General features: G+C 46.1%; 1 pseudogene; it reads left to right on the top strand.

Moving 5' to 3' along the window:
* The first annotated feature begins 22,406 nt into the window (after positions 1 to 22,406).
* On the top strand, positions 22,407 to 87,045 carry LOC101520824 (chromobox protein homolog 3-like; annotated as a pseudogene).
* The last annotated feature ends 57,134 nt before the right edge of the window (positions 87,046 to 144,179 follow it).

Consider the following 144,179-nt stretch of genomic DNA (forward strand, 5'->3'; position numbering starts at 1 on the left):
GCCCACCCACCTGCCCACCTGCCCGCCCACCTACGCACCTGCCCACCTATGCACCTGCCCACCTATGCACCTGCCCACCTGCCCACCTACGCACCTGCCCACCTGCCCACCTATCCACTTGCAGGTGGTAGTCTTGATTTCACTCTATCTCCTTTTTTCAGACATTTCTTAAAGATATTTGCCAAGAGTATGTTACCCGCATCTCACCCCCATAAGGACTTTGTGCAACTTGTTTTTCCAAGTTACTGCTTGTAAACCAGTGGCAGCTCTTTGTCCTTCCACATCCCAGTTTCCCCCCTCAAATGGGAGGGAGTTTCTGTTTTGTGTGTTTTCCTGCTCAGTAACTCTTCTCCTGTCTTGCATGTTATTTGTACCAATCGATGAGTTCCATTCAGTCTTAGCTATGAGTACAGAAGGGTATGTACATGTGGCTCTTCATAGATTACCAGACACTGGCAGTGTGCAGGTGCCCTGCCTGGGCCGCTCCTCTCCCTAATACAAGCTCATGCCTTTCAAAAGGTGACTTCTGTCCTCAGTACTGCGCTACCGACTCCATTGATTTAAAAAATATGTACATTCATGTAGTTTTGCAGGGAATGTAAACAAGGATGGGGTTTAATTGGACCAGTGATTTGTTTTTTTCTTAACCTCTTCTATCTTACATTCTCTGCCTTGCTGCCACCTTCGCACTTCCAGCACGAAACCTTTTGTCTGATCTTTGCTTGTTGCGCAGTTAGTTGCTGGTTTAATCAAAGTATGTCATTTCTAACCTGGCAGAGTACATCTACGTGCGAGTTCCCTTCTGGTTCCTGAATTTGTTGTTTTCTTTTTCTCAGAGTGTCCCGGCATTCCCTGGCATCCCAGAAGGAAGGCCCAAGTTCAGGAGCATCTCAGGGAAAGAGAAGTGGCAGGGAGAGCACCTGCTGGTTGTGACTCAGACACAGTGGTGGGCATGTGGAGTGCCACAAGTGACGAGCTCCCACCTCACCAAGTCTGATGATCAGTGCCTCTCTTTTTTTTCATTTGCTTATTTTACTTGATAGATAATATTACAGAGAGGGAGAATCAGAGAAAGATCTTCCATCTGCTGATTCATTCCCTAAATTAAGTTGTAAGACCCAGAGCTGGCTGCTTCTAAGCTGAGAGCCAGGAACTTCCTCTGGGTCTCCCACGTGGGTGCAGGGTTCAAGGCCTTGAACCATCCTCCACTGCTTCCTCAGGCCATAAACAGGGAGCTGGATTGGAAGAGGAGTATCCAGGGATCAAACTGGAGCCTGAATGGGATGCCAGCACCACGGGTGGAGGACTCACCTGGCACATCACCATGTAGGCCCCAGTCAGCTACTCTGATTTCTTCTTGAGCTTGCTGGGTTGGGACAACACCACACCCCAGGGAAAATCCTAATGGAAAATGGAAGCAAACATTTTTGTGTTAACAGAAAAAGCCTGTGATCTTACTCAGCTCAAGTCATGTAACCACTGTCCGTTAAGGAAGTTGACTATATGGTCAAGCTAAGTCGTGTTAAGGCTCATGAATGGCGGGTGATTTGGATATTATGGTTAATCATGAAGCAGGGTTCCAGACACACCATCCAGCCTGTGTCTGCATGGCCAGATCAATGCATGGGGAGAAGTGGCTGGTCTCCAAAGCAGTGAGGATAGGTACCTCTGGGCTATTTTTTACATCCTCTGCACAGTACTCTGTGGGCACAAGATTTTGTACTTATTTTCCAACACAAGGAAACAAGAGGTACATTTTAGAGGGAAACTTGTTACAGTTTACCACATGGAGATGTTGCATGTTGCCCAGCTTCTACTTCTGAGTCAGAGCCCTGGAGGGTGCCAGGGTTACCACACCAGAGTAAATGAAGAGCAGAGCTCCTAAAGGAACTGTCCTCCTCAGGAAAACATTGCACCTCCCCCAGGAGTCCCCTTCCTCATCCCCAGACACCTTGATTGTGGGCACTGCCACCTGGCAGGTCCTTTCCCTTCATGTCACTTGGAGTTGCGTGTGTGTGGCAAATGAGAAGCCCTGAGAAGAGTCTTGCCTCGTCTCTGTGCCTGCCATGGGCTCAGGATTATGAGGGACAAGTGGGATACCTGGCATTGGTGTGACACTGAGTGAGAATGTTCGCTTACCGGGCTTCCTTCCATCCCTCTGAGCCCACATTCCCACCCTCCCCAGGGACTGTGACCCCACTGGGACTGGCAGGAAGCAAACAGGAGAGCAGGATCTGTGGCCGTGGGAGTTTGGGTTGCAACATTAATTGCAGTTTTCATCAGGATAAGGAGATGCAGGAGTGAGAGTACATTAAGTCCCTTGCTGTGCCACGAGCAGGTGACTGAGCTGAAAGGAACCTTAGTGCCGCATGTACCACACTACCTTCTGTCTCCCCTCACATTCACTAAATTAAAGCATCAAACAGGCCAGACTCAGTCAAGCAACAAGGGGGACCCTGGACCCCAGAGCTGTTGATGCAAATTTGTTAGTGAGCAAAGAATTAAACTGCATATGCTAGTATGCTGGTTACAGATGTTGTAAGCCTTGCAAAACTGAATGCGTTTCCGAGCCTGCCATCAAAGCATGATAAAGGTATCGTGTCCATTTTTCTGTTGAACACTGGGAGATGTTATTTGTGGGTGTGGTCTGTTTAGCTGACAGCAATCAAGTAGTCACTCCATTTAAGAGTTGAATCTCAACATTTGAGATCATGTAGTTAGCTTCTTACAGAGAAGGAGAACACCACCACCAAGACACAGAAATAACTGAGTAAATATATAAAGTGTGTGTGTGTATATATATATATATATATATATATATATATATATATATATATATAGTAGTTAAAAGCTAACTTAAAATTGGTAGATTTTCTGTCTAAAATATACCACAAGTTCAGTACTTCATTGGAGTCCTATTTGCCAATTGACAGGTTGATAGCTTTTCACCAGAATTAAAGAGTTATAGAAGAGTATTTCCGAAAGTTCATGAAAATGGAATTAAATAATGTTTGGTTTGGTATAAAACAGTTTTGAAGCTAAGCATAATTTTTCATAATATGCATTTCCATGAGCTTTTCAAAAACCCTTTTCATGCATGGATTTGAATTTGTTTTCTTGCATCAAAATAAACTTATCTTTTCATACCAGTTTCCATGAGTTTTTTGAAACACCCTTGCATTTTCAGCCAGAGCAGCACTAGAAGCAAAATTGTCAACTGTGAGTGTGGAAACCATGGCTTGGCACATGAAGGAAATAACATGTTTTTATTGCTACTAGTTACATGGTATAATTTTTAGCAATGTTCTCATCCCATGTGACAGACATCACCATCGCTGTCTGACAAAACTTTGACTATAGATTAAAAAAAAAAAAAGACGAGAGGGATAGAGTTTGGGCCAAATCTACAGAGGTTTAAATATCCTCTAAAGATCAGACCAAACTGAAGTCTTTCAGAATGTGAGGCCGTTTGTTTTTGGCAAGGTCCAGCTTCCTGTTCACAAAATGATGGTTTCAGATGGTTTTCTGAACATCAAACAGGCTTGTTTTGGGGCCTCATTTTCATAGGTTCTGATGGGTAATCAGAAGTACATGGATTAACTCTGCTTTCAAATAAACAGGGGCTTAGCAATTAAAGAGAAAAACGCTTGGCATCATGAGTGCCATGGCCTGCCAAGGTCTACACATGGGACTAGTCAGTCCCGGGTACTGGATGAAAGCATGTGGGAACCTAAGCCTCCCTCCCCGGGATTCCTGTAGCATGCTCAGGTCAGCCTGCCTTGCTCAGCCTGCCTTGCTCAGCCTGTCGTAGGGGCTGGGGCAGGAACAGCTCTGAGCTGCAGCACTCTCCCCCTGCTGTTGGCTTTTGCCCACCTGCACAGTGACTGCAGGATGTTAACACTCCCCAGCCCCGCCCAGCCCTCCAGGGCAGATCTCTGTGGGTTTTCAGGATCCAGTGCTTCTGGTACACTAGATGCAGCTCTTCAAGTTAACAAAGCCTGTGGTTCCCCTGCTTGTGCTGTCCCACTCCTCTGAGTGGTACTGTGACAGCCGAGTCTGCAGGCATGGCTTGGGAGGTGTGCACGTCTTCCTGGGGTCATGCTGAGCTATACATCAAAGTCACCTTTACTTCAGAGGACGCCATGCTGCACTGCGGATTGGAAGCACCTCCTCTCTCCACTGGAATATTGGAGAGGTGTGAATGGCAGCTTAGGGAATTCTCTAGCGTTCACTGCCTCTTTCTTAACTGGACCGATGGACCCCATGTTTCCTTTTTCATCAGTGACCATGGTTAGGTGGCAACTCCTGGTCTTGCCTGAACCCATTAAAATCGGTAGTGTTTCCTGTAATGGAGTTACAGAATCTGATGCAAGTCTTGGCATATGCTAGACCTGAATGAAATGCTAGTTCTTATATACTCACTATTGGAGATTTTAAAAAGATGCTAAAATGATAATAAAGCAACTTACATCTCTTAAGCGTTTCTCATTTTCACAACATGCAATGTCTTTTAAAAAGTTTTATTACTTTAAAGGCAGAATTATATAGAGAGAAAGTGAGAATTTGTTGATCTTCCACCCACTTCACAATGACCACAACAGCTGGGCCTGGGCAGGATGCTCCCTCTGGATCTTCCACATGAGTTGCAGGGGCTCAACCACTTGGGCCATCTTCTGCTACCTTCACAGGCACATTAACAGGGAGTCATAATAATGCCTATTTTGTAAGGTTGTTGGCAGCAATTTAATGAAGTCAGAAACAAGTGCTCCTGAAATATTTGCACTATGAAGCACCTGGCTATTTATGTTCTCAAGATTTGACTAAACTTTCAAAACTTGTGTGTCTGGGAGTTAAATGAGACAGCACAGTGAGTTCTCTGTGTGATGTCTCCAGATAGAGCTGGATTAGAGAAGGGTTAGTGCTTTGAAAGGCCACGTTAGAGCTGAGTGACAGGTGTGGGAGCGCTGCCATCCTCAGCACTTTGAACTATGGATTTAGAGTCTTCGCGAAGAAACTAAATTAGCTAGGCTCTGCACTGTCAGCAAAAAATACTGATAAAGTTATAAGAACTTAAGTGGAGGAAGGTATGGATTTTTCCTCAAGGTTAATCTACACAAGTAATGCAGAAGCCTAACACGTGTTTAGCTGTGCGTTTCCCGGAGTGTCTCCTGGGACACTAATCCCATGAGATGCGGCTTGGACAAAGTCGTGTGAGTCATTGGATCTAGAAAACAGCCATGTCCATTAGCTCACCTTAGAGGTTGCTAACATGCCTTTGCTTATTCAGGCTCTGAGTGGTACTGCCTCGAAGCACTCTCTCTATCTGCCCTCCATCCAGTTATTTCCCAAAGCTGTGTGGCTACAAAGCTCAGGTGTCAGTTTTCCATGGAACACACTTTGCAGATGATAATATGTATCATCTAAGGGGCAAAAATCATCCTTTCATGGCATAAACCCCCGCAGAAGCCTGTGTCCATTGGAGGTCTTCAGTGCTGATAGACCCTTCTGCTTGGTCCTGCCAGGGCCATGCTTTGGGCTGCAAGTTTTGCTTACGTGCAGTAACAAAGAAACTGCAGTGCTTTGCGATGACCCTCCCAATAATGGCACTTGCATAGCTTTAGATTCATTTACTGCGGGGAGCACTCTTTCCTGGCTCCACTCCCTCAGGCTCTGGAGTATGTTGGAGCTGAGAGTTGCATATTCTGACATTTAGGATCAGAAGGCTAGCAGTGGGATTTGTGGGGATTATGAACTGAACACCAAGGGTGTCTCAGGTCTCAAGTGTCTACTGTATCCTTCCAGGGACCAAGAGAGCACCTGGAACTTGTGTAGGGATGGGGGACCTTCAGAGTCCCCCAGGCAAGGGACCACTGTATCTATCATGTGGCAGAACTGCTTCGAGTTCCTTCTTGGATTCCTGGTCATCAAGCAGAGAATCCCTAGAATGGGAAGCCTCAAGTCCATCAATTTCCAAGCCCTTCACAATGTCTGAATCAGGCCAGGAGCTTCCAGGCTTACCCTGGGCTTTATTACCCAGGGCAGTCCTGGTGGGCAGGACAGTAGCATTGTCCTCTTTCCTCTGTGTGGAGCAGGGATGAAGGACAGGAGAGGCGAGACCCCTGTCCCTCCAGAGCCACACAGCAGTCTTGTACAGGGATCTGCATCTTCTCTGGGCCCAGTGGTGTCTGGATTTCCCAGGGTGTGGGTTTGCACAAAGTCCCAGGATGGGCTTCTTCAAGAGCCATTGAGAAGGGCAGCCCTTGAAATCCCCCAGGGGGGGAAAAAAAAAAGAAATCCCCCAGGGTTTCCTACCACTGAGCCAGGATACACTGTAGAATTAAACACTACCACAGAGTCCCTGCCTGCTGGCCCTAGGAAGACCAGCTAAAATAGCTGAATGTACATACTAAAGTACCATTTGTATTCCTCCTTTGAAAAAAAATGATTTCACAGGTTTAACACTCCGTTAGATAATATCATATGGCAAGTTGACAATAATAACAAAGGAAAACAACCAAGCAAATGAAAACTAAGGGGCTACTGAGCCTTGGGAGTGTAAACAAAGGCTGTGCACACTAATCATACCCCAGGTTGTCACTCTTCCATCTTTTTCACTCTGTGTATTAGTTACCACAGATTCCACAGATTAGGAAAAACTATGATATTTGTCTTTTGGGGACTGGCTTATCTCACTTAACATAATGGTTTCCAGATTCATCTTGTTGCAAAAAAGTCAGGATTTCATTCTATTTATGGCTGGATAGTATTCCATAGTTTCTGTGTACCACATTTGGTTTTTAATCCAGTTACCATCAATGGGCATTTGGGTTGGTTCCATATCTTAGCCATTATGAATTGAGCTGCTATAAACTTGGGAATACAGAGAATTCTCTCATATGCTGATTTCATTTGAATGGATTCCCAGGAGTGGGATGGTTGGGTCATATGGTAGACCCATTTTCAGATATCTGAGGAATCTCCTTGCTGTCTTCCATAGTGGTTATACTAGTTTATATTCCCACCAAGAGTGCATTGCAGTATCTTTTTCCCCACATCCTTATTCGTACTTACTGTATTTTGATTTTGGGGTGATTGCCATCCTAACTGGGGTGAGGTGAAACATCATTGTAGTTTTTATTTGCATTTCATTGATGACTCATGAATTTGAGCATGTTTTGCATAGGCCCATTGGCCATCTGAATTTGATCCTTTGAGAAAGGCTTGTTATGTTCTTTACTCATGATTAACTGGACTGTTTGTTGTTGTTGTTGAATTTCTGGTGTTCATTATAAACCCTGGATGTTAAGCCTGTATCAGTTGCATAATTAGCAAAATTTATCTCCCATCCTGTTGGCTGCCTCTTTGATATTACCTTTATAGTGCAGAAGCTTCTTGGCTCCATGCAACACCTTATTGCTTATGTCTTCTTTGGTTGCCAGTGCTTCTGGAATTTTTTCCAAGAAGTCGCTGCTACATCTCTGTCCTGCAGAATGTTCCTGGTATTTTCCTCTAGTAATTAGAAGGTATCAGGTTGTAGATTTAGATCTTTGATTCATTCAGAATTGATTTTTGTATAAGGTGTAAGGTATGGATGTTGTCTCATGTTTCCGTACATGACTGCTAGTTTCCCTCACACCATTTATTGAGGAGACTGTCCTTCATCCCTGGATTGATTTTGGTTCATTTGTCAAAACTTCAGCAGGCTGTGAATGTGTGGGGTTCTTTTCTTGGATTTCTGTTCCATTAATGCTCAGGTCTAGTTCTGCTTCAGTGCCAGGCAGTTTTAATTACAACTATCCTGTAGTGCATCTTGAACTGTGATGTCTCCAAATTTTGTTGTTGTTGTTGGCTTTAGCTATTTGAAGTTTTTAATGTTTGTTAGCTTAGTTGCTTCGTTCACCTTCAAGTGCAGTATCCAGGTTGGTGGAAGTCCCCCAGAAATCACTCCTCACCTGTCATGTTCTCCCTTAACAGTCTTCCCTCCCACACATCTTCAGACTCACTTCCCTGAGCAATCCACAGCCCACGATGCCTGGTCCTCTGGTGGTGTGCTGTGCCAGCCTGGGGCCCTGCTTACCTACCCAGGGTTCACACACACTAGTGCATGGGTCCCCAGGTCTTATATGTTGGTGTGCTGGTATCTGCTCCCACATATCTTTAAAAAATAGAATAATGGTACACTGGTATAGTTAACACAAATTTGGCATTAATCAGACCCAGGATGCCCTCCAGCTATTGGCTGCTTTTCTCCCAGCAGTGTTAACACTTGCCTAGGTACAATGCAACACAAGCCACTGCCTATAGCTGGGCTTTATACACACATGCAATTTAAAGCTGTTCAATTCACTGATCTTATGTATAATATTTTTGGTTTCCATTTTCTCTAATTTATTCTGTCTGCTAACTTTGGGTTTCATTTGTTTTTCTAGACCCTTGAGATGCATTGGTACGCGATTTATTTGATGAGTTTCTGATTTCTTGGTGCAGTTGTTAGTTGCTGTGAACGTCCCTGTTAACACTGATTTTCCTGTACTGTAAGTTTCTGTGTGTTTTGCTGTCATCTTCATTTGCTTCCAGGAATTTGTTTGGATGTCTTCTGTGACCCACTATTCATTCAGTATGATGTTCAGTCTGAATACTTTTGCATAGTTTCTGGAGTTGCTGGTTTCCAGCTTTATTTCTTGGTGGTCTGAAAAGATATGTGGTATGATTTCAATTTTTTTGAATTTGCTGAAGCTTGCTTTGTGACCTATCATGTGGTTTACGCAAGAGAAGGTTCCGTGAACTGATGAAAAGCATGTGTATTCTGCGTCTGTGGGATGAAATGCTCTTTAGATATTAATTAGATCCATAGTATGGATTTGCTTTGTGGTTGCTTTATTGATTTTCTGTCTAATGAATTTGTCCATTGATGAAAGCGGTATGTGGAAATCCCCCAATTATTACTGTATTGGAATCTAGGTCTCCTTTCTCTCTTTTGATCTATTAGTAATTGTTTTAAATATGCTGGTGCCCTGGAATTGGGAGCATACCAGTTTATTATAATTGCTTCTCCTTGTTGAATTAATCTTATTATATAATGCCCTTCTTTGTGTCTATAGTTTTTAAGTCTGTTGTCAGATATTAGTGGCTACACCTGCTCATTTTTCCTTGCCATTGGCACAGGCTATCTTCTCCCAACCTTCCACTTTCAATCTGTGTGTACCTTTGTTGGTGAGTTACGTTTCAGATAAGCAGCAAATAGCAGCCAGTCAGCCTCTAGTGGTTGCAGAGCGTAGGCCATTTGCGTTAGTTTATTGAAAGATAATCACTTGTTCTGCCATTTTTCCATTAATATTCTCATTGTTTGCTTTGCGTTCACTTAGTGTGTCTGCTAGGTTTTCTACCCTCACATTCTTTCATGCTGGTGCTTGGGACTCCCTGTTTCTGTGTATAGCACATTTTTAGGCATCATTTATAGGGCTAGGTTGGATGGTGGCAAATCCTTTCAATTTCTTATTTCTTTGAAAGGTCCTTATTTCACCATCATGTAAAAATGAGAGTTTTCAACACACAGCTAAAGAAGAAAAAAATGAGTTTTTGCTGTGTCTGGTATTGTGGCTTGGCACTTTCTTTCAGGATCTGAACTATGTCTCTCCATTCTGTTAGTCTAGATGTGTCTGATGGGAAATTAGTATTTGGAAATCCTGTATAGGTAATCACTTTTCTCATGCACATTTTAGAATCTTTAAGTGCGGAAAGGCTGACTATAATGTTCTGTGGTGAAGACTTCTGGTCCTGCCTTCTCAGAGTCCTCTGTGCCTCCTGTACTTGAATATGCGTTTCCTTCTCCATACTCGGGAGGTTTTCAGTAATCATGTCACTGAACAGGCGTTCTGGTCTACCAGTGCCTTCAGGAACTCCCTCACTACATTCATTAAACCATTGGATGATGCCACAGAGTTTAACTTTTTCTCTTTTTTTCTCATTTATTCTATTTTTTTTTTTTTTTGCCTAAGATTTTCCCCCCAAATTATATTCTAGTTAAGAGGTTTCCTTCTGCTTCTCTGCATCTGTTGCTAAGGCTTCCCACTGTATTTTTTGTTTTATTTACATTCTTCATTCTAATGTTTCATCTGTGGGTATTTTTATTTTGCAGGATTTCAATATCAAGGGAGAATGTTTCATTCATGTTGTATATGGGTTTTCTTAATTCCTTCATCTGAGTCTTTTTAGTAACCTTATCTTCTAAAATCAATTCCCAGGCATTTTATCAATCCGTGTTCTAATATCGAAGTGCTGTGTTCCTTTGGGGAGTCTCTCTGAGCCCCTTGTTTCTTTTGTGTCTCTTCATTTTTAGTGATTCGTGCCAGTTCCTGTTACTTCTGAGTTTTTATCTTTATGCCTCTGTGTCTTGGAGGCATGACTCCTCCTTCATTGGGCATCTGGAGGTGTGTCCTGGGTGTATGTGGCACTCTGTGGTCTGTGCTCAGGTTTTAAGTGAGTCCACAGGGACACCCAGCTTGGGTGTGGTCAATCGCCTCTTTTGTCAGCATGGAGGAAGCAATGATCATTACTGTGAAATCACTGCCTGGTCACCCCTCCTTTCAAGTGGTTAATACTTGTTAGCTCCCTGTGGCTAAATCCTCACCCCCGCCAGCACACAAAGATCTGTGCAGTTCACTGTGTGCCCAGAGACCCAGTTATCCTGCACACACTGTCATGCAGCCCTGCAATTCCCCTGGTCTTTATGCAGAAGGCTGCCCCAGTCACAGCTCACCTCACACTCCCCTCAGCAACAACAGTCGATCTTGGCAGGCAGAGCAGTGGCGTCCCCTGGTCCAGCCACGTCTGGGTGTGCCGCCTTGGTAGCTCACATGGCCATACCTCCCCTCAAGGTTCATAGAGGGAGTGTACCTTCCCCGACTCACACAGTGAGCAACACAGATTTATCCTCAAAAGACTCATTTATTTGTTTACAAAGTAGAGTTGGGGGGAGGGTAAGAGAGGGAGAGACAGAGATCAATCCTTCATCTGCTGATGTTTACTCTTCAGAGCAGCTCAGTCTGTCCGTGGCAACCATTTGTAGTCTAGAGTTTCTGCTGGGTTTCCCATGTGGGTGCAGGGGCTCGGGGGTCCACTGCTCTTTTCCTAGGTCATCTTCAGGGAGCTGGACTGGAAGTGGAACAACTGGAACCAACACTTGTATGGGATGCTGGCACAGCAAGTGTAGGTTTTAGCTAGTACACCATTGAGTCAGCCCCCCAGACTCATCTTTCTAAAAAAACCTCCCAATTTGTCCTTTTGACAGAACCAGGACACCTTCAATAGAGTGGTTTCTAGTCTTGGATTTTCCCTTCCTCTGATGCCCATCTACACTCAGCGTCAGTGTGGTCTTAAAGATTCTGCATGTCCGGCTGCTCTGGCTGTGCTACAGGGCCCAGCCTCTTCTGTGGACTGTGGCGTTGGGGCGTTGCAGCTCCTGCTACTGGCCACACATTGGACCAGGGACACTTGGACCTCTGTCCACCTGTCTCACGGAGCTTCCATTATTTCTCCTCCCTACCCCAATGAAAATTCCCATCCTGTGGGATTCTGGAAATGCAGCTCTTTGCTCTGTGGATGGGTGGGCAGACGCCATAGGGTGCTGTCATATTCACAAAACAAAAGCCACAATCTCTCCTTTTACCCTCTGAGAGGTGAACTGTCCTCATTACCCATTGGCTATGCCTAAAGAGCAAATACAAGACCTGTGTAACGCCTCTGGTAGGGAGCTTCTCAGCGAGCCAGGACTCCAAGCAGGTACCATCACGTCTGTCCTTCAGCTTACGCTAGGTGGGGCATCGTAGCCACCAGAGGAATAACATCGATGGTGCTGCAGCTTTGAGGCTGTAAGGAGCAAGAGAAAGGTATGGCATGAAGACAGGCATGGAGGAGGATTCCCATGTGGCTAAGATGGGGTAGCAGGCATAGCTGATGGTGGCAGACAAGCTTTGGGATAGTGTGCCAAGCACACAGAGGTCACTCTTGCTGTAGACTTTAGGATTTACTTACCATTGGAAAGGCAGACTTACAGTGAGATCTTCCCTACAATGGTTCATTCCCCCAAATGGCTGGAGCTGGGCCAGTCTGAAATCAGGAGTTCTTCTGGTTATCACATGAGTACAGGGCCCCAAGCACGTGAGCTGTCCTCTGCTGCTTTCCCAGGCTGTCAGCAGGAGCTGGGTTGGAAGCGGAGCAGCTAGTGCTCATTTGCTCATTTGCAATGCTGACACTGCAGGCAACAGCTCAGCCTGTGATGCTATGGCGCCGGCCCCTCATTGCCGATCTTTGTGGGAACAGAGTGGACTCTGAGGTCAGACCTGGGTGTGAGTACCTGCCCTGCTGCCTGAACAGTGTTCAGAACTTTACAGTGCATATTGGGCTCAGATGCAGTTACTGCCCCCAACGGAGGGAGAAGCACAAGTATGATCACCAGAAGCAAACACTGAGTAGTTGGTGGGGGCTGCCCTCCACCCCTCGCGGTGCCACCCCTCGGTTCTGTAGTCGCTCCCTAGCTTCCGTCCTTGATGGTCCTCAGACTGTGATCTTCCCGCTCATTTTCTAATTTCAGCCAAAGCTGGGTTGTATAAAGCCTGCCCGACGTTGCACACTTGACAGAGCTGGTCTCCTGTTTTATGGTTCTAACGGCTCCACATCTGCTTCTCCCTCCTTGACTTTGAGCAAGGGGTTGTTCAGGTCTGGAAAATGGGCAGAGCAGGTGCGTTAGAGCTTCTTTCACACTCCTAAAGGGAAGAGCGGGAAGCTGCAGCCCACCATTCTGCTGTCAGGTCACTCACTGTGCTTTGAAAAGTCCGCCTAGCCACAGGGTACATGGAGGGCCAGGACTACATGCCAAGAGACAGAGGAATAAGTTAGGGCAATCTAAGAAGAACTGGTAGACGAGGAGGGCTTGAAGCAATGGCAAGAGGCCACGAGTCGACTGACACAGGAAAATGAGCGAAGTGAGCATCTCAGAAGGTAACGGACTCCAGGTGTCTTTGAGAGTGGTTGATCCCAATCTGGCTGCTGGGAGAATCCCTGCCCCTGAGGACAGAGAAATTAGAAGGCTCCAAACATTAAAAATAAAATGGAAAGGAAATAGAAACAGTGGGAATTGGTCTCGATCGGTACCTGCTATGTACATGTACAGTCCATGCTGTACCCCATCAGAGTCCATGCTGCTACACCCCTTCCATGGGCGCTGTATATTAACCAGAAACCTTAAAAACAGTCATAACCAAGGAGGAAAAACTTAAAAGCAGAAAGCACTGTCATCTAGAACGCCTTTGACCATCTGAGCAGTCCCCTGCCTGGAGGGTCTCCTCGCTCTTAGAGGACACTGAGGTTCCCCCTGCATATTGCCTGTGAGAGTAGGGGGAGAGGGGGAGCCTGAGTGTTTACATTCCTGGCCCCGAGAGCACCGAACTGGGTGGGAATCAGACCCTAAATAAACACACTTGGAAGAATGACTTCTTTGGATTTTAGTGGGGAAGAGTTCGCTTTTTGGAGGCAGTAGAAAGAGTATAGACTTTGACCCTGATGATGTGGGTGGAACCCCGAGATGCACTAGCTGAGCTAGGGGTGGGATGGCAGCAAGAGAGCAGGAACTGATAACACTGGATCCTCACAGCAGGCCGGGTGTGGATACTACTATTCTTCCCATTTTACAACTGAGGAAAACCAAGGCTCAGTGATTTGAGAAAGCGTGGTGAGATTTCACACGCTCACCCAAACTCACACAGCTCAGCGGTGGCAGAAACCGTACATCTGCTTTTTCCTTAGAGAAATGGTGAATAGGAAGCAGAAAGCGAGTTGGTAACAAGTGCCAGACGGGGATGAGGGTTGGCTTCCTGGTGAAGACATGGGTGAGCACTCCCACCTCCCGCTGCATGAGGGGCCTGGTTCAACTCCTGGCTCCACTCCCTGCCAGTGTAGACCCGGGGAGGCAGTGGTGATGGTTCCACTAGTTGCATCGCACCACCCACAGAGGAAGCTGGATGCCAGCTTCTGCTGCAAGCATTTGAACCGTGAACCAATGCATGCAAAGGCTATTTATCTTTCTAATAATTGTTTTTTAAGGAAAGGACACTGGAAGGCTGTAAAAGATGTTAGCAAACAAAGGAGTGTTGAGAGAAAAGTGGACATTATGAAATGTGGCAATGAGAGAGAGGAAAGGAATTTGTTAATCTGGGAATTTTATTTTACCTTTCTGCAGAGCTTGGATGCTGGTGCTGTTATCTGCACATGCAGGAGGCAAGCTGGAGTGGGACTGTTCCTCAGTGTGGCTTGCTGCAAGGGGCAGGAGAGGCGTGCAAGGAGGCAAGCAGGTGGAGTGGAGCATGTCAGAACCTGTGAGCTGGGAGAAGAGGACTCTGACACGGGGAAGAACACACAAGGTGACAGAGATGAACATCGAGACAGACAGCACCTGTCTCCTGCCCGCACTCACGGTTCTGAGAGCTTGCAGGATGTGGTTTTGGATTAGCGAAGTGGCAGAGGCAGGTAAGCAAGACTACATACTCTGTGCTGTTCGAGAAATTGAGATGATAGGTTTCCCATGGATCTGCAATACCTGGTTTTTTGTATGTGGAAACTAACAGCCCAGTCACAAAATCATGCCGGGGGGAGGGCACTGTGGCAGAAGACTTAAGGATCCAGGCAGAAATGCTCCTGCATGGTCCCCAAGAGCACCACAAGGAGGCTTCTGGGAGCAGTGTCATGGGAACCTACGGGCAGTCAGATTGGTGGGGCTTCAGGAGGGAGACCAAGGCAGCAGGTGGCTGGGGTGGAGGTCACTGGTCTGAGGCTATGAGGAAGGCGATTGCCGGTATGATTTGCAGTGGCGAGGAAAGCCAGAGCCCAGGAACCCTATATTCCGTGGACAGGATCTGCAGGGCCTGAGGTGTGTGTGTGTGTGTGTGTGTGTGTGCGCGCAAGATGGTATTTCTGCAAGCAGAGTGGCTGGTGACAGGCGCTACATGAAGAGCCCCCTGAAAGGGGTGGTCAAAGCCAAGCCTTCGCTCCCCAGCTCTTGAAATCCTACTCCACAGATTCTGATCAAGCATTTCTGTGAAGGCCAAGGTTATGCGGTGGAGCAGAACTACTCACCCCACGGAGCACTCTCTTCCAGGAACACAGTGAAGGCGGGTTCTCTCCAGTGCAGAAGTCTCCCACCAGAGAAGGCAAGCTGTGAGCCTCTGCCCACCGTGAACAGCTCCCGATCTGCACTCAGCATCTGCCAGATGACACGGCGATGAGTGAGATTTGCCACACGGCACCGAAAGCAAGGTCAGGCGCAGAGCAGCGCTTTGTCAGTGCTGGTGATGCTAACAGCATGAGTGGATTCTTAACTTTCAGCTACTTGAAAGATAGTGAAAGAAAGGAAGGGTGTGGGTGTGTAGAGTAGCTAGATGGTAAGACAAAGCAACTGTGTAACTTCCAGCTGCTTTGTCTTCCTGAGTCATAGAATGCACTGGACAGTGGAATGTTCCATGAATATTTTAGTCCCAGGTTTTTGCTTTCCAGTTCAGTAACACCCCCAGCTCCGCAAATGCTCACACATGCCTTGCCTGTACACCTCTTGGCAGCTCCATCGGCTGGCTTTGATTAGGGTCTCCCCTGGCATCCTCCAGAGAGCTCTCGCCAACAGGTGGCTTCAAAGTCTCACAGGTCTCTGACAGACAAAACAGGTCCCATTTCAGGCCAGACACAGCCATTGTAACTGCATTACTGTAGGGGATGGGAAAGGGAAGTGAAAGGCCAATTAGAGGAGGGGGCTTGCTTCACGCTTCATTCCTCACCCCCACCCCCGAGCTTTGTCCCTCCGCCAAGCTTCTGTTTGCATTTCATCACAGTGAAGACATTTTTCTCGTATGATGTGGAACATTAAAGAATAATAGTGTGCTGATGCACTGGGGAGTCGAGCTCTGTGCTGCGTGTGGTTCTTGGCCCAGAGTCTGTGATGCTTGGAAAGTGTTCGACCCCAAGCTGCTGTGAGCTAAATTCTGTGTCTGGTAGAAAGTGGCTTGGAGGGCTGGGGGAAGCTCAGGTTCTAAAGGTAAAACTGTCAGGAAGTCCCAGCTCCGAAAGAGAATGATCAGACCTTACACGCAAACTTGCTTGAATCCACTCAGTGTCTCCCAAACAGAGCAAGCTGCTGTGTTCACATTTGATTTAGACACTGTATTCATATAGTTTCCAAGCAGCCTTTTGGTGAGGGATTAAACTTACAAGGAAGCTTCAAAAGCTCATAAAAACTGTGTTTTGTGAAAATACATGGATTTCAATTTTTTTGCAGCAAAATAAATTTCTCTTAAATTTAGGATCTGGGCCCGGCGGCATGGCCTAGCGGCTAAAGTCCTCGCCTTGAACGCCCCGGGCTCCCATATGGGCGCCGGTTCTAATCCCGGCAGCTCCACTTCCCATCCAGCTCCCTGCTTGTGGCCTGGGAAAGCAGTCGAGGACGGCCCAATGCATTGGGACACTGCACCCGCGTGGGAGACCCGGAAGAGGTTCCAGGTTCCCGGCTTTGGATCGGCGCGCACCGGCCCGTTGCGGCTCACTTGGGGAGTGAAACATAGGAGGGAAGATCTTCCTCTCTGTCTCTCCTCCTCTCTGTATATCTGACTGTAATAAAATGAATAAATCTTAAATTCCAATTTTTCACAAAAATTTTTTTAAAGTCTGCTTGTATGTTAACACTATGCCTGATTTATGTGATAACTTCGTGTCTGCTAGGATTTTTTTCACCTGCCTTCCACAGTCATCTGTTGCTCTCATGGAGATTCGAGACAGGAGCCCAGAGAGAGCTTAAAAGGATGCTTTGAACAATGCTCCCTATTCAACATTTTCGACTTTGATATTCAATGGTCTTTGCTTACCCCATCTGCTGGGTTTCTTCCCCTTCCACTACATCAGATGCATACGCTGAGTTATCCAGACAGCCCATTACTAGTCTGTTGCGCAGTGTTTTACGTAACGCTCCTGGTTTACCAAAGAAGGTGCTGAGAGCCCTTGGAATCCAGGGGCCTGAGAGCAGGCTGCTGCACTGGAGCGCGGGATTGCCTTGGTTCAGTGCGTGGTTTGACTTTTTTTAGGTGTTGTCCCTGCAAAGAGAAGTGGTTTACTGTGAGACACGCAGGGAAATCCTTGACTCCTCCCGCTCTGCCATCCACCCTCAACATCCATCACCTACCAATTCTTTCGAATCATCCAAGATATTTCCTTGGTCTCTCCTCTCGCCACTGACTCCTGTGCAGGCTCTCATTCCAAGCAGCACTTCTGAGATCTCCTGGCTGCCTTCGCCTTGCTTGGTGAGAGGAATACACAGCAGTGTAGTGGTGGTGGAGAACTCTGAGGTGAAGACCAATGCAAAGACTTGGGCTAACTTCCTCAAATCACTCTAGTAACAAGCAGGTGTTTCTCAATCTCTCCTGAAAGTCAGTAAGCAAAATACCTTAGAAATCATCCCAAAACTGGCACCAAAGCTTTTGCGCTTGAGTGGTCTTCTGCTTTACCTACCACTTCTGCCTCTTAATAGCCAACGCTTTGAGCATGCTTCCTCGGGATCCTACTGGTAGGACCACGTTGCCCTCTGACCTTGGCTCCCAAATAGTCAAAATATCATTGCAAGTTCTGCTTTGTCTACAGCCGAGGTAGGTGGGGGCAACAATGATTAAAACGTTGTCCTACCTTGGATTCTGACTCAGAATGGCACGCGCTTAACCAGTATGGATACCTGCAACAGAAGCTGCTGTCCTGTCCAGCTGGGGCATGAGTGTGATGCATGTTCTCTGTACACAATCAGCCTCATCTGCAACACTGTCCCATGTTATGTGTTGTAACTTACCCCCCATTCCTATAGCTATTAGCCTATTGCCAACACTGTGGCTAGGAACAGTCCCCTGTGTGCGTCCAGTGCGTCCAGGGTAAATATTTAGAGGTAGAAAGCACAATGCTGGCTATATGGGGTATTACTGAATCTCCTGTTGACTAAGTCATCAACCTATTGGATACCTCACCAAAACTGAGGCTCTGCTGAAAGGCAAGGATGGCAATTGCTGGGAGCCCCATGTCTGCTCGAGGGTTGGAGCTTGTCAGTCCCCAAGGCTTCCTGGTGGTGGTAGCGCCTGAGGATCTTGCTCATGTTCTTTGCTCACCTGCTGAGAGTGGGAAGGAAGGAGTGGTGAAAACAGTCACATGAATCCCAAAAAGCTTAATGAGGGAGAGAGGATGCTTGGGTAACAAAAAGGACAAATCTGATACTGTTGGATTTGGACATCTGTAGGTGGGAACTCAGAGCTGCAGGCTCCAGTGATCCCTGCACCCTGAAATACGCCTTGTCGTCTTCTCCCAGCCCTGCTTTTTGCTCAGTTCTGTGTGCTCACTGTACAAGTAAACAGAAATCTTCCCATGTCCACAAAAGCACAGCCAAGTATCGGAGGCAGCACTGCTCAGTAGGAAGTGTGAGCCACACATGGGATTTGAAGTGTCGTAGCAGACATACTGCAAAGAGCCAATGTGACAGATTATACGTGTATATAATCCAAAATATAATGTCAGCATGTCTCTCAACATAGTTACCCAAAACTCAGTGTTCATCGCTCATCCCAACTTGCACTAGGCACACTGAAAGTGCTCTATAGCCAGGTGTACATGGTCCTCCTGGAACTAGACCCGTTACAAACTCCTATCTTCCACTTCTATCTCCCTCCCTCTGTTGCTGGTCTACATTAAGTTTGTGGGGTATCTTGTTACACAAAAGTGTCCCAGGGGTATGGGATGTCCCCCAGACAGCGGTGGAATAACATTTCTTCTTTCTCTCCAACAGAATGACTGCTGCCCATCAGCTATGTCGGTAGTTCACACACACCTATTACAGGATTTGGGGAAATCCCTTTCATTCTGGTGGCTCTCCAACCCACTGCCTTCCAGAGTGCTCAAGCCTTGTCATCCAGGGAGAGACTTAAAAACAGTTTAACCACAGTGATAATCACAGTTTCTCCTAAGAATCCCACAGACCCGAAGAGATCAGGGTTTTACTTACTGGAACCCCGAGGAGCTGCTGTGGGACACTCGGTCCGGGGGGCACACTGGGCTCCAGGGTCAGTGCTGAGTCCTTGGCTCTCCACACGCATGATGATGTGCAATAAAGGCGTAGATACTCAGGTCTCACATCAGATGGTTTGGATTCCACCACAGCTCCGGCCTCTAACTGTCCTTCTTTCTACCTGTGGGAAGTAGCAGGGAGGGCTCAATGTGGTGGGTTCCTGCCACCCACAAAGGAGACCTGAATCTTGGCCCTCAGCCAGGATGCTGCTCAAACCCCAGCTGTGGCAGGCATTTGGGGAGAGAACCAGAAGCTAAGAACATTGTCTTTCTACCTATCAAGTAAACAGAACATCAAGTTGCTTTTCTCCGAAAAGTTGCATCCCTCTTATTTGTTCCACTTCCTGACCTGAGGAAGTGCAGATCAGCTCGGCAGTCCCTGCGGCCTCTTCCCGCGCGTGACACGCAGCCATCGTTGCCAGCAAGCACTCGGAGCTCCTCCGTGTTCCCTTGCTGTCTCAGTCTTTGTGGTCTCCTGTCCCTGTAAGAGTGATGTTGAACAACCTCATCCCATTTTTCCCTGGGGCTTCTCAAATGTGGGGAGCCAGCCAGGCTATCTGATTACCGGGCCATCTCCAGGTTTGACCATCGTGTTGCATGGCAGGAGGCACAGTCCACAGGCTGTACATGAGGCTCCTCCCTTGGCCACCTCTCTGGCAGAGTCCTGCGGGGGTGGGACAGCCACAACACAATGTTCACGCAGAGCTACTCCCAGAAGCCCGGGCTCTTACACCATTGCTCTGGGACCACACCTATGTGAATCAGTTCTCTCCTTAGGGCACATTACTTCCCCTGGAATTCCCATTTCCTCATGTCAACATTGCCTTTGGAGCCCCACCTCCTCGCTAGGACAGCTGTGAGTGTGCACGTTGCACTGAACTCACGTGCCCACGTCACGTCTGTTTTCATCGACAACAACGAAAGGATGCATTGACTGCAGTGAATGGAATGGGGTTTGGGGGTCCAAGGCGCATGAGATGCTGTCTGTCATGGCATTGCTTTCCTTGAGTCACAGTTATGCACAAGACTATCTGTTCACCATCATTTGCACTCTACTGGAGAGTGAGATCTCCTGTGTGCGATGTGTGTGACTGCCCGGCTGTGAATACTGCCAGGGTCAGTGGGAACACATGGCCGGCGGGGCACCAGCGCCAACTAGGATCTTCTCCCCGCCAGAGCCTCGAGGGTGCAGATGCCCATGCCATGCAGTGGAGTCATTAGGAACTGGTGAGCTCTACTTACCTCCTATGCTTTGAATGGATTTTGTTTAGCTCCAAGTTGATATAGTGCAATTTTAAAGTGATAACTGACTATGCTGAAAATCCCTAAAAATGTCGCTGTTGGCCCTCACTCACCAGCCTCCTCCAGGACTCCACTGGCATCGTAGAATAAGGCAAGCCCACGGCTGATCTTCCGGAGCTGTTGTGAGCACAAGCCTAAACTCCAGCATCGTAGCTGCCACGTGGGTGCTCAGCAAACACTAGCGCCTGGCGGGAGAAGGGGGAGGAGCTGTCTGGCCACATGTCGCAGCGCCTGGTGTCCAAGGCAGGGCTGGGCTGGTGATTGCTTGAGACTGCGTGCCCAGCTTTAGTCCTGGTCAGGGTGGGGGACAGCCAGATTTGAGGGGGAGGGGAGGAGAGCATGAGACCAAATGACATCATTTCCCTTCTGCTCCTCAAATGGTCCTCATTAAGTTGACTGCCCAGACTATAAAGAGGGATTTTAAAAGCCTCCTGGAAAAGTTGAAGGCAGACCGTCTCGTTCGGAGGACGAAACGGGGGTAAACCAGAACATATGTACCAAATAATGTGCTCTTTGTCTCATGTGATAGCTTACTCTCCACCCTCCCTTTCCTCTGTGTGGAAGAGCCTTAACTGGAGGTCACCTCTCTGCACCCACACAGGAGCAGGGCAGCTTTGATATGCCCGCAGTGGCGAGCACGCTGCTGGAACCCACCGCACAGGGGCTGTCGTCTGTTAAATTATGATGGCCGCTCGGCTCCTGCTGTAAGAGGCTGGTAGCACTGTTCAAATTATTGAATGTCCATCTGGGAAAGCCCAGGTCAGGAAGAGGTAAAAAGGTCAGTTTTTCATAATGGTTCTCTCGGTCAAAATGCTGTCTTCCCTAAGGAGCTGGCTGGAGACCCGAGGCTTGCTTAATTGAAAACCAGGGAGATAGAGATCTTTTAACAAAGTTGCACCAGCTGCACTGACATTCTCCTGCTCATTACTAGGAGCAGTTGCTAAATTCACCGTGCGGCAGTGAGCAGAATGAAACCCCTCGTTTGCATTTGTACCGCTCTCCCCCTCCTCCAGCCTCACCTGTATTGTTAAACTAGGCAGGTAGCTGCCAAAGGTGTTGTGAACGCCACATGGCACCCAGCAGTCCCTCAAACATGGTCCAGGTGGAACTCTGCCGTTCAGCTGGACTTTCACAATTTTATTGTGCCTATGACAACTTATCTGAAGATGATAAATTCGTTGTGCTAACAGCACCTCATTCCATTTGTCTGCAAGTGCACGCTTCAAAGCCACCATGCTATGCAAAAAATCCTCAATTGGCACCCAAGCATGAACCATAACAAAAATTGATAAATTGAAAACTTTTTCACCTTTGAAAGACCTGGAGAGCAAGAAAATGCATTCCCTCAACTGGAGAAAGAGTTTACAAACTACCTGGAAAGGACAAGGTGTCTGGAACATGCAGGAAACTCTGACTCCGAGACAATTAAAGCAAGCCAACAATCCAATCCGACTGAGAAACCAGCAGTAGGCACAGAGCAATTCTGCTACAGAAAACAAAGAGTAAATGAACCTACAGGAGTATGTGCAGCAACATCAGCCACTAGAGAAATGCCAATTAAAAAATCACAGAACAGCAACATCAGATGTGGGGGAAGTTGGAGGAAGGTGGTTAGTCAGGCACTGCTGGTGGCCTGCAGAGGTCCAGCTGCTCTGAAAAACAATTCAATCATGTTGCAATAAACTGAACATTCAACTTTCACAAGGCCCAGAGACCTCTCCTCTGGGCACTGATCCCTGGACCTGTGTTTCACGTGGCTCTGTGTGGAAACTTTACTGCAAACCAGCCAGATGTTGTCCAAAGCTGAGTGGTTGAACACTCTGCAATGCATCTACACCATGGATTATGTGTCACCAATGAAAACGGTCGCACTGTAAAACATCCAGTGAGTCTAAGCAATCCCGAGGGAGCTGCACTGAAGACGGCCAGTGGCCCAGACACTACACACTGCAAGTTCTTGCATAAATGCTACGGCTATGGAGAGAGGAATCATTGTGAGGGTTAGAGACGGCAAAGCCAGCCCCAAGGACATGAAAGTTGGGGCACTGCAGCAGACAATTCCTGAGGTGAGACTGCCCCGTGCAGTACTCTGGTTAACTGTTAGACTGTCATCATCCTGTAAGACCTAGTCACACTCTGGGTGAAAGTGCACTGATGGGTTTGTCATCGTGTTTGCTCCCGCATGAGACCTTTTGATGACCTCTAAAGAATGTAACAGAGCTACATGCATGCTGAGAAAAATGAGCCTGGAAACCCAGACCTCCACAGCTTTGCACAGGAAATTATTTCTTAAATAGATGGGAATCTTACCAAACTAACAGCAGCATCTTACACAGGTGGAATGGCTCAGCAGGCCAGGTACACCTCACCAGACGTGGCAGCTGACCTTGGAGGGCTGGGAATGTCCCTCAGACAGCGGCACTGGGACTGCAGCTCATGGGTTGCATCAGGTGGTCGAGGGAGGGTGGGAAACGGAGCATGAGCTGCGTGTGGCTGTGGCTGCTGTTCCAGGCACGGACAGGAGGGAGGGAGCAGGTGCTGGAGAACTGAGCTGTGTACCAGTGCACCGCTGGACATGTTCTTATCTCTGAGCCAGGCAGCAGTTTTCTGTGTTCCCCTACTGATTGTTGCAGACAAAATGCCTGTGTAAACAAAAATAAAATCCATGTTATGCTCAAATTGTTTCCCAATGTATTGATTCTAACCAAATTTGCATCATTCCCAATAAGCATTAAAGCAGAACTGATTGCAAATTCAGTATACACAAATGACGTAACGCCTAGCTAATTACCAGGAAAGGAAGATCCTACTTCCGATGGCAGGTAATGCCAGAGTTCAGAGACTTCGAATGGTGAACGTACATTAACTACTCATGACACCTGCAAAGGATGTTAGACCTTTGGCAAGAGTTGTTCCTACTCACTGAGGGGAAACAAAATTGATTCAGCCCTAAAAAAATAAGTAAAAGCCTTTAGATTTTAATTGCAGGACAGTACTATAATGGGATTGCATGCAGACTAAAAGGAAGACACAAAACAGATTTGTCACAGCTTTAGAAAGGACATTACAAAATATGTTTCCATTTTATTCATGTTTTTACCTACATTCTAGTTTAAGAAATAAGGTGGAAAAACACAGAAGATAAGCTGGGAAAGTATAATAATTAGACTTGCATTGTCTTCTTTAAGTAAAGTAAGTAATGTGTACTTTGCTATTTGTGGGATCATAAACAGATGGGATGTGAAAGCCGGTGACTTGTGGTAGAGGAAACCGAGACTGTGGCCAATTGGTTCCTGTAGGTAGAGATCCAATGCTGATAACTAAGGCCTTAAGTCTGACTCCCGGGGCTTCAGTCAATATGTCTATTGTGTTGGTACATGGCTCACTTAACCACATCTGCCATCCTGCAACACTCCACTGATCACCAACAAAATGTGTGTAATTAGACATTAAATGTTGGAAATCCTGCTGTTCATAAATCAACAGTGCAAGTAATCAACCGAGATGGCCAGGCTGCCCTCAGACACAGCTCTGACCATGGCCTCGGTTACCTTACAGCTGCTTCCACAGCACAGGCCCTGAAAATAGTTCATGATGAGACATGAATTATGGGAAGAAAAGCACTGTATTACTTTATGGTATGTAAGTTCAAGTTAACGGCCTGAGGTTGGGCAGGTGACAGGATGGTTCAGACTCTGGGAAGCCTGTTGCCTGCATCAGGGCACCTGCTTATTGTCTTGGCTCTCCCATTTCCAGTTGCCTGCTAACGTGTACTCTGGGAGGCGGCAGGTCATGGCTCAAGCATTTGGGATGCCATCTCCTACTGGGAGTCCTGGCATGAGTTACTAGCTTCCAGCGTTGGCCTGGAGGGTAGCTCTATGTGCCTGCTTCATGTGAGAGAAACAGAACACAAATAAACACTGAAAGAACTAAGAACCCCCATAGACAGTGTTTGTGGAAGAAACCAACCTGACCTTGATGCTGGGGCTGTTTCTAAAACGGTGCAGTGCTTCTGCAAGTGATGGCGGCAGCGTTGGAAGGCTGAACCCCAGCAAGGGAGGGAAGGCTGCAGGTTGCAACTCATGCTCTCTAGTACCCCAGTGGCAAATAAAAACTTGTGAAAACTTCAAGGAAAAAAATATTTGTATTTCCACTCTGATGAAAAAATATTCCAGCCCCAAACCACAAATTATAAAAGCAAACCTTCCAAACACTGAGATTTGTATCAGTGAGAACGGGAGGAAGCTACATAGCTATACTGGCCTATTTAGCCAGCATGCTGGGAGCACATTTCCCTCAAAGTCAGGGCTGCGGTCCACTGGCAAGCCTTTGGTTCAAGAGACAGCTCTCTGGATTGTGTGTCAACCTAGACGTCGGGCTGGCCCTTTCAAGCCACATGGTTCAAATCCAAGAGCAGCCAAGAAGGGGATCATTTCTGATCTAGTAACCTTGCTCGTGAATGACAGGGATAAATGGAAATAATCTGACCCATAACGATCTCACTGTGCGATCTGAAGGTTTGGATGCCAAACTGAGAAAACGAAAGACACAGAGCTGTGTTCAAGTTAACAAACCTGGGTGAGACAGGGTACACTCCTGATCTTTCCAAAGTGTTTCCTGTGAGATCCTCTTGCAACAGAGACTGTGGCAACCGTGAGTAGCACCACCTAAGAAGGAGAAATACGATGGTCCAGGGCTACACAGGCATCTGTAATCCCCTCTCAGAACAGCCCTCTTAAGGTCAGGCTGCCATCTGTAACTCCAGCTTCCCATATGACAGTGCTGGTTGGAGACAAGGCTGTTCTGCTTGCAGTCCAGCTCCCTGCCAGTGTTCCTGGGAAGCAGTGGAAGATAGCCCAAGTGCTCAAACCCCTGCCACCCACATGGGAGACCTGGGGAGTGCCGGGCTCCTGGCTTTGGACTCACTCAGGCCTGGCTGTTGTAGCCATTTGGTGATCCACCAGATGCAAGATCTTTTCCCTTTTCCCTCTCTGATGCTCTGCCTCCAGAACAAACATTTTAAAAAGACCATGGCTCCTAATATTACTTTCTATCAAGAAAGTGACTGCATTACAGAACAATGAGCAACTCTCTCTCTCTCTCTCTCCCTCTCTCTCTCTCTCACACACACACACACACACACACAGCACGTTCCACAAGTCAGTGAACCTTTGTATTTTGAAAATATCATCGAAGAGCCAGAAAGTGATAACACAGTAGGGATAGGGGGTGGGGAAGGAGGTGGACTTGGGTTTGGAGGGCAAGAGTCAAAATTGAGAAGGGCGGGCATGGCGCTGTAGCCTAGTGGCTAAAGTGCTTGTCTTGAACGCACCAGGATCCCACATGGGCGCTGGTTCTAATCCCGGCAGCTCCACTTCCCATCCAGCTCCCTGCTTGTGGCCTGGCAAGGCAGTCGAGGACGGCCCAAAGCTTTGGGACCCTGAACCTGCGTGGGAGACCTGGAGGAAATTCCTGGCTCCTGGCTTCAGATGGGCGCAGCACCGGCCATTGCGCTCACTTGGGGAATGAACCTTCGGACGGAAGATCTTCCTCTCAATCTCTCCTCCTCTCTGTATATCTGATTTTGCAATAAAAACATTTTTTTCTTAAAAATTGAGAAGGGAGGAAGAGGAGGCAAAGAGATGAGTCCCTATATCTACGAAAATGTGTTGTGGAAAACAATTATAAAAAGCATAAAAAAACCCTAGAAAGTGATTCTCTTAAGTATGCGAAGAAACAAGGACGAGGACAAGAGACTGTGAAGATTACATAGGTAGACTGGAAAAAAAGAACTTCTGAAAATTGACAATAAAAACTTTACTTAGCAGGTTATACAGCCAAACCAGAATAGACTGGAAGAGTTCAGAGAAAATTGAAAACATATTTCAAAGGTGGACAATTGGAAAGAACATGGTTACAGAAACATGGGACGTGACGTAGAGAAAGTATGTCAGGTTGCAGCGCAGTAAGAGGCAAAGGGGAAAATGATAGGAACCAGTATTATTGAAGAATGTGTTAGAAGTTTTTAGAACTCAAGAAATTATCAGTATCAAAAGGATTCCAACAAATCTCAAGAATACATTTAAAAATCCATGCCCATGCACATTTATGGGACATTATGGAACACCCAAACCAAATGAAAGATTCCAGAAAGTGCTCAGAGAGAAAATTGTTTTCAAAGGAAAAATAGTCACCTGGAGGGCTGACTGCTCCCGGGCGCGGCAGTGAAGACATGCAGAAGCAAGGACAGTGTCTGTGGATCTCTGCTTCACATCTGTCAAGCAAGTGGACAGTACTGGACTTTTCACAGTTGTGTGGTTATTTAAAAATTCTTTGTGAGACAGGTTGAACATTTCAATTTTATTATTTTTAAATATTTACTTGTTATTTGAAAAGCAGAGCTACAGAGATAAGGGCAGGGGAGAGTGATGTTCCATCTGCTGGTTCACTCCTACATGGCCACATTAGCTATGGTTGGGCCACACTGAAGCTACCAGCCTAGATTTTCATCTGGGTCTCACAGATGGGTGGCAGTGGCTCTGGTACTTGAGCTCTCTTGCACTACTCTCCCTGGTCACACCAGCCAACTTGATCACACTGTCACCATAGTTAACAGAGAAGATCTGCCACACCCAACCAGGGTGTGTCATTCTGGACTCTGGCCCCACCGCACATGCTCTTGTGGGTATCTATAAGAGGATCAGACACTGTGCTAAGCCATGGAGCTATGCTTCAAGACCCTCAGATTTCCACAAATGCCAAATACAGGAAACAATACAGGAAATATGAACACAGATGACAATACGATTTCCCAAAAGGAACATAATGGCACTCTATAATCAGAATATGAAGGCAAGGACATCGAAGAAATTCAAAAGGAGGATTCTGAGATTGCTGAGAAACACACAGAAGTCAATACATGAGTTACAAAAATCCATGACTGCATAGATGAAAAATTCATGAGATATTTAAGGGAAATCAAGATGAAATATTGGAAACACTCAATACATCAAATAAAATAATAAAAAGCCTTGGCAACAGAATCAGTAAGGCAGAACAAAGATTATCCTTAGAAATCCTTAGAAATAGCTATGAGGAAACCAAATCATAACCAAAAATAATGTTTGAAATTAATGGTGCAGTATCAACCAACCACACATTTCTTAGGAGTTCCTGATGGTGTAGAAACAGAAGTGGATTACAACAAGTGAAATGATAGTAGAAAAGTTATAGAGTTTGTAGAAAGAATGGGACGTCCAAGCACAGGAAACAGAGAACTCCTAATAGGCATGACCGGAAAATATCTTCACCGTAACTGTAGGCAGATTTTCAAAAGTAAGACGAAGGAAATATCCCAAAACATGAGAGAAATGCCACATTATCTTCACAGGCTCTCTGGTTAGTGTGGACAGCTGGCTGATTTATTACCAAAAGCCCAACAGGGTAGAACACAACAGAGACGTGGTCTGAGAACTGAAAGACAAAAAGTCTGTCAATGCAGAATTTTGCACCCAACATAGCTCACATTTATAGATGAACATGAAGGGGCTGGGGCAGTGGTGGATTAGCCACCAGCATCCCAGCTGGATGCTGCTTCAATCCTGGCTGCTCCACTTTCAACTGCGCTCCCTGCTGTGGCCTGGGAAAGCCCATGTGGAAGACCTGGAAAAAGCTCCTGGCTCCCAGCTTTGGATTGGCTCAGTCCTGGGGTGGCAGCCACTTGGAGAGTAAACCAGTAGATGAAGATCTCTGTCTCTCCTTCTCTTTGTAAATCTGCCTTTCAAATAAAAATTAATCTTTTTTTAAAAGCAAAAGTGAAGGTAATTAAGGCCCTTGCAAAATAAATTTGTCACCATTCAGACTTATAAATGATCCTTAAGAATGTGTTCTACATAAAAACAAAGATAATCAGCATCTTGAAAGAACATGAAAGCAGAGTATCTTCTAGCGAAAGTATAAAGGAAGACAGAAACAAACGGGAAAATTTGTGGGAAAATGGTGGGGCCAAGCTGTAACTTGTTACTAAGCTAGAATGTTAATAGCTTAAATCCTGCAATTAAAAGACGCAGACTGGATAAAATAAGACCCTCTTATTTGTTGCCTACAAGACACAAGCCTCACCAAAGACATACACAGATTAAAAGTAAAAGGATGGAAAAGCGCACTGCAGAAAGCAGACAGCAGCAGTGGCCAGACAATAAGCTTTGACACAAAAGAGAAAACGATTCAGAGTCAAAGAAGATCATGATGTAATGATTAAGGGATTGATTGAACAGGAAGTTGTGAATATAGTACTGTACATATGCCCAGTGCCAGGGTGCCTGGCCACTCTAACACAAATGTTAATGGATCTATAAGGAGACAGAGGCTTCAATACAGTACTTCAGACTTCAGCACCCCACTTTCATGGGTGGACAGATCAACCTTACCAAAAAACAGAGAAACAACAAAGCTAATCGACACTACTGAGCACACAGAGCTGTTACCCACAGAGCAACTCACCGACAGCTGCAGCGTGCACACTCTGCATCGGGGCAGTGAAGGTTCTGCGGCACAGACCCAGAGAGCTAGCTAACCGATTCAAAACACTGAGATCATGCTGTATCTGTTCTGACCACAATGGAGTGAACCTGGAAGTCAACATATAGAAACCAGAAAATAGGCAAATACAGGCAGATTGAACAGTACACTCCTGAAGGAAGAGCAGGCTGTGAAGGGTATCAAAAGGGAAATTAAAAAACCATAGAAGTGAAGATGACAGCAAATACATCAAAATTTAAAGAATCCAAGAAAAGCACAAATAAGAACAAAGTTTAGAGCATTTAGTGACTATATTAAGAAATTTCAAAGGCATTAAAAATAATTTAACAATGCATCTCAAGGTCCTGCAAACTGAGAACCAGCATTATTAGGTGCAAAGAAATAAAAACTAGAGAATAAAAATTGAAACAAGATATATAAAACATTAGTGACAAGAGCTGATTTTTTTTTTGCAAAATACTGACACACCATCGGCCCAACTAAACAAAGAGACAAGAGCCAAATCAATAAAATCAGAGCTGAAGAATGAGATGTTACAACAGATACCACAGAATACTCATCAGACTGAACTATAAACAGCTATATGCCAGCAAATGGAAAAATTTACAAGTGGATAGGTTTCTAAACACATACAGTTTACCAAAATAGATCCATAAAGACACAGAAATCCTAAGTAGGCTAATAAATCAAGATGGGGATTTCAACAGAGAATAACCCAAGGAACAGATGGCTTCACTGCTGAATTCTACCAAAAAAAATTTTTTTAAAAGATTTATTTATTTTATTACAAAGTCAGATATACACAGAGGAGGAGAGACAGAGAGGAAGATCTTCCGTCTGATGATTCACTCCCCAAGTGAGCTGCAACGGGCTGGTGCGTGCCAATCCGAAGCCGGGAACCTGGAACCTCTTCCGGGTCTCCCACACGGGTGCAGGGCCCCAATGCATTGGGCCGTCCTCAGCTGCTTTCCCAGGCCACAAGCAGGGAGCTGGATGGGAAGTGGAGCTGCTGGAATTAGAACCGGCGCCCATATGGGATCCCGGTGCGTTCAAGGCGAGGACTTAAGCTGCTAGGCCACGCCGCCGGGCCCTGAATTCTACCAAATTTTAGAAGAACTACTAAACCTAATTCTTCTCAAACTATTCAAAATAAATACAAGAGAATATCCTCTCATACTCCTTTTATGGAGCTGCCATTACCTTAATTCCAAAATGAGAATAAGATTCAATAAAGAAAGATGACTAATATCCCTGATTAAAATAGATGCATAAATCCTGAACACAATGCAAGCTATCTAAGAACAAATCCAAAAGATCATTCACCCATATCAAGTGGGATTCATTCCTGGGATGCAGGGATGGCTCAACATCTGTAAATAAATGTGAGATACATTGCACTAACAAACTAAAGAATAAAGATGCAGAGAAAGCATTTGATAAAATACAGCATCATTTCATAATAGAAAAATTAAGTAAATTCAGCATAGAACAAATATACCCAAACACAATTAGGGTAATATATATTGCAGGCCTTGCTGGCATCAAATTGAATGGGGTAAAGCTGGTAACATTTCTAATAAGATCTGGAGCCAGACGAGGATGCCAGACAAGGATCTATTTCTTTAACATGGTTCTGGAGCGTTGCCCCAGTCTCTGGATCAGAAAGGGAAATCAAAGGGATACAAGTGGGGAAAGGAGGAAGTCAAAGCATCCCTGTTTGCAGGTGACCTGGATCTATACATAGGAAAAACAAATGGTCCTAGTAGGAATTGTTGGAACTCACAAGACTTCAGCAAAATGACAGGACATGATGTCAGCATCCAAGAACCCATAGCCTATGTATATAAAATGTCATGGCTGACAAAGAATCTGAAAGATGAGTCCCATTCACAATGGCTAAAAAAGAAAAATACTTTGGGTAAATTCAACAAAGGATGTGAATAATCATTAAAGCAGATATTATGAAATGTGAGGAAAGGAAAAAGAAAAAAAATTAGGAAAAATCTTCCACTCAAGAGTTAATATCATCAAAATGTCCATACTACTCAAAATGATATGCAGATCCAAAGCCAGCCTGATAAAATACCAAAGGTTTTCCTGTCAGACCTGGAAAACATGACCCTAAAATTCATATGGAATCACAATGGACCCTGAATAGTTAAAGCAATCCAAACAATAAAAGTACAGCTGGAGACCACACAATACCTGATTTTAAGACAGTTTTACAGCAGTTATAAACAAGACAACTTGGTATTGGCTCAAGAACAGGCTTGTTGACCAAATGGAACAAACTAGAGATCCCAGAAATTAATCCATGTGTCTACAAGCAAATAATGTTTGACAAATCAGCTGAAAGCACTCCTCCATAGAAAGTAAAGTTTCATCAATAAATGGTGGTGGAAACGTTGGCTTCTCTGCATACAAAAAGATGAAGCGGGTCCCTGCATTTCACCCTATACCAAAATTAACTCTCATTATATCTGAGTGGTAAATCTAAGATCTGGTGCCATGAAATTAGTAAAGAAAGACAGGAAAAACACTACAAGCCATTGGCTTCTTGGAGAAGGCCCTAGAAACACAGGGACTGCAGGCAGAAATAAACAAAAGGGATTGCATCAAGTCAAGAAGCTTCTAACCAAAAGAAATACTCAGTAAAGAAGCGAGCAACAGAAGGGGAGAAAATATTTGCAAACTACATATCTAAGAAAAACATCTGGAATATACAAGGATCTGAAGAAACTCAGCAACCACGAACCAGCAATCGGGCTGAGCAGCAGGCAGAGGGAATCAACAGGCATTTTTCAAGGGATGAAATACACGTGATCAGCATCAGTAGACATGAGGCAAACGCAAATAAAAACCACAATGAGGTTTCACCTCACCTTATCATCCACAATAAACAGACACCACGCTGGTGGGGATGTAGGGAAGCGGGTTCATTCACACACCGTTGCTGGGAATGCACATTAGTGAGACCATTATGGAAGACAGTTTAGCACGGAGATTCCTCAAAAATCAAACTAGGTCTACCCTATGACTCAGCCACTCCACTCTTGGCAGTCTACCCCAAGGAAATGAAATCAGCATATGGAAGAGTTTAGAACAGCTCAACTCACACTAGCTAAGACAGAGAACCAATACAGGTATCTATGAATGGAAACAACAGATGACATGCGCACAATGGAATACTGTCATAAAAAGAGGAAATCTTGTCTAGCAGAATGGACGCATTTGGACTCCATTATGTTTAGTGAAATAAGCCAGCACCCAAAATATAGAATCATGTTTTTCCTGTTGTGTAGTAACTAATATACAGAATATAAAAGCTGTTACGTGTATGAGTGAAATTGACATTTTGAAGATTTGATCATTGTAACACTTGTATTCTGGAGGAACAACAGGGAATTCTTGGCGGGAGGAGGTTAAGGTTTTGATTACAAAGAAAATTTAAAGTATGTCATTGTAGGTACTTTTAAAAATGAGAAGGGTTGAGGGAGGGAGAGAAGGGAAGATTTGGTACAAAGTATCATGTTCTTAAAACCATATATAGGAAATAAAGAATTTTTTTCCTTTTCATAAATTTTCAGATGTTAAGAAATATAGAAGTGCCATATGATCTAAAAATCCCAAATCATCAAAGAGAAACTTGTACCACAGTGTTTACTGGAGCACTCGTCGTAACAGCTGATACATGGAATCAACCGAAGCATATCACAGGATGAATGGATTAGGAAAAGTGCTACAGAATATCCTGCAATCAGAATGAAATCCTTCCATTTGCAGCAAAATGAGCAAAATGGACCACACCAGGTTGTCTCCATACGTGTGTGAGTTCAACTCAACCTGAAAATGGAGTGTTGCTTACTAGAGGCTTCAAGGGGAGGGGGACAGAAGAAGCCAAAGTCAGAAATAAGGGGAAACTGAGTGTGGCTCCTTCTGTGACAAATTCACACTGCTAGGAGGAGTTAATAACAGGGGCACACGGTGTGATATATGGACTCTGACAACTCTATTGTACCAGTAAAGATCTGAACAATTGTGGAAGCTGGGTGTCGGGTATACGGGTATCTTTGCATTCATTCACAACTGTCGTTTATAAATTTAAAACTTCTAAAACAAAAAGCCTTTTCAAAAAACAATTTTAGAAGAAAAGAGGTAAACTTTTTTGATCCGAAGTGGCAAAGAAATGGGAACCCATAAGAGCTGGACTGAAGACATGGCAGCCACTTTAGCAAGTGGGGAGTGCGTGTGACCCGAAGGCTCTGCCGGAGATGGGGCAGGCACATGCAGTTCCTTGAGGCCCCAGCACCCCGAAGGCCTCTACCTGGACCGCTATGAGGGGAGCGAGTGGTACCCGCACCTGGCTTCATCCAAGCTTTATGATGTTCTCTGTAAGACTTGGGTCGGGATGGCCTGAGCAACAGCAAGCAGAATCCCTCCTTGCAGACAAGGCTCCCAGGAGGGTTAGACTTTCAGAAACAAGCAGTGAATGAGGTAGAGGGGAGGACTCTGAGGCCGGCCGGTCAGAGCCCCTGGCAAGTGTGGATTGTAGCCAAACTCATGGAAGCAGAGTACTTCCAAGATGGGTACTGTCGGGAGTTGCTGAAGACCGCTCCTGCTGGAGCTGGTGCCTGCCTGGGGCTTACAGCTCAGGAGGTGGCAAACATCCCTAGGTCTGAGGAGAGGTGGAAAGCTTTCCTCAAGTGCCAAAGGGCAGAAATGGGCAAACCTTGTGTGCCCTCCTTCCATCTGCACCAAGATGCCTGCTCCCCAGACCAGCTGAGAGGCAGAGGGCATGTTGGGTGAAGCTCCCTGCAGCAGGGACTCCTTTAGCAAGCCCCAGCGAGTGTGCCCTTGCATGGGAGCAGGCAAGCCAATCAGATGAAGTCTTCCTTGTGTTCAGGGTAGAGAAATATGTTGAGCACTGATGACAATAATTTCAGAAACTGGTAAAAAAAAAAACCAACAACTGCTTCTGAGATGCCAAACATTTCCTATTACTATGAAAAAAGTGATGCTAAACATCCAAGGCTTTATATATGTACATGCAATTACATGCATGAAGATAAGCAGATGTACCTCAAGGATACAGAAAGGCATACATAGATGTAGGTATAGATTATATATCTGCCCTGCATATCTATAGATATGGAAACATCAAGCATGAGAAGACTCTGAGATCTGGAGAGAAATGAGGCTGATGAGGAGCCTTGGGATTAGCTGGACACCATGGCTCAACAGTTCAATCCTCAGCTTGTGACTGCCAGGATCCCATGTGGGCAATGGCTCACATCCCAGCTGCTCCACTTCCCATCCAGCTCACTGCGTGTGGCCTGGAAAAGCAGTAGAGGATGGCCCAAAGCCTTGGGATCCTGCACCCGCACAGGAGACCCCATGGAAGAGACGCCTGGCTTTGGATTGGCTCAGCTCTGGCCACTGCAGCCATTTGGGGAGTGAACCAGTGGATGGAAGCTTTCTGAATCTCCTCTCCATAAATCTGATCTGTCTGATTAAAAATAAAGGATTTTTAAAGGGACCTTGGGATCATTACGGATTTTCTGCATTCTTCTGGTTTGAGTTTTCTGGTATTGTGTCATTCATTTATTTCTAATGTTGATTTTATCCCCATTAAAGCTTTTCTTCCCCTCTTCCAATCCTTTCCTGTTCCTTAGCTGTTTGTTGGCCTTCTCATGCCTTATCATTTGGCCTTTTCTACATTAACATGACAGAACAACCATTTCTGACCAGTCAGATGCATGTGTTTTTACCTATAGGAAGCAACATCGAAAAGTGGCAGTGGCCAAGTTAAAAAAGGCAAGCAGGGAAGAAAGGAAAAACGCATCATTTCTGGGGGTAGACTCCCAGTCACGATTCTGCAGTTCTGGGTTTGTTTACCACACCCTCCCAGTTGTAGCCAGACACTGAAACCTGACAGTTTTGTAGGACCACCCTTGCTCAAACTCCCTGCTCCCCTGGCTCCTTTTTGCAAACCAAGAGCAGACCCAGCATGTGCACCTGTGAGATCAACTTTCCAGTCTAAATAGCTTACATAAAATCTTTTGAAAGCAATAGGGTGCACTCAAAGCTCTGGGAATGGGAGCCAATTTTTAATCTGTTCCTCCTGTTTGCTGAAAATATAGTATTTCTCTTTCAAAGGCTTTATTAGAAATCTGGTTTTCTTATGGGAACACAGACAAGCAATTTACAGTGATGCATTAGTGATGATGGTTCGAGTCAAGGGGTTCTTCAGCTATTAGGAACTGGGATTTTTTTTTTCAGAAAGGCTTTAAAGTTGCACAAAGATCTCAGATTTTAAAGGAGCCAGATCCAAAAAGAGAAGACTTAATAATGACAACCATGATGACAATGAGGATGATGATGGCTACTATGATACCCCACGCTCTGCAGGCACCAGACCAAGCAATTCACAGAGCTTCTCCTGGAAGGGTAGGTGCAAATGGATGGCATGTTGCTAGAGTTCTGTCAGGAACTCTTGTACCAATACTGATGGCAGGAGGGAAAAGGAGAGTTGATTCAGTGCAGAGGAAAAACATGGGCTTGTTGCCCAAGGTCAGGGGTACAACGTTCAAGGATGCAAAAACCAAACCTCATATCCTTGCTGCTCTTCCTCTTTTCCATCAAGAAGATGATCTTTAAATAGAGAACAGTGAGAAGTGTTGGTGAAGGGAGAGCCACCCCCCCACACACAGAGAATGTCTCCAGGAGGGCCCCAGCAGCTCCAGCGGAGGCAACCACATGACTCAACCAGCCACAGCAGCAGAGAACGAAGGTGAGCATCTTCGAACCAGGGCACTGCTGAGGGAGGGGCATGCTCGCGTAATTCTGCTGTTTTGCAAAGGGGGAAGACAGATTCCACAGAAGAAGGACTAACGCATTTTCTCCGTTTTCAGTCATATCCTCACTTTCTCGCTTTGCTTTAGGAAGCAGGATGAGTCTAACAGCAGTGACAGAATATTCTCTCCAACCCCTCTACCTAAGTGATTGCTGCCTATTAGTGCTTTTGTGGTGATTAACTACCACATATTCTTCCACTGAGTCATTTGCAGTAAGACATGTGGTTGGATTGCTACTCAAATGTACATCTTTTTGTCATATGAAATAGTCTTAAAACCAAAACTAGATAACATCAGAATAAAGACTAGGTCATGTAGAACACGCATTACAGTGAAACATGGCTGTGAGTGGTCAAAATAGTCATATTTCCTGAAACACATTACAGAAATTTCAAAGACCGGACACTTTGATGTGAATAATTCATGATAACCTCTATCTGCCTAGACATTCAGGATATATTTTGAAATGCTTATTAACAGCCTAATCTAAACGTAATGAAAGATTATGATCATGAATGTAGGTTTTGAAAAAAAAAATCTCAGGATAAAGCAACCCAAAAGAATACTTATGGTCTAAGTTTTGGAAACAGAAAACATGATTTTTTAAAAAAGGTATTTAAGTGTAGGCCATCTAAAGAAAAAGGAAGAAAAAGGAAAAAAAACCCTCCAAATAAATTACTAAAAACATTAGAAGTGGATTAAAATGGTACTATCAATAAACTAACATTTACATTAAGTGCTATTAGAGTGGATTGTATCCTTGAAATTTAAGAGCTAAAACTCTAAAATGCTTAGAAGCAAGCATCTGTAATCTCGGGTTTATCAATGATTCTTACATGACACCAAAAGCACAAGTGACTAAGCATTGATAAACAGTACAGTATTAACTGTAATCACCATGTTGTATCTTAGATCCCCAGAACATACTCATGATTTGATAAGTGACTTGTTCATTGATACTGAATTAACAGATAATTGATACTTGAAGATGATCACTATCTGTCTCTGCCTCCACACTCACGCCACAACCACCCTCTAGTCTCTGCTCCTGAAGTGCACTTGTTTAGATCCATTCCATATGTGAGATTGAGCATTATTTGCCTTCCTGTGTCTAGCTTATTTTGATTAATATATTGTTCTCCAGCTTTGTTTTTCCAAATTGCAGGGTTTCTTCCTTTTCAGGACTGAATATGCCATTCTATTGTACACAAATGCTGTGTTTTCTACCGATTTACCCACTGACAGGCACTAGGAGTGTTTTCACATCTTAGCTACTCTGAGTGACTTGGCAAAGATTATGAGGCTACAGACGTTTCTCTGAGATACTCTGGGTACATGTTCAGCACTGTGATTGCTGGGTCGTAAGGCATTTTGATGAGGACTCTTCTTGCTGTTTTCCACAATACCCACACAAATGTACATTTCTATCAACTGTGTATTAGCGACAGACTATTTAAGATGGTTCCCAATTACTAACACTGCATTGTTTGAGATCTGATGGGAGGAGATTTAATTATCTTCACCATACACGTAAGCACTTTCACACAATGGGAAGTAAAGGTAGTGATGGAGAACACTGATTTATGGCAATCATTATATAATGCATTAATGTTTAAGATCATTTAATTTCCCTGAATATATGATTTCTGTTGGCCAACTGGTATTTCTAAAAGAAAGAGATTAATAATTCAGCTTCACCAAAATTAAAAACTATCATGCTCCAAAGAATATAACCAAGTAAGTGAAGAGGCAGCCAACAGTGTGGAGGAATTATATACAAATCATCACTCTTTTGAGAGATTTGTGGTTAGCATCTAAGATCCACACATAGAGGTCAACAATAAAGAAGATAATTTTTTGAAATGTTTGAAGGGTTTGAATAGACATTTCTCTAAAGAAGATACATGAACAGCTAATTACCACATGAAAAATACTCAACAGCATTATTTAAAAGTCTACTGAGTTGGAAGTGGAATCCTGCGGTTTGTTAAGTAGCTATAATATAAAAAAGAAAAAAAATGTCCGGGATGTTAAGAAATTGAAATTCTCATATGTCTGTTGGGAAAATGAAAAGGTCTGGTCACTTTGGAATATAATTTGACAAATTATTTTCCAAAATGTCAAATGCAGGGTGACTCAGCAACACCTGCCTTAAGTTCTTCACCAAGGGAAGCAAAACACACATCCACATGAAAACTTGCACATAAAGTGTCCTTAGCAACATTACTCATAAGTTTATTATCTATTAATGGTCATTATTGATAAACAGATAAATAAAATGTGTTATACTGGTCAATGGTAAAACAAATGGAGCTGCAACCTGGATGACTCTCAGAACCACGAGTCTGAGTGAAAGAAGCCATTCACGCAGGACACGTCATGCACACCTTGGTTTATAGAAAGTACCTGAAATGGGCAGATCTAGACAGAGGGAGGAGCAGTGGCTACCTGCGGGGTGAGCAGAGGGGAACAGCAGGTGGGAGGCGATGATGAGGAAGTGTTCACTGGTGTAAGTTTGTAGGGGGTAGACAGGAAAGGTTCTAAAGACAGACTATGGAAATGGCTGCATATTCTGAAAATACAGTAAAGCCCATTTTATTTTACAATGGCGAACTCTATGGTATATCAATTACATCTCAATAAAACTATTAAAAAGCCACTGAAAGTGAATCATCATCAACTCAAAGAAAAACTAAGGTTCATGGGCACCCTGGTTAAGTGTGCAAAAATATAAATCAGATTGGACTAACTCCTTTTTTTGTAGATGGGATGACACGTTTGCTACATCCAGTACAGCTATTTGTTTTAGTGTATCTGGATTTTGTTAAGTTAAATGTTTAAGGCTCTCGTAATGTTCCATGAAACAATCAGACAATTTGGGAATGAGTTGAAATCCTTGAGTGCTTGGTGGATTCATCACTGAACAGAATTTCCCACCCTGGGATGAGGGATGAACAGACTGTTGGAGGAAAACCCTTCTGTGACAGTGCTCTGTGTCAACAGTTACAGGGATTGGCACCTTGATCAATGACTTGGTCCACAGAAGATCATGGAAAACCATCACTCACTGATTCTTAGCCACAACAAGCCAAGTACTGGGCGCAGAGCTCCGACTCCTTGCACAGTGCTCATCTGGATGCATCTAGTGAAAGAAGCAAATTAGAATGAGATTGGAGTCAAATGTTCCAAATAACTGATAATATTTAGAAAAAAATAGGATCTCAAGTTATCTAGTTTTATTTTTCCTCCATTGCGCCTGCAAATTTCAATCCCAAAGGAAGAGGAACTCAAGTCATTGCAAGCTGTGTGTGGGCAGCAGGCTCTCATGGACTCTGTCTCCATACAGATGTCACTTCCTAAGCAAGGAAAGGCAAGAGCCCCGTGGGGGTAGAACATTGTGAAGGAGCCCACGGTGACCCCTTCCCCTTCCAGCCTGTTTAAAGGGAAGTAGGTGGTTCTTCACCTTTGTTGGTTTTGCCACTGTTGTAAGCTGGCTGCTCTGGGATGTTTATGAAATTCAAATACAGTGTGTTTTGGAAACTAGTACCTGGTGGTTCTCCAGATTTCTGGAGGAGCCAAGGCTTACTTAGTGCTTCCTCACCAGAACCGTTCTGTTCATCAGTGTTCTCTTTTCGGGTGGGTTTGTTGGGCTAGTTCTCTTTGGGGCTTTGTATGAAGTTGACAATCACAGCTCTGCCAAGACGCAGGTTGCAAAACACTCCTACACGACCTATGCTTGTGCACCAAACATGAACCAGGTCCTTGCTTTCAACACGTTAGTCAAGGGCTTTCCAACACAATCTGGGCTGTTCTGCCATGAAACAGATGCCCTCCCCTGCTTTTCCCCAGGCTTCTCTCAGCAACCCACTTCCGCCAAGAATGCAGAGCTGGAAAGTGGCAGTGTTTAACAGGATAAATGCTGTCGGTTGCATCTGCTCTCCAAAGAACACACATTTGGAGGGCTTTAATAATTCACTGAAGGCTTTTCAGGACATCGTCATTTCTACCCCCAATTTTCTGATAGCACTTCTTTCTTTAGTTATAGTAACATAATTTAAGCCAAACCACGCGATTGCTTTGGTTTGGATATGGGATTACTTTGCCTTGATCCTAGAATTTTCAGTGCCTCTGGTAATAATCGTGCATAGCACTGACTGGGAGAAGTGTCAGGCGGGGGTGCCAAACACATGACATGCAGCATTTCCAAGTCTTACAGTCTTCCTGCAAGATTGATTTCACCATCCTAGTTTTCCATATGGAGACGCTGGCACTCAGAGATCCTTGAACTTGCTCAGTCTCACAGCCAGCTAGACTACTTTGTAAATCTTTATTTTGAAAGAGCAAGACAAAAATTCACTAGTTCACCCCTTATATGGCCACTACAACCAGGGCTGTTTCTCACTGAATGTGAGTCTCCCACCTGAGTGGCAAGGATCCAGGTTCTGAAGACATCACCTGCTGTCCCCCTTGGCACATCTTAACAGCACACCAGAATCCAAAGCTGAGTGGGAGCCTGAACTCTTGCACTCCAGTGTGGACACTGGGCATCCTGGGGACGGGGTCTTTGCCATTTCATCCGGTGCCTATCCCATCCCCGACCCCTACTGCATGCTTATAGGAACTCCTGCCAGTGTCAAGACTGTCCCTTTCCTTGGGTTGGGACAGCCAGCTTTGCTATAGCTTAAAAAAGATGACATCAACATCTTCAACAGGCTCTGCTGTATGTTTAAAAAAACAGAGCAACTCACATGAAGGGCGAATTCTGTTCCCCTTAGGGGAGTGCAGAATGTCTTAGACCTCCATTCTGTAGAAGTTATAGCTATCTCATCTCCCATCTGCTTCTGTATTGTTAAAATCCAAAACCACACTGAGGTCAGTGTCAAGGAAAAGCATTTTATTTGTGTGTTGGGGTGGGGGATAGTGGAATTCCCACACTTCCCAAACCAAGTGGTTTTTATAGTGAATGACGTTCCAAGAAGTTGCCAAATGTATCCTCCAGGACTCTGCTGTGGCGTCGTCATTGGGGAGTCACCGCAACTGTCACAAATACCACCTATCGAATGGCATTGCCCAAAGTTTGGAGTAGCAAAAATATGCTGCTTACTCCTGAGAAACCATGCTGAGGGGAGACTGTAAGGTCTGCTGGCTGGGCTCATGGCCCCAAGACAGGCGTGTGCCTCATTCGTGGACTGTTCACAAGTTAAAAGTGTCACATGAGGGAAGGCTATTATATGAGGCACAAGTCAGCTGTGGGCCAGGCGGTGGGCAGATGATGAAAGAATGCATATACCAAGGATGATGCTGCCTCGGACAGAGAAGTATCATGTTGCAGCCAGGACTCTTTCTCACAACAATGGCAAAAATCTGAAGATCTTTTTCTTTCAAATACTCACACATCTGCGTTTTAGTTCATTTAAAGTAGATTTGTGCAAAATTAATGTGTGTCTACAGCAGTCAACAGAGGCACACAACAATCCAAAGGGAAATGTATGGTTGTAACTTGCTTAGCAATAAAGGTGTATTCATCTCTAGAAGGAGAAGCAGCAATGGGGATTTTCATAACATGACTTGTGATGGAAATGAATATGGGACAGGGAGAAGGTGGCGTTCCAAGAGTAACGTGCACACGCCTGAACATGTGACGTGCGGCAACTCACCTCTTGCACCTGAGTGTGCTCTCCTGGTAGACAAGAGGAAGCTGGAGTTCTCTCTACCTTCCCCTGGGTCCCCGCTCTCGTCCTCCGGAGGCAAGTCATAGCCTTTTGTTGTGATTTGATTGGGCCTGCAGGATGTAGAAAACATGGCCACGTTTTCAAAGACGTTTGCACATTTCTGGCTTTTCCTTTTGCTGTCTGCCTGACATGTCTAAACTAGTCTGGACGATGAGGTTCGTGTGGTGCACAGCTGAGCTGACACAGTCGACCCAACCACAGACAGCCAGGGTCAGCTGGCCAGCCTTCCTGCCCCACCCTGCCCAACGCTGCTGCCCAAGGCCCTCGCCTAGACGGCAGAGCTCACAGATCCCAAAGATCCCAGGATGGTTTTCACAGAGCATTTCGCAGCTGCACAAGTCTCACTCCAGGAGTAACAAGCTTATACTTGAAATGACCCAGATGAATAAATGATTAATTAGGGGGTAAAGGCTACATCACATGTTTCCATGGTTCATACTCTGTTTTGAATAGTGGGAAATGCCATTTTACAAGCACATTTTTCAAAGATTTTTATAAAAACTCCTTGTGTGAATCAAATAGTTTTAATGTTTCACCCAATGCATGAAGAACTCAGTATTAACCATTTGACCCTCCTTCAAGGAGGAGGAGCTATTGAAAATCAATAAAATAAGACTCCCACAGCAAATTAAATTCCTATGTGGAGCCAAAAGTTAACCATGGAGTTTATCTGCCCTAGTTTTCTAAAGGCCTGAGTGACTGCCAATGGATTACAATGGGTGCTTGGGATTTCCAGGGTTCTAAGAGAAAAGTACTCATTGTTCTTTCCTTCATGAGAACAGAGCAAAAGAGGTTAACAAACCATGTTCAGTAACACAAAGCCGGAAGTGGCCCACCAGGACTGACTTTAAACTCCACCCTTTGCACCAGCACACTTAATTATTCCCTTATCCCTCATGCTAACGAAGTGCTGGCTTTGGCAAGACACTTGTGGTTTTATTTTTATTTTTTAAGGCAGCATTTAAGTTTTAAAGTATTTTAATCCCTTGTAAAAGCCCAATACTTGTAATTGCTTTTTAATTCAATATATGGAATAAAAATGTGGACTTCAGCACATTTGGCACCTGCTGCTTGTTCTACCACCTTTATTTTTAGCCATTTTTACATGAGCAGCTTCATGACTTGTGTTTTCATTTTCACTGTGTATGTAATGGGGGTTCTAACCATCGCTTCATTAAAAAAAATAGTGGTTAGCATCTCTCATGTTAAAGATACAGAACAGCATCATGATTTATCTCAAAAAATGCCTGGAAGCTGGTAGTGATGGCAGACTTTGTGCAGTCACATGACTCACCGTGCAGTGCTGCAGCACCGGCTGTGGACGGTACACCTGGCGGCTTGGATCCCAGGCTCTGTCTGCCTGTCGTTGATAGCCCATGCTTGACTGCCCGGCCCTCCGTCGGCAATGAGGGCTAACCCAGCGACACCGGCTCGTCACGGAGGCCTGCGAATGCAGAGTGCACCGTTACACCATCAGACACTTGAACACGTGGGGCTCCAATCCCGCAGCAGGCACCCTTCCAGCTCCTGGAGGAGAAGGGGAACAGGGAGCGACATGGATTGTTTTGGCCTAGCTTGAGCCTTTGATGGAGGAGACGGCACAAGCAAGGGCAAAACATTTCATCTGAATGTTTTTAGGCCCTATCTGGAGAAAATGACTGGCGCAGTGCATCAACATTTTCTTTCAAGTGCAGGTTTCTAGAATTTGTTGCTATTCTTCATAAGCTTAGCTAAACGTGCAGACAAGCAGAGGCTCCGCAGTCTGAGACCCCAGTCTCTTTGGGCCTTCTAGCAAAGTCTTGCAGATGCCTGCTAATAAGAGTGGTTTCAATGCATGAGTAAAATGCATGCTACTGCAAAAGAAGTGCATTGTAATGGAATGTAGTTCAAAATTACAGTCACAAATGTGCTCCTTTATTAATGAATGAAATAAGAAAGTTAACGTTGTTTACCAGAGCTGGTGTGACGGCTAGAATGAGCACGTGAGGTGGCCGTGGTCTTGACCTCACTGCCAGGCGGGTGCCGAGCACCACCAGTTGGAGCTGTGAGATGCGTGTGTCGCAGGGACAAGAGCCTCCATCTTGACCTTCAGCTGAGCATGCTCAGGTCAGAGAGCGCTGGCAGGCCTCGGTTGGAGGAAGCGTGAACCCCACAGGAGCTGCCAGTGATTTCAAAGTCATCAGGTATAGAGCTGAAAGCTGCTGACAGCTTTCTACCTCCAAGGTACAAGAAAAACACGACATTTTGTCATTAATGGGAATGCCAAGTGCTATGAACGCAATGGAAATGCATTCCATTCATTTGCATTTCCAAGGGATGCTCGGTTGGAAGCTATAAAAATTGTGATAGAAATTTTTTTTCCTAATTGTGCATGTGTCTCTTGAATCAGATCATAAACCTGGAGTTATTTTAATATTTTAAAAACTAATTTAAAGAATGTTGGATAGGGACACAGTGAGATGACAGACAGTTCCACGAGTGACCACAGTAGTAAGATGGGGATGGACAAGTCTGTAACCAGGCTTACTCTCAGCCCATACTGGATGTAGACAAGAACTGTCCCTCTTCCTGATTTTATCCAGTCATTTACATTTTCTTAGCTTAAAGGAAAAGCAATAAAATCAGAGCATGGATCTGTATTCTGTAGAGTTTTGATCAAATGAGATAACTTAGGGCAGCCTTGCCAACCTTCAAGTGATAAACCAATGTCAGCTCATTTTGTTCAACTCACAATAGGGTCCTGTCCTGAGAAACCCTTCGTAAGCTCATGGTGTTGACTGGAAGCCAAAATGCTGTCCGGCCCCAGTGAGCAGCACACTGGAGATGCTGGCTGCCTGGGCTGCGGGGTGTGGCTGCCATGCAGCACCTCCACCTGGTACCCTCCCCAGAGTCTGCAAGTCTCCTCCCAGCCCCTTCGTGTGGATGCGTAAGCCCTCCTCCCCGAGATCTCCAAATTCAGCACCACTGGTGGGTTTTGGCTGTTCTTGAACATCCAAGTGGATCTGGCTTCTCTGACCCGTGGGGCATCGGACTCACGTGTTTTGCTGCGGGTTCTCACAGTTCCGTTTCTCCACCTTTGTCCCCGATTCCATTCGGCTCAGCATCCTGTCAGCTCCACCAATCGTCTGCCTCTCCACTTCCAAGACACTGTTCTTATGGCCAGGGGTTTTCCAGCACAGTCCATTATCCACAGCATTTCCAATTCAGCAGGAAGGCTCTTCCATTCCTAGTAGGGATTCTCTGTTCTTTCTTCTATGTCCAGAATGCACAAAACTGCAGATAATCTGGAGAATGAAACAGAACTGGGATCCTTTGTTCCCCACATTTCCTGCCCCTATTGTGAGCAGTGCCCCACTGGACCAAACCTGGAATAAGTAATGATCTTTATTATAAATTAAGGGGAAAAACATCCAACCTGGACTGTAGGGCAGCAGATGATCTGCCCACCTCTTGGGGCATTTGTGAATAAAACTCCGGTTCCACTGTATTAGAGTTTGTTCTGCTCCTAGAAAGGCTGAGGGACTGCAATCTGCTTGTAATTACCAAGTTGCAACTCAATTACCTGATCACCAGCAACTTACACCAATGCCCTTCGGTGCCCCCTCGGAAACGGAGCAGTGGGGAGCAGGATCGGATTCCCAAGGCGCGGATGTTTCCACTTAGGCGGTGTGCTCCAGGGCCCTGTACTGGTGTGTCCAAGCAGGGTGGGAGAGAGCAGGGCGGGACACAGCCCTTGGTCTGGGCCCTGGGTTGCTCTTGCTCCCAAAGCAGTTCAAAGCAAGCCTTGCCTTGTCTTTCTGTTCCAACCTCACCGAACATGTATACATGTTTCTAAACAAGGATTGAACTTGGATGGTGCGTAGCCCCTTGCTCCCAAGGTTACCCTAAGAAGTGTCTGAGTTGTATAACTGAGGTTTCACCACACCCTGCTGCCTTGGGAAGAGGAAATGTTCACTTCCCATCCCTTTTGTGCAAAAGCATTCCTCTAGCATGTGGTTTTCTAAATACTCCTTTTATTTGTGCTAGCTCTTTGTCATATCGTCAAACCTTATGCCAACTCCAGGCTAGAGCTTTTTAAAGAACACAGTGACAGTAATAAGAACACATTTTTTTAAAATATCTGAATCTCTGGGGTCATTGCAAGGGCCCTCACCTCGGTCTAGGCAGTGGCCATCTGTACTCTTGGCCCTGCACTGCCGTAGGTGGGAGAGCAACAGAAGCAGCCAGGAGCTGAGCCGGCAGAGAAGCTAGGAGCTCAGATCATCCAGGGACTGTTTCAGTCTGAGCTCTGACTCACTAATGGCTGTATGAGGATGGAGTTGCACAGGGACAGACAGGAATTCTGGCTCCCCTTTGTCCGCTGGCTTCTCAGGTATCAGCTCATGAATGGATTTGCTCTGTAAAAAACAAAAATAGGAAAACCACCGACTTTCCTCTCGGGAACACTCCCTCCGCAGCGTGAAGCAGCTTACAGGTGCAGCTGGTCAGGCCAGGGTGCAGGAGCAAAGCCCATGACATTGAAAGCCCTAACCCCTTACCTGGAGCAGCGTGTCCTGGTTACAGCCTTGGCTTGCCAAGCTGCTCAGTTGCTTGCTGGGCTGTGACAGGCTGTGACTCTGGGCAGAGGACAGCCTGCTGGACATCCTCAGATGCACGGTGAAGCTTCAGGTGTCCCTGTGAGCAGTGTGGACACCCCACATGTGGCCCTCTGAGTTTCCCTGCGGGTCTCTAGTGTAGGGGTGTGTAGCCTGGTGGCTCAGGGTCAAGCCTTGGGAGACCAGTCCTGTGGAGGTCAGTGAGGACTCTCCCAGTGTGTGACTGTGTGGACAGCAGTTCTCAGGGTCTGCATATCCCACGCCATGCTCTGGGCAGTGGGTGCCAGGCCTCACCCCATCCCAGTGCAAAAGAAGGGTCCTCTGCTGCCTGGGTGCAGGGTGGGCCCAAACAGCTGCTATTGGTGTTACATCACAGATATCAAGACACCCCGGAAGTCTTCGCTCTGATCTACTGGGTTCCGATCAGATTCTGCAACAAGCAGGTGACTACCCTTGACTGGTGTCCCTCTGGAAAGACCATTCTAGAATGCACACATGAACACTGTCAGCGGGGCAGTCTCTCTCCTCCCAAGTCTGCTGCAATGGGAATTTCCTCCTCAGATGGGCTAATCACCATGTAAGGGCACAGCTCAAAGTCTTACCTTGATGGTTACAACCACGGAGTGCTGCCGAGACCAGCTCTCCCTCCAGTTGCTCATCAGTATTGGTCTACAACCTGCAGACCACACTTCTTGCAGCTGCCGTCCCCACCTCACCAACTCCTCTAGGGGGATCTGCTGCATCTGGCCAGAGGCCAGAGCAACTGCGGGGCTGAGGCTGCCCTGCAGCTCATCTCCCAGAGTCGTCCTGGCTGACTGTCCCTCACAGCTGCCCCTCCGTGGCTCATCAGGACCACTGGGCCTCCCTGACTGTCCAGCCGCACATTTGACAAGACAAACCTAGAATGTGAATGCCCTGCGGGATTGCTGTCCCAGCCCCGCCTCACAACGGGAAGTCCTTGGGCCCCTGCACCCATGTGGGAAGCTCCTGGCTCCTGGTCTGGGATTGGCTCAGGTCTGACAGTTGCAGTCATTTGGAGAGTGAACCAGCAGATGGAAGATCTTTCTGTTTCTCCTTGTCTCTGTTGATCTGCCTCTCCAATAAAGGCAGATTTTCAAAACTATACTGAAAACATTTTCCTATTATTCCATGTGGTATCTCTTATGGATAAGACAGGATCCAATTCATGAATTCTTTCTAGCATTCAATGCCTGAAAAAAAACTGTCTTTGCTTTTATCAGTTCCTTGGATAAGACGATTCTGTAATCCATCCCATTTCTGTCATTATAGCTGGTGAGGAACTCAGACGTAAACTGAGCACATAATTGCATTAACCAACTAATGACCTAGGCGCTCAGGACGTCATCTCCTTTCTCTACACACTTCATTATTGCTTCATGCAAATTCAACTTAGAAGCACTAACTCCAACTGCCCCTTCCTGCTCATCTGCTCACTTTTCATACCATTTGAAATTCATTTGGGAAGAAAATAGAGTATAAAGCCTATGCAGGCAACCTTAAATAGTTGAGAGGGTCAGGAGTGTCTTCCTAGCTCCTAGTTCTTTCTCCCAGTGTGAGGGCCAGGGGTGGAGTGACGCTCCCATGTGCCTGCCACAAGGGCATGCTTGGGACCATGGACACACGACCTCGTTCAGGCCTGGGAATGGTTAACTCTGGCTGCTTGATAAAGGGATTCTTTCCAGTCTTTACTGGTTACTAAGGATGCTGTAGGGGCATAAATAATCCAACTCTCTTTAATCCTTGGAAAAGATATTTCACATAAACCATGTTGAACCAGAGAGTTTCAATTTTGTCCCAAAACACACATATTGAAAAAAGAATATTCTGAGTTCTGGAACCAAAGAGAAGATCATGCAGTGAGAGGACTCACCGTGCAGAAGTCAGCCCCATAGCCCTGGTGAGGCATGGAAGAAGGCGATCCCCAACACCTGCGAGTTCTGGCCAAAACCATGCCTCACTAGCCTCTGCCACGTACCTGCAGGGCAGGCAGGTGCCAGGGACATTCTGTGGAGGCTGCAGGGGAGCAGCAAGGAAGCTTCTCCTCCTGCAAAACAAGAAGAGTTGGAGAGCTGAGCAGCGCACAGGCTGCACCAGACATGGCAGTAGCACGGCTGCGTGGCAGCGGGGAGCCACGCACAGGGCGCCTGGAGTTCTGCACCAAGGAGGACAGCGCGGCTGCCAAAGCAGCGGGTAACACTGCCCAATGTAGAAACCCACAGGACCAAAGCAACCCTGTGTTCAGATGGGCGTCAAGACACAAAATTAAGGTCCCAGTGGGTGGTGGTGATGGGGTGGAATGCACTCCCCATTCACTCTTGCTCATATGGAGCACCGAGCCTGGCAGGCTGAGGGCACCATCTTAGTGGAGATGTAGATCAATGGACAAAACCCTGTCTGCTGGCATCATGGGGCAACTGGAACTGGCACCCTCAGCATGCCTGGGTCTGAGAGCGCCCACCCAGCTCTCCACAGGGGTCTGCTTAGCCTTATACTGCAAACGCATTTCACTGGTTCTGCAAGAAAACAGGTCTGTGGTCCCTTTACTTGGTATCTTGCTGGTTCCATCAAAGCAGACTAGGTCCGTACTTCCTACTGACGTGGCGTATAGAGCAGAGGCTAGGTAGGCAGCCATGCACTCACCGGGAACGGAGAAGCCTGCCCACAGACCTGCGGCGTCAGCAGCCAGGAGAACTCCCAGGTAGCTGGCACAGGCAGCAGCCTTCTCGCCACGGCCAGGGCAGATCTGAGGAGCTACCCTGTGACTGTGGGAGTCTTGTTTGTGCAAGAACTGGGAATTGTGTGAGCTCACAATCAGGTGTGCTGGGCCTCAGGGCACGCAGATGGCATGCATGTCTACATGGCACAGGTGGGGGATTAGAGCTCCGTGAACGAGGTGAGGGGAGGCTGTTTATAGTGACCGTCTTCCACTATGCCCAACCTCGGTTTCCTCATGGACTCACACTCCACGCTTTAGCACTAACTACACTGCACTCCTCATGCCCAGATACCTGATGAAGAAACAAATATTTCACTAATCCACAGAGGCACAGTTCAAGACAAACATCATCCAAGCAGAAAACCCAGTCATTCTGGAAACGCTTCAGAATAAAACCGAGCGACCAGCAACATGAGCAAGGAGGACAAGACGACTGCCCTAAAGGAACACAAGAACACTGCCAGTTTGGAACAGGATGATGAAAAGATTGAGGAATTGCCTGGAAAAGAATTGAAAAAGTGATCATAAGGCTACCCAAAAGCGAAGAGAAGCAAAAGCAGACTTTGGAGAGGCAGAAGAATCTCTGAACTAGAAGATGTATCTTTTTAAGACTCGCATTCAGGCAAAAAACCAGAGTAACAAATGAGAAACATGAAAAGCAGTGTCTGGAATAGCATGAAATGATCTAATGTATGTGTGTCCCGTGTTCCTGGAGGCGTGGAGAAAGAATGGATTAGAAGGCCCATGTAGTGACATAATAACGACAAATTTCCCCAATATGGAGAAAGGCGTGATCTAAATGCAGGAAGCACACAGAACTCGTAGTACGCAGGAGCAGACATCCACACTATGGCACATTATAGTGAACCTTTAAACAGTAAAAGACAGAGACGATGCTGAAATGCGCAGGAAATGAAAGAGTTTGTTTTCAGAGGCTCCAATCAGACTTACAGCTGACTTCCACCAAAAACCATACAGGCTACGGGAGAACGGGCAGAGACCAGGTCCTAAAAGAAATAACCAACCCAGAATGCAACATCCAGCACAGCTCGCATCTATTCATGAAGGCAAATAAAGACCTTGCAAAAACAAACAGAAATTACCAGAATTTGCCACCACCCTACCAGTCCTACTAATGATGCTTAAAAGTGTGCTGCACCAGGCCTGCCATGGTGGCCCAGCAACTAAAGCCCTCGCCTTGCAGGTGCCAGGATCCCATATGGGTGCCGGTTCTAATCCTGGTGGCCCTGTTTTCTGTTCTGCTCCCTGCTTGTGGCCTGAGAGGGCAGTTGCGGATGGCCCAGGGCCTTGGGACCCTGCACCTGCATGGGGGGAGGGGGCTGCGGCTGCTGGCTTCAGATTGGCACAGCTGCAGCCGATGCGGCCGCTTGGCGAGTAAACCAGCGGATGGAAGATCTTTCTGTCTCTCCCCTGTGTATCTGACTTTCCAATTAAAAAAAAAATGTCCTGCACCCAGATGTAGAATAATAGCCACCTTAAAGATGGTGAAGGTACAGAACTTTCTAGTAAGCAAGAAAATCGAACTCAACAAAAAAATCGAAAGCAAACAGAATATTTATGTTAAAATGATAAGACCAAATCATCATCTTTCAATAACCTGAATGTAAATTAAACTTTGCAAAGATTGGTTGAATGGATTAAGAAAAACAATATGCATCTATTGGCTGCCTATAAGAAACACACCTCGGGCCCGGCGGCGTGGCCTGGCGGCTAAAGTCCTCGCCTTGAAAGCCCCGGGATCCCATATGGGCGCCGGTTCTAATCCCGGCAGCTCCACTTCTCATCCAACTCCCTGCTTGTGGCCTGGGAAGGCAGGAGAGGACGGCCCAAGGCTTTGGGACCCTGCACCCGCATGGGAGACCCGGAAGAGGTTCCTGGTCCCGGCATCAGATTGGCGCGTACCGGCCCATTGCGGCTCACTTGGGGAGTGAAACATCGGATGGAAGATCTTCCTCTCTCTCTCTCCTCCTCTCTGTATATCCGGCTTTCCAATAATAATAAAATCTTAAAAAAAAAAACAAACAAACACACCTCAACCACAAAGATACACACAGGTTCAAAGTGAAAATATGCAAAATGACATTCCATGCCAGCATCAGGAAAAAACAGGTTAGCGATTCTGGCATCAGAGAAAATCAACCAACAAAAAATAGTGGAGAAAAGAAGGGCAACATTTTGAAAAACGGTTGCTCCTCTAGGCAGCCACCCATCCCTGTTAAGAGCACCCATCTGCCCAGGCTGCAGCCCTCAGCAAGGGCCACCCTTGCAGAATTCTCTTGGCTTCATGCAGAACCAGGAGGTGTGCCTTCAACCAATGGTCTCTGGCTTGTATTGAATTATGAAGTCTTCCACAAAAGTTTATGGAAGATGCATATTATGCAAAAAGTATGCATAAATTTTCTAGAAATCACACCAAAATAAATACATCTTTGAATCCCAGATGCCCATGTAATTTTCGAAACTCCCTGTATAATTAAGACTTTATGACGAAATGAGTGTGGGAAGTATCATTAAACTGTTAGAATTGTACTTATTAATTCAAAGAGCACATTTGATGTCATTCATATCACAATGACATGGGACTCGATAAGAGTTGTGTTGTGGTAATTACCATGCCTTTGCTGTGACACCGAGAATCTAATGCATTGTGACGTTGGTTAACCAAGAACAAAGAGGCATGAGGCATGAAACAGCGACTTGCTAACTTTTGTTCTATGGGACTGGCTGGAAAATGGAGTCCCCTTCAGAGGTGCCAGCCTGGCAGGGCCCCCAGATGAGCGCCATGCTGCCATTTCCTGGCCTCCTGCCCCCACTCCCGCAGGCTCACCATCCGATTGTTCATGTTTGATAATGCGATGTATTCTCAAATAAAAACAGATGTGATATCTAATTTCTTATTGGGAGTGACAAAACATATAAAGACTTGACAAAACATGTATTCACAAGTCAAAACAAATCAAAGAGCAGAATAGGGTGCTCCTCTGATTTTGTGTTCTCAAGATTTCAGTGCGGGTCTATTGTTAACAAAATACAGAAAACAGAAATGTCACACATATATGCATGTAGTTGGATATATGCAAGCATGTATTTTCAAAAAACTGATAGGAAAAAACCAGCAAGTGTCTCTTAGCTTTATGAAACTGAATTTGATGACTTTTACATTGTCTCTGTGTGAAATTTCAAGTAGCTGTTGCCCAAGTGAGTTTTTTTCCTATCAAAAAAAAAAAAAAAAAAGGAAGTTCCGAAATGAATTATTTTACTCGTTAAACTTTCAGGGCAGCTGCTATACAGAGGAATGTAGGTGTAATAGCTTTCAAGAAAGAAGGATGTGAGAAGTCATATACTGATGAGAATGTGAGATTGTGGTGAATAAGTAAATTTGCATTTATATAGCACCATTTTTCAGGTGAGACAATTTGTAATTTATTTGCTACAGTGCATTGCTATGATGTAAAACCCAAACTAGGAGAAACGGTGTTGCAATTTTTCCTAAAAAAAAAAAAAAGACGTTTAGATTTGACAAACATTTTCTAGTGCCCACTGTGTCAAAGGTTGGGTAGTGAATTCGCTATCATTTAGTATTACCACCTCCGCATCTGAGTATGAGGAACCGGAGGGGCCAGAAATACAAAATGACTTAAAGTCACACATTCAGTAAGTCATACAGCCCAGATTAGCACGTAGACTTTTCTAAGTTGAAAGTTTTTACTCTTCAACCCAGCTGCATCAAAGGCAAACACTACCAACTTGCAGGTGCCCTGCTCTGAGTAGTTCTCCAGGCTTGCAAATCGACCCAGAGATCCATTCTTCTCTCTCAAATGACTCAGGAAACACTGGGCACCATGTCACGGGTCAGGACTGCTCCCCCAGCTTCAGGGGCATCCACATTTCACTGAGGTTTGAGAAGGAGCAGCAGTCGGGCACCAGTGGCCTGCGTGGCCTGCGTGGCCGTCGGACGCCCCTGTCCAGGCCAGCTCAACCCAAGCAACTACAGATGCTCCAGGACAACCCTGTACCCTTCAGCTCAGTGACTTCCCAGCGCAGCCCCGAGCAGCCCCGGGGGTTCTATGGCAGCAGGGATTCTGTGCAGAACCAGAGCACTGTGTGGAATGCGTGTACATGGCCCCACCCTCCTCTGGCCCTTAAGCAGACATCCTGCCTGCCAGTCGGCTTTGGGTGATTATCTCCCCTTGAGACCCGGCTTGAACGAGAGTGTTCTGTGGCTTCAGAGTATTCCAGAACTAAGCCTTTATCCCGTAGACAGTATGCAGTGTGGATGTTTGTGTACTGTCTCTATCCAGCTATCCAAGGACCCAGAGAGACAGGGTGACCGAGACAGGAGAAGCTACCTGTGGCTGTGTACCCTGGGACTAGTGTCACAGTCTGCATTCAGAACACTAGCCCACCATGTCAACGTGGACATTTCTTTCCCTGCTGAACCTGAGCCAGGGTGAGTTCAGGGAGGAACTCCAGTCTGGGGACAGCGTCCCTCCATCCCACCCAGATAAGATAGGAGAGTCAGCCGGGAGTGAGAGCCCTGCAGCAGGACCACGCACACGCCTGGGACCTTACCACGCAGAGTCTCACATGCTGTGTCTGTTGCCAGCCCTTGGTACCAGCTTTGTCCCTTGTGCTAGGCTCCGTCCTCTCTCCTTCGGGAGGTAGAGGAAAACAGGGACTGTTGCCTTCCAGGGTTGTGCTGTTGCATCTGGAGCTGGCATTGTGGCGCAGCAGGTAACCCCGCCTCCTGTGATACCTGTATCCGACATGGGCTCCAGTTTGTGTCCTGGCTACTCCACTTCAGTTCCAGCTCCTTGCATTGGGCCTGAGAAAGCAGCGGACCATGGCCCAAAGCCTTGGGACCCTGCACCCAGGTGGGAGACCTGGAAGAGGCTCCTGGCCCGCCCTGTCGCTGCCTTCTGGGCAATGAACTAGCAGATGTCCGTTCTCTTCCTCCTTCCTCTCTCTCCTTCCCAACCACGTCTCTTTTCCTGCCCCTCTGCAACTTTTTTTTTTAAAACAGATTTTATAAAGATCCTGTCCCTTCGCTGACCTTCCCCTTTCTAGTCTGAGAATTTCTGATTACTTATAAAATGCACGTTTGGGGGGAAGGGGAGGAGAGGGTGTGTGTGTTTGATAAATGAAAGAAGGAAGGAAGGAAAGGAGGAAGCACTTCTACGAGAAATCTTTTGTGGGCCCGGCACGGTAGCCTAGTGGCTAAAGTCTTGGCCTTACATGAACTAGAATCCCATATGGGCACCAGTTTGTGTCCTGGCTCTGCCTGTTGCAGTCACTTGGGGAGCAAATCAGAGGATGAACGATCTTCCTCTCTGTATTGATGACTTTCCAATAAAAATCAATTTAAAAGAGAAATTCCTTGGGAAGCAGACACCCATGTTTGTTTCCTGTCACCCAGTGTAAGACAGGAAATGTGTGGCTGCGCCGTCCATTTTGCATGACCATAGAAACCACGTGTAGATGCTCAATGTAGTGCTCTGTCTCCTCAAAGCTCAGATTCTGCCTCTGCCCAGTGTCCCAGTTCTGTCCTGGGTACGTCTGTACCTGCTTTTGAAAGGAAACAGAAGTCCGCCTGGCTTGCTCACATTTCCATGTGGTTATACAGACTGAGAAAGGATGGATTTCGTGTCTGGGATGTGGAAAGACGCATATTCTGCATGCAAGGTTCTATCCCACCATCGATTTTTCTCCTGGAGTTCGGTGCAACAGTGGCCGGCAGAAGCAGGTTCTGAAGAGAATTCCGGGGTTGAATTCCCTTGTGGCGGGGTATTAACGCCTTTAAATGGAGTAATAGGCCCTAACAGCTAGTTCTTAATGAAGGGAACTACGCTGGGGATTTGGAGTTGAAGAGGTCGGAGGCTCACCGGGAGTGATCACTGGAGGACCAGTGAACCGGAGGGTTTCTGTCAGGGTCTCTCAGAGCACTGGATACAATTAAAAGCCGATTGCTGTATGGATGCTGAACTACCCGCTGTGCCACAGGTCATAAGATCCGTGCTGTGCAGGCACACTGCGGACCGAAGAGGGCGTGAGCGATGCCTGCTCTGCAGCCAGAACCCTTCCGGTCACTGATCAGCCACTGTTTCTCTTTCCAGTGAATCTCGATCTGCTGAGTCTGAACATTGAAAAATACCACTTTTCAGATTTTGAAGTTTTAGAAGATACTATTCTTGATTTTAAAGATAAAAAATCAAAATAGGGACCAACTAGTTAGAACTGTGAGCACAATTATAAATTAGATCAAATCCAACTTGTAACTTTACTACCACATATTTTAATGAAATAAATTCTAGAGGATTATGATATATTTCAGCAGGTAACGTAGAAAAATTCTTCAACTCAACAACACTTGAGCAATGTGTCAGAAGATACTTCGTGAACCACTTCTTCTTTTGCCCTCCATGCCACCGCAACTCCCAAGTTACTCAGAACTCATGAGGCACTGCCTGCAGTCATTTGGGCTGGGTTCTACTTTTATTTTCAGCCCCCAACTATTCTGCAGCCACATTTAACTCCCCATGCTGTAAATACACTCTGCTCCCCACTGCAGCCCTGTCCACTGGTCCCGTGTGTCCAATCAGGTAACCCAGGCGCAACACTTGCATGGCTAAGTGGCATGCCACAATCAACACTTCAGAACCCAGACTCTTCATTTTTCTCTACCAAACCTCTACCCTCCCTGCCACCTGATGCATTTTTCTAACTACAGGGAGTGACAACTTTGTATGGAATTGCTCAAGCCCCAAATTTTAGTAATCTGATGCTTCTCCAACAGCAAATTCTGGTGGCTTCGATTTCATGAGCCACCCAGCATCTTACCCCTTCCTCATTGCCTTCACATTTTCCAACATCTCTTCCCTGGCGAATTGTCTCCCAACTGGCCTCACTCATCAGTCCACATCCACCTATAACCCACTTGCTCTGTGGCAAGGGGAGCAGGACAAAGGATGTTTTTACAACCCAAGTTGGAAGTTACTGGGTAGGATGGCACAAGTGCCAGCAAGAAGCTGAGATTCTTTGCTCCTACACACACACACACACACGACAGATCAAAATAAAAACTCACGGACAACATATCTAACAAAAATAAGTGACAAGCTATCACAACAATCTTCAACGTGAGAGCAGGTAGGAGTCAACCCCAATAAGCAGCACCAAAAAAAAAATGTCAAGAGAATTTCTCCTGGCACAAAAAAGTTAAAACCTGAAATTTCCCAACACATCGCTATTGCAAAGCCCTGCAGGCACAGCTCAACTTGACATCTGAAAGAAAAGCAAGTTTGTTTTGCAGCCTGTGGTTGGTGGTTGGTGTGAAGACTGCATGAGGCAGGACCCACCACCGGCTGGACCCTGCTGGGACTGTCCTGCCTCATGCAGTCTTCACACTGTAACAACACCCTTTCAGGGCAAAGCCTTGTATGGAGAAGGCAACGCAGTGAGTGAGTCCTGAGGGAACACTGTGTGCCAACGGGAGGGGAACCCTGGGACAGAGGGCAAGAGAGTAGCGCAGAGTTCACAGATAACTCAAAATTTGAGACAACATACTTAGCTGCTTAAGATGTCAACAGGAATGGAAGTGTAGGCCCACAGAACTAGAAAACTTACCCATTTCCTCCTATTCTTTAAAGAAAATCCACATCACTTCAACATAAACAACGACAGAGAAAAAGAATAGAATTGTTCTGGTACTATAAGAAAACCATAAAACATTTCAACTATGCATCAGTCTTTCAAAACAGTGAGAAAAGCGATAGACACTATAAAGTTTCAAAGAATTTATTTAAAAGAAAAGAAGCTATTATTGAAAAAGATAATTTGGAATGCATTTTAATGTAACTCAGGAAAGAGAAAAATAAGTCCCATTTAAAATGCTTTTTTAAAATTTAACTTGAAAGTACACAAAAGCAAATAAACATGAAGGGAAATGATGCTGAAAATAAAACTGGAAGAAAAGCACTGAATTAAACTCAAATACACAAAATACTAGAGAGAAATGAGGGCTGCAGACAAGAGCAGGTGCCTGAAAAATCAAACTGATGAAGAGAACCAGATTGAAAACTTTCCTACAACAAATTCCTAGGAAGTTCTAATTACACACTAAAAAGGCACCTTTGGAACCAGAAAAACTGATCCAGCATAGCCAAGACCAACACATGCTCTAGAAAATTGACTGAATCTTGGAGAAAACATTTAGGAATCAGGGAAAACAGCAAAGTCATCTGTAAGTTGAAGAAATTAGATTGACATTAGCCCACTTGAGAACTGCACTTTGTGCCAGAAGCAGCATAAATGACAAGTTAATATATTAACAAGAAGTATAAACCCAAGATTTCTGAACAGCCACACTGAACTTTACATGCAACGGTTATGGAATAATCAGTGGCAACATGAGAGATCAGGACATATTGTTTCTGGAACCCTAAGAAACGTATTAGAGAAGTATCTTCATAGAACCAAAATCCTGATGAGGGACGAACACAAGAACCCGATGAGGATTCAACAAGGTTTGAATATTTTTGCCTGTGGAATTTAGATGAAGTGATGGACATCGTGAAGGCAAAATATTAGGTAATGATTAGTTTCAACATTTCATAGTGTGCAAAAGTACAAAAAAGTGCACGATTGCCTTATGACTTATTTTTTAAAGTTGCCCAGAGTAAGAGTGTTAGGGTTGGACACATTCCCTTTGAAGTGTCGATGCTGAACTGTGAAGGTCAAAGTGAGGGCACTCAAGGTGGGCCTGTATGAGGCCCTCAGGCACCTCTCCTCCGGAATGGGGAAACCACTCCAGCAAGACAAGCTTCCTGCAGTGCTGGGCCTGCTTGCCCTCCCACGTTCCGCCCCTTGAGCACACAGCCCTCCTCCCGCCAGCGGAGGCAGCCACAGTGCCCCACGCTGGAAACCCACGGCAGTCCTCACCTCCCCACCTCAACTACCGAGCCTCCACCCTGCACTCCCTCATAAAGGTGCTGATGACCCTTTGAGGTTTTAGCAACAGAAGTAACCTCTTTATAGCCAAGTGCCTGACTCTCCTCTTTATCTATGGTGTACACTGACAAGATACCCGACTAGCCCAGGGTCAGAGTAAATGAATTCCTACATTAGTGCCATACCATTGTCCTCATTACTGTTATCCTCCAAGAAGCTGCAGAAAGCAGGGGGCAAAAATCAGACCAAGCAAAGGAGTTACAGGCCTGACTCTTATTCCAGCCAGGAGTAGAACTAGGTCCAGATTAAATCCTGGGCCCAGCCACCTGCTTACATCACCCACAGCCTGGGCCACCTCCCTCTCCCACACAAAGAATGAGGGGCTGGGGTACTAGCCACCATCCACATGTTTAGCAGGTAGTGGAGGGTTGCCCTTACTGAAAGCCAGAAACAACAACAGAAGCTTAAGGATTAAGGATTGCAATAAAAATCACTTTTTTTGCAGAATACTTTCTTATCTTTTAAGAAAGAAAACCTAGAGACATCACTTTAAAATAAACTGACAAGGTCAGCCCAGTTGTTAAATATATTTTATAATTAATAGCATTCTTATGGCCAGCAAAAACCAATTAGAGAGTATAAAAAGGCAGGGAAAATGTTGCATTTGCAATTGCAGTAAAAATTATGAAATAACTAAGCTCAAACCTAGCCACACTTTGAGATGTTTCCAGACAAATTATAAAATATTCTTGAGAGAAATGGGGGAGTGAGTGTGGATGGGAGATGAGGCAGGGGAGGAGGGGGAGGAGGAGAGCAGAAGGGAGGCAGGCCAGGAGAGTTCACTGGTCACAGCGCAGCCTTCACTGTTAGCAATGGGAAGGGGCAGGCATTTGGCTTAGTGGCCGAGATGCCTGCGTCTCAGACGGTGCACACAATGGCTTTCTCACCCAGGATTGTTGCACAAGGGTATCACCACAACATACACATTGCTTTGTGGTTTATCTGCCTGGTAGTTGCCTAACAAGCTGTAATATGAATGTGCCACAACTCACCCAGCCAGTCCATTATTGCACTGATCATATACATATGAACAGAAATGTGCGTGTAAGAGACACACAGAAGGAGAAATCAAAGTAAACACACACATGGTGCTATTTTCCTATAAGATGAACTCAGTTTTATTATCGAGTCTAGTATTGCCGAAATTAAGGGCTTTTAAAGTATTTTTATACTAGTTAAATAAATGAAAATTGGCACAATGCAGTATAGCTTTTCCTCCTCTTTACTGGAGGCAGAAGAGCCAAATGCAAGGCATGCTAGGATCTCAAGGTCTCTAGCTTGACCAGCCAGAGTTGAGGCATATGCATGTATTGTATGTGTGTGTGCATATTGCATATGTGTGCATATATGTGCCCTGTGTTTATGTACATGCATGTGTGCATGTACATATGTGTGCGCATACTGTGCTTTTCTGCGTGCACGCCTGTGTATGTGTGTGCACATGTTATATATACATGTGTATGTGCATATGTATGTGCACGAGGTTTGTTGTGTTCAAGGTCTTTTGCTTGACAAGAGTTGACATGCGGGAGTATCAAGAAAAGCTTGGCCTAACTGACCTTGAATGCATAAATTACTGTAGTCTTATAATTCTAGAATCAGGTTTCAATCAGAGATAGAGAATCACAAGACAGAAAGATGGTTCACAGATACCCATCTACACAGACATAGACAGGCAGCTCTGAGCTCTGCGACTACAGATGTTGACAGAGTTCTAGGAAGCCGGTATTCCGTGACTGTGAAGGCCAGGGGAGTCACTGTCAGGCTGCTCCTTTCCTATCTAAGAGCCTCATGTGCATAGCACAAGCAGCAAGGAAAGAGAGCTCAACAGGAAACACAGGAGAGCGAGAGTAAGGCAGAACGGGTGAGACACACTAGACCCCACGTCAACTGTCACTGTCCCTGATCCTGTAGGCATCTCACTGGCACCGTGGCCATTTGTCATGGGGCTCAGCATCTGACCCAGGAGGCAGGCATGCTGAAGGATGTTCTGAGGAAGCAGACGGGAGCTGTGCCCTCCTGCACGGAGCCTCCGAAACTCCTTCGCTCCTCATCTCTGGACCTCACGGGAAGTGTACAGGGAACTAAGTCTGGTAAGCACAGCTCAGCCTCACAAAGTCACTGAAGTTGTGATGCAAAAGAATGCCGTAGACACCAAAGAACCTTCCGACTGCAGCAGTGTCTGGTTACCTGGTAAATCCCAAGAAAGTATCCTAGCCAACTCATCTCGAAACATCTTCTCCCAGAAAGATTGCAGATGTGCCAAAAACTTACACATGAGTATACACCCATTGAGTACAGATATTGTTAAGGTTTTATTTTCTATTTCCAATCCATCCAAGTTTCTTTTTTTAATTTGAAAATATAAGTGAGAATCAAGATAAGAGAGACCACAATGGTTAGAACTGAGCCAGAACAAAGTCAGGAGCCAGGAACACCTTCTCGGTCTCCCAGATGGGTGGCAAGGACTAAAATATTTGGACCATCCCCCATTGCTTTTCCCAGACCATTAGCTGGAAACCGGATTGTCAGTGGATCAGCCAGGACACACGACAATGTCCATATGGGGTTGCAAACATTGCCAGTGTCAGCTTTCCCATGACATGGGCCCCCCGAGTTCATATCTTAACCCCTCAATCTGGTTTGTATTATTCTGTGACACCAATGTAGTCTTAAAAGCATGTCATCTGCATGTTGAAATAAGGTCATCTGGTTCACTCTCTAGGCAGCTCCATCATTTGAGGCTGGGCCATCCCAAAAACAGAAGCTTGAAACATTATTTGGCTCTCCCACATGGGTGGCACAGGCCTATCCCTTCTAATGCCACCTGTAGCCCAAGGCACCCTTGTTCTTCACTTGAGACCATAGGACTTACACAAATGGTTTCGAAGATGCAAGAGCTAAGATGTTAGAAACTGTTGGGGTGTTCTGTGAGGGCAGTCACAGAAGGATCACTGAATCCATGGCAAGCTGGTTGTCCTCGGGAGTCCCTAAGGACTTTCCTTTTCTTGCTGATTTTGTAGTTTTTCAGGCTTCCTCTGAAGTCCATGCTTCATGGACCACATGACACATTCCAGGTGAGATAACTTGAAAATATGCCCACTTCCTGGCCACTGAGGACTCTGGGGTTGATACTTTTGGGGGTTCTACTCAACTAGCCAAGGTGTCCTTGTCAACCTTTGCTAGTTTGGTTCTAACCTCGTACTCAGTTTTATTTTTCTTCCTGTTGCTTAGCACGTAGCTACCACTAACTGTTTCAGGACAAAAAAGTTTATTCTAACAGAGCCTCTGAGTACCTCTTAGAGACCAGCCTAATAATAGAGAAAGATGGTGATGGGACCAAATACCAAAGTAAAATGTAGACCTGTTCCCCGGAGTCCCACTCTCAGACATTTGTAAAAAATTCTTTTTACCACAAGATGTGGTATAGAAGCAAAAGCTCAGGGCCAGCACTGAGGCATAGTGAGCTAAGCTGCCGTCTGCCACACCAACATCCCACAGCATGCTGCTTGGAGTTCTGGCTGTTCCGCTTCCCACCCCACTCCCTGTGGATGTGCGGGGAAAGCAGCACAAGCCGTGCCAACTGACTGGGCTCCTGCATCTGTGGGAAGGACCTGGACACAGCTCCTGGATTTGGCCTGCCCAGTGCTGGCTATTGTGGCCATTTGTAGAGTACACTAGCAGATGGACGATCTGTTTCTCCTCTTTCAAACAAATACATATATTTTTAAAAAGCAACAAAAGGGGCTCAGCGCAACAGCCTAGTGGCTGAACCTAGCCTTGCATCCACCAGGATCCTATATGGGCATCAGTACATGTCACGGTTGCTCTACTTTCCATCCTGCTCCCCGCTTGTGGCCTGGGAAAGCAGTCGAGGACGGCCCAAAGCCTTGGGACCTTGTGCCTGCGTGGGAAGAAGCTCCTGGCTCCTGGCTTTAGATCAGCTCAGCTCTGGCCACTGCAGCTGTTTATCTCCTCCTCTATAAACCTGCCTGTCCAAAAAAAAAAAAAAAAACTAAAAAAAAAACAAAAATCAGTTCCCTAAATATAACACCAGAATCACCCAGGAAACACAGCCAATCTGGGCTCCAAACTGCTAGGTCAACCTTCAGATGCTTCCAGGACATAGGTGTTTATAACAACACCTGACATGTTCCATCAACAAAGCTGCATTTCTAGTAGGTGATGGTTTCCTTAGAGAATCATTTCCCAGGTGGGGTTAGTGTTCTCTCAGACAATTTACAGTATCGCTTTCTGTGTGGCAATGGCAACTTCAATGTAAGCATCAGCACACAAAAAGTTAGGTTGGAAAGAACTTGGAACACACACACACACACACACCCCCCAAAATGCGCCCGAGGCATTTTCCATCACATTTTCAAATTCAAAACAGAAGCTGACCTAGGCATCTTGTAAAAACATATTCCTCTATGACCTTCTTGCAGTTACCAGGTACTCATTTCTTCCCAATTCCTTAGACCGAGGATCCCTGAGTTCCGAGAGTCAGAGATTCCGAGGATAGACTTGAGAGAGCAGAACAAGATTTTCTGGTTGTTCAGCACTGATGCCTGACCCTTTACCATTACTTTAACCTTACGCAAAACAAGGTCAATAGTGTCCAATATTCACCCAAGATTTTAATCAACATTTTAGCAACACAGGTGCCCACTGCTGCTGGATGGGTAACTCTCCTAGAATGCTGGGTGCGTCTAACCTGACATGGTGGTTCAAATCCCAGCCACATCTCACAGAATTCGGGCTTTATCTCCACTCAGGAAAGCAGACACATCTGTCAGTCCTGCTGGAGGCAGTGGGCCCTGGGACAGAACAGGAGGTAGTTTAGACCAGGATGTTTCTCTGGGCCTTCTCCTGTCTGTAAGACACTCGGGGGAGGATCCAGGTGGTGAAGGAAAGGGGACCTTAGGCAGAGACACACCAAGAACCACAGAGTGGGGAGCATGTACTGGACAGAGCAGGGCCTAGGATTCTTCCTGAAGCACAAACAGGGGTTGGGGATGGAGTCAGGGGATGGGGAGGGATCCTGCAGGTTCTTTTAGGTGGAAAGCCAGCTTGGTCTAATTCTATGTTGCCTTTCCCATTGACCAATTTGGAACCTCCATTAAATCCAAGATAAATCTTAGATTTGATACAGAAGATGTGATGCTCGGGTGCCCCCATCATGGCTGACACTGGCAACAAAAGGCAAGTGAACCAGAGTGTTAGGGTTCAGTCAGTCAGTGTTACAGAGCAGAATGGGCTTCGGAAAGGCCTGTCTGGCCAAAGTCCTCGTGGCTTCCCTGGCTGCTGGGCAGGGCCTGCAGGAGCAAGGGTCGCAGAGAAAAACGGAAGCAAGAGTGACCTTTAGGCTCTGTGGCTGGCTTTGAGAAAGACAAGTTAGTTTCCACCAGAAAGGAATTCTGGTTTTGACTAACGGCATCAGGGGTGACCGGGGGACAGGAGGACAAGAAGGTCGCCCATACTCAGCCTCGGCGGCCCTTGCAACCACATGCAGCACAGGACTGGCCATGCTCTGGGCACCCCGTTCTCACCACTGCCCACGTGCAAGGAGACAAGCCCTGCATGGACTCTCTTGCTGCGAGAAACACAAGAGAACTCACACTAATCTAAAGTAATGAAGATCATTTACCAGCTCAAGGAGGCAGCTTCCTGAGTTCACTACTAGATGTAGATCCTTCTTTACTCCCTCTGTCCCTCCTGTGCTCTGGCTGCTCCAGTGCTGTGGGCGAGTACTGGAGTTAACTGGAAACGAGCTGGGAGGTTCCCAGCAGTCTCCAGCTGTAATCCTGTGTCACTAAAACCCCACCCCCTCCAAGCCAACTGGACACACCCATTTCCACAAGCCGCACCTGCGTCTCCTCCATGGTGTGCAAGACATCAGCCTATGTATTGAGCTGCAAGCGGAGAGGTCATGAAACCTTCCCAGACAGCTTCATGGGCACTGCACCCCACTCACACTCCACCCCTCGTTTATTCAGTTAGGGTATTCCCCTAGCCAACAAACCAGGTGGGCAGGACTCTCCCCGAGGTGGCTATCCTCAAAGTGTGTACCATCTCTTCACTTTCTTTAAATAAATCCTGCTCCCATTTGTGCACTTTATCCAAGTCTTTGCTTTGAATGCATCTCTCAGGCCAAGACAAATGCAGCTAGGGATCCCTACTGAACCCCACCTCACTGTGGCTGAGCCCTGGGGCCTGGCTTCTATTCTATTGCCACCAGCTGTTAAGAATGTAGCAGGGGTAAGGGGGTAGAGGAGCAGGGACGGGCAGGGAATACTCCAAGTTCTTCATGCACCAGTTGGAAAGGACAAGGAAACGAAAACCGAACTAGTGAGTTTAAGACAAAATGAATTTGACAAAATCCAGGCATTGGACATAACCTGCCTCTCAACCCAGGGAAGAGAATGGTGAATGTCTCAAACACGGCATCACCAAAAACTGCAACATCGGCTTCTGGAAATGACAGTTTTTCTGTTGGTCATAAGGTAATTACAGAAACAAGAGCAATGGGCCCAGGACCTAGGACAAGGACACAGGAACTGCCATCTCTGATACCCGCCAGCCTTGGGAGGAGGAGACTGTCTTCCATTCACAAAGTGCTGTGCCCTGGAGCCCCCGTCCCCTCGCACACTGCTAGCAAGCCGCATGGGGGCTGCTTGGCCCTTGGGCCTTCACCGCAGGTGCAGGGATGCAGGATCAATGGCATTGGCTCTGGCCCTCCCTTCTTCACTCCTACCCCCAAACGGGGGAGGGGACACATACAGGACAGAGGGCTCTGGGTCTCTCTGACCCCCACCCATGCTACCTCCGAGGAGTCTTGCAGAGGCCCGACTCCGACACGAGCTGCCCAGTGGGGCCACTAGATGTTGGGAAATGGAAACACAGCCCTCTTCCCCGCAGACCTGGAGTGGCATTTGGTGGTTTATCAGTAATAAAAGTGAGATTTTGACCTTCATCCCCCTGGTTTTTAGTTGTTTCCCAAGAGGTTCAGAACTCGAGCAGTAAGGAAGGAGGTTCTGGCTACTGATCCCCTAAAGCCCAGCAATATTCTAAGTCATAGAATTCAGAGATGAAGGATCATGTCTTCAATTGTTTTCCATAGCAGCAAGCGTGTGATCACATACGATGGTGCTCACAGGTGCAGCTTCCAACGCTGAACTGAAACAGATGCCAAAACATTTTCCTCCCCGTGGAGCAAAGAGGACAGCAGCTCCAGCGAGCAGCCACGGCGCGCACAGCCTTCGGTGGAGTCCTGCCACAGCCTGCGACACTCAAGAGCTCTGCATTCGGCTGGCTAGCTTACAACTGGGCCAATCAAAAACACAAAACCACTTTTTCCTTATGCTTTATCCTGAATGCCCGTTACAATATATAAGTGACCGACCCATCTTTAGACGGCAGATCCATCTTAAAAAACCTGAACCACTCCCTTACCACTCACCTAACCCCCTTCCCAGTTCCTTTGCAATTAGGTTTCCTTCACAATGGAAAACACAATGCCAGAACCATTTGATTTGGGGAGGGGGAAGGGCGACCAGAAGACTTCCAGATCTCAGTAGATCAGGTGACTAAAATGACACGACCCCAAGAGGAGTGGCCCTAAAGCCATGTAGCCACATATGTGGCTGCTGAACTGAGCTCGTTTAGTTACTTAGGAAGCCAGGCAACATCATAAAGCAGTAATTACACAGAACAGCTGCTCCTGGCGAGGTTGTTGGCTAGGTAGGCCTTTCACACAGGAGCCCCTGGGTTCAGCTCCTGGCTTCTGCTCCCACTCCAGACGTCTGCTCATGCAGATCCTGGGCGACAGCTGGTGACGGAGCTAAGGAGTCAGGGCGGGCCATCCACGTGGGAGACCTGGCTGGGGCTCGCAGTTCACAGTTTCTGCCCTTCTACCGTCTGCTTCTCTATCATTCTTCCTGTCTCAAGGAGTCAAAAGCTCATTTTTCAGCAAAGTTGAAAATCTCCATTCTGCTGCTTCAGTTTGCCGGTCTTTGTTTTCACAAGTTCTTCAACTCCTTCTACTTCCAAGGCAATTCAGAATTCTCGGCCCTGGTCAGGGAAGGGCCTCCTAGCACATTCCCTCCTCCACCCAGCAGGCACTGCGTGCAAGGCGCACCAGAAACAACCTCGGCTGCGAGCCTCCTGTTCATTTCTGAAGTCCTCACTAACACACGACCACGACCCAAACTGACTGTGGATATGTCTGTGCGTTTGTTTCAGTGGGAAAGAACGACAGACTGCAAGAAACCTCCTTCCGGCCCGGTGCAGGCTGCCAATGTCTGGGTGATATCCCTACTCATTCACTCCCAGGAAGGAATACAATCAGCAGTTCACCCTACCGGATCCAGGCGCTTCCTCCGGCCTTCCGGGGCCTCCATCTCGTCCTTCATCTGCGAATTCTTTCCTCTTTGCAGTGGAGAGAAGTGAGCCCGTGCTCCCGGCGCTGGAGGCCTGGCTGCCTCTGCGCATGCGGCGGCGTTCTCCCCACGTTTGTAGTGGCGTTATTGCAGGCAGCTGCTCCTCGTTGAGGTGCTCCCGCACCTGTGTGCAGTCAATGAGCAGCTGGTCCCAGCTTCTCTGCTGGCGTGGTCATCGTTTGAGTCCCTTTTTTTCTTCGTGCTTCTTGAGTCCCTGCACAACACAAGCACAGATTCTGGGTCCCACAGGGGCAGTCCCTGCAGACCGCCTGGAAAGCAACACCTTCTAATTCCACATCTCAGGGCACGCTCCATCACCCAGCCGCACCTGCCTTCTGTGGGGATTTTCCTACTTTAGATTGGCAGTAGAGGATAACCTGACCAAACAGCTGTGGTTACCCAAGAAGACTGGTTTTTAAGCAAAAACTGAATCTTTTTTTTTTTTAAATTCTACATTTGTGGGACTCATAGTTTGGGGTAAATCGTCTATGGTACACGGGGACACTGTTGGAAATGGTCCTCCCAGACCGTGGACATCTCAAATATAAGTTCCTGACCCAAAGTGGAAAGCCCAATATCACACATACATTTGTGTACACAGCACCGTGTACACACAGACACTCCTCCCTGGAAACACTGCCTTACTCTTTTCTTGGCTCTAAGACTAGTCTGTGATAAGAGCCACGTTTAAAAGCCACACAGAACAAAGCAAACCTCCTTATGGCTAACGCACCAGACGCCATTTGGAAAATCACTCCACTCACTGCTGATTCCGTTGAGTGAGGGATCCCTAAGGTGACCCGTGATCAAACTCACTTCCTTGTTAAAGAGCAGGGACGGAGGGGAAGACAGAGCCTCCTTTGTTCAAAAGGGGCTGTGTGAACTCTGCCACGGCTCCCCAGACACCCCTAAGTCCTCTGTTCTGAAGGTGTAATTAATTCGTAAGAAGCCAGGTACCCCAGCAGCCGCGGCTGACAGTGGGTCCATTCAGCAGCAGCCAGATGTGAAAGGCGTTGGGAGCCACCAACAGGCTCTCCCCCTGCCCGCGGAGGCAGGAGAGGCTGACCTCTGGCTCGCAGCCGCCCCTCCAGTGGTAATGCCATTTCTAATGTATTTCAACCCACTCCTAACTGCTGCTGAGGAGTTCTGTAAAACCAAAGGTTACTGATTCTAACCCAGAGAACGCAGGAGGTCCCTATTTGCATTCTTGTATTTCTTAGCCTAAAATAACTTAAAAACCATTCAAATAAATTGATTTTTTGATTTGAGTATTATTTATAGTCTTTGCCCATGTTGCTGCAGAACCAGGATCCGTTTACTTTCTTTTTCTTGAGCTCTTTGTCTCGTGGCGCTTGGAGCCTTTGACTGTAATGTGAATTTAAAATGTTATCCCAGAAACGAAAAAAGTGTTTATGTAAGACCCATTCAGAGAGAAACTCTCACATCAGTCTATGCTGTTTTTCAACAGCATAGGGGACTTTCTGTGGGGACCAAAGGAAAGGGTTTTTGCTTTTAAGAGAATTTCCAGAGAATTGCCTCCTGGAGGGGAGTGATTGCGTTTCCGCTGGGCGATTCCATCCCGCAGTCAGGAGATTCCACCAGGTCCAGCCTGCAGCAGCAGCTCCAGATCTGTCTGCACTGTTGAAGTGCCACAAAACCTGGAGGGATGCCTGATGCAGGGAGCTACCTCAAGCTGCAAAATGACCCTGATGTCAGAATCAGCAACAATGAATTTGCCAGCAATCAACAGGAAAGGTGACATTTAACATTTCAAAATCAGTGATGCAAAAACAAGATAAAGGGGCACATTTCTTGAACTCATGTGAGAAAAAAAATCTGGAAATTTTATCATAAATTCAATAAAATTTGGTGATGATTTGCACATTAAAAATCTCACAGAATTTCGGCTACATTAGTAAAAGGTCATTTGTATGTTAGTCATGTACTCCATCCCAACCAGATACTCATCTGCAACAGAATGTGTTTAATTCGTTATTATTACTTTATGATACTGTTCCAAAGGCTCTGGGATTTCCCTTCCTACCTTCCCACACACACTGACTTTCTCTATATTATTACCATAGTTTAGACCTTCTTAAACGTTGTAAGTCCATCATGACATTGTAGTTATGGACAATGGCAGAGTCTGGCACAGTATCATGTGCTGTTGAAAGATTCATTGATTCAAAAGGCAGAGCAACAGAAACAGGGAGAGATGCAGAGAAAGGTCTTCCATCGTTCAGTTCACTCCCCAAATGGCCACAATGGCTAGACATGGACCAAGCAGAAGCCAGGAGCCAGGAGCTCCATCCTGGTGTCGTAAGGATGGCAGGGTCCCAAGAACCTGTACTATCCTCTGCTGCTCTCCCAAGTGCCTTACCAGGGAGCTGGATGAGAAGCAGAGCAGCCAAGACTCCAACCAACGCTGGTATGGGGTGCTGTGGAACAAGAGATAGCTGAGCCCACAGCACCACACTGCCAGCCGCTACGTGATTATAGTAAACTCTGGGCATTTGCATTTCCACAGCGACCTGGCTTGTCTGATGGCAGGGCATGTGGGACACACTGTCACTTGTCACAACAAGCAGCGAACGCCTTTCTTCCCCTGAAGACATACCACAAAGGTGTGAAAAGAAATGATCAAGTCATGGGCATGTTCTCGATAAATTATTCATAGCCCCTTACTGTGGGAAGAGCCGTGCAGAGTGAGATTGGATCATATTATGGAGTTCACGTATAGCTATAGTGAAAAGGAGGAGGGGCAGGAACCGGGAGCTGCCACTTTCTCAATGGCAGCCAGCCCTAATGCCCTTCAATACTGAACCCAGGTTTGCTCGCAAATTCCCACCCGGCAGCTCTCCTCTGAGACAGAGGCCACTGTCACCTGTCACTCGCCCCCAACTCGTCTAACACCAGCTGCCTCAGCATGTCCTTCAGGTCACCTCTAGCAACAACAGAAGCTCCTTTTCAGCTTCCTCAGCAAAGGACACTTGCACAGAGGTTCCATTTCCATTCCTGTCCACTAACTCTTAGCGACCAGAGGCCCAGCCCTGTGAAGCCCATTTGGGAACGGAAGATGCAGAGTCTAGTGCTTGCAAGGGGTGATGGAGAAGAGCCCGGAGCCAAGGACAGACCGAGAGCCTGCAGCTCCGCCTGTCCCAGACGCAGCCCAGGGGGCACGTGTGGCTGTCACCCTGTGAGCAGGTCCCTCTGCAAGTCTTTGAAGGGAGTCCTGAAGCAAGATGTGGGAACCGAGAGGAGGGGATAGTGGAAGCACATGCCAACAGTGAAAAAGCAGACTTTTTTTTTTCCCCCAGAAAGTTCAGTAGTGAGAGGTGTGAAGCCGACACACACTTGTGTGCCTGGGCAGGCTTCGTCCAGGGTGCCTCGTTTAGGATGTCTGTTCTCCAGGGAAAGGCCACAGGAGAGCACATCGTTGGGAACGTTCTAAGTACATGAGATCAGGTGAAGGCACTTTCGAAACGCACCGGCACAGACGTGGCTCCCGACAAGCCTGCAGCGGTGCGGTCCAGCGGAAGTGGGAAACGGAAAATGAGAAAACAACGTGGAGACACACTGCCAGGCCTTCTGGCCAGCAAATGACGGCAGTGGACCAACGAGTAGCCACAGGCCGAGTTCCAGGGACATCCATAGCTGATCCTGTGCAAAGAGACTTCCTCAGCATATACTCTGAAATAGCAAATATCTAAAAATACATGTTTCTAGACCAAAAGCTAAAAGCAAGTCACTTCTTTCCCATGAATGTGCAAATATGTAAAAATAACTTTGTGGGTGAACCTGAGGCTACTTCCTAAAGTCTTGGGAGAAATAGTGTTAATAACTAAGTTTTTTTGTGTGTGTGCAAAGAAAAAAAATCTTTTTGTAACTTTCTCATACTATGCATTTTCTGTGGCCTCCCAAAGACGCCTTGTCCAGGCATGGAGGAATCTAGAAACAGCACAGTGCTCAGAGCTGGGAGCTGTCAGGGAGTCTGAGAGTAGAACTTGCTCGGCCACGAAGCACTCTTCCATTTTCTTCTCCATTTCCGTATCAAGAACAGGAGGCCTTTGTCACCAGGCGTGCTCCACGGAGCACTTCCGTGGGGAGTGTCCTGTGTGACTGAGGATGAAATAAACCTGCCCTGGGGTCACGAGCTACTCCTCCAGGAAGCAGCGTGGAGAAAAACAGACTCACCTTTGAGAGTGGCCTGTAGAATCGATCAGTTATTAATAGTGTTATGGCACAATTTAAGCTTCATAGGAACACTGAATGACAATTATTGAATACTCTTGACTCTGGGGATCCCCCCCTATTTATCTTGCAAATTTAAAGAAAGGAAAGAAACAAGTCTCCCCATTCTGGAAGTGCTAGTGATAAAGCAAATGAGTCATCAAGATAATTGATGATCTTTCCCATAACTGGCCGTGCATGGACATAATCATCCTTTGTTATCCATGCGGTTCAGTGACCAAGCTCCAACATTGCAGCAGCCCACAGTTAAAGCAGGATTTCTGTAGGCTACAATCCAGCCTTCCTCCCCACAAGGTTTTCCCTTCTTGCGATCGGCTTGGTGATGACTACTGGACCATCTTCTGTTTTTCTGGTATGGGATGACACCAAGCTACCTAGCCTAGGTCAGAAGTTTTTAAGTGGGCAAAATAAAAGTCCTGCTTTCTAAGCATTAAGAAGAGCTGACAGTGTCATTAGAACATGCTCACAACCTTGGAGGGCAGTGAGGAGGTGCTGATAGCAAGTAAGTGTCCTGGGGCTCTCCTTCAGTTGTGTGTGCGCAGAGCGTGATGAGGCAACACCCTCAGGACCACAGCCTGCCCCTGAAGGAACAGCCTTTGGGAGGGCCTGGGAAGACTCAGGGCCAGAGTTCACAAGCCTTGCTCAAGTTGAAGCCTATTGGAGCCAAGTTCAACCCCTCACCACAGGGGCCTGTGTAGGTGGCAAGGGAGAGAGATGGGCAGGGTGCTGCTGTGAGCAAGGCGGGCTGGGGTCTGCACAGGGGTACCCCAGAGCCTGCCCTGTGCCTCTCAGGGCTCCATGCTTTTTCAGTCAGTGCCCTCGCTGTCAAAAAGGCTGGGGCATCTTCTCTTGCCTATGGAGATATTTGACCTTTAACAAACCACGTTGGAAAGCTTGAGCAAGCAGTGGCCCAACAAAAACTCCAGTTGGTGATGTGGCTGCATTAATGAACTCTAACTGGGAGTCTGTCGCTGATTTTCAGCAGATGTTTAATGCTTGCACATATTTGCAGAGGAAGGGTTGACAGGGAACCCCTCATGTGCCACAATTAATGCTCAAGCCACTGTTTGACACAAGGAAGAGGTCTCGGGGTAAGGAGAAGGGTAGCAAATGTGCTTTCCAGCTGGGGGCTTTTAAGATTGGAAGCTTCTAGATGCATGTGGGAAAGCTTGGGATTTTTGAGACTCCCTTATAAGGAGCCAAGAGCTTGTTACTTAATTCATTTCCAGAGGAAAACGTATTCAACTCTCTTAAAGATCTGAGATGCTTTAAAATGGCACTTTCTGAGTGCATTTCTAGATACCGCACCTAAGTGATGCCATTCTATGAAGCATGATCTAAGCAGATGGCATGTGCAGTGTCCTCCAGGCCCGGATCCCAGATGGTCTTCCCTAGCTTGTCTATTTGTAAGCTCCTTGTCTTATAATACATATCTTTAACACCTTAGGAAATTGGGCTACATAATTTATCAAGTAGGTATAGTTCACTGATAATTCCAGACACCACACTGGGCAAAAGAGGATTTCTAAATGAACCCATGAGCTCCCTCCTGAGCACCAAGAGCCTTCACTCTCATTGGCTGCGTCCCACACTGGCTTCATGACATGAAGAGCACTTCCTGTGCATGGGGAGGCCACTGCTGCCGGTCCAGGTTAGGATGGCTCACTCTCCTCCCCACTGAGAGACACAGAGCAGTGTCTGCAGGTGAGCACGCATGTCTGTGTCCATCACACCCAGTGTTCTCATGTGTTGGGAGACTGGTTTCCAGGTTCTCACTAGAATGCTGAGTGCACTGTCCTCAAAGTTGGGTAGGTTTCAAATTATGCAAATCCATAGATTTAGAATATTTTTTCCAGGTCCACATGATCAATCTCCATTTTCATCTAGAAAATGTAGTCAGCAATTATACACGGTTACGGAGATCCCCTGGGCACCTGGCAGTTAGGAAGTCAGCTGGCAGGTCCCTCATGATGAGCACAGCCTGAAGGCTACTTAGGCAGATCTTGAGACACTGTCTGTTGCAATGGATTGGGACCACATGAAACAATGAGGGGTACAAAAAGAGTCTGTGCCTTCTGAACATGATGTATTGCATAACTGGGGAAAAGTACTACACGTGTAAGTCCCATTTAAGATTAAGAGTCTCCTAAATCAGTGCCATCACAGTACTATACCTGCTTGCTTCATCCCTCAGGTGCACATAATCCCACTTCTAGTAAGTTTTTCTAAAACCTGGCTCCTTCAAAGCACACCTTTGTGCTCCCATGTATTGCTTTCCATGTTGGTAAGAAAGATTTCCACTCCAATTGCAAATGACCCTTTGGCTTTATTCAGGTACAAAACACATTATGAATTAGTCATGGTGCCTAATAATTGCACAAATAACTCTAAATCCTACTGCCATATTAGTCAACTCAACCGATAATCAGTAAGGAGGCCCTCTCTTCCAGGGTGTGGTGGAGGGGAGGAAGCGGAGCTTATATTTTCTCATGATCCATCATGAGTGATGCTTTCTGACTCCCCCTAGGCAACAAGTGCTGTTCTTGCCTCCGTTTTGCTGGCTAATATGGTTGGAAGACTCAGATGCATGAATAACCATGCTGAGGTCACACGGTTGCTCACTTGCAGAGCTAGAATTGGAACTTGGGATGGCAGCAAAATCCCGGCTCCTTTAATAACCTGAAGCTACCTCCTGATCAGCTGCACTGAGTTGATCCTGCCCACATGAAGAACGGTCAATGCAAAACTTAAAACCCAAGAGAGGCAGGGGGGATGTCCTTGTATGGTCCATATTTACTTAATTCCTTCCTGGCAGCTCAGATAACCACAGGATCCCTAGTGATCCTAAACATTTGAAGATGAATAGGAAAGCTCTTGTGTTGAAGAACTAACTGATCAACTAATCATTCCAACATGTGCCTGAGAAAACGAGATCTAAAAGAGCAGTATTCTCGTTTCTTTTATTAGAGTGGAAACATGAAAGAGGACGTTAAGCAGTAACACATATGCACATTCATTTGCAATTACTTCTCTTCTGACTCAGTGGAGAGCCATGGGTCAGATGATAAACTAGCAGTTTGAGCACTTCAAGGCATAATAACTTCCTCTCTTTGCAGAGATCAGAGTCACAGAATAACTCGCCCAAGTCGTACTGTCTTAGACATCTCTACGATTGGCTTTTGGCACTAACCTGTGCCAGGTTTCCAGCCTTTTAAGTGATCTTCAAACACTTCTCTCCAAAGCCTCATGCTCCTGTCAGCTATGTCTTCCACATGGCTTTCCTTTGTAACACCTTTCTTTTCCTTGTTTTGCATTGCTCCACCCTTTTCAATGACAATTCTGAATCTACTAGTGAAGGATTTTCTTCAACGTGTAAGTCGAATATGGCCAAAAGAGCCAGTTGCCAGCATTTACAGAGGTGACACGGGAGCCCGGAGGGGCTGCTCGGTGGACTCCAAGGGCTGTGGCAACCTGAACAAGCAAAGCCAGGTGAAGACGTGACAAAGAGGAAAAGCGAGGTCACCGACAGCAAGAACGTGCGGGAAAGACAGAGCAGAAGGGAACATGGGGCCATGATTACACTGAAGCTGGCCAAAGGGCCTCACGGATAGGCTCATCTGGACAGGCGGGTACAGGCAAGAGTCGCAGCCTGGACGGGAAATCAAGGAGCCTGAGCCCCATCCCAGAGAGAGGGGAGTGCTATAGCACATCAGTCACATGGTCTCCGACTTCTTTTAGGACACACTTGATCTTGAGAGTGGCAAAAATCACCTAGAAAGATGACACAGATGACCCTTTTTTAGCCTTTATTTCCAGAGAGTACAACGAGAAGGCCTGGATGGAGACATGAGAATGAACATTGCTAATGAGCTCCTGGGGATTGGGGGCTTCTGGTCAAGGGCCCTGACTTGGAGTAGCACTGTTGTGTAAGGTTCACTCTGGCACACCAAGAAGTATGTAGAGAGAGAACAAGGTTAAGCAATTAGGATACTCCAATTCTCATTCACTCCTTCTCATGCTAAGTAAGATTATAAATATGGCTAATGTGGAGTTTATGTTAGTCAAGGAAACAGACAAAAGACATCAACTCCATTATCTATGTTCTGTGATACAACCTAAAACAGGATAATGGAAATAGAGAAAGGTATTGGGGTGGAAAGATGCCATTTCAAGTAGAATCATCAGCGAAAGGCCCACTGGAAATGTGATGGTGTGTTAGTCTAACTGAAGAGAGGAGAACAGCCAAGCAGGGAGTTAGTCAGGGAGGAGCTCCTCAAGCAGAGTGTTAGCCAGTGGAAGCGTGCTTAGTGAGTGCAACTTTGAAGAAATAGCAACAGTGGCAGCGGGAGACATAAAGGCAGGAAGGGATCTAAGAGGACAGGTACGGGAGGAAGAGACCATGGTTTTTCATTTCGAGGAATCTAGAGCTGATGTGAGGGAGGAAGGTAAGAAGCGATGGAACTTCCATGTTTGAGTGGGGGTAGCCTCTTCCAGGGGGTTGTTGTGAAGAGGGGAGATGTGTTAGATCAGACGCTACTCTCATAGATTATGACGAATGGCATTACACGTTTGATGGCCCTTGGCCGATAATTCTGGACATTCAGATGAAACAAGGAACCAAGACAGCACAGAGGACAGCCCACTGTCAGAGTGACAATGACAGGGTTCATGAAAAGAGGGTTACCAGATCCTGAGAAATCCCGTGGGGATACCCCAAGACATGCAATGCAGAGGGGGATTCTGTCAGAAAATTAGGCTCCCTGACAGCAATGCAGGAAAGACAACCCTGAAATCATAGAAGACTTAAGTATCAGAAGCAAGTTGAAGCCAACCACAGAAAACAGGCCAAACCACAGGAACTAAGGAGCAGGTTAATAAAGCAGCAACCTTTGCAGCAGAAGGAACGGACAAACAAGGGTGTGAGTCTGTACAGCAGTAAGACATGAAGGACGGCAGATCCAATTCAGTGGTCTGAAGGCTGCAGCATGATCAAAAGTCTGGGTCCTCTTTTTGATTTTAGGAACAGAGAATCCATGAGTCAGAGGGGCCAGGCTCCCAAGAGGAAGGACCCAGAGCATCATAGCCAATATCTAACGGAGACTCCTCCAGCCCTGCCCACAGGAGGCTGTCTGTTCATGGAACTGTGTCCTGAAGGAAGGAAGCTGCTCAACTGGCCTCGAGTCTGTGGTACACATGGTCCAAACTGGCACCAACAGCAAGCATCATGATGGCAAGGGGCCCCTGACTGAGCTGTTATTTGAGGTGACTGTACCGTTACTGGAGACCTGAGATTGCATCTCTTCTCTGCTTCATCAGCAGCTTCCTGCTAATGCACCCTGGAGGGAGCAGGTGATGATTCAAGTACTTGAGTCCCTGCTACCTACGTGGGAGATAGAATGGAGTTCTTGCCCGCTGGCTTCAGCCCTGCTTTGTGAGCTGACAGGGAGTGTGACAGTGAGTTAATAATTCCATTCTGTAGACAAGTTCCTTGTGACAATGCTCCCATTATCTTGACAGTATAGCTCACTTGCATATTCACTCTAGATGAAATCTTGAAACAAATTCAAGCAGCGTGTATAAAATTATGTTAAATGTGATTTCTTCCTGTGTTCGCACTTGTTTCTCTCCTTCTCCACTGACTTCTAGGTATGACCCCTTCCATCACTACAGATGTCTGTGCTGGGTCCTCCAGGCAAGAAATAAACCAGTATGTTGATTCACTCATTGATTACCAGAGCAAATAATTCAGTAAACATTTTACATACAGCCAAGATTTCAGAGTTGAGTGTGCTCCCATATAAAACCAATATTTCAGACTACCCTTCAACACTCACACTGACTCTGTGTGTGGTAATAACAAACTGGAACTGATGAGCCAACACTGGAGGAGGGCAAGGGAAGAGACTCAGAACCTGTGGAATCTGGCTGCATGGCCATGTGCCAAGCAATAAGGAATCCCATCTTTGCCCACGAAGGGGAGAGTGGATTCCCCAGAATCATTATCAGTCATCACCATAACATTTACATATATGCATACAACAGATATATATACATAAAGCAAAGACAAAATGTTCAAAGTATTCAAGCTTGTTAAAAACTATTTTCTGGCTCATTAAAGGAATTGTGCTCAGTAAAGAGAACTCAGTGTTACTGAAGAAACTTGAAGACAGAGAGCTCCCCAGTACTACCATGCCCAGCCCTTCAGGCCTAGCACAGCTTATCCTCAGCTCGGATGCACCATCAGATCCTGGGGTGTCTCAACTTTGAAACAGTGGACACTGTGGTTGGATCACTCTTTGCTGTTGGATGCCACCCTGGGCCTTGCCACAAGTTCCCCTGCAACCTTCGTCTCTACCCTCGAACCCACAGCAGCACCTCCCCATTTTCCCCCTACCTCGTGGCAACAAAGCATGTCTCCAAGACATTGCCAAATGTTCCCACAAGGGATAAAACTGTCCCCAGGTGAGGACCATTGATTTAACCCTAAATCAAAACTGCCAAAAAAAAAAAATGCCCGTTTTGATTAAAAATGTTTTTCAACAAACTTCTTTGTATGGCTATATGGGTAACCTTGTATTTAATATTCAAATACCCCCAACACAGCCCCGGCATTTCTAGAGTGTTCCCTGTCTGCACTGGCTCATGCCTCCTTCACTCTAGGATTGTGCTTTGTCAAACGATTAGTGTTAGTGCCTTGTGAATCACGCTTGACATCAAGTTTTAGATGATGAGGCTAAGTGAGAAAGCAATTTGAAAATAGTCCCGTGGTGACAAAAATCAGACGTTTTTGTGGGAATGTAAATTATACAGGATCTCAGGGCTTTAAAGGGTCAGCAAGCTGAAGAAGGCATCACAGCGTCTCAGTGTGCCTTCACTCAACATTAACACGTCAAGCGCGGAAAATGTGTCTAATCCCGTTCAAGTCATTCTTCATCTCTGACAAGATCAAAAATTCATGAAAGACTAAAAAAAAAAAAAATCTCTTTCTACTTAATCTTTCTGCCCTTGGATTTAAACAAGGATTTGATTGTCAAAGCACTGAGCCGGGGGCACTTCCCCCTTTCCTGGAGCTGGGGAGGGGGCGTGCAATGAAGGAGGATGAGGGAAAGGCAGGGTGGGGCTTCACAGTCACTGCTGAGGGGAAGGCAGAGGAAGGCATTGCCCCGTGGTGTTGAGCAGTGCTGCCCACAGCCTCACGCCCTGGGATCCAGCCTGCCAGTGGTCCCTGGCACACACACTCACTACCTCTCAGGACTCATTAACCATATGTTGTCTCTCCTACACCTGCCTAGCAACTACAGTTGATTGAGCTGGGAGTGGACACACAACCAAGAAGATCCAGTTTCTGCCAGCACCTTACAACATGGGCCCTGAAAGGTGAGCTAGACCAAACGCATTTCCTCCTGAGGATGTATTCCAGGAAATACGCAGTGGAAGTTGAAGTTAATAAACAGAGAAATGGGCTGTTAGGCAAAGAATTATGTCAAACTAAAATAACGATTGAGAATAGCAACTAGGAGTCAGTGCTAGATTGGCTGGAATGCTGGCATCCCATGAGACCACCAACTAGACTCCCAGCTGCTTCACTTCCAACCCAGCTCCCTGCTAATGCACCTGGGCAAGGGCCCCTGGCACCCAGTGGGAAACCCGGATGGAATCTCTGGCTCCTGCCTTCAGCCTGGCCCAGCCCAATCAGGGTAGTTGTTGTGGCCATTTGAATGAATGAACTAGCAAATGGATGACTGAGCTCTCTGTTACCCTCACTTTCAAAAAAATCAATGATTTTTTTTTTTAAACAACAAAAAGGAAAACATCAGTGAGTATACAGAAACAGATATATTCTGAACAGAGAAAAGGAGTAAGCTGCTTGTTGACTTGCTGTTGGGGGAGCAAAGCAAAAGCCAAAACCTGTCTTTGAATTACTGCATCTCTCTTGTCCCGAGAACTCATGGAAGGAGTCCAGCCAATGATAGTAAGGAGAAGTGGCCCACTGTGCTGACCGTGGAGTTGGGTACCCAGGCAGCAGCTCATCTCCACTACAGCCACAGCTCCGGAGTTGGACCACTGCCAGGATTCTCCACATCAGATTCCTCCTCTCCCAGGGCTCAGCATGGGCCTTTTCAACAACCGTTGTCTTAATACTATGGGGGTTCTGGGCGGTTCCTGGCAGGTACAGGGCTCTGCCAGCAATGGGAGACGTGTTCATGGGTTGCTGGGACAGGGTGATGCAGCCCCCAACACAAGGGAGCTGTCGTCTTCTCGTCCCTTTGTGGTCTTGCCTGGTGGCCGTCGTGTCAACTGTCCTAAGAAGTGTTGTTCAGCGTGGAAATCGGATTATAACATGTCGAAGCTCTCCTGGAGGTGGCTCAGGCTGCCACTAGGGGTTGGGATTTTGCTGGCTCTGGCTGGTTAGCCTGAGTGGCAGCATTCTCAAAGAAAATCAACGTGGGATGAGAGGGGAGCAGCATAAGGAGGCTGTGCAGGCACTGTGCTGCACGCCACCTTCTCCCAGCCTCTCCCTCCTCACTGCCAGGCTTCCCTGCACCATTCTCTGATAATCACACCTCACTGGCCTTGCCTTCCTCTAGTTCCCTTGCATCCACGCCACATCCCTGTCACCTGGCCTCTCTGAGATGTTACTCTTAACACTTAGTAGAACCCAAGGCAGAGGACTCTTTCAAAACAACTGAACGTACTTCGCAAAAGCACTGGAAAAACTGAATTAAAAGACCCTTTGGTACAAAAAAGGGAGTTGCAATCCATACTCATGGCATACCTCGGATCCATAGGACACATATGTGCACATCCTTCGTCGTAACACTTCAATCCAAGAGGTATCTGAGGCCTCTTCTCATTTGCTTCTCAGACCTTGACTTGCCGCAGATCAGCTGCACTGAAGGAAAACAAAAGATTACTTCTTAAAAACCTTAAGGATCGGCCTCACTTTGTTCTCTCACATAGGGACCCCCTCCAAGGGAGAAGCGGAAAGCACAACTACAAGATGAGACAACAGGTGGAAAGCAGAAGGTGGGGCCTTCCTCAGACGGCTTCCTCCCTCCCGGCTCACAGCAGTCAGCCCGAGGGATTCCTGCCAATCCAAGCAACACCCGTGCTGTGGCTCATCCCAGGGACAGAGAGGCGCTCTCTGTGGAGTTCCTTCCACAGCCTACAGGCTGGCTGAATGTGACTCCAAGTAAACCAGACATTTTTGGGTAGTCCACACAATTTCAAAATTCACAGTCATTTCCCGAAAGTACTGTCTGGTAAAACTGGCTTATCGCCTCTCTTCTCAATGCACGCATGTGATTTTTCTTACAGCGTTTTCCCAAGGGATGAGGAGGGGGAAATTAGCACAAGAGAAGTTTTATATGAGGGATTATCTATAGTTCCTGAATAAGAAGGCTTCTCTCTCTCCAAGCACACCTGTGGCTCCTAATAACCGATTTACGCAATTTTCCTCTCAACGCGAATCAAAATTGGCAATAAATGCAGTATACATCTCAAAAAGTGAGTTTTTAAATCTTGTAACTTCTCGTTCATGAAACTGGGGCCCAGTTCATCAGCATAGGGGGTGGGCTCTCGGGAACACTGAGGAAGAAAGAGCCAAAGAAACACAAAGTCAGTTGGGGAAAAAAAAAAAGAAGAAGAAAGAAACCTGCATGTCTGACTCTGTGTATGAATTATGACCATTCAAGGAGGGAAAAAACGCTGGATGTTCGCCAAGGAGACTGGTGTGCAAAGGGACAGCTGGAGTTCTCTGCTGGTGCTTACAATGCACGGCTTGTTCCATACGGGAAGAACGGAGACACTTAACACAGCAGCTCACACACTGCTCCAGACACTGGCACGGCGCTACCTCGGGAAGCATTTGCTTCAAAGGAAAGCGCTAGATTTTTTTTTTTTCCAGGAAGGTCACTGAGGATGCTGTGGCCACAGACACATTGACCTTCCTGAGAGAGATTTGTAGCCTTGGGGGTGTGGGGACCCTGGCCTCGGAGATGCCCGCCTTGCGCCGTGACTTTTATATAGGATATATGGTTGCAACTGCCAACCCCACTGTTAATTTCCTAGGGCACTCGGGAAATTCCAACTTGATAAAATAAAACTCCATTGTGTTTTCCTTTGGTTAGGATGCAAATAACTTTATTTATCTATCTACCAAGAATATAAACCAACATATAAACACGGCACAGAGCTGGAGCTTTCAGTGGGTATCGGGAATGTAAGTGTTTGAAACAATGTGTGGAAAAATTGGGAAAGGACCATAGCCACACTGAACAACCCAAGCCCAGGGGACCAGGGGCTTGATGCTCAGAGGGGATCGCCTTGCTCCTCAGACTGGGCCTGAGAATGGCACGAACCACGAACCACGGTAACCTCCCCAGCAGGGGACACATGGGCACATCTCCCTAACCGCAGACACCCACACACCAAACAGCAACTCCTGAAAGGCTGACTGGGCGAGCCAGTTTTAAGGAGCCATGGCCTGTTTGTTGTCTGCCATTGGCATTCATGTCCTAGGCTTCCTCTTGCTGGTTGCGCTTATCAAAGCATATTAATTTGAGCATTTCTTATGAATGTGGACCTTTAGGAAGCTCCTAGGAATAGGGGACAGAATCATACAATTCCTTTGATGCAAGAGAACTGCTGAAATGCATACATAGTGGTTTTTAGTACTTTCACTTCCAAGGACTTTTTGAAGACCTCATCAATGCCTGAGTTCTAACACTGCTTTTTATCAAAGTTAACATTCCACTTGCTGTGGGGTCAGTGAAGTCCTCTCCTATTTGCTAGCCTTAGAGAGTATGGGCAGACGCTCATGATGCCTGTGGAGGGAAACATGTGCGTTACGTCTCGAACGCAGTGCAACCAACCTCAAGTCAAACAGAGCAGATTCCAGCACTCAGAACAAGCACCTTCCACAGGTAAATTCCTCTGAAACTCCTTTCATCCAGGGCATGGGCCCACCATGGATGTGTGATGCAGACTTGCAGTCCTTGGCCAGCACTGAAGCTGCACTTCATGATGCAGGAGTTGCTCAAGTTCAAGGTCAGCTCTGAACCATAGTAGGGACCATGGGATGGTTCCCCCACAGTTCTTAGATCTTTAACATTTAAGGTGAGACTTCAACAGGAAGAAATAACTATGGTAGAGTGTTTTCCAGGTCTTAGCCACCAGTGGAATTTCCCATTTTGGGGTGTTTGAGGTAGCAGGTGAGGTACCCCTTGGGGCGTCTGTGGTCCATATCAGAGTGCCTGCGTTCCAGTTACACCTCTGCTTCTTACTCCATCTTCCTACTCACACGCTCCTTGGGATGCAGTAATGCTGGCCCACGCCTTGGATCCCTGTCATCATTGTGGCAGACCTGGGTTCAGCTTTCAGCTCCTGTTTCTGCACTGACCTCATCCCTGATGTTGTGTTTATCTGGGGAGTGAACCAGCAGGTGCAAGATCTCATTCTTTTGTTGATCTTTCCACTTTTCAAATAAATGAAAATAAACTAATTTTAAAAAATGTATCATTTAAAATATCTGTAGGCAGGTGCACTGTAAAGAAAGTGTCTTCAGGTTTTCCAGACCTGTTAAATGTTTGTTCATGTTACTGAACCAAGATCTGAAATAAAATAAGGGGTTCCCACATTGAATTTACCGCTCTATTTCCCTATATCAAAAATTTCTGTCCCAGAGAATGACAACCGAGCATCACTACGGAGGGATCTCTTTTAATTCTTTCAGCAAATTCACATCTTCTCTTGTCTCACTGGCCATGGGAATCGCTTTAGTACTATTGTTTTGAATCCCTTTTTATTCTATGTGTATATGAAGATATTTAATGTCTGTCTTCTCCTGGGGTAAGAAATCTCAAAAGCAAATCTGGAGTTTATGCAGCATGGAACCAACTCCATTGTTTTGTGGAAAGAGCCTCGGAAACAGAGTTGGTTTATTGAAAAACGAAAGAATGGAAACACACAGAGGCATTAGTCAACAGTGGGAAATGATCTGCAGATGGATGGATGCATGCATGCATGGATTGAGGATGAATGGATGGATGGATGGATAATGGATGGATGATGGATGGCCCCAGAACCGACATATTTCTAATGACAAAGTGAGCATACATTGTCTTTTGCCTGGTTATTCCTGTCCTCCCAAGATCATCTCAACTAGCACTCCCCTCACTCTAAAACCACCACCGTTGGGACATGAAATGATGCGATCATCCCTCAAATAAGCCACACTACTGAAAGAAAGTCATCCTGTTCAAGATGCATGCTTGAGTTGCAAAGTTGAGAAACATCTTCACCTATATCCCCCTCTACAACCAAGCTTTCACACCTATTCCACTTGCCCATGACCCATCACGAGAAAAAAGTGAACTTGACCATACATTCAGCTGCCCCCACCCATGCTAGGCATACCTGAGAGCCAACTGCCATGACAGCATCGTATCGCCCTATGCCAAGGCACTGTTCCTCTACAGCTAATGAACCAGCTCAACTTTACCCCCTGGTGGGAAGAAGTCTGGGCTCTCAGAGAGGGACCTATGTTTTAGCTGGTCACATGCAGCATCCACCAACACCAACCAGATGGCTGGGAGGCAAAGAACTGAAAAGCACATGGGATGTTTTTAGAAACATGAACTGAACTGCATGTTGTTTCTCATGGACCATGTACTTAGAATATGTCCTTGCCGGACAAGACATGGCCTGTCAAGTTGGTGCTCGTGGGGGAGCTGGGTCGTCACAGAGGAGCACAGGTGGATAAGCAGTTCTGCTGGCTGCTGGGAACTCAGACACACTCTGGGGGTGCAACAGGAGAGGGGTGACCACCCAAGGGAGGGGCATTTCCTCCACGGCTCCCCTCGCCTTTTTCTATTTTCTGATGGATGGTTTTTTTAATTTTAGAGAAGTGATAAGTTGGGTGGACACATTTTTTCTTAGTCCCAAAATGGAATTGCTTTAGACAGTGGTCCCTGCATTAGCTAATAACCATCCATATCAGACACGCCTAGGGAAAGCAGCAGAAAGATGCACAAGCGGACTTCAAATGTCCATGAAAAGTGGAATTCAAAGTTGGTTTGGGCGCAGAAACTGGGAAATCCATGCATTCAGGCATGTCTGCAAGGCCTTGCATAAGAGCAAATCATTTTGCTTATTTTTGTGTAGTTCTTGTCTGTGGAAAATATCACATAGACATTTAAAAAGACCATAGTATACTGTAAAAGAAGGAGCTTTAAAACCATTAATATAACATTTAAAAACTTTTCAAACTGATATACTCAGGATTAAATAAATAATTCACTTTTTTTCAGAAGACAAATATTAGCACTATTATTAATGGTATTACTATTTAAGTAAAAGGCTAAAAATGAGCTATTTGTTACGAAAATATTTTTGTAAGTTCAGACTTGGTTTTCTGAAAACACCATCACTCTCACGTCTGGTTTGTTTATCTTATCTGATTTTTTTTCAAGTAGGAATTTGTCACCAGCCACAGTCCCTGAAGCCTTGTCTTTCTCGAAGGTTCCTTTGATAATTTCTAAGAGAAGCTTTCATTCCCATGTCTGGGAGTGATTGAAACCAAAGAACCAATGTTCTGAATGATCACAAAAGGAAGTGGAAAAAATAAAATCACAATCCTTTTCAACTTACAGTTTTTGTCCAGTGGTTTCCAGGGAATTTTCGTAAGAAACACAATGATAAGAATCAAATAGGAGGCTTTAGGCATTTCTGCATAACATTGGCATTGTATTTGCAACTAAACTCCATGAAGCATGCAATGTGTTTTCTGCCTATAGAGATGTGTTGGCTGTACTTATGTTTGGTTTGGCCCATATTTGTATCCACTCCATCACTTATTTAGGAGTATTTATTGAACATAACTAGGTCTCATAAATCGAGCACTGAGAAGCAAGCTAGCTCAAGCAGTTTGAGCACTTTTTCATGGTGGAAGTGCTTCTACCTTTTGACTTTCTTTTCTTTCTCTCTTTGATTCCTTCCTTTCTCTCACTTTCTTCCTTTTTCTTTCTTCTTTCTTTATTTCTTCATTCCGTAACAGAGAACATGCCAAGCAGGAGAGGCATATGGCCCTGCGCTCCCGTCTCCATGTTTTAACTCTCCAACTTCTCAAGAAAGTTTCGAAATTTAAAAGTGGGAGAAAAGTGGAATGAGAAAAGTGGAATGAGAAAAGGAACCAGCACTGGGGGAGGGAACCTGAGAGAACCGAAACTAGATGGCTGCCAGACCTTGACTGGCGTTCATCCCATTCCCTGACCTGCAAAGCTCCCAGGCCTTCTTCAGGCATGTGTCATCCTTGGGCTAATTATTCCCTTACATCACTATTTTTTCCAATAGTTTAACTCGTTTTTTTTCCAATAGTTTTTTTCCAATAGCTTAACTCTTTTTTTTTCAAGAATTAAACAAAACCCAGTCCTCATCATCCCTTTTGCCTACAAGAACTTGAAAGATATGATGCCTAGTTCCTATGAAAACAATATCACCATGAAAATCCTTCTCAACTGCTCAAACTCTGTAAAATCGATCCTTTTTTGTCTTTTCAAACAAGCTAGCTGCCTGTTTATCTGTTATGGGTTCAGGCACATTGAACCATGTTCAGGAGTGGGTGTTGTGGCACAGGTAATGCCACAGCCTGGGAAACCCATTTCCCATATTAGAGTGCCTGCTCTGAGTCTCAGCAATTCCATGACTTAGACCTAGTGGCTGGGAGGCAGTACATGATGGTTCAAGTACTTGGGTTCCTGCCAGCCACATGGTAGACTTAGGTAGAGTCTCTGGCTCCTAAATTCAGCCTGGCCCAGCCCTTGCATTTGGGAAGTGACTTAGCATATGGGAGAAATCTCTCCTCTGTCCTCTCTCCACTCTGACATCTTTCAAATAAATCATGAAAACTTCAGGCCTGGCACTGTGGCACAAGTTAAGCCATCACCCATGGTGCCAGCATTCCATAAAGATGTATGTTTGTCATTCCTGTCTGTTCTGCTTCCAATCCAGCTAACTGGTAATTACCTGGAAATACAGTGGAAGATGCCCCAAGAGCCTGGGCCTCTGCACCTATGCAAGAAACCCCAATGAAGCTCCTGGCTGCTGGCTTCAAGTCTGGCCAAGAACTGGCTTTTGTAGCTAGCCATTTGGGAAGTGAACCAGCAGATGAGCAGATGAAGATCTCTCTCTCTGTCTCTCTCTCTCTCTCTCGCTTTACTTTATATGGGAAAATGTTGGCTGTCTTACTTCAGAGTAATAGTCTAAATACTGTCTTTTAAAACAAAACAAAAAGCTAGATTTCACTGGTATTTGCATTTCATTTGTTTGGATGCTATCCCTTTATGAGAAAATGGTCCGTCCTTTCCATACACCACTAAGAGAGATGTGCTTACATATTACAGCACACATAGTTTTTTAAAATATGGTTCCAACTTGGATTTCTAAACAGTCCATCAGTTATTCTACAACATAGTCAATCTGATTCAATTGTGGAATTGACAGAAAGCTAATTGGATTACATGGCATTTTTTTCCATTGTAAATTAAAGAACTCAGCCTGCAGGAACACCACTTTAAAACGTTAGAGCTTAATTTCTTTTCAAAATCACAACCATCAGTTTCTTTTCTTCCTTATTCTTTTGTATCTAAAGTTGTCTAAATCATCCATTAGCCATTGTCATCTATTTTATTACACAGCTTCATAAAGCAGTCTGGATGGATGCAGTTTAAAGCAGCAGAGGAACTTATGTTCTGATTCGCACTTCAGCTAGCTCTTCGAACATCAGCTGAGAACAGGTGCCTAGAGAAAAAGATGTGTTTTGATAACGCTGCAGCCCCATGTGGCCCAAAATGGCTCGGAGTGGTAAATAGTAGCTCTTCAAGTCTGCAATTTAAAAAAAGGCTTCCCATAAAATTACATTGCAAAAAACTGGAAAAGAAACAGAATGGAAAGAGTAAAAAGGTCAAAGAGGCAGAGCCTGAGGAATTTGTGGTGGAGAATATGTTGGACCAACACGTGGTCCAGGGAGGGTGGAGTACTGCCTCAAGTGGGAAGGATTTACAGATGCTGACAACACTTGGGAACCTGAAGGACATTTAGATCATCCAGAGTTAATGGAAGAATTTCTTGATTCTCAAAAAGCTGGTAAAGAAAACGATGGTACAAAAAGAAACTTTTCTCTGACAGTGACTTTGATGACAGTCAATCAAAGCAGAAGAGATGCTGCTGAGAAACCCAGAGGCTCGGCCAGGGCTCCTGGTCGCAGCCGGTCACTGGCGCCACAGACAGCACTGCACAACTCATGCTCCTCATGAAATGCAGACATTCAGATGGGGCTGACTGGGTGCTGGCCAAAGAAGCAACAACGAAATGTCTCCAATTGTAACTGCTTTTTATGAAGAGACTAAGTGGCTTTCCTGTCCAGAAGACAAGGTTGCGTAACTGCTTGCATTTTCTCTCTCTAAATATATATGCATATGTATGTGTATACATATACATATACATACATACACATATATGAATACACATATACACACATATAATCTGGAGCTTGCTTTTTGATTTACTAGCATGCTGAAATAACTACATTCTAGTGAAAATCAGTTTGATATGTTGGTTTAGAAGCAGTATTGAGAGGGCTGTGAATTTCCTCTGTTTTTGCATCAATAGCACTGGTTACTTCAACAAAATTTTTAAAAGCTTTCTGTCATTGCTTCCTTTATCAGTGAACAATTACTGCCTTGGAGAACAGTTTTTCTAAACATTGTTCCCAGTATCAGAAACTGATTCTTAACTCATGCCTGAGGACCATTCTGGGTGGTTGTGTGCATGCATAACATACTCTTATAACCGGTCTTCTTTCTTTTTAAATTGCATCATAACAAAGACCACGGAAAGATGCTGCTGCTAAAATGTCATTCAGAGCAACCTAATACGTAAGTCCCCTCGAGTTAAACTGGAAGCAGAGTAACCGGCTCCTTGCGGTCTAAGAATGGGCTTCCAGTAGTAAATGGACCCGCCAAGGGATTCACTCAGAAATCTGATTCCAACCACAATCTATTTCTGCCTCTGGAAGTACCACAGATCAATACTGCAATTTCTATTGTGTCAATGAGGTTGAGTGTCAGCATTAATATTTCATGTGCTGGGACACCCACACATTCACTCAGGGTCATTGCCAGAAAGCCCGGTCCATAGCTGCTTTAGTAAGTGAGGACAGTGCCACCCATGCTCCATGGGCATCTGAAAGAATCAGGTGGCATCCCAGGCACTTAACTAATTCCTGGTTCCTACAGGATCTGTATTCACTGGAGTCACTCCCTTCAGAGTTCTCACATCTGAATGTGCGCTCGCCTGGAGAGCTTAAAAACTATCGAGTACCTGGACTCCACTCAAGATGAGAACACCTCAGGGCCTGCAGTCCACTCCTTAGCAAAGCACAGCAGGCTGTGTTGGGGACAAGTCCACCATTCAATGCACTCACATAACATGTTCCATATTCAGCAGGATTCCCTAGAGGGTGCCTATTTCTGTTCCACTTTCTTTGGCCAATCCCATTATGTTGCATTTTGAGGAGAGCTGTTGACAGAGGTACCTGAATCCAAACCTTTCAGAATCTGTTTTCCCATATTTGGGAAGCTCTCTTACATATAACGTCACAAAGGAACCACCATTTCAACAGTTCCTGCTTAACAACTAATTCATTATGACCCTTAACAGGAAAAGAACTGATCCATTACAAGGATGCATTAAGCATGCCATAGCCTTCGTATCCACCGTCAGCAAAAGGGAGGCCTTTACTCGCTTTGCCATCAGGAATAACACAGAAGAGTTTCCCCTCCTCCTCTGACATTTAGGAGAGAGCACTTCAGGTTTCTGTAGGAAAACTTAGGATCCCGGCATCTAAAGACTCTTTGTGTCCACCTTTCTATAAGGAGCAAAAGGAATGTAGCATGCTCATTGCTGATCCTATTGTTTTTAAACTGCAAAGTCAGATATACAGAGAGGAGGAGAGACAGAGAGGAAGATCTGTCCATTGAGTCACCACAATGGGCTTTGCCCAGAGAGCTGGGTAGGACCAATCTGTGAGGACTTTCAAATGCTACAGTTATCAGTCAAAGGTTGCATTCACTAACAGTTATGCGAAAATGTGTGTATACATGTCATTTTAAAATCTAAGAACATAAAGAGAACAGATTTTATACATTTCATAAGCAGTTTCAAGAAGACAACTTTCCTCACTCCCCTGCTGTCCCGCAATACTTCTCTCTTCTTCCCCTTTCCTTGTTAGCTTTTGCAAAGACATGGTTCGAAATGATGTATTTATCTGAAACAGTTAACTTACACTAATGTCCCTGGCTGTGTCTAACACAGTTCTCTCCCAGATACAGGTCATTCATTTCATCAGCCTTTGAGTTGACCTTGTAAACAAACATCCTCGCCTTCTGGGACCCATGTGATTTCTGGGGTCTTCTGTTTTTTAACCCATTAAAACACTTTGAAGTTCAGATTTGCAGATTTGACATCCAACTCCCACTGGAGTCTACTATTGGTTTCTTATTTCTGGTTTATTGCTAAGGAAAGATTGGGAAGATAGCACATTAGAGCAAGGTCACTCCTAAGCACTCAACAAGAAATATATCCGTGGTGAGCTTCTCCAAGGCAAACGCGAGCGGGCTTCTCAGGGTGATCTTCTCTGTCTCTGTTCCATCTTAGAAAATGAGCTCTAATTCTCTGAATTATCTGCCACATTACTTACTCTATCAACCATGAGATTTCAGTCTTCACATCTGCTGGTAATTAAAGCGAAGACTCTGAATGTCACACGGACACTGGAGCACATGCCAGGGAACATGTCAGCTGCTGCGGGAAGATTTTTGCTGAATTTTCCTGACACTTCTAGGCACTGATAGTCAGACAAGCAGATACATACCCCAAACAACCTACTAGCACTTTTCTCTCTCAACACTGAGCCTCTACATGTCTGAGACAACTTGACCAGATGATGTTTGCTCATGTCACTAAGAACTGTACCTGCCTTCTAAGATTCCAAGTTCAACAGAGAAGGAGGCAATGGCCTAAAACTGATTACTGTCCCCAAAATGCTCCGTAAGCCAAGATAAGAATATACACGGTTAATTCAAAAAATGTTATGGAAAATGGAATTAAAGACAAGTTCCTTTTGGAACAATTCTTTAGATGCAAGTATCCAAAGGACATTTACAAAAATCATAAAAATGCATATTATGGAAAAAATATCCATGGATTTCCAAAGATGCTGGCCTGCCATTTTTCATAAGATTCTGAAGTACCCTAGAATAAAACATACCCAGATGAAGAGTAGTGGCATTACCCATAGAGGGGTTAGCTGAATAGCTCACGCTTAGGAATTCCCAGAGTGAAGACCCAAGGTTCACCTGATAAGTAAGACGGGGCACTTGGCTGTGGACTCTGAGCTTGTTGCAGACTCTGCTAGTTAGTTCTCCACGAGTTGGGCACAGATATCTGAAGGCTGAGTGCAGACAAACAGAGGAGAAAACAAGGCCACATGTAGCAGGGGCCAATGTGGGGCCTCTGCAGGCCATGGACACAAGTATGTAGTGTCCACGGAGGCACCAAGGGAGCTGTTGCTGGAGACACAGTCAGTTCCCCAAGCACCAAATGATCCCCATATAGGGTTCAGAAGGCCGAGAGCTCAGTGCAAAGCCCACTGAAGCACATCACGGGAAGAAGGTTTAGGCAAACACAGGAAGCTTTTTTCCTCTGCACATGTGGAACGATGTAACTCCAGACAAGACAAGGAAGACACACAGGAAACACACAACTCTATGAGATCCAACCTAAGAGAAAACATAATCTAAGAAAAGATTATATCCAATAAGGTAGAAACACTCCAAAAGGTCCCTTGTCCTGTAGAAAATGGGGTAACTGGGGAGAATCATCCTCAGAAAAGATTTTTTTTCAGATTAAGACAATAAATACACTGGTCAAGAATAAAAATGTCATTTACATAAAGGCAGGCTGCATTTCCTCCACAGCAATGCAGGTGCAATACCTGAAGAAGCTATTGGTATGACAAGGACTTTTCCCAAAGGCATAGAGTAATCAGTAAAAACCTACAACCAGAAGGAAATATCACCAGGAATTAGGCCTGCAGAGTCACAGCACTGTTCTGCTCTGGGGCTCTTATTCCAATCAGCAGGGCTGCTAAGGCACGCAATTGTGTGGTGAGCAAACGGCCGCCACCTTTCAATGCAGCCTGCTTGAGGTCCTCTACAATGCCTGTGAATGCCCACAGTACCCTCTCTTTCTTCTTCATTGCCTTTAATCTCGGAACATCACCAAGGCTCATCTTCAAGGTCCTCTGCCTTATTATTTTCTTAGCTGTGACACTGGCCCATTAGTCATTCACTCTCTTGACAAACATCCACACACACTGTGGCAATCTCCAAGAGGCTGAATAAACACATTTCTCTGCTAGATGACCTCATGCCCTCTCTTTGACAGCAGCTGATTGGACCTGATATGAAAACTGACCCAAGGGAATGCTTCCAGATGCTTCCAGAACATACACCCGTGAGGCTTGGCTAAAAACCATGAATGGGAATACACACTTAAGAATAGTGTTTAAAAGTGCTGAGTCAGAGATACCCTGATGAGTTTATGCTTGCTTTGACCATCATAACCATATAAGGTAATATAACAGGAAATGCAAGGGGCAAAATCAAGCCAATTTTGAAAAAACAGAATGAAGTTGGAGGATATCACAGTCTGTGAATGCAAGAATTACCCTAGTAATTATACTATTATGATGTAGATAGTATGGTACTAGTGGATAGCTTACTGGGATGCCATGCAGAAATTTGCAAGAGACCTATGATAGCTAAGATACTGATGTTTTATAAAGAAACCAGTGCAATTCAACGGGAAAATAATTCTTTTCAATGGATGCTCCCAGAACGTAAGATACTCACAGGGAAAAATAGCCCTCAACTCTTCCCTCACACCATAAAAAATTAAAGTGGCTTATGTAGCTAAGTATAAATAAAACTAAAATCATAAAACATCTTTAGAAGAAAGCATAGGGAAAATGATCATGATGCTGTCGTGGACACATGTTGCCTGGATAATGTACAAATCCTAAGCTAGACTCCATCAAACTAATACTACTGCTGCTTAACACACACCACCTAGAAAATGAGACGGCCAAGTCAGAAGCTGAGCGAAGCCACTGATCATGATCATACACGAACAAATTGTGTCCCCAATATACTTTGAGTTCTTAAAACACAAGACTCTTAAAAAGACAAACCATTCAATTGAGACACATCAGCAAAAGGTGTAAACAGAGAGCTCACATGCGAAATACACGATGGTGAGGCAAACAGATGAGGGACGGATGGACAGACAGGAGCAGCCAACAAGCACACAACAACATGTCCAAACTCCTTGGTCATTCAGTCACCAAGGAAACATAAAACAAAACTATATGAGGTGCCACTTCATACCTATTAAAATAACTGACACTAAAAACGTCTGGAAATATTAGCAATGGAGTAGAAAGAACTCATAAATTTCTAGCATAAATGTATAGATGGAGCAGACAAAGCTGTTTGACAGTTTCTTATGAAATAGAACACATACTTACATACAACCAAGACACCCCACCCCTTCATTCAAAAGAATGAAAACATATGTTCTTATCAAGATTGCACATAAATGGTTAGAGGAGCAATAGTTAGAAATAATAGAAATATATTTTAACAGATGAATAAGTTAGCTGTGGCACTTTCCATATTATATGTTATAAAATATTATTTTTAAAAACATCTAAAGTAACCAGTTACTAATCCATGCAACATCTTGAGTGAGCTTCAAAACATTATGCAAACTGGAAAAAGCAAGAAATAAAATGCTCCACTCATAACAAATATATGAAGTGAACAAATCTAGTGACTACAAGCAAATCAAAATGGCCACAATTGTGTATGTGTGCTGTGTGTATGTGTGGTGTGTGTATGTGTGGTGTGTGTATGTCATGTGTATATGTGTGGTGTGGGGGTGTGTATGTGTGGTATGTGTGTATATGTTGTGTGTGGGGTGTGTGTGTATGTGTGGTGTGTGTATGTCATGTGTATATGTGTGGTGTGGGGGTGTGTATGTGTGGTATGTGTGTATATGTTGTGTGGGGGGTGTGTGTATGTGTGGTGTGTGTATGTCATGTGTATATGTGTGGTGTGGGGGTGTGTATGTGTGGTATGTGTGTATATGTTGTGTGTGGGTGTGTGTGTATGTGTGGGTGTGGTGTGGGTGTGGTATGTGTGGTGTATTGTGGTGTGTATGTGTAGTGTGTGTATGTGTTTATGTGTGGGGTGTGTGTGGAGTGTGTGTATTTGTGGTGTGTGTGTGGTGTGTGTGTGTGTGTGTACTTGCTGACTGGGGGCTGTTGACTGGCAAGGCCCCCAAGGTAATTTGGTAAATTGACAGGCATATTAGATACCTTGATGACTAAGGTGGTTCTACATTAAATCCACATTCAGGTTTTATTTTATTCAAAATGAAGCAGCTGATCTAATGTTTAAAAAAAACACACTAAAGCTAAAACTCTCTTTAAAGGAAATGTCTTTTGACAACACCAGTCAATTTTCAAGTATACAATGGAAATTCAGCCAAATGAGTGTGTACTGGTGTGAGACGCGAGCCAGCTGAGATGGATCCAACTCCGCCATCCCACCGTGAAACCAGTCCACGGACCATCCAGATGCTGCGATCTTTTTCCTGAAAGCCTTTTTGCTTTCCTTTTGGTCTGAAATATTTCTGCAATCCCAGGATAGTGTTAAAATCACAGTACTAAAGTCTTTGCAAGTTACCAATATCAGTACAGCTATAATCCCATGGTGGTAAAGGGATTAGTGTAGCAAAGAAATTAATAACCACATAGAGCTTGTGGTTCAGGACAGGACTAGTGTAACTGCATTCATTCATATGTCTGATTTTTAAATATTGGATTGATGTAAAATAACCAATAACACCAATATTTTAGTAGCTAAATGCTCAGACAATTTTTTTCCAAACACTGTTATTTGATGTAGGAATTTATTGTATTCTTGCACTGGACAGTTAAATCGTTGAGCGCCTTCACATGCTTTCAAAACGTGTACAAACGGAGCTGCCACAAACCAGACGCTCCCGCAGTCCTCGCGAGACTCTGAGGCAGCTCGTTTTCTCCCCGGCAGTGTTCGTCCTCTTACCCACCACCAAGCAAAGGTGAGCAGTGTCAGGGTGCACGGCACGAGAAAGACTCGGCAGCCTTGCCAGCCCTGAGGACGGCAGAGGGTCCGCAAGCACTGCCTCTCGACCTGTCTGATGGCTTCCACAGAAAATCAGAAGACAGGTCAGGTCTCAGAGCTTGCAAGGGAAATGCACAACAAAGAATCAGCAGCTCCTGCTCAGTTGTTACATTTTAGCATTCCGGGACTGAGAGGGATGGCAGGAGCTCTGAAGGCAGAGGCCCTGCAGCACATCCAACGGCACCGGCTCCTCATCTACAAGACAGAACCCAGGACCCCAACAGCCTTTCTAAAAGGGCAAGAACGACAAATTTGCAAACTCTTAGCATCACTGCGGACACAGCGTAGGGGTCCACACATGGTAACACATACACCATCATGATTTGCCTGAAGTTGCCAGGATATCAGATGTCATTTAGTGCCCTTTGAGAAGAAGTTTCCTTTCTACTTTTCTTTCTTCTGATTACTTAAAAGCTTCACCATTTCCAAAGGTGCGGAATGATGTGTTATGTCAACCGCATTAGCAGTGTTGGAGATTACAGCAGAAAACCATAGTGTAATTGCTTCATATGAGATTACAGACACTCAATTCCCAAACGTCACTGACCTTCCAAATCTGTATTCCAGGATCGTGAAGAGCACATAGTACATTCATTCTCTAGAAAGATCATCATAAATAATTAAATTCAATTAAGCTCTTAGTTACACATAGACAAAAAAAAAAAAAAAAACAGCATTTCCCTGGGCCTTGGGATATCCATGTAGTGGCCTGACTAGCTCGGCTGGCAGAACACAGCTGCACAAACTTGGGAGCAGAAACCGAAAAGCTCAGAGATGCCCCTGATTCCACATGTGCCCTTGAGCAAGGCACCCCATTCTGTGGGACTTTGCTTCTTCCCTCACAGAGCCCAGCTGGAGTAAGACGCATTCTGATTTCACAGTCTGTGCTCTTACGACCTTCTGGCCCACATTTCCCTAACCCCAAACCATGGCAAGTGGCCAAGAGGAGTAAGAGGTCCTCCATGAGTGAACATCAGGATGGCTAATAGAGTGGGCAAGAGGGAGATGGGGGGACCCCTCCAACGGGCTTTTCCTTCCCACATTTCCACGATCTGAAGGACTCCAACCAACCTAACAGTAGAAATGGCAAGTTAGCACATTGCTTAGAAAAGCTTTAGTGCAGGGATCATAAACAGCCTGTATACACACACACACTATATCTATATCTATATCTATATCTATAGCTATAGCTATATCTGTATCTGTATCTATAGCTATATCTGTATCCATATCTATATCTGTATCTATATCTGTATCTATATCTATATCTATCTGTATAGATAAACACACACACACATATAAAACAGTTGCAGAAAAGTTCCTAAAAATTTTTAATTAGCTGTCAAAACTTATAATTCAGGAACACAAAAATCTGAATTTCTGGTTTCCTTTACTGCTCAGAAGTCACGGCTCCGGAGGCTGCCCTTGCTGGGCTGTGCAGGTCATCCCTGACGGTGGCTGGCCGCATCTCCCTCTGCCCGCCTAGCACCCCCAAGGCCTCTGCTTGCCCCAGGCACTATTCCTATTGCCCAGCTGCTGCACCCCAGCTCTCCTGAAAGCAGCCAGACTGAAGAGGCACCTGCTTCCTACATGACCTCACTGCTCAATCTCCCAGGGACTGGCCAGGAAACTAGGTCCTGCTTGGTCACTCTGAGAAATCCTGGCTTGACACACTTGTGCTCTCTGACTCATATGTTCAAGACATGTCACATTCTCCTCTCCTCAGAAGCTCCTTCATTTTAATAACACAGTCCACATACAGAAAAGAGTAGATGTCATTGTCACGGAAAAAAGGAAAAACTATGCACAATAGACAGAAATGCTCCAAGGCAAATGCAGTGCAATGCGGGAAAGAATTTCGCTCATGTTACGGCGTGCCTCGGAACAGTAGGAAACATACCTAAGAACAAATACTTGGTCTACCAGCTCAAACACACAGAGCCCACACCACAACGCCCGGCCTCTACTTCCTACTTGGCTTCATGACGCCAGCTTACTGCCATCGGAGTCCATGGCAGGCAGTGGGGAAAGCCAAAGGACCTGGCTCCCTGAGTTCCTAGCTCCCAGTTTATCCCAGAACAGTCTTGGCCATTGAGGGATTCTAGGGAGTGAATTAGAGGTCAAAAACTTATTCTTTCTGTCTCTTCAATTAAAAAAAAATTAGGGTATCTAAGATAAGGAATAAGGTACCATGTTTTTGAACAGTAAAATATAATTCACCCCCAAAATTAATTTATATAGTCAATAGAATTCCAAAAGCGACAGCAAATGAAAGTCAATAAGTTGATCCTAAAATAAATACATTATTCCCAAAGGGTGAAGTCTATTCAACTGAATTCTCACAAAGAAAAAGAACTTGGGCCTGGCATGATGGCCCAGTGGCTAAATCCTCAACTTACACGTGCCCTCCCTGACTTCTTCCTCCAGGCCATTTTGGAGTGTGCAGCGGCCCTCACTAGACAATGCCAGATCGGGTACCCTGGTCTGGGTACTCCAAGCCCCCAAAAGTGTGAGAAGTTGAGTTCTACTGCTCACAAATCAACTATTCTCATTTCTTTTGTTACAGTAACACCAACGGACTAAGACAAAAATATTCAACAAATTCCATATACTCTAAAAAGTAACTCTAAAAGACAAAGGACTAGTTTGCAAAGAACAGATTATGAAAGTATTTGACTTTCAATGAAACAAGACGTATCAACCAACTGCAATAACTGAATCTTGTTTGGGTCCTCTCTCACACCCACACCCGTGATGTCAGTTGGGGAATTTGAACACTGGCTGGACAAGTATTGATATTAACAAGTTATTGTTAAAATTTTAGTTATGGGAGCCAGCATTGTGGTACATCAAGTTAAGCTACTGCCAGCAATTTTTAAAAAGTTTTTTTTAATTTCAAATAATTCTTCTAGGTATGATAATGACTTCACACAGTTATTTCGTAGAGATATTTTACATCTGAGAGATACTGACTAAATTATTTCCTGGAAAATAACGTGCTTCAAAATATCCAATATTGCCAATGAAGTTGGTGTGTACAGAATGACTATATGCCTGAAACAGGGCGGCCCAGGTGTTGGTAACTACTGAGCTGTGTAACAGGTTCACTATGTTTCACTATGTTTAAACTTCTGCATAATAAAAATGGGTTTACAAAAGAGCACACTGAACAGATTACAAATCTAAAACTACCCAGTGGGGCGCTGGAAAGTGATCTGCTAAACCCACAGATCAGGTCACTCCATGGTGGCGCAAATCCATATCCAGACACACACAGACAAATTCTGCCACCTGTACGCGAGACTACAGACAAGATGCTGTTACACCTTGCTTCCCACCCACAAATGTCCAGGAACAGAAAAGGAGATAAATGATTCTGTACAAATACAAGATACTTCACACCAGTAACAAGAAATAATTGAGAGCTTCACACGCCATTAGGACCAAATCCCAAAGCCATAACTCTGGGTCAAAAGAAAGCCACTTGTAGAATGATGGCTTCTCTAACACTGACGTGTAAGCTTTGCCGAGGACGTTCTGATACCCAGCTGACCTCTGGGAAAGCTTCAGCATTAGTTGTTATTACAAGGGGGAGAGAACCTGTTAGTTTTAGTGCATACAATGAAGACTGCTAGATCTTCCCTTTAACCTTTTGGAAAGAGTAGTGTCTTGCAATTAGAAACATTTTTCTGTCCCTAGACTGACATCGGTGCCTGCATTCTTAAATGATCAATATGGAAAGATGCTCATCTGTAAGACATTTTTGAAGAACCCAAGAAGGGTCATTTGCTGCTGCAGTACACTGCATCTGAATCTAGAATTCAAACACTGGCATCTTAGTGATGACTTGACCCAAACACCAAAGGCACACGGAGCTTCAGGACAAGCCCCACTGGTTGGGTACAATGGTTTCTTTCCTAATAACACGAAGAAGTTTTACATGCTTACTAGTTTCTTTTTTGTTGTTGGTTTTGTCTTAGAAAAGATGTCCTGTGACATTTCTTAAATTCTGTGACAGTTTTGTCCACACCATAGCCATATTTTAATGTCAGCAATTGGCACCTGGCTCTTCCTTGTGCAGGGTAATTGTGAAATGTGTGATGGAATGAATGGTCCCCTATGCTGACTCCGTGGAGACGCCTTCTGCCGCAGTCACAGCCTGTCCGTGGCCTCGCTGGGGTACAGCAGCGCCAAGGAGTGGCGAATGGAGACAGATGGCGGGTGCCGAGTACCCCGTGCTTGCTGCCGCCTGAAATGAACATTCATGTGTATCTCCATAAAGGAGCAACAAAGAGACTCCACATAGGCCTGGTAGAACCTTGGACGGGGAACTCAGTCAGAAGTCCTCGAATCTGCACCTCCTAAATTCCAAGACCTTGCTCTCAACTGGGGTGAGTGACGAGACAGAATTGTCGACTCGATTCCATCCTCCAGGCATATAGGAGGCAAAGGGTGCTTGAGGAAAGGTGGGCGTCAGCCGGAGCCTAGGGGGTCTGTTCCCACTGTCCTCTGCTGTTTCTCTTCCTTCTCACAGTGGGGGGCTGACATGGCCACAAGCGTTTCCACCATCTCTTCTTTACCCACTCTTCTACTGCTCACTTCATCCTTCTGCTCTGTTTTTCTCCTTCTCCAAGCTTTGTTTCTTCTGTTTCTAGCTTGACATTCATCCTAACCTTTTCAGCTGGTTTCTGCTCCAAACCACATGTTTACATATTTCTGCTCCTGACTTTAGCTTGTTGTGATGGTCATTGTTATTTGTTAGCTGTTTCTCATCTTATAAAAGCTTCAGCCTAACTTGAATGTTTTTAAGAAAATAAAACAATGCAAACGAGTTCTTGTACTAAATTACAATATCTCAAATTAACCCCAAAAATTCATAATGTCTCAAAAAATCTTGAGAATAGACGGGTTAGTAAATAATTATAGGGTTTTCTAAAAAAAATGAAAGACAAAAAGTATTTTTATTACCAAAGCAGACATGATACATTATTTCTCCACCAAAAAGACTTAAATAATTCAGTGCTACAAATTAAGTTCTCATTCCATAGCTGCAAATAACTTGATGGTAATCTCAGACTGACTTCCGGGTTTTCCATGGGTGTGCAGAGTCTGTGAGCTCTCCTAGAGGAGAGTTGGAGTAACAAGCAAATCAGAATCCACATTCAGCGCCTCTCTGTCCAGAAACTGGGCTGCTTGGATATTCCATCACACTTCATCACACTTCATCCAGGTAATTCCTGAGCAACCCGACAATGTTGTCTGCGGGGGCCACCGTTACCATCTGGGAGGTCTTCAAGTTGCCTCTCAAGGCAGAAGGAATGCCCATAGTTATTTTAGGAGCTGGAGGGAAGGTTACTACACTTCCATCTTTGGGAATTAGACCCTCTGCTGATAACCTGCCCTAGCCATTCCTTCTTCCTAGAGATGGGCTTACTGATGAACGCTGCCTGTCTGTCCAGGCTTTGCTGGTTGGGCACCTTGACTGTGCCCTGAACAACCAGAGCTGTTTGCACAGAGCATCCTAGTGAATTTCCACATCAGAACCATGTCTTTCTCATAGCAGTAGCACTACAACTAGCACAGTTGTATCTAATTTAAAGGCACCTTAGAAGTACAAAGTGCCTTATATACACACAGCCTTGTGAATGAGTTTGACCTGTATCTATTTTAAGGATGAGGAAATCCAGGCAAGAAGATGTTTAATAACCTTGCCAATGACAGAGGCTGGCTGGGTCTTCACTACAGTCATGTTAGTTTTCTGTATCTATGCTTTACTGTTTCTTCTGCTTTATGTGTGCTGCCCTGCAACAATCTCAGCGACGAGAAAGCAAAGAAAGGAATGAGAAAGGGAAGATGAAAAGGAGGTCATTTTAAAGACAGGAAAACCCAAAAATATCTCATTAATTGTTCTGAGTCAAAATTGTGGTTTCAATTATTCTTCTATACCTTCATCCAAAAGTAATGCATTTCTTTCTTTTTTTTTTGTTTAGATTTGTTTATTTTTATCAGTGAGGCAAATATATAGAGAGAAGGATATTACAGAGAGAAAGATTTTCCGTCACTGGTTCACATCCCAAGTGGCCACAGTGCCCAGAGCTGAGCCAATCTGAAGCCAGCTGCCAGGAACTCTGGGTCTCCCACGTGGGTCCAGGGTCTGAAGGCTTTGGGTCGTCTCCTTTTGCTTTCCCAGGCCACAAGCTGGGAGCTGGATGAGGCTGGATGTGAAGCGGAGCAACCAGGATACAGATGGGCACACATACGGGGATCGTTGCAGTTGAAAGGTGAGGTTTCAGCCGACAGGCCATTGTGCCAGGTCTGCTTTTACTTTCTTTTTAATGTGACTCTGGTAACTATGCAATATAGGTAACTTTCCCAGCATTGGAAAAACCTTCTGCCTTCCCACCCCCAAGAGTTCTCACTCTCGGATCCTCCTGATTCCCCTGATCGTTTGGCACAGCTCTACGTGCATGTCACTGCTTCTTAGTCTCCACCTAGCCCACCACACACAGAAGAAGCCTCGCCAACAGGTCAGCTGGGCTTGCTCAAGGCTTTTGTTATGTTCACTGAACGTTGTGTTTCCAAGATTCATCTATATTGAGGAAAACAAACTCTTTGTAAATGGTCTCAAAGCTATCAAAACACTTCTACATAAAGTTATTGCATTTGAGTCACATTAAAATAAATTAGAGATGAATAGAACGACTCAGTCTTTCTCCTATTCTTTTTATCGAAACAGCATCAAGGACGATGTTGGCACACACTAACAGATGCAGACTTTGTCAGGGCACCATACACGTGAGGGCCCAGGTCTGCAAAAGGGCTGTAGGTCTCACCACACACATACCTTTATGTTAAAAGGCTGCCTATCAGTGAATCAAGCTGAAGACTTGTAGCTGTTCTTTTTCTTTCCACCTAGAAAGGGTGCTACCCCCTTACATGGAAGTGAAAAATAGTCCAACGGAAATGAGCCAAAGTGTTTTCTTTAGGACTTGTTGGAAGTCCACACTGTTGCCATATGTATGGCACATGGAGTCCTGTGTTCCTTCCAAATGTGAGCTTCACGTCTGTTTCACCATGTAGGAGTTGGTCAACAGCAGCAGCTGTGAAGTGCCAGGAAAACATAAGCAGTGAGAGTCTCTCCCGTGACCTGCTGAGCTGTTTTGTTGAGGACACTGTCTCAATTTTCTGGCCAGCACTGTGGGTGGAGGAACCCAGTGCTCCTAAGTATGTCGGGAGTTTCTTGTCATCTAATACTCAGGGGTGTTCTGGTATCTACCTTGGAAAACAGCACCAGTTAGCAGAGAAATGTGAACTCCGCTTCCCACATGAAACAACCACGAATGGAGAGCAACCAGATTCAGCCGTAAGGCCTCCCCTAGCAGCTTAGTGTCATCACACCCCAGTGGCCACTGATCACCATTCACTTTTAATTTGGGGGTTTAGACATCTAGATATTGCAGAATCAAATCATGTTCTCACTGTAGCAGCCAACAGTGGTGATTCTTTATGGAAAAACAGAATTAAATTTTGCTAAACAATCAGCCTGAAGCACTGAACATCGTAAAGCAAAAAGCAAGTTACAGAACATTCTTAAGAAGACAATCTGCTTCCTTTCTAGCTCATACAACTCAAGAAAAAAAATACTGAGCCAAACCCGTTTCCTCTTGCCTTGCTGGTCCACAAAGCAATGAAAGGTTTGGAAGAATATGATTTAGAGTCAACTAGATTGCGTTTAAGCCCCATATTTACTACTTACTAAAGTTCAGAGTTTAAAGTAGTGACTTAATCTCTTTTTATTTTCATTTCCTAGGCCACATAATGAGGTTTTTCTTTGCTTTAGTAGGATTGCTATGAAAGCTAAATGGGGTTGTTGGGGCTCAGGAAACAATACCCCCAAGGGAAGCCTCAGAAGCAGCGTTTCCCGTCTGTCTGTCCTTCAGCCTTCACTCTCCCAAAGACAAGCAGAGAAGATGGACTTCCTCCTCCACAAGAGGAAATCCTCTTCCACAAAGCCAGCCATAAAGCCTAAAAACACCCCTCCAGCTTTCTCCCACCTAAGAATTAGCCATAACGAAACTCTCTGACTTTTGGATATAGCTCATAAGTTCCTAGTTCCAGGAAGGGTTCTGTTTGCTGCCACAGAAGAAAGAACAATGCCAAGAGGCCAAGAAGGCCCTGGAGAGGCCCTGCTGGTTCTCCTCCTCAGTTTACCAACTGTCAGATCACACCCATTGGTCCAGTCACAGTTAGCCACGGCTGCCCATGTCTCATCAAAGCAGAGTATAACAATGGTTCCTCCGGGGTCACCCTGAGTCTTCAATCTGCAGGGTCTGGCATCATGAAAAGCTAGGATGAGATAGATTTGCTTTGTTTTTCTCTTGCTAACTTGACTGTTGCTATAAGGGTGTGGGAAAGAGAGGCTTCGGCCCCCGTCCTGCCCCTGCAAGATCCACCATCCAGTTGGTGCTGGATGTGTAGCAAGAACCCCCACATCTGAGTGTCCCACAGGGCAACCTGATTATCTCGGATTCAGAGAGCTTTGTCACCCGTGGCACTCTACGACTGTGTCTTCCTGCAAACCAAGTGGGCGGCTCCATTCCCAGACACCGTTTGGTGTTTGATTTCCCTATGGCCCAGGTGGAGTGTGGGACAGGAGCTGGGGTTCAGCGGCACAGGGGGCAGGTCCAGTCCTGTCTGTTCAGCCACCTGCCCGCAGGAGGAGGCCCAGCACTGCCCTCACTCCCCACTGCCATCGCCCACTTTCATTTGGCCTCCACATGGCCACTGTTGTTCTTTTCTGGGGCTCCATGTTTTCTTTCTTTCCAAGTCCTTTTCATGTGAAAATTGAGCGAGAGGTACCTTCACAGCAGGCACACTTTCTCCTCCTGTGGAGTATCTGTTTCTTGCTTCTACCCAGCAGGATTAAAAATGATTGTTTGTGAACCGTGCCAGACCAAAGTCAGGGCTACAGGAAGAGTTACCCTTGGGGGTGTGAGAGCTTCTCCCCCAAGAGGCCTCCTGGAATTGGCTGAGGAAGAACACAGAAAATGTGCACCCAAGAAATGAAACTGATACAAGTGACATGATCTGGTTTCCATTAGAGCCCCACTGGCCTTGGAAATAAAGCTGGCTGTGGTATTGTAAAGACAGAAGTCACTTGGAAACTATCATGAAGCGCATAGGTGGACTTATGGAACTGAAATGAGGACTCCTGTTCTCACTACTGAACGGTTCAAAGGCCTCTGAGGACTAGCATTCAGAAAACAGTCACCGAGAAACAGAGGGAAACAAAGGATAGCAACGTTTGGAGCCAGTTCAGGAATGGAACTTGGAAGGGCAGAGAAGAAAGGGAAAGCTTAAGGAAAAGGTCATGGAGTGAGTGAAAGGACTAGATTTTTCATGGGAGAAAATGGCTGCAAACTATGCAAGTTAGTATAGGGTTAGTACCCAGAATATAGAAGGAACTCAAGAAACTCCAGCCAAGTCAAACAGTGCAGCTAAGTAATGCACAAACAAGATGAACAGACTTTTTTTTAAGCAAAGAAATACAAATGACCAATAAACATATGAAAAATGCCTAGGGTCCCTCGCTATCAATGAGATGCCTTCTTACTCCAGTTAGAATGACTACTACCCACAAATCAAAACATAACAAATGCAAAGGAGGTAGAGGAAAGGGCAACCTAACCCACTGCTGGTGGGAATGCAAACTGACACGACCATTGGAGAAGACAAACCAGAGATTCCTCAGAAAGCTAAAAAAAACCCCAGCTTTCTCGCTCCTGGAAATTTATACAAAGTAAGTTGAACGAGCAAATGAAAGGGCTACCTGCACGTTGATGTTTACAGCGGCTTAATTCGCCATAGCAAAGATAAGGAATGGGCTGGACTGGATTTCTCATTGACATGGCCATCCCCTGAATTCAGAGCTCTGTAGAATCTCCTCCTAGACAGCTAAGTCCTCTCTGCTCCTTCTGCCCTCCCCTCCACTGCGCTCTTCCCTGGAGGTATGTGCACAGGCACTGGAGGTTAGGACACTCTGGCAATCCCTGGGCTGGATTCCTCTCCCAGCAATTCAATCTTCAGCTGTGGGGCCTGACATTTCTTTGCCCAGGTATAATTTTCCTACCTGCTGACACTCCTGAAATCAACTGCATTCACTGGTCTTCCTAGGATTTTCAATTTAGGTAGATTTTAGTCCCAGATACTTTTCTCTTGAAGTTATCTTAAATGTATTGATTTGACTGTACATTTTAAATAACATTTAATTTTCTAAGAAATAAAACTGTTGCTTTGAGCAGTGGCTTCAAAACTCAAGGAACTGTGCATGAGAAAGGGTGAAATTCCGTGATGTTAGTTACATATCAATTGTTAAACAGCTTTAAAACAGAAGTGCATGCTGCCATCCTGTTAGCTGTGGACATACAGAATGTAAGCCGTGGACTTCAGGCCCAAGGAAGCCACTAAGAAAATTTAATCTCCAAGCACCCAGTTCCATGCTCTGTGAAATCATTCACATTTCTGAAAGCGTGTCCGGCCAAATCTGAGTTCTCCAGGATGCTTGTAGGTTTCAGGTGGAAGAAAAGAACTTCCTCAGTCAACTGATGACCTGTGACCGTGGCAAACGAATCTGCGTATGTTCAAGTACTACAAGAATCGTCGGAGCCTTTTTCCCAAGGTACAACCTGTTCTAAATTTGTCCTGACTATGCCTTTGTCCGCTCCACTCCATCCTCCAGTGTCTTTAGATCTCACTCACAAAATTTGAAAAACACGTAACAAAATCCTTTGTGACAATCACCTCCTACAAAACTGTTCAGGCAACTTTCTCAGCCATCAATTTTGCTCAAATCCTTAAATTTACACATATGGGCAGAACGCAGTTATCAGCCACTCATTCCAACAAAGTGATTTTCCACGAGTGGACTGAATAATTGAAATAATCCTTTTCATGTTGTGTTGCAGAGACAGACTTGATTGCTGTGTTACTCATATAAATACATTTCAGGCTTGCCCACAGTATGCTCTGAGTGTGCCGTACAAGTGTGCAGGGAAGAGGCCAAAGCTACCAGCAACAACAGAGAACAGGGAAGCAAAGGTGCACTCAAACCACATCCCAGCGGAAAATAAGACCCACACTGCCTGTGACAAACCTACATCAAATAATTTCTCCTTCTTGAATAAATGACAGGGACAAGAATATGGCATAAACAAAGTTCCCACTTTCAGTCCTATTCTGAGACCCTGTTTTCCAACTATGGGGCTGTACAGCCGGGAACAGGACATGGAACTGAAATGAAATTCACTAGAAAACACAGGAGATTTCATCTATATTATGATCAAAAGCCCAGTTTGAGACAGTCATGTGACTAAGGAAAAGCCCGCTTCAGGCACTGCAGAAATCCTTTGGTATATATCAAATTATGTATAGGCTGTCAAAAATTGGCTGAAATCCAGTATCCATAGCGAGCCACAATTCCTAGAAAATGTAACGTGGAACCTTTCTCTGCCTTTCTTTAAGGAATGTATCTAGTTATATTAATGATGATTGGCCTTCTTTACCATTCTTTTGTAACAAAATCCTTCTGGACAATACAAATCAGAAATGTAAATATGGCTGCATCCTATAAAGACTTTTTTATAGCAGCTGGGCTCTGCTGTGTGTGATGAATCCCAGCAGTCTCCTCTTCTCCCTGGTTGTTCAGTAAAAATAGAAAGAGAAACTCAGCTGAGAAAGAAGTTTCCGGCTACGAACAATGTGATCGCAAGTTTTGGACTACCTGATGTAGATGAAGAATAAGATTTAAAAACAGTGCATTTAATCATAAAGACTCACCTAAGTAAATTTGTTTCTTTAAAAACTGGACTCTCGGGCCCGGCATGGTGGTCTAGCAGTTAAAGTCCTTGCCTTGCAAGCCCGGGATCCTGTATGAGCACCGGTTCTAATCCCAGCAGCCCTGCTTCCCATCCACCTCCCTGCTTGTGGCCAGGGAAGGCAAACAAGGACGGCCCAAAGCCTTGGGACCCTGCACCCACGTGGGAGACCCACAAGAGGCTCCTGGCTCCTGGCTTCGGATTGACTCAGCTCTAGCCATTGCAACTCACCCCTCCAATGCCAGCAGGCCCCACCCAGGGAGGGGATCACGGCCTTTTCCTGGGTGTGTGAACATAGCTGCAGGGCCTGTGCTCATCACACACTCGCCTGCATGGCCCTGCTGTGTGCAGAACTGCCTGTGGTTTCCACGCCCACATGATGACCTGTACCTGGTGCTCTTTTCCCGGAAATCTCAGCTTCCTTGGTCCTAACCTGCTGTCCCCAGTTCCTAAACCACTGCTTTCAGTTCAGACTTCAAAGACACTAAAATGCAGCTATTTGGGAAAGTGATCCCTTTGACCCTGTGATAGCATGTGGGCTTGACCCGTGTGTCATATCTGCCCCTGTGACAAGCGCTGTCTGAGGCCGCTCTCAGGCTCAGCAGAAAGCAACGCTTTTTCCAATTAGCAATGTCCACCCCAAGTTCAGGGTAAGAGATGGCAAATTTGCAGCTGGGTTTTCCTGCTCCTGTTGCTTTGCTTTCCCAGTGAGTCTCCTTCTAGCAGTACCAGGCTGATTCTCCTTGGAGTGGGGAAAAAACAACAACCAACCAAACAAACAAAAAAACCCTCTTCCCTAAAACATAACAAGGCTTTCAAAAATTTGGCATCTCTGATTGTCTTTATGGTTTCACAATCCAGTTGGCTCTGATTAAGCCAAGAAATGTGTCCGTCATCACAGCTGTCCCCTCCTGAGCGCGATACGGGCGGACGAAGCAGTTGATGCAGAGAGGGGAGTGGAGCTCTCGCTTCAGTCTCGTTACAAACGGAGTGAAGACCAGGCCTAGGAGCCAGGCGGTGATTCTGCCCGTGGCCCATAACCACATCCGCCGTGACAGTGCATTTGGTGAGACATAAGTAAATAAATTAATTAAAACTCTATAAAATAGGAGAATGATCAAAATAGAACTCACATCATGTCCAAGGTAGTACAGAATTCCCTAATAAAATCTTAGATGATCATCCTTACTGGATTTGTTTCCCCTCTAAAACAAAAGAAGCTGCTTAAAGAGAAGGACTTTTGACTAAGCAAGTGTCTGACACAGGAAAAATGGGCTTCTCCAAAGCGTATTATGCTCATTAACATTCTCTGCAAACACCTTTACACCCAAGCTTGTTCTCGTTCCCTTAACCACTTACTTCCCATGACTCTTTGCTGCCCCTGACACCTTGGAAGCAGTGAGCACGATCATGTCAGAGGCATGGCCAAGCTTCCCGAAGAGGGTCCAAAGACCAACAGAGGCTGAGTTCTTCAGACTCACGCTTTCAGAAAAAGTTCAAACCTTCCATCTCACAGGCCGGCTCAACTCCTTCAAAGTTCTCATCGCAACTCGTGGCTGTTGGAGTCTCTGTTCCATCTGCATGGCAGGTCTGTGCTGTCCCCTGTGCCTTGCTCAGCAGCGGATGCGAAGGGGGTGACAGACGAATCCAGCCATCAACGAAACAATCAGTGACAGAACGGCAAGCATCTACCTCTGGTTTGCCCACAGTTTCGTCTGTATCTCTGTGGGAGTTGCTGAAGGGAAAGCCCACACGTTGGGGTGCTCCCAGGCACTTCCTGTCCATCCTGGAAATGCCATGGCAGCCCATGCGGATCCCCAAGGCAGCACTGCTAACGGATCCCTGCCAACCATCGGCAAAGGCACTGAGATCTCAGAGCAGGCTTCCAGGCCCCCGTTGGCCTAAGCCTACCTGAATCCTTTATTCAGTTCAACAAGCTACGGTACATTTTCTTCTCATCAGCTTGCCACTGCATTCAGTATCAAAGTTTGGATCTTTCCACGCGCTGCCAAGAACCACTCTCCGCACCATTTATAACATCTGGTCTGCAGCCTGCACTAGCCCATGGGACGCCTTGACATAAAGCAACAGTTAATTTCATATCATGCAAGGTTCGGTTTATGTGAAAAATGAGATAATGTATGTGAAAGTGCTTTTGAAAAGTATAAAATCCCATGCAAGTGAAATAAATGATTCCAAGCCGCACCGGCATCACTGCTGCCTCAGGCAGGAGAGAAACCTTTCTGAATAGCTTTTCACATACTTGGGGACATTGAACTGCATGCTTTCAGAGGAGAAGCGGTTTCCTGGAATTACACAGGACCTTTAAGGAAATAACAGCACCTCTTCTAAGCACCGGTACGGAACCGAGGAAAATAAATACAGCCAGGTCCTATGGACACAGATCAACCATTTATCCAAAACACGCAGGCATTTCTTGGAAGTCCATCCTTTCAGAAATGGAATGTAGGGTGTAAAACAGGCTTGCATTTCTCATTGTGAAGGATGAGGCTGTTCCCCTTGTATCACTTACTTAGGGAGGAGACCCTGCCATGCTCCCGTCAAACCAGCAATACCATGGATCCCATAGGACTCATTTTATTAGAAGAAGTCGTTACCCCAAAGCTATAATTTGAAACACTTAAGAAAGGAGTTCAGAAAGGTGTTGCCTAGTGGTCCAGCCCTAGGCCCCGATAAACTGGAAAATAAGTTAGTGGCACTGAGAAGTTTCAACTAACAGGCAAGAGGAAGTGCATTCTGAGGAAATGCGAGAGCAAAGCGGACCCCCACAGACACACTGCTGCAACACAGTGCTCCGACGCTCCCAATTGCTGCTAGCAAGTACACCAGCCGCAGAGAGAGGGGCCCAGGGGGAGCCTTAGGAGCGAACGCTTCTACGTTACCATCTTACCCTTGGTTATTGAAGAACATTCACCTTGCTTGCATTACCTTGAGCATCACCAGTTCCCATTAACCCAGATACAAAAACATGTATTCTGAGAGTCCCTGGTAGCTGTACCTGACTGACACAATAGGGGCTGCAGAAGACAGTCTGGCTGGTGAAAGGGATGGGACTTTCAGGAAGAACCCAGCATGTCCGTTCTCTGGCGGAGCCTCACCCCATTTCTGGGCTCATTTTGTGCCATCGGCTTCTCCTGGAACTCTTCTGACCATAGCAGGAAGAGAGCCCAGCAAGGAAACTGCTCCCTGGCGGTCAGCTCCTGACTGCAGTGCGCTATTGCTACTGGCAGGGATCAAGGGCGCAGAGCTTGGATCAGACACTGGCTTTTGTGCACAGTGTTTAGCAGGCTCTTATCAATACGTGTAATTTAGCTTCGGTAGTTTCTATAAAGTAGAGGTTTGATTCTGCCAATGACCTTTTGTGAACTTCTGGGAGAGTTTTGTTGTTGTTTGTTTGTGTTTTTGGGGTTTTTTTTTTTTGGTGAAAAGGTAAGAAATAAAGGCTCTATTTTCCTACTAAGATGGTAATTACACTTAAGTTCATGTAGTTCTGATGTTCGTGGGAGATCTTTATAATTTACCACTGGGTAGGCTCCCTCTGGGAAGCTATTTTTTCCCCTTCAGAGACTTTTTTTTAAACTAGCATCCTTGTAAATTGGATAAGTGTTGCATTACAGTGATTTGCAACTCATTGATAGGCCTTATATGCTTTGAACTTCAGTAACAGCATTTGAGAGCGAGATTAAAATGCCCTTAACCAGCAAGCATTCACTTTCTAAGAGTTCTATTTCAAAAACATGAAAGCATTGCATTTTTGAAAGCCATGTAAGTTTAAGCAAAGCAAAATGTGCCTCCACTTGATTGAGTTCAGTGGCTGTGGGGCCTTTTCAAAAACCTGGCTTGACTCCGTCTACGGACAGCCAAAGAAGCTGTTCCATCATTCAACATCACAAGGCTTCCTCTGCCATCATGGTCATTACACAGGTTGCCAACCCAATTAAGATTTCACCAGGAAAGATGATTCTTCATTACAGCCATTTCACTGGAGGGTCAGTGGTGAATTCTGTGAGAAAACTTCATTCGACAACTTTCCCATCCTGCTGGAAGAAGGGCCTTGGTGGTCAGCCAGGAACACATGGGATGATCAGGATAAGTCATGCTGCTTAGGGGCTCAAAACGACCATGCATTTCCGCAACCAGGGCAAATTAGCCTTTGGCAAAGGAACTCCAGATTACTTATCCATGCAGGCACTTCCATACGGTGAGAAACAACAGCCCTGGAAGGCAGTAACACATTGCCTGCGGATCCCAGGGGTCTTCCAACTCATGAAGCATTTCATCAGGAGTCCATAGAGCTGTTGGCGTCATGCAGGTCTGGCCAAGCAGCCATAGGGAAGGGGGTCGTTTTTGCAGGCTCTTGGAAGAAATCCTGAAGTCCAGGACTCAATTTTCTCCATGAGAATCCTCCAGCCAAGTCCCCAAAGTTCACCTTCAGGCTGCCGCGGAGTGCCAACCAGCACGGAAGTCCGCTCTGCTTTCAGAAAAGTCAAGCCAAAAAGGTGTTTGTTTCTCCAAACCCTTCCCAAACGTGCAGCCTGCAAGTCTGCACCACACACGGTCTTTCTCCAGCAACAATGAGCACTGCACAAAGCAGGGGAAGAAGGGATTTTTCCTCTGACAGCAGCTGAGCAGGTGCATGGAAAAATAACTGGTTCCTGGCAAGTCTGTCCTAATGGGTTTACTGGCAGCTGCTTCTCTCAGCAAAGTCCCCGTGTGCACAGAAATATCTTTTCGCTGTGTATATACTGCTGTCTCTTTTAGATCAATGCCTTTCCTTGCACCCTAAAACTCTCCCACCTCCCTTGTCCATGTTTCCTGATCCCAAAGTCTCAAAGTCAAAAGTTGCCTACTTATTAACACTCCAATGGCAAAGCTTTTTAAGGACACAAAGCAACTCTGAAGCAGAAGCCTAAGTGATCACTCGGGTAGCTACTTTGCAAATAAAAGGAGGGGGAAGGATCTCTTGGCACCTGAGCTGCTGGGACCATGACGGTCTGTAGGATGTCCTGGCCCCAGAATCGCGCTTTATCTTTCGGAATGTGGTGGGTCCATGTGTCTGAATGCTGCTGGCAGATCTGACAGCGAGTTCCAGTTCCTTCTCGCTATGGGGCCAGGGACAATCTAGTTAAAGAACACGCGGACATCTTGGATGACACACTCGGCTTCACTGCTTATACACTGTATCACATGGCCACACTGCAGCCTCGATGCCTCCAAGTAGGGCTCATCAAATGTCAGCTACTCTTTTGTTCAAAATTTGGGGACAGTCGCATGTGACTGCTGTAAGTTAGGATGAGAGAATTCCTTCTATTATTCTTTCTTTTTTTATTTTTGTATTTAAAAGATAAGCATGAGTTCCAAACAGCCAGGAGTTCTATCTGGATCTTTCCTGTGGGGGCAGAAGCCCCCAAGAATTGGCATCATTTTCTGCTGCTTTCCCAGGCACACTAGTTGGGAGTTGGACTGGAAGCAGAGCAGCCAGGAACTCAAGGCAACACTGAGATATGAAATGCCATCTGCCTGCGAGGGCCCTCATAGACCGTTTCCCTTTAAGTTTTAACTTTCCGTGGCACTCTGGCCTGGTGTGACGGTGCTGTGGCCTGTACAGAACAGGTGTTTTTTCAGCTGGTAGCGGGGTAGTTCTCTGGTGATCACTTACACATGTCACTCTCTTCCCTTTGTTTCCTGTCTACTTCAAAACCCTCACGTGTGATACAGTCAACTCAGTTGATCTTGAGCCAGGTGAGAACTGAACTTCAGACTTAAAAAGCAGACAGTTTTTTTTCTGGAAAAGGGTTTTCATGTTGTTTTCTTTTGAGATTTTGTTCTTTTTTGAATGTTTTTCTAAAACTCGAATGTTGAAAAATAGCAGAAGACATCCGGAGCGTATGACTGAAGAGACATCAGTGATTATCACCTTTTGAGTTTCCTGTGTTTTGCAGAGAATAAAAGCTACTTGCAATTAGCTGGTGACTTGTAGCAGAAGCATTTGCACAACAAAGAAAAGATTTGTATGTCATTGTCCAGCGTGAATTAGGAAATCTCAAGGAAGAAACTCCCTGTTCAATTGGCCTGAGCGCCACAGGCCAGTGAGGCCTGCTTCCGGCCAGCTGTGCTAGTGGCAGCTCCAGTGGTCAGGGTGGTTCTCTGTGATGCAGGGTCAGAACAAAAACAACTCCTGGGGGAAAAAAAAAGGCTGCTGGCTGTGCTGGGCCCAAGAGAATCTGGGTGGGGAGTGCCTGAAGGTGCCACGGCTCTTTTTGCTCACCCTCTGCCACTGTCTGTCACCAGTCTACAGTGACAGGGTTGTGGTGCGTGTCAGGTGGCAGTTAGACCATCCTGCTGTACCTTCACACACAACAAAGCCTCGGCTCCCGCACGTTTCCTTGGAGTGGGCTGAACGGTGCAGCGGAAGCGTGCAGACCCCTGGGGCCTCCTCAGAAACCTATAGGGCTGGTCTGGCTCCTGCTTCCACTGGAAATCTCTGCTCAAACAGGAAGCTGCCTGAGGGGCAGGACGCCCAGGGAGTGTAAACGCTGCTGACTGGGCTGATCAGGTTGTACTGCCTTGTCAGCCTGAGAGTATATCCTTCATAGAATCTCTGGGCTGTAGTACCCACGGCAACAGAGGCCAGCTTCCAGCATCTTCTACCTCCAAGATATTCTCTTAGCAAAGTCCTGTGCCCGGGGTCAGGCTGTGTGGTCTTGGACGCTACTTTGAGTGACCCAGCAGCCAGAACATTTAGGCATGACCTCAAGTTACCTGGGTCTTGCCTGGAGTTAGAATACATCAGAGTCGTCTAGAAAGCAACTCTCCCAGGCCCCTCCCCCTCGCACGGCGCATGCTGGCATCGCCACCTGTGCCGATGGAGGAGGCAACAGAACGGGCACCAAGAAGCGCCCTGCCATGCTGTGCAGGGTAACCAAGGCCTCAACCTGTGCCGGACAGGGAGACAACAGGAACGGGCACACTGTGCAGGGGCACTGACGTCCACACCACAGTCTTCCAGATGCCAGAAGACCAAACCGCTGTGGCCCTGGCCCTTGGACGCTGCTCTCCTGTGACGGGGTCTGGGACATGGGAGGGCCTGAGATCAGCTTATGGAGACTCAGTTCCTGGAGTGTGAACGGGTGCTCCAGCACGAACAGAAGACAGCACACATGCACACACCATACATACCGACAACACACAAGTACAACGGCACTGTATAACCGGCATGCCATTGCCCTCCTGTGCCCTCCCCGCGCTGTGTTTCTGTGAGGGAGAAGGTGTTCACTCCCCATATGGCTCCACAATTGAACAGCAAAGCACATGGTGCTTCTCACGGAGGCAGCTTGCTCACAGAGTTGCCATGGCTATACAGAAATAAAACCGAAAAAGAAAGGCAAGAAACATCCTCACTTGAGTGAGGAGCTCACTGGTGCCTCCTTGGAGCTGCACAGCTCAGATCCTGAAAGGCAGCCACCTCAGACCTCTGTCCTGTGCTGATGACAAAACCCAATCCTGGCCTGAAAGCAAGGAGCCACTGTGGACAATTTCCCCAGGACTAATACTCACTATTGATGGGATCATTTGTGTGGCTGGGAAGATTCTGGGGGAAGCTGGCCCTTGCAGTAAACTATCCGAGGGGTAATTTGTGGGGACAAATGATACATTGAGTACTGCCTTTAAACTTTACAACAATTGCTGTCACACAAAAGAACAGTAATGGCTGAGCCCGGGCTCCAGCCCAGCTTCCGGCCCCTGCTCACTGAGAGTTGGAAGGAAGCCCTGGGGGTTCATGACAGAGGATTGTTCCAAACAATGACAGTAGAGCTTTTGTAATTACTATTAGGTTAAACCCATAACTCCGGGCTTTGTTCTGGGATTACACGTGTTTATTTCAGCCTCATCAGAGTTGTCATGGTTTGCATCCTGTGATGAAATGCCCAGACCCCAAGCTCACCATTCTGCTGCCATTGTCCCTCTCCTGCCTGGCACACCAACACCACCCGGCTCCTGTATCCTAGGAGCTTTGTGCAGACCCCAGGTGACAGCAGTGAGGAACTTCTATCCCCAAGATGTAATTCCAGGTGAGGGGTTTGGCCTCTCTCACCCCACAGGGGTCTTTGAGGCCTGGAATGAATTTGGACTCAACACTCACTCTCCGGGTTTTAGGATCGATTGTTTCCTCAAGCCCGGCAACCCACCTGTGAAGTCTGATGGAAGTATTTTTCCCAACTACTTTCTGGGACAGGGACCGATAACGGAAACAGTGACCCCCAGCACTGTCTGGAGGATCAGATCCAGGACAGGGAGGGATGATGGAGACAGTGACCTCCAGCGCTGTCAGTGGACCAGACCCAGGACAGGGAGGGATGATAGAGACAGTGACCCCCTGTGCTGTCAGTGGACCAGACCCAGGACAGGGAGGGATGATGGAGACAGTGACCTCCAGCGCTGTCAGTGGACCAGTCCCAGGACAGGGAGGGATGATGGAGACAGTGACCTCCAGCGCTGTCAGTGGACCAGACCCAGGACAGGGAAGGATGATGGAGACAGTGACCCTCTGTGCTGTCAGTGGACCAGACCCAGGACAGGGAGGGATGATGGAGACAGTGACCTCCAGCGCTGTCAGTGGACCAGACCCAGGACAGGGAGGGATGATGGAGACAGTGACCTCCAGTGCTGTCAGTGGACCAGACCCAGGCTGATGAGTGCCCTGGAGTCCTGCTGACCTCAAAGAGGGGTCAGCTCTGTTGGGCTCCCTCCTCCCGAAGCTGCTTCCAGGAACAAAACAATTGTCCAATGCCGGGAAGCCAACCCCCGGGGACACACAGACAGAACATGAGGCGAAGGTGAGCTAGCCCCAACACAAATGTGAGTCCAACAGGGGAGAGGGGAGCAACCCAACAGAAATGTATTCCCCTCAGCGTTCTTTAATCGAGTGGTGAGAGACCAGTGGTCAGAATCCAAAACAATTCAGAAGCTATAGAAATCCCTGACTGGAACCTCTCTTGCCCACAGCGTGGTCTTGGGAGAAAGAAGTCTTTAATTAAAAGTTAACAACAAACAGTGGCTCCACTGAGGTTCCTGGGAAGGGCGGGTGAATCTGTCCACAGGAGGCAGCCAGCAGCAACACTTTGCAGTCTGATAAATTCTGATCTTAGGGCCCGGCGGCGTGGCCTAGCGGCTAAAGTCCTCGCCTTGAACGACCCGGGATCCCATATGGGCGCCGGTTCTGATCCCGGCAGCCCCACTTCCCATCCAGCTCCCTGCTGTGGCCTGGGAAAGCAGTCGAGGACGGCCCAATGCATTGGGACCCTGCACCTGCGTGGGAGACCCGGAGGAGGTTCCTGGTTCCTGGCTTCGGATCGGCGCACCGGCCCGTTGTAGCTCACTTGGGGAGTGAATCATTGGATGGAAGATCTTCCTCTCTGTCTCTCCTCCTCTGTGTATTTCTGACTGTAATAAAATGAATAAATCTTTAAAAAAAAAAATAAAATAAATTCTGATCTTAAAAACCAAGGAGAAAGCACACTGAATGGACCAAGTGGTTACAATTAACATGATCCAGGGGACTAAATGCATGTGAGGTACAGGATCCCAAGAAGGACCCAGCCTGGCCCCGGACAGGTCATCTTCTGGCAGGACATCCATGAGCCACAGCAGGGAACATGGGGAAAAGTTAGGAAATTTTATTTGAAAGGAGGTAATGAGTTCGAGTTTTCTCGACAAAGATGATGGGACTGAAATTAATGAAAAACCAAGGAACTCTTCCAGGTTAAAGGAAACTAGAGTCCGGAAACCTGTATATAATATATGGTGTTCTATTAGACTCTGTGTGGAGAGGAACAATGCAATGCAATGAGTTCAATGGGAAAATTAAATCATGAACTGCAGGCTAAAGGATTAAGTGCTGAGTTTCCTGAAGTCGATAACTACTCACTGTATGTAAGAAAATGTGCCTGTTCTTCAGGGATCCACACAAAAGCATTCAGTAGTAAAGAGGTATGATTGAGAACTACTGGGAAACACTCACACACTTTTCCTATATTAGAGAATCCAGATGTATAGCTACTTGATCGACGAATGGTTAATAGATATGTATGTGTGCACATATAAGGAAAGAAAGGCAATGTGTAACAGGATGATTAATTAATGAGGGCAAAATATGAACAACAGAAACTCAGCGTCAGAACGCAGGAGTGTTCCTTGTGCTTCTCATGACCATTTTCTGTTTGAAAGGGTTCCAGATAACACTTTAAGTCTCAGGGACAATTTCATGGCTGTCCTGTAAGTAACCTGTCCCTCCGTTCTAGCTCCTATCAGAGCCTCAAAGGACCAGTAAGAGGCAGCAGGCATTCAGGCACACAGTCAAACCTGTGTACAACAGGAAACAGGCCCATTTTCCCATCATGACTTGTGGTTAAGAATGTGTTACAAAGATATTTTCTAAATGTTTAAAAATGGCATCAGCAGGATCACCATAAAACACTAAGTGAGCATGCAAAACCCAAGACCTTGTCCAAGACATAAGAAGCGATTCCAACACGGGCCCTGAGACAGACCCCACCACCCTGGACATCCTGGGCCACCCTGAATGCCTTGGATACCTATTTACCCATCCCCTAGTTCTGCACCCCTTGAATACCTGTTCACCCAGCACTACCGTAAATCCCCTAGCTCTACACCTCTTGGGTGCCCATTCACCCAGCACTACTGTAAATCCCCTAGCTCTTGGCCCCCTTAAGGCCCACTTGTCTAAGTAAGCTTGGTAACCTCCAGGTTTAAATAGCGAGTTCCACCAATCCCGTGATGCATTTATCCCTGGGTGTCGCCTACACCTGCAGCTTCCAATTCCTGACCCCACACTCCCCATACCCACCCCAAGGCTATAAGGGACCTGCCCTTTGCTCGCTCGCTCTCTCTCTCTCTCTCTCTGCTCCCACTTTCTCCCTGCCCCACGCTACCTCCTTCACTGAAGTAAAGGCCTTTCGTGTGGTTCACGTGCTGTGTCTGGTGTCTTGAGTTTGTGGCAAAAAGCTAACACAAGAGAGTCTACCCATGTGGATCATGATGTCCTTGCAGGGAGATGGAAATAATCTATCATCACTCCATCCACAGCTCCCACAGGACAACACACGTGTCAGCAGGACACTTCGTGCTACTGCAGAAAACTGAAAGTATAAACTAGCTTAAACAGTACAAGATTTACTATCTCACATCACACAATGTCCCCAAACCGGACATTGCCTCAGACTCCGATGGTTACCCTGTGCTCCTCTGTCCCTTCCACCTCTGGCCAGACTGCCCACTGCTAAAGCCAACAGAAGGCAGAGGCAGAAGACTCTGCAGACAGGGTCCACAGAGGCCCACCTTTAAGGGCAGAGAGGCGGCAAGGAAGGAGGTGATGGACACACAAAAGCAACGCCCAGGCCCTTCCCAGAGCCACCATGCTTCCAGAGACGCTGCCTCTGCTCCTGGCAGCACTGGGCCAAGCTGGCTACACGGAGCCCAGACGCAGCCGGTCCCTTCTCAGCAAAGCACTGAGCAGAGAGCGGGAAGCGTCCACTCCGCCATAAGAGAGTTCCTGGGAGCTTTCCGGGGACAGGCTCGCCTTCCACCAGGGAGGCAGCTAGCGAAGTCACAGGGAATGGAAACAACGTGGCTGCCGTGCGTAAAATGCGGGGATACAGGTTCAGGGAGCTGGTCCGCCTTCAGCGGTAACTATAAAAAAAGGCCAAAGATGTGATGGAAAGAGAAAGCGGAGTATTGCAGCAGCGATTGTGATGTGCCATGACCTAGAGCGAATGAAGAGTTATCCCTCTATACCAAAGACAGGAAGGGGAAAATGAAAAAGAAAGGGAATACTTGTGTGTGTGCGGGGGAGGGCATGCCTTTCCCTCCAGGGCAGCCTCCGGCAGGGGCCTCACAATGTTGGAAGGTCAAGTTCCCATGGATGTTTCTCACAGGACCTCACAGGACCTGCAGTCTGGTGAACACCGTCCCCAGCTGGAGATGCGGCCTGCAGATGTGTATTCGGGGAATGCTCTGGCCCTGCACTGGAAGCTGGGTCTCTCCAGGCTAGCTGGACAGAGCCACACCTGCTCTCAGGCTGGGGGCAGAGGGGCATGAGATGATTAGTGTCGCCCTATGCTTGAGACGGTCAAGTCCTGCCCCCTGGCCCCCCACCCCACCCCACTTTCCCTGATGGTTTGCAGCAGGCCAGGTGAAAGAGAGGAAAAGACAGGTATTACCAAAAACACAAGTCAGCATTTCTACACACACACACGAAAGTAAAAGCAAATCCAAGATCGATTTGTCCTGGTGTCTCTCTGGTACTTCAAGTCACTTTCCAGTGACAACGAAACATGGCTGGTATCACTTTTAATCACTTCCTTCTCCCATGGAACACACGGCAGCTCTCCAGAAACCCTGCTCTATTTTACACTGAAACTCTATACTTCAACACAGAGAGGGAGAGAATTGTTTTTTTTAATTTTCCTCTTTCCTTTGAAATTATTTCCCAGGCCACTTGTGGCCCTTGGTAACACTCGAAAACTTTTCCAATCAATCTGACATTGTCAGCTGTCAAAATGGATTTTCTTCACTAGAATTTATATGACACTCTATATTTCAATCTGTTCTATATAAATCCTTCTTTTATTTTGATATTATTCCCTCTGTTTCCTGACAGGGCTTTTGTTGTTATTATTATTCTTTACAGGCCCATCAAATTATCTCCTATTCTAAAGCCCTTAAGAAGGTAGCCGTCAGGGTCCCCTCTCAGAAACACCAAGTCAGCAATGTCTGTTGGACCATTTTCTAGCATATTCCTTGATGATTATGACTCACTTCCTTTGCAAACCATATACAAGGAGAAGCATTAGAACTTTGGTGAACTGCCATGTCCAAGCAGGTTAGTACATAGTTGTGTAAGCAAGTGAATGAATTATGATAGCAAGTCTGACGATCACAGAATTGCTTCATGGTTCCTCTGATTCATCGAGTGGCTTTCCCAGAGTTCTGACCAAACTGCTGGGGTTTCACTTGTTTCATTTTGTTATTGCCTCGTTGTAGTCTATACTCATCAAAATAACCACCTATCAAACACAAAAATAAATCTTGACATTAAGCAAGAAAAGCAGCTCAAAGGGTGAAGGAGTCGCTGCTTTGTGTAACTCGTGTGCAAGTCTTCCAGGCTTCCCTGTGACTTTCACTGCCTCCCGAGTGCTGAGGGTCACAGTCACGAAACCCAGCCTGTTGCCCATGCTCTACCCGTGCCAGCAACACCCAGGCTTCCACTCCCATGGAGGACTGTCCTCGTGGTGCCTAAAGGCACGGGATCAGATTGTGCAAGTGCAAAGATGAAACTTCTCTGAAAACACAGACTGTGGCAGCTGCCTGCAGCACCTTCAAACATCAGATCCAACATGGTCTGCGACGGCTGTCACCCTTTCGTTTTCAGCTGTGCACGAGTGTGTCAGGAATTACTGGCTGCTGGCTCTGCCGTTTTCTACATGCTCCCAGTGACAGTGTGGCCTGAGGACAAGCCACAGCATGACTAAAGTGCCTATGGGTGATGGGACACTGGAGGCCCCGGGCTCAGGGAGTCAGGAGCTGTGTTTGAACACGCTCTCACTGGCCATGTGGAAATGTAGACCTCCTTGGACCCACAAATTCAAAATAGGATTCCTGAATGACCTGTGTGATCCTTAAGGTTTGAAATGCACTCTGTGTTGGTCTGCTGATGGCTTCTTGCCTGCAGGTTCTTGGCAGGATTTCAATTTCTGGGATGAAAAGTTTTTATTATATTTGATTAAAACAACCACGAAAACACCATTGCAACTTCTCTCTATTGTTCCTCTAGGCTTCTTTTCCAGAATAGACAATGACAGAAACACCCACTTAATTTTGCTTCAACCAACTTCTTCCCCCAACTGAATTAACAGGGTCCTAAGGAGCAGACTCAACCTTAAATTCTGTCTTACAGAAAGTAACTTCTGAGGAGGGAAGTTCATGACCGCCCTGAGTCTTGGCTGCAGACATGCCTGCCTACATGTGTTAAGGGAAGAAGGAAGGGCTTCCCACCTATGGGCAGGAAGAGCCCTTGAGAGTTTCACAGGTTCCTAACAGCTACAGGGCCCAGAAAGCACCCTTACTTTCCTGTTAGTCTCATTCAGCAGTTGCAAACTTGAACCTGCTGATGAGTCGCCCCAGGGCAAGTGCTTACAGTAAAGGACACACTGGATTGTGGCCTACAGAGAGTGGTCAAGGCAGTACTGATTGCAGGAAGTTGGCACCTTGCGCAGTCATTTGAAATCTCGTGTCCGCATCAAATTGACTCTATAATTTTTTTCTTTTTTTTCTTTAGGTGACTAGCTGCAGTTCCTGACACATTTGTATCATATGTTTACATCTCCAATTAATAGATATTTCAACCCCAATTTTGAAAATTGCATATATTTTCCATGAAGAAAGCCTGAAAACTCTGTCGTTTCATTTTGCCCACTAAAATACAGCCATACTTTCTTGTGTTAGAATTTTTTGACAGGAACTTCTCTAAAGCGGCGACAAAGGGTAGGTTTGAGAAAAGTTCTTAGAGCAACACGAATTCTATTAGAAGAAAACCAGCATGTGCATCAACTTCATGAGGAAGCTTTGGTGGAAGATGGTGAAATCTGCTCTGCTTTCCAAAATTTGACGGAGATAACACCAAAAGAAACCAGTAGTTTAGAAATGAGTAACTCTTTTTAAGCAGGAACAGTAGCAGACTGACACAACAAGTGTGAAGAAAAACTTCAACTTTGTTGTGCCCTAATTGAACAGGGCCATTAACTAACAGCAGAAGTCTTGGCTGATATCATAGCCCTCTTAACTGATTCACATTGTGCAATTCTGAGTGCACAATTAAAGCGCAGTGGATTTTCTGTTCAACAGGTGCCAAAACTATTGGCTCCTGATCGGCGGCAGATAAGAGCAGAAGATTCAATGGAAATTTTCAGCAAATGACATCAAGAGCTCGAAGTATTTCAGGCAAGAATTCAAAGAAATCAGGCATTCCCCGTGCAGTTTTTAAGACAAAGCGCAATGGGAGGAACAGCAACCAGGAGGTGGGGATGCTCCAGCCAAAGCCAGAGCAGCCGGCCACAGTCATCGCAGGAGACGCTCAGGGCATTTTCTGAAGGGCCACAGAATTAAAACATCTACTTATTAGAAGGGTGTTTTGAGAAAGCCAAATTTTTTGGTAGAAAACTGCACTTAAGAACTTTGCCACAAGGCTCCTGCTCATTGCTTTTGTTCAGAAATGCCAACAGACTTAACCAACGAAATGAAAAGACTCTACAATGAAAATTACGAGACATTGATGGAAGAAATTACCAAGCTCAAACACACACACACACACACACACAAGTTCCTTGCTCATGGATTTAAAGTGTCAATATCACCGCCATGTATATAGTACATAAACCAATCTGCACATTCAATGCAGTCTATCAAAACACCAATGACATTCTTTACAGAATACCAAAACCATTCCTAAAACTCATATGGTATTATAAAAGATCCAGAATAACCAAGTAATTATGAGCAGAAGAAACCAGAGACATCACAATACCTCACTTCAAGGCCTACTACAAAGCTGCAGTGGTCACAGAAATCAACAGAACAGAATGGACCTCAGAATTTAATGTATGTGTGTGCTGAACCAACGTCCAGAACGTTCCTGGTCATCAGGCCCCATGGACACCAGGCCCATTAATTAGGCTTGCTGCAAAACTGTTTCTTCAGATGGCCCTGATCATAGCTCATTTTCATCTTTTTAGCAATGATAATGCTTTCAATGTATAATTATATGCAATTTATTTTTGTGTAAGTCACAAGGCATTGCCTATTAATTCATCTCCCAACTGAAACATCCCCTTTGTCAGATAATCTGCTATTCTTTTACAAAAATGAACAAAGGGCTTTAATAGATACTTCCTTAAAGAAGATACACTACTGGCCAAATAGATATATTACTATTCAGACTTGTTTGTTATTAGATGCAATGAAACCCTTAGGGAGATGTCACTTTACGCCCACTAAAATAGCAGTAGTCAACATGGCAGCGAGGAGATGGCGAAATGGGAAGCCAAGCGCTGTGGGGTCCTGCAGACCCCCCTTGGCCTTGCTTCCTCGGAGCCGTTCTCACCACCAGGGGTCCATCTGCACCCGGTTGTCTTTGGCCTGCCAAGCTGACTTCAGCAGCAACAGTTCCGTGGCAGTTTCGCAAGAATCAACCATACTCAGTGCCTAACCATTTGCCTTAACCAAGTCCTTAGTCATTTTCTTTTCTTCTTCTTCTTTTTTTTTTTAAGACTTATTTTTATTGCAAAGTCAGATATATACAGAGAGGAGAGACAGAGAGAAATATCTTCCGTCCAATGATTCACTCCCCAAGTGACTGCAATGGCTGGTGCTGCGCCCATCCGAAACCAGGAGCCAGGAACTTTCTCCAGGTCTCCCAAGTGGGTGCAGGGTCCCAAGGCTTTGGGCCGTCCTCAACTGCCCTCCCAGGCCACAGCAGGGAGCTGGATGGGAAGTGCAGTTGCCGGGATTAGAACCAGTTTCCATATGGGATCCCGGCCCTTTCAAGGCAAGGACTAGCCGCTAGGCCAGCACGCCAGACCCCCTTAGTCATTTTCCATGCACTGACACTTATAATTCCCTAGTTGTACCTGCTGTATTCAGTTCTGGTTTCTCTCTCTCTCTTCAACATTCTCCTTATAAGTCTATCCAATGTAATAGAGTCTGCATTGCATTGCAAAGGCAATTTTTATTGCCAGGCGTCATTTCAAATAACCCCCGTGAGCATTTTAAATGGTGCAGTTGTTTTGGAAAGCAGTTTAGCAGATTCTCAGAAGGTTACACATACCCACCCAGAAATTCTCCTCCTAGAAACAAGTTCTCCAAAGAAACAAAAGCACATGCTCACTTTAAAGATTCATGCACAAATGTCCAGAGTACCCATAACATGGAAACACCTGCAGTGTTTATCAATTGAAGAATGAAGCAAGAGAAAACAATATATATAAATAAAATACTATTCATCCACAAAAAGAAGAGAGAATCCAATAGATGATAATACACACATAACCTCAAAATTCCATGCTTTGTGAAAGAAGTGAGGCATAAAGGCTCCCTTACCCAGCAGGGGAACATCGGTGGTTGGTAGAGGCTGGTGGAGGACTAGAATGGGAACTGGAAGGGGGTTTCTGCATATGTATGTTGGACATAAATATATATTGGGCATATATTATCATTTCCTGCATACTACAGGTAACATTTTTTAAAAAGAAGTATTAATACTTATCGTGCACTGCAGACTGACTGTTCCCTTTACCTGTTAGACTAGCCTTGCAGTAAGCTGTTAAGGATCTGCCCCTCAACTCAGGACAGACAGGCAACAATAACTGACATACCAGGAAAGTACCTGGGAAGAGACGTGAATGCTCAGGCACTGCTCCTCTCGCGAGGCTTCCTCCAGGAAGTGAGGAGGAGCAAGAGGAAGGAGCACGGGGAGGGACAGAGCAAGGATAATGTTAGGGGGCCACGCAGGAAAACAGTAGGCTAGGTCATGGCTTACAATGCTGCCACTGATCTACCTCTGGTCTACCTCCATGCTGGTGCAGCTGGGAAAGGAATCAGAGGATGATCAAAGTACTTGGGTCCCTGTTGGCCATGGGGGAAACCCAGATGGGGCTCCTGGCTCCTGGCTTCAGTCTGGCACAGCCCAGCTATTATAGCATTGTAGCCATTTAAAGAAGCGAACCAGCAGATGAAGATCTCTGTCTGCTGGAATGCAACGTGCAGATGATGTGTGAAGAAGCTGTCCACCCCCAACCCCGAGCCTGTAGATGCCCACACTGGGCAATGGCTCATCCCCCGTAGCTCACGTTGTCATCGGATTGCCACTGCAGTGGTGCTGGGAGAGGCAGCTTGGAAGAGCAGCTAATGACTTTTCACAGCGCGACTTCTCACTCTTGTTCAACCACATTCAGCACTGTGGGAAGCGGGGCTACCCTCTGTGTGCTGTCCCTGCAGGCACTGTCGGCCCTGTTATCGAGAAGCTAAGAGGATGCTACTGCCATGTTCTCGGAATTCCCAACCAGGACCATGATCCAAAGTAAATTTCTGTGTGTGGCATAAAGGTCAATCAAGGATGACCTCTACTCATTAAGCCAATGACTCATTTGGTCTCTTTAAAGTGAGTGGGCTGGTGTGGTGGTTTTTCAGGGTAACCTTCCACCTATAGTGCCAACATCCCATCAAGGCTCTAGCTCATGTCCTGGTTGCTCCACTTCTGATCCAGCTCCCTGGTAATGGTCTGGGAAAGTACCAAAGGATGGCCTGAGTGTTTGCGACCCTGCATGCCCAGGGGAGACCCAGAGGGGGATGAACCAGCTGATGGAAGACCTCTCTCTCAGTCTCTCCTTTCTCTCTGTTATATATGCAATCCAAATAAAAATAACTAAGTCTTTTAAAAAAATGCCAAATGGGTGCTCCAGCATATGGTTGCACTCTGTGATCCGGACCCCTACCTGTCCAAGTGATAGCAGGAAGGAGCCTGTCTGTCCTTCACCCACCTGGGCTCATGGCTGGAGGTTCCCTATGCTAGAAAGCATCCTGACAAGGGGACAGCATTCAAACTCACTGAATGTCAGTTTGTTAGGACATGAGAGCATTCATAAGGAAATGGAGACCAGCAGAAACGGGTTAAGCTGTGCATTCTCTGCTGGGTCTGCTGGAGAGGTAGACAGCAGTGAAGAGGTCCAACCGACAAAGAAGTCACGATGTATTGGTAAGTGACCTGGTGGAACTTCGCAAGACTGGTCCAGATTCCTCTCTGTGACACTAGATATGAAAAGCTTAACCTGCTCCTTTCCTTCTCAATTGAGAGTCTCACAGCCATGGGGGGTGGGGGAAGACCAGAGAGTCCTCCCTAGGATCTGCTTCAGGGGAAAGGCTAGGGACAAAGCTAGAGTGACTGCTGCTTCTGCTACTTTCACAAATGCCAAGGTAGCAAACTGGAAGGTTGCACACAAATAAAAAAAAAATCACAACAAAAATACAGAATTGAAAGTATTCAAAATTCTTACAGCACATAGTAATTTTATGTCTATTGAATCTAAGGATCAAAAACATGTATTGTGTTTTACACCTTTTCATTTCATTTTTGTATGAATTTACTTGTATTGGAGTCTACAAAAGTGTTAGTCCATGCTGATTGGGGTTGAACACACCCACCCACATGCACACACTTGTCTTTCAACAGGCTACCTTGACACATCCTGCTCCAACTGAGAAATTCAGCTTGTGCTGTAACTGAACTTTCCCTGGAGGGTCAGGGAAAAATATCCCAAAGGAGATGACTCCAGAAGAAAATTCTCTAGAATAAATAGCTCTTTCTGGAAGACAATGGAAGAAAGGCATCCCAGGAGGGAATACAGTGATTAAGTCAGAGCACAGAGTCTCTGAGAGAATGGTAAGGAGGTGGGCACAGAGCAAGAATTCCAGGTTGGGGTAGAACAATAGGAAATAGCTCAGTCACAAAGTGTGGGTTTTATACTGCATACAATGGGGAAGGGTAACAAAGAGCAGGCAAACCTTAGTCTGCCCAGGCCACCATCATAAACTATCACACACTGATATTTTGGCTTAAAAAACAGATGTTTATTTCTCATAGGTTTGGATGCTGGAATCTCTAACACCAAGGGGCCAGTAGGTTTGGTTCTTGGGACTGGGGGTCCCGTTCTTGGCTTGCAGTCTCCTCACTCCATTCTCATATGGTAAAAGGAGATACCTTCACCCCATCTCATACAGGCACTGGTGCCATCATGTGAATGTCACCACATCTTCATCACCTCTTCTAAAGTTGTGTCCCAAAGTCCCTTTATCAATGCCATCACAAGGGAACCTGAGCTTCAACATGAATTTGAGGCACATACAAAGATTCAGCTGCCAATGTAGCTAATGACTTGGTCATGTCTTGTAAGAGTAATGATTGTGCAATTAGGAGAATCACCCAGCAGGCAAGTGTGTGTACCAACATGGTACTCGCAGGGTCAAGATGTAAGCTTGTTACGTCATCACCTACAGACAGTAGACCAAACCAAGGGAACCCATAGATGATGCTCATAGAGGGTAGAGAATAAACCAAGAAGAGTTTAAAGTCATGAAGCACTGAGGCGGAAAGAAGAATCTATTCAGACAACAGTGGCAGGAAGGGAGATGGGGAAGGGTGAGGCAGAGATGCAAGAGAACAGAGAATTTCAGAATAAGAGAGATGCTGCTTCGGAAGCACGGAAGACTGATGGGCATCCAGGGCTCCTCTTGTTGTGGAACCTCTTGGCTTACAATTTTTCCACCTGTTCATCATAGAATCTGGCAACCTGCTAATGGAGCAAATCCTACTGGGTCTTAGAACCATAACAGTGTCACCTACAAAGCGAGGGTAGTATTTCTAGTCAGGTCTTCTCCTCCACAGGATGGCTGTGGAATGTTAAGTGAAATATGTTTGAAGTGATAATATTTCCAGAGGTTCCTATTGAGCTGAGATGAGCTGATTATCAGCCAGATTGTAGGGATGGGTGATTAACTTTCACCAGGTTGCTTCTGGAGACACACACACACACACACACACACGGGTCGCCTCAGGCAACAGGTTAACAGGTTCAGCAGGAACACAGCAGTGGCCCGCAGGACACTGAGAATAGAAATGACAGCAGAGGACAGGCATGTTGCAGAGGAGCCTTGTGCAGGGCCAGCACTGTTGGGAACAGAATGGACCACAAATTCACAGCATCCCAGACACTGCAATGTAGTGAAAGAACATGTGATGGCTTGAAGTTTTAAAGAGGATGTTAAAGATCATATGCAAAGAATAGGCCCTTTAAAAAAAAAAAAAAAGCAACAGCTTAAATCCTGGCACAATCACCTGCAGATTTTCAGTGCTAACTGCATCCTGAAAATACAAAGGTTTCTTTCATAAAAGATTTATTTATTTGAAAAGCAGAACTAGAAAGGAGGCGAGACTGATAAAACAATCACTAAATCCACTGGTTCTCTACCTAACTGGCCTAAACACGAAGGGTGGCCCAGGCCAGTTTGCAACTAAGAGCAGGACTCTCCGTCCAGGTCGCCCACACGGGCAGCAGGGCCACCTTCCGCTGTTTTCCCAGGCTCATGAGCGAGGAGCCGCACCAGAAGTGGAGCAGCCAGGATCTGAACTGGTGTCCATACGGGATGCTGGCTTCATAGGTAGCAGCTCAGCACGCTGTGCCGCGATGTTGGCCTTGAAAGGGGACTTCTTAAAATGTTACCTGTGGCCAGACCATCAGAGCGAAGGCTCTCGGCCACTGGACGGCAGTCTCTGGACCTGCGGAGGAGGGCCTACTCATGAGACGCAGAAAACGTGTGAAAGAAACAAAAGCACCATGTTCACAGACTGGAAGTCACTGATCTTTCTGCTGAAAATATCAAATGTTTTACCAATTACATGGCCAAATATATGCCTTCTGTTCAATAATGAGATCATAGTCAATGTTTTTCATTTCGTTAGCTCTGCATTTTAGCACTTTATGGAGTCAGTGAGAGCCACAGGTAAGGCTTAATATATCCTTGATGCCTTTAACTGACGAAGGCAGCTGCCAGGAAGGAATTCCCCATAACGGGAGTGAAGTATTCTGACCTCAGGCATAGCTGCAGCAAGGGTTTCTGGTGTAGAAATAAGTGAAATACAGGAAGCAACAAAAACAGGGAGATGGTTTGGCAAGTGAAGGAATTCTAAAGAGAGCCAAGTGTTCTTGCATTCATTTACTCATTCACAAAATGAAAACTCACGTCAATTATTTATCGAGCCCTTCAGCGGCCTGGGCACACGGCCAAGCGCGGGGTGGTACAGAAGCGAGCCGGACAGTGCCCTTCCTGTTCCATACCTTCCATTAAAACAAGGAATTAAACAAGGTAGCACGTGGCTGTTCGTGGACAGGATGGGATGCTGGAGGGAGTCGAAGGGAAATTCAAACACAGCTGTGGGTAGCACACGCTCATCTTCAGCTTCTGCTCAGAGGTCTGTCTGCCTTAACTCTCCTCATTGGTCCTCCTTGCCCTCTCTCTGTCTTCCTTTGAACAAAAAACTGGCTTGTTGCTTTGGCAGCCCTGAGTTGCCAGCCAGAGCTGATGTCACTCCTGGGCACAGGGTAGAATGAAGAGTTGGTTTCTGTGGGAGCCCAAGTGAGCCCAAGAAACTCCTGACACCCACAGTCAATACTGTTTCACTGTCACAAACCTTTAACGATCCTGGGAAGTCATTTTAATTCGTGCTACACAGAGAAAAATTAAGCTGCTTTTTGATCATTTTCCTCTTTACCTCTCAGCTTACTATGGCTTACTACTGACTTCCTAACTTAGGCATCAGCCTGTTGTCCTATTTCCTATTGTTGGCAACCCCTCATTGCTGTGACAGCAGGCACTCGGTTTCCAAGTCCCTTCACCCACAGCTAATCCTGAAGAGGATTCCAAACCCTGCACCTGCCCTTAAGTGTGAATACTCAGATAAAAAAAATTAACATTCATAAGAGTAGAAATGTTGTCTAATTTTCCTATCACATGGAGCGAGGTTTGAACACTGCATGGAGCGTACGCGAAGGGAACGGTGCAGCCGGCTGCCTTCCGTTGACAGTGGTGGCTCAGCAAGTTTTCACGGTACAAAATGAACATATGAAACTCAGTAATTTTTATTTAGAACAAATGGTGTAGGAAAAAATTAGATTTCACACGCAGGATTTTTAAACAGGACTCCTATCTTAAGCCTATACAAGAATCATCTCAAAACAGATTAAGGATCTAAACGTAAGACCTGTCACTGTTACTTAAGAAAACAAACACCTCAGCCCATTGATAAAGATGATGACAAAACACACAAAAATGCTAAATTCAACAAATGAAATTACAGCAAATGAAGAAGCTTCTACATAGTAAATGAAACAGGGTGAAGAGGCAACCAACAAAACGGGAGGAAACAGCTGCAGGTGATACACCGGATGAAGGATCCCAGATAAGGAGCTGAGTGCAACCAACAGGCCGAGGATCTAGACACTTCTCACAAGAAATACAGGCAGGCAGAGACAATTACCATAGCGTTACAAAACAGAACAACAGCTTCACCAATGCCCTTGCTGTTCCACTACTGCAAATACACCCCAAGGAAATGATGTCAGCAGAGCACACACGCTATGATTACTGCAACCCAATTCATAATCCTAAAGGTATGGCATACACCCAGATTTCAACAACAGATGACTGGGTAAAGAACATGCGCTATACATACATGACGGAATATCGGACATCACAGTGAATGAAATATTAACGTTTGCTTACAGAATTGATGGACCCGGAGATCATTATGCTGAGTGAAACAAGCCAGACACAAAAAGGAAAATATCAATGTTTTCATTCATTTTGTTGTATGTAGAATGAATTATTTCATATTTCATATTTATAAATGTTGTTTCACTGAATTATACTCCATAAATAATAATACTCTTTTCCCACTTTATGATATTTATCATGAATCTCATGCTATGTAATATTTATAGATTCATTTCTGCTTTCCAGAATAGTGTTACAAACCTATATAGAGAGACAGATATTTATATATGAAATAAACATGGATAGTGTTAAACTGGGAAATCCATGAGTTCCCCTGGAATTCTTCTTTATACTTTCTTGAATTATTTGAGATATTTTAAAATTAAAAAGGCAAAGAAATAAATAACATAAACAATAAATGCCTATATGTATTTATAATTTGAAAAATACACAAAATAAATACTAGTACCAGATACGGTGGAGAAACAATGAGAATCCCACGTGGTCTGGCTCCGGAGTTGGACTTTGATGAGACTCAGAAATACTATTATGTGAAGGTTGTTACGATTCACTATTGACTTTCACAAACTTAAAAGCAGTTACTTACTTCCAAGCAAAGAGAAAACTCCTTCCCATCTTGCAGCAGCCAGTGTCAAGTTACACAATGCCCAATATAGCTGCGAAGGTGGCTAAATCTTGGGAGAACCAAAAAGAGTGTGAGATGCGTAGATGTCTGCTGTGGAGAAAAACCGAGAACTCGGTAAGACAATGCCCTGCCACATGCTAGGATGTAATCACCTGCTTTCTCCCAGTGCCCAGAGTACTCCCACCCCCTTCCCCAACCACACCGAGCTACAACTCTGCCACTTTACCAATGATCAGATCTGACATGCACACTACAGGGTCTGGCGCACATACATACCACAATTTAGAATCTTGTGAATGAAGTATTTAATTGGATGAAATGAAATAAAACTGTAATTTCAAAGGTTGTGGAATTGTCATTGCGTCTCTCTGAGAGTCACAGACCACCATCCATTATTCAGTAGGCTGCTGGTTTTCAATTTTAGGGAGCCCTAGGTAACTATGCTGCCCGTGGAAACCCTCCTGAAGCCTCCTGCAGAAGCTTGGGTGTCTATCTTTAGGGGCCTTACGTGACCTCGGGCAATTTTTTAAAGCACTGAAAGTAGCATTAAAAAAAAAAACAACACCAAGCAGAAAGTGAGCCCTCACTTTTATATGCATAGTAAGTTTGCGGTCTTTAATGGCAGCTTCGTAAGAAAAAACAGATTTTATCAAAGAAATTTTTTTAACTGAAGACTGGGAATAATGAACGGAGAACGAGGCCAAATCCTGGGCCGACTTCTGAGGATGGTGATAAAGACAGCTAGATTTTTCACCTGGGGCAATCTTTGCTTTCGTGTGAAACTCAGCCTGCTAATTGCTGTTCTCCTCAGTCAGTGCCCACACAGGGCCCCCGGCTACCCAGCAATAAAGCCGACAAGAGAATATGTTACCACTAAAGATCCATCGGCCCACAGAGCTGGAAGTTCATGCGTTTGAAGACATCAAAATACATCCGAAGACTTCGAAATAATTCCCATCCTGACACCTGCTCTAACTCCAATGGAAACCCATGTTCTAATTAGCCCTGAAAATACAGTCCTCTTCCAAAGGTGTTTGAGAACTGCTGGATTTAGTTTCATTGAGTAGCTTGCCCTTTGTCTTAATTTTGCAGCTCCTAGAGATTTCAAAGTGTACTGAAAATGTGGCGTGTGGTTAGACCACTGCCGAGATTCTGCTCACTCTAGATTCGGGTGTCTGCCCTGGAACAGAGAACGCACATGCTTTCACTCTAACCTGTGGCTATTGCACTGTGGACCATATGGAAAAGCACGTGAAATGCAGCAGACTGGAGGGCTTTCTATCTGCTTCACTCTTTTTCTCCCATTTCATGCAGCTCAGTTCTTCCTCTACTATTCTATAACCTCACGGGAAACGCGACTCAGGGAGAATGATCACATATCAGCTCACACTTTGTATATAACTGGGACTTTTTTGGCTGCAAGTAACACATGCCAACATGAATAATTGAGACAATTATTGTCTCACTAAACAAAGTTCATGGTCAGAAAAAAAATGTTTTACGTTTGGTCAACAGCTCGGTAATGTTACCAAAGTCCCCAAGGCCTTTCTCTTTCTCCTCTCTGTTGATTTTTAACTTTAGCTTTCTCCAAAGTTTGATTTCACTCATATTCCGAAAAAGGCAGACGGGCTACTCTGGCCATTAGTCTTTCTATTTCTTGTCCAACAAGGGAGAGAATGAGAGTGATCTGGCCACTGAGCCAGGTCTTGGCTGCTCTATACAAGCAGCTGCCTGTGGGTTTTCCTGCAACCTGGGCAGGTCTCTCTGAGCCTTGCAAACCTGCAGATACTGCAGACTATGGGTGGCTGCAGACTATGGGTGGCTCCTAGCAGTAAGGAGTCCAAATACAGATCCCAAGTTCCCCTGTGTCCACTCCCAAGCAGAAGCACAGCTGGCTTGCTCTACCCCTTGGTCTGAAGCACTCGTCCACATTTGTCCCGTTATCAAAGCCACCCGTAACAGCAGCACCCAAGGTCTACCACTGGCTAGTCTGCCCTGGAGGGCTGGCGACTGGTCCCAGCTGGCACACACTACTCCCTGCACCATATCTGTCCTCTGCCTTTGCCTTCTGCCTGGTCCTCACGGGCAGGAAGCAAGCTCTATCCCTCTGTTCTAGGCCAACTGAGCAACTTCACCAAGAACAAAGACTCAATACACTTTAAAGAACAATCCAGAGACCTGTAGAAATCAGAGGAAGAGAACTACTGTGGATTCTGAACAAATTCTCTTCTGGTCAAAATGTCCCTCACAAATCTGGGGTTCTCCCTAGAAAAAGTTTGACTCGCTTTGTACAAGGTGTGTCTACAGGGCAGGACTGCCCACTACATTCTGGGTCCCGCTCATCCAGAAATGATCTTGGGTGCTCAGCAGCACAGCTTGTGAGAGGCGACATGAGGGTGTGACACTTCTTAGTAGTCAGCAAACAGTCCCCCGTGTCCCATTTACAGCCAGGAGAGCCACTAGTTTCTCCACCTGCTCCCCAAAAACCCAGCATTGCTGTCCCACACACTGAGGGTGCCTTAAAGCTTTCCAACACTTCTACTAAGCCACCCCAACACCTGCTTAACATTTTGAGCCAGCTTACCCTGATGGTAGATGCAAACAAAACACTAGGTATGAAAACTAAAAAGGCAGTTGATGCTTTTTCTTTTCCTTTGCTGCCATATAACTAAAACCAAAGGGGTTTTCTTGTTCATTAGTTTGTAATTCATAGTATCAGACTTCTATGAGGAGTGTTAGCGGAGGAGTGTTGCACTCGCTGCCACAGTATCTGGGTGCTGGGCCCACGTGGATACTTGCCATCTGTGTGATTTGGGGCAGATCTTGTTTCAATTCTGGGAGCTTCAGTTTCCTCTCCAGTAAAAAGCGATCATGGCAAGTCCTACTACACAGAGTTATCAAAGTAAAAATGAGATTAAAAGTGAAAGCAACCAGGCCTGTCCCTCACTCATTACCAATGCTCAGTAAATTCTGATTTAACCAGAATTTGGAAAACTGCTTGAAAGGAATGTTGGCAGTTTCTACTTTTCTTTCTCTTTCTTTTTCTTCCTTCCTTTACTTCTTTCTTTCATTCTTTCTGTCCTTTTTTCAAAGAAAAACACAGAGGCAGAAAGATGTACAAATGATCAGTGTTTTGTTCAATGGATTTTCACCAAGGACACGTCTGTCAGCAGCACCCCCATCAAGAAATAAAGCAGGAGCCTTCTTCAAGCCTGCTTCAAGTCACCTCCTCCCACGGCGATGCCAAACTGATTAGATGATTTAGTCAGCTTTAGTGCTTGAAAAACCCAGAAGTTGAGTTGAGTTGTTATGCATACTGAATGGAAAACCCCTGACAGGTTTAGAAGAGGAGAATTTAAAATAAGCACAAAATCCCCCAGAAGCTCAAAGTGTGCACCTCCGTGCGACTCCTAGCCAGGTCTGTGCTGAGCGTGGTGGCCCCTGCGCTCCAGGACTTTTCCCAAATGCGTGATCCTGGGAGCAGCAAGCAGTCTGGGGTCCCCAGTTCTAGGATGGGGGGTCCCTAGGTGCCATGCTGAAGACATCCTTGGCAATGCAAAGCCACTCCGTGCTTTTGAGCAAAGGTAGCTGGTCTTGCGGAGGGTGGTGGAGCAAACGAGAGGTTAGATGCTCTGGGCAGCCACCTGGAGGGGGACCTGACATCACCAGGAGATGCGCCCCTGCCCCAGGGTTTCTGCCGCAGAGGGTACAGGACCCGGATCGGGGCCAGTTTATCTTCCTTGAGTCCCCCAGTCTACTGCTGCTGGTCCCAGCCGACGTGACACTCATAGCCTTTGGTTCTTGCACAGCACACATGGGACCTAGCAAAGAGTGCTTTGACAACCCTGCCCCGGCCTAGCACTGTGGCAGGTGAAAAGCCACCACCTGTAACATCCACGCTTGTCATCCAGAAGGTCACTTGGAGGTGGTTCTAAGTGGCTGCCCCTTTGCTATGTTCCTGACACCCCTCTTACTCCCACTGTTAAGTCCTAGAGACTGTTACTCGGGGAGCCAGGTTCTCTGGGGCTCTGTTTCTTCTCACTGCTGCCTTTCCTAGCCACACGTAAATGAAGCTTTCCTGTGGGTGTTTCATCTGGAGGCGGACTGTCTGCTGACATTCAAGTGAATGCCACAAACACTCTGGTGCTGAATGGCAAGTCTGGAAGCAGAAGTGAACACACAAATCCCAGAAGTAAAGCTTCTAGTCTGAGCATCTTATAACTGATTGGATGGGTAGATCATGAGAACAAGCCAAGCCCAGGGCGGGACATTACTTCAAGGTTCACAAGAAAGTGGTGAGTAGTGGACAAGGTGCTGCCCTGGGAAACTTCCAGTGGTGCAAACAGAACCCGTTGAATGAATTGCCCCCTTGTCACAGCCTGATGCATCAAGTCACTGCCTTCTCAGAGCCCGTCCATCAGTGGAGGCGAATTCATGCCCACCTAGCCCCAGGAGGATCCAGGTTCCAACACAGCCAAACCCCTATGCATTTCCAGTGAGAAGCAAGCCCTCATATTGCCTCCAAGGGCTGATTACACTGAAAATCAAATTGTAATCTGCAAACAGCTGACTGGGCATGGAACTGCAGCAACTATGAGGATTGATTGAATCACACGATTTGAATGTGGAGGGTCATCAGGTGTGATAACCAGGAAGTTCCTTCTGTGCATGGAGATATTTGGGGGAAAGTCTAGACGCAGTCCCCATCAGCAGTTCCCACTGCACACAGCCAACACCTGCTCCAGGGGCTCTGTCCATTCTCTGCCCCAGCATCCCAAGAGGAGTGAACTCACTGTGTCCTGAGATCTGGGAACACCTTCAGCCAGGCCAGCATCTCCCCTGCTCACCTGGGAGACGTCACGGGGCTGTGTGTGTCTCCCTTGAACACCGATGCACTGTGCTTCTCAATGCACAATTCCATCTTCCTGAACGCTGTGCTTCAACCTCCTTGTTGCCACATATGGTTCAAGGTCATCCTTTTCACAATGACTGGCATCTTATATAGTAGAATTAGGAAACGACTTTTCCTAAATGTTAATTATTTATTTTAGGAGCAGAGAGAGAGGCAGAGAGACAGAGTTGTCTGCTGATTCATCCCCTCAGATGCCCACAATAGCCAGAGCTGGTCTGAGACCAAAACCAGGACCATGACTCATTCTATGTCTCCTACATGGGCAGGCAGCAGGAACCCAGACCCTAAGCCATCTGCTCTGTCTCTCGTGGTAGTGTTAGTAGAATACTGAGATGTTGTTGTGGGGTGTGGGAGAGATCATGCCAGACAAATTTAGGATGTGTTAAGGCATCTTTATTAACCAAGCTTGGTGATGGCAATGTCCACTAGAAATTAGCAAATGAAGTCACTTTGGCAATCCAGTCCGAATAGAAACCCTGAGAGGAACAAACGGTCATTACCGGGAAGTCCATCCATTAAACTGAATTAAACCTATGTCTCAGATTCCCCAATGATGTAAGTTATCCTAAAGGACATACAGCAAATAACCTGCTCACACTTCAAACCTGCAAACATTCACCTTCTCCTGGATGCTCTGAGCACACTCCACTACTGCCAGGCCTCACCTCTCCTGGAACTCTTGAAAGTACACAAATTAAAAATACAAAGTGCCTTAGCATCTGCATCTTCACTGATTTGCCCAAGCAGTGAACACAGGGTGAGGCATACAGCCACACAGAGGCCTTGCTCAGGGGCTACTTGTCCTTGGAGTCTGTCAACAGGAAGCCAGAAAGCAAGCAGGTACTGGGGAGGCCAAGAGTCGGAGTGCCAGAATGACGGACGCACAGGACCAATGCAGCGAGCCCCTATCATGGGCCTTCGTGGGGGCTTGCAAAGGGAGTGCTTACACAACAATGCGATACCGCCTTCTCTCGGGGTCCAGGGGATGACAGGTGAGCATCACAGGTGGGCAGGAGGGAACACCTAGGGAGTGGTGGCGAGAGTGGGCTCCAAGCTCATGAGCCTGAACTGGCTGCCTACGATCACAACAGAGCAAAATCGGCTGCTCCAATGCGGGAAGCGAGCACCTTCACCCGAGTCTTAACCTGGCTAAATGGCTGCTCCAGAGACAAAGGTTTTAATTGAGAATTACATTTTTCAGAAAGCATAATATGTCACAGTTAAGACAAAGGCATAGTTTTAAAACATAAAGATTTTGTGCCATCATCAGAAAACCACAGTAACTGAGTCACTTTTTAACCTATTACACCCTCCTCAAAAAGTAGCCAGTTAACTTTATCTATAAGGCAAAGAAGCAGCAGGCTCTGCACCTGCGCATTCCAATCTACACCTGCAGAGTTACGGCCACTATCCCAACCCAAGTGTCGCTTTGCAGGTACGCTGACAATAAAACGGGCTCGCTACGAGGCTCGAGAGTACAACAAAGCATTTTTATCTCACTTGATACAGGTAACAAGAGAAATAAATCCAAATTAAAACATTTGGCTTTTTTTTTAAAGATTTATTCATTTTATTACAAAGTCAGATATACAGAGAGGAGAGACAGAGAGGAAGATCTTCCATCCGATGATTCACTCCCCAAGTGAGCCACAACAGGCTGGTACGCGCCGATCCGAAGCCGGGAGCTGGGAACCAGGAACTTCCTCCGGGTCTCCCACGCGGGTGCAGGGTCCCAATGCATTGGGCCGTCCTCTCCTGCCTTCCCAGGCCACAAGCAGGGAGCTGAATGGGAAGTGGAGCTGCCGGGATTAGAACCGGCGCCCATATGGGATCCCAGGGCGTTCAAGGCGAGGACTTTAGCCGTTAGGCCATGCCGCCCGGCCCCATTTGGCTTTTTTTTTTTTAAGGGCACTGAAGGAGTGGGAGTAACTGAAGAAAGGCTTTGAATTCCGGTCTGTCGCTTGGTGGTATCAAAGCAGCCTTTTCTGAGAGCAGGTAAGGGGGTAAGGGAGGCGCCGACAGGATAACATCCTCTTGGACCCACGGAAGCCTTCCTGTGCAGGTCGGAGCCTCCCACGTGACTCTCCTGTTTAGAACCAGTGAAAACTGGGGCTGCAGTCAACCACAGTGGCCTTAAGGATTCCACTCATGGGCAAAAGAAGCTGGATCACTTTAGCTATTTAAGATTTGGATGTTTTTCTTAGCATCCCTGGCATGAAAAGCTGCGTAGCTGTAACTATGGGTGGCTGGTGGCTTTATTTTCTCACAGAGCCAGAGGGTCTTTCTTTTCTGGTCTTCCTTGTTCTTGGTCTGGGCCAGACTGATAATTTTAAACCCCTCTCCTTCCACACCTCCGCATTCCGCTTGGATTACAGCCCAAACCCTTACTCCCTTGCCATTGGGTCCCTTCTAGTCTGCTATCCCCTCAATTCTCTCGCACGGATAATCCACAAGTTTCCCAGGTTTCAGCCCCGACACACCTGCGCCCGTGTCCACCATCTTCACCTTGTCTGGGATGGAGAAAGACATGGAGTCTTGGAGCAGAACTACGCCATCAGATGGCCCTGGTACTGTTAGTTGACATCCAGCCAGACAGGTCAAAGCAGAAAGAAACAGCGGCAGCTCAGGGAGGAGCACGAGAAAACAAACCTCCGGGCCAGGTGGCACCTGTGTCGGTAATGGCTGCAAAGCGCTCTGTGAGAATTACCTGGAGAGCTTATTAAGAATGCCGGTCTGGCAGCCTCACCCTCGGGAATTCAAACTTAGAGACTGCCAGTGTTGCTCGGGACACTGCCTTGTTAGCCAGTGCTGGGGTGAGCTGGATGCAGCTGGTCCCAGTTGAACACCTTGCTTGGAGACAAGAGCCAGCTAATCTCAGAAATGGGCTTTGCCTGCACATTAATTTTAGCTACTTGGGTGGGAGGTTATTAGTGCTTTTCTGGTTCCCCCAGGAATTCACGAGCTTTGGGCCAAGGAGCTTGGTGGAGGAGGCATTGGTGGCAGGGGAGTGAGAGCAATTAAAACCACCTGCCAACCAAGGTCATGCCTTCTCTGTGGACATGAAGGAGCTGCCAGCACCTTCCCCTCCTCTGTGTCTCCCTAATTGGCTGTGGTGGCTATCATTTTGCCCAAGGGAGGCGCAAAGAAACAGGGAGAGAAAAAAAGGAAACAAAATAAGTTAAAGCAGGAACAAAGGAGGAGCTAGCTCATTCCCTGAAGCCCTGCGGGGGGCTTCACTGCCCCCCACCCCATCCCGTGACCTTTCTCCTCCTTTTGCTTTGCTCCCTCTGAGGGACCAATAAACAGGGTTGTCCAGAGGAGTGATGCTTTATTAATGATCTGGGGGAAATTCTAACAGCCCAGAATTCTGCTGGCAGGCGAGCCTACGCTGTCGCAAAGCCGTGGTGCGCTTGCGCTCGGCTTTCCTCCTGAAGCCCGCTCTCTTGAACAGACACCTTCTCAGAATCCTTCCAAGAGACCTATCAAGTTCTGATTGTAATGCCGGAGCCTTATAGGACCTGCATTCACAATGTGTGCTGCACACAGCTCACCCTCTGCTGCACTGAGTCATTTAAAGTAATTCCAGCAATATAGTGGAGCATAGTGATTAAGATTTCCTGGCTGCTGTCCTAGCCCAGCAAATCGCTAGCTGTGTGACCTTGAGGGTGACTCTGCCTCTCTAAGCTGCAGGCACTAATCTGTAAAATTAAGATAATAATAGGACACCACCCAACACAAAACACACACACTCACACACCCCTTCAATGGGTTGTTGTAAACACCATATGCAACAACATATGTAAAATGCAGTGCTACACCCACAGGAAGCCTACAATGTTTGCCCCATGGTCTTCATCTCTTTGTCTTGAATTACCAGTGTTTGCTATTTTAAAACTGTTACCTGAGCAAAAATTAGCAACACTCCCCACTTGAAAAAAGAAAAAGGAAAGAAAACAGAAAAAGAGGAACGTGAGAAAGCTACCCCTCCGGATGCACTGCACTTCAGATGTTCACAGCACACTGTGGGCAGAGGGACAGATGGGTTCCATCCCCGCGGAAGAACACACAACTGGGGACAGAGAGCAGGCAGCGGGATAAATCACTGTGCTTCTTAGCGCACATGCTGTCAGAGAATGAACACGGATCATGAGTTTCTTACCAACGGTTTGGCCTCCATTCGTTGAGGGGTTTTATTTTTATTAATTTCCAGACTGCAAACAAATTATACGTGTGGAAAAAAAAAAACCCCAGTGGGCTGCAGGACAGAGACAAGTGAGCCAGAAAGCCAGGAACTCTAGAGCTCACTCACCTTCATTGTCTTGGGACTGCCTGCATGGGTTATGCCTCTGAGGAGCCCTGCTGTCGGCTCCCTGCTTCCCAAGGTCCCCCCCGCAAGTGCTGAGCTTGCTAGCAACAGCCCCCCACCCCCATGAGTGCAGGGTTACTAAGCAACTAAACTACCACTGAGGTCTGCAAGGAGCCAAAGTCTCCATGTTAAAAACAAAAAAGATCAGAAAGCCCCACTAAGCAGAGCCAGCATCACCACCTGCTCATTTCCTTTAAGTAAATTAATCCTCAGGGCAGTCTGCCCTCACCAGACATCACACAGCCTCCTGGAGGCCAGATTAGAAAGCACGCTGCGATGAGTGCCTGTGGTGCTGTGAAGCCATTGGGAATGGAAGCTGGGTTCCAGCCGAGCCTCGCAGAGTGGGTGCCGTGCTATGTATGCATCCCCCAGCTGCACACCTGAACAAAACAGGATTGCCATTTGGACAGCAGCTTTAATATTGCTTGATTATTCTTCATGTCATTTGTGTTCTGTGCTTATGAATACGCTTATATTCTTTCTGAAGTAACTAACACCAAGAGCATGGCACAGGATTGGCAGAGCCGTTAGAGCTTAAGCACCCCAACAGGAGCAAGCGCTCAACTCAGCGGTTAACACTGCCCTTCAGATACCCACAGCCCTCCTCACAGCACCTGGCCTGAATCCCGGCTCCCCCCCTCCCTTCTGATCCAGCTTCCTTACAATCCTGGGACACATCCTGGAAGGTAGCATGTGCGGATGGCATTCCTGGATCTTGGCTTCTGCCCAGCCCAGGCTGCTGCAGCTCTTGGAGGATGGAATCAGTGAATGGAAGATAGCGCTCTCCCCTCTCTCTCACACACTGCCTTTCAAGTAAAGTGAAAACTAATTTTTCAAAGAACTCAAGAAAACGGAACACATCTACATGTTCTCTGAATGTCTCTTGGGAATGACAGGAGGAAGCATTTTCCTGTTGAGGAACCTGGATGAAGCCCTGGATTTGAGCAGAGCGCGGCAGGGAGCACCAGATTTGAAGGGGGAGAAGGAAGAAGAAATGACACAAGGAGCAACCTGTCACAGAAATGCAATTTTCAATGGGAGTGATAAACGCGCACATCGCGCATGCACGAGGTGATGGAATAATTATGGAAATTGCTGGTTTCAAGGTACCTAATTAGAGCATCAGGGTACTGGCTTTGCCAGGAGGGTTAGAGGATTACACTTCCCCAGCAGAAATGGGCCTGGGTGTGAAGCTGTTCTGCACTTCCCCCTCTTTTTGCACATCATGGTATCTACCATATACACATGTAAACATCCTGCATTTTTTGAAAGGACTTGTGTTGGAGAATGAGACAGTAGCACCCAAGCCTTCCCAGTTGCTTCTAAAGCTGGCAGGTTCAGCGCACCGGACGTCCAACAGACCCAATGGGAGAGGAGCTCAGCACATTGGAGACAAGCTACTTACAAGATTTTTCCCACTAGCGACCAGAATCCTAGATATAATACATACATACAGCCACTGCCCCAATGCAGTGAGCAGCAGTGTGAGTGATGTGGTGTGCTTAGGACGGCAAGCTGGGCTGGGACATAACCCCAAGCAGAGCACTCACCGACTGTCATGACCTTGCACAAGCTAGCCCATCCCTACAAGCTTCAGGAAATGTCACACGTCACATGCAAGGCTCCAACAAACCATGTTTAAGCCCAGAAGTAAAATTCATGCTCCTAGATCCACTTATCAAAACGCCCTCCCATACTTTGAGTCAAGTGGAAAATGTTAATGGATGTTCTCCAGTGAAAAAACATGACTACCCATAAAATTGCCCAATCTGTTTGCATGCCCTCATCAGCCCTAATGACCCGGCTGGTAGGGGACACTGCGCACTGGGATGACTGTCCCAATTGCACAATATATGCTTGCAGAAATACGGCAGCCTGTTTTTTATTAAAAATTATGATGTTTTCTCTCTCAATGAATTCTTACCTTGATTTCTATTTAAACAAATATTACATTAAAATGTTACTTAAGTTGAACCTTGAATTTTCCTGTCTCTTCATCACACGAGGTCCTAACGGAAAAGTATGTGAAAGTCTTGCTATTCAAGAGGAGTAAATATAAGAAAATACAAAACAAAGCAAAACCTCTCCATACAATTCCACTTAAACATAGCACTCACTGCTCTATGATGTTATAACACCTGCTGAGATTCCCTAAGTTGCACAGAACAATCACAACCAAAGGGTGTGTCAGGAAGCCCTGGAGGAGTGGGAGACTGAGAATGGCACAGCTTATTAAACACCCTTGAAGACGGCGAGTTCTCAGATGAATTGCCAGATCCGCCTCCACAGATGCAGTAATGACCTTCCACCAGGACGTGTGAGCAGAGGGCTTCTAGCCCGTGGGGAATTTTTCCTTCCTCCTAGTCCTGGGGATCCTCTCCTGGGTTCCAAGGCACTCTATACTCTGATGTCCACTTGTCCCTTTAAATCCCCAAGGGTCACATGCAGACACAGTAAGTGTGGAGTTGGCCAATACATTCCCATCCAAAGCTCTAAGGCCTCCTTTGTGTTGAGCCAAATCCTGAGGAGCTGCTCAGGGGTGTTTCTCAGCTGCTAACTCCTCTCTGGCCCAGTGTTAGTGCCCAGTGGACAGCCTCTGGCAGGAAGAGCTGAGTGAGGAGGCTTCACTAACAGCGTTCCCCCACAGCAAGTGCTTCCTGGGACCTGGGCCCACCAAGCAGCTTCCCTAGCTGCGGAAAGCTGCCCTTTGGAACTGCTGTGCATGCAGTGCTGGGGAGGCCTCCGAGAAAGAAACCCCTGGGAAACATCGCCTGCCTTTGCCTCGGAGAGGGACATTTCAGGGCAGCTTTGATGGAGCACCATGAAAGTACCAACGTGCAGTAACAATCACCAAAGCTTGAAGAATCAACAGCACTGATGTGGGTGATGGTATTAACTTTTGACTCCAGGCTCTTGCCTTGCACAAATGTGCTTCGTGCTGACTGCACAAAAAAGGTCACACGAAGTGACAATGTTTGTTTAAAAGGTGAGAAAGTGAGTACACACACACACACATGAAAACTACTTGCCCCACAGGAAAATGCCCATCATGAGGGGGCAGTGGGCCAGAAGATTGGTGCAAAAGCAGAGTTGGGGTAGAGGAAACAGAAGGAACTCCAGGCAGCCTTTCCAGCGGCAGTCCTGGTGAACGAAAGAGGCGCACCTCCCAGGGCTCTTCACCTCTGAGGTCGGAGCGGTGCCTCTTCAGGCATGAAGCCACCCGGGAATCAGATGGCACCTCTCCAGGCTCCATCGGCAGCTCAGCATCCAAATCTCCGTGGTGTTTTCCTCATGCCCTAGATGAAGCAATCCCAAACTACTTCCTGTCACCATCAGCTCGACTGTTTCTACCCATCTCCACTGACTCTGCAACATGGTGTCCAGAGGAAACAATTGCACAGCCATTTTGCAATAGTGGCTTTCAGCAAAAGAAGGAGGAGAAAAGTGTTGCTTTAGTTTTTTTTGTTCCCTTGGCTGTTTGCAGATGCTGCAAAAATCCTGCAACTTGTTAAATACTGAAAATACATTAGTCATCGTCAGAGAAAGTGCTCGCAGGAGGAAAGACTTGTCACGAAGCAGCATCTAGATGCGGCCCAGGGCTTCCTGCTTCTGACGCATCTGCAGACTGCACGCTCAAACATGCTGCCCGTCTCACCTCGTCTCCCCAGAGACCAGGGCTCCCAGACAGCACGTGGCCAGCTTGCCCCCTTTGTCCACCGAGGCGCAGAAGGCCGTGTGTGCAGAGACATGCAAAATAGGGCTCAGCGTGCACTGCCACATTCTCTGCCCGTGGAGCCTTCTCTCTCACGTCGCAATCACCAAAGAACTCCCAACCTTGCCTCTGCCTGACTCACTGTCCACTTAGCTTTCTCTTCCATCTGCCTCCTCTTCTGTAGGTGGAACTGAAACCACACCTCGTAAGACAGGAAGCACAAGCTTAAAATTCTCTAGTAATCATCCAGAGGCAAATGCATCCACCTTCCAAAAATCCAGTTGGTGCTGCTCCTTCTGGATTGTGCCTCACTGCCCTCCTGACTTCTTAATTCGTTGTGCTCCTCAGACTCCAATACCATTCACGCAGGAGACTCCCGAGCATTCTGAGGTGTGCTTTTAGACTCAGTTCCAATGATTATTTTTCTCATGTTCCCTCAGAGTTCTGAGGTCTGTTTCAAGTCTTTGAAATGCTGTTTAAGAAGACTGAGGGGACAGGAGCCGACTGCACCAAAAGTGCAGAGTTCTAAGTCGCCCAGGCATCTTCGGCCAGACCAGCATTGATCATTTTTTCACGTATCTGGTCATCCGCATGAGATCTGATTTGAGGCTGATTGCTATAAAAATGCAGCAAAACCCCTATGTTCTCTGTTTCGTTCTCGTGTCGGGGGTGTGCTTTGGAAGGCCATCAGCTGGATGTCACGACACTGATAGCACAGCTCAGAGAGCACACCGCCTTCCTGTGACCCCAAGAGCAGCTGCCGAAGCAGTACATGGCGTGTGAGCAACCTGCAAAACAGCTGTCCACGCCCTGCTGCTAAGCCATCCCTGGGGTCGCTGTTCAAGTGACTTCCCATAGTGAAGTCCCCCTCCACCTCAGGCCGACACTGGAGTTCCCAGAAGGTCTCAGTGCATTCCTGGCTGCTCTCGGGTGCCGCACTGTGACGGGAGCATCTCACAGTCGCCAAGTCCAGTGCACCAGCCAGACTGCGCTGGTATCATGCTTGCTCTCAGGACTGCCATGCATGCAACGCTGCTTCCGGCCCATCTTTTTGCCCTGCTCCCTGTGTTGTTCCTTCCCCTCTCCACGCCTCTCTCTCAGTGCTTTGTTGCTCCGGGAACCAGCCCAGCCTCCCAGTACTGAGAGCACAGGCAGTCTTCCTCCACTGCTTTGAGCCAACGCCTGGTGCTGACAAGTGCCCAAGAGAGAAAATACAAGAGTTTAATTTTATTACATAGTCTGTATTTTGATGTGCATGTAATCAGTTATATGCACACGTACTTGATCCTATTAGCAAGA

Source organism: Ochotona princeps, chromosome 28 (genome assembly GCF_030435755.1).
Source record: "Ochotona princeps isolate mOchPri1 chromosome 28, mOchPri1.hap1, whole genome shotgun sequence".
Lineage (NCBI taxonomy): Eukaryota > Metazoa > Chordata > Mammalia > Lagomorpha > Ochotonidae > Ochotona > Ochotona princeps.